We start from the raw sequence: 110,961 nt of genomic DNA, 5'->3' as shown, positions 1-110,961 counted from the left end.
ATTTTAGCTTTTCTCGATTGCTAACACATTATACATTTTTCAAAACGTTTACAATGACAACATTAGGTAGCAGTCAAAATCTGAGAGAGCTGAATGAATAATTTACAGGGGTTTTAAACTTACACAGTACCAGTATGCTACTTTAGATGAGGGAAATTTCACGTTGTACACCCTCAATGTTGTGATTGTCAACTCTCTTTGTAGCCATTTGTTATACGTAGGCTGTACTGTATTTTTTGCAGCGCTGAGAAATGATTTCCAAGGGATATAGTCTGTGTCAGAAGACCAATACACTGCTATACTGTATACTGTAATAAAATTTAGCCAAATGCGCAGAGGATGCTGAATTTACTTTTACTGCAATTGATAGTATAATGTATTGTGGTGCATACCAAGTTCATACTTATTTTTCTCATGCTTTTCATCTACTGCAAGATCAATTTATAATAGTAAAATGAAATAGAGGTATTTTTGTTACCGTGTTATATTGATCTCACTAGTGTTCACTGGGCAGTGCAGTAGTCTGTGTATTTGTTATGTTTTGTGTGTCATCTGATGCCAAAGTTTGATTTTGTCAGACAAGAATAAGTTTTTGACTAGAACATTTTATTTTGACCTGGACATTTGAGGTTTGTGCAAGTTGGTGTATAGTTTTGATATTGTGTTTAGTTGTGAGAAAATGTTGAATTGTTTCATGAATTGTGCATTAGCAATCAAGAAAAACAATAGAGACTGAAAAGTTTGAAGGACAAATTTATGTTGGCTTGTCATAAACCCAACTTCAAGTCTTGTTTAAAAAATGTAAAAACTTTGGATATTTATTGGCAAAAGATTGAAAGAATATTGGCTATAGATATTTGGATAATAAATAAAATAAATTTAAAGTACATTAACATGTTTTCTTGCATGCGTGCAATTTTTGAAACACAACATAACACATTATAGCTTATATATAAAATCTTGTGCATCAATAACAGTTAGAATATACGCTTGACTTTGTTTAACGCTGAAACATAGGCTAATTATCTTAAATGTAAGCCGAAAATCTCAGACACTGAATATTTCAGAACACCGGTGTTACAATATATTCAGTTTTTCTGAAATATTCTGTTCCACTGGGTGGCGCTGACGTGAATATTCATGAGATCCTCCTCTTGTGGGCGTGTCCTTGAGAGAACGCGCAAGCGAATGGAACTGAAAATATTAGTAATAAAATATACGAAAAGGTAATAAAATATTCCTTTGGAATATAAACCTTTGGAGCTTTGTTTTGATGACAGTCTTCATGCCAGCAGCTACTTAAATAATGTTATTTTTGTTTAAAATATTATAATAATGATAGGAAATTATAATTCAGTTTTGTTTTATTTAAAGTTTGACAAGGCAGGATATTGCAGCACAAAACCCTGAAATGTGTCAAACATAACACATACTCAAACAACCGTATGTACCTGATTTTAAACAATTTCAAAAGCAGTCACATAAAATAATTCTGGTAATAATATAATTTATTTCTGTGAGGTAATACAGCACTAATGCACTGAAAAAACAGACAGCTACTTTACAAGATGACATTATACTTGTTTTGTCACCAATGTCATAATATGGTTCTGTTTTGCTCTTGTGATGTTTCCACATTATTCTCATCATCTTGTAAAGTCACTGTCTGTTTCAGGCTGGATGTGAGAGCTGAAGTCTTGGATAGCTCTGGCAGTGTGTGATCCGGACATAATGAAGGCTGTTCCCGAGTGCCAAGACCCTGTTTTAATATTTACTTCAGAACCTCACATTCAGCATTGCTTCTTTTCACACATTGTTTTGAATTTTTATATGTCTTTTCAGTTTGAGATATATTTATAGAGTAATTACGTCTGTACTTGTTATAACATTTAATCTAATTAATATTTACTACAAGTGGATTTAAAGATGCCCAGGGTCTCTGATCACCTGTGCGAACGTGCCTTAGTCCTGCTGCAGGAGACAAGAGGACTGCAGATGAGAACAGAGCAATAAACTGCAATGTCTGTAATGTGAGATGTGTGAGACAGTGCTACAGGGAGACAGAAGGACAGCTGATTGTCCTTCCAGTGCCAAACCACATGTGCCCATAAGTCCCCCCAGACATGTTTGAGAATGTGAAATGCCTTGATGGAAGAGTGGAGTAACATCTCACAGCAAGAGCTGCAAATCCAGTGCTGTCCATGAGGATGAGATGCTCCTCTGTAAAGCAGCTGGTGCCACACCAGACTTTCAGATGTTCATCAAACGTCTGTGAAATTTGTTCAGTTTATGTCTCAGTTGTTGAATCTTTTTGTTTGTACAAATATTTACATGTTAAGAAATTTGCTGGAAAAACAGTTGAAAGTGAAAAACTCAATGTGCACCAATATTGATTGAATAATAATCAAGAAATTAAGGTTGACATTGAATATTCACACCAGTCTATAGCTTATTTTTATTAGGACACAGATACATTTGTAGAGGTTTATTTCCAGTTGTCAACACTATGCAGTAGCCTGTAGTCACAGAATGACAACGAAGGAAGCATGATCAAACTATTCAAAAACTTTCTAAATCCTCAAATAAAAAAAAAAAGCTAAACAAAAACACATCAGTGTAAAACAAGGTTATTGGCTCATGTTTGCTCTGCTGTATCCTTACGTTAACTGTTCATCTGAATGCCTGTCCTCAATAAGGCAAAATAGCTCAGACGATTTATCATATATTACACAAACTATGCACTGTTTTGAACATGTGAACTGTTGACTAACATTAAATATTTTATTAACTTTTCGAAATTTGAGGAGCGTGTACTAATATTTTCAGTTCCATTCGCTTGCGCGTTCTCTCAAGGACACGCCCACAAGAGGAGGATCTCATGAATATTCGCGTAAGCGCCACCCAGTGGAACAGAATATTTCAGAAAAACTGAATATATTGTAACACCAGTGTTCTGAAATATTCAGTATTGTTGAAGTACAGTTGAAGCGACTCTGAAAATGTTAAGGCCCCCGGTATACTTCAAACAAAGTTCTTTTTTGTTCTTCGTTTAGGAGTAAAATGAAGTTGGAAATGCGTGACCAGCAATATACTGTAAACGAACATCTGACGCTGCCCACACTGCTGAGAGCGACGGTTAGATGAGTATGTAAATATGTGCCGTGCACTTTCTTCTCAGTAACAAAATAAACACAACAAAAATGAGAAAACAGTAAGCATTTATTATAGAAAAAACAGAATCTCATGAATATTCATGTAAGCCCAGCAACAGTGTCACCGTAAATCTCTGACACTGAATATTTCAGAACACACCGTTACATATGAGAGTTGAGACACTCTGGCTGAAAGAGTCTGAAACCGTCTACTTCTCTACTATACAGTAGGGGAAAAGCAGCAGGCGAGAGAATAAGTGTGTTAGAAACCGCAGTAATCATAAAAGAGTAGTCGAGAAGTTCCCGGATGATCTACTGCTTCCGCCCAGATTCTCAAGTGTTCCTCGATGGACACTCTTCTATCCCAGGAGGCCACGGGAGAGGATACATCATAATCGAACACGGAGGAGATTTCAAATGTGAGTATTGAAAACTAAAAGCACGGTTCTTGTGTTAAATCACATTTGTTGAGCTACTGTAGAGTGAACTGTTGAAGTGTTGAAGGAGTAAAGACACTAGACAGTACAGTATAGAGATTTTACTGTAAAAACACTTTTTATTGTGTACAGATAACAGGAGGGCTTCAGTGAGCACACGTTCATCTCCAAAGTGGATTTCTGAACCATATACATCATAAAGTCGATTACTAAACATTTATTTAACATCTGACAGGAACATCTTCAGTAATTTTATGAGCACATCACAACCTGAAACAGACATCAGAGTGATGTGTTTGTGCTGTTATGAAGAATTCAACACTGATTACATTACATGAATGTACAGTAATGTGAATAAATCTACAGTAACTACACACAAGTTATTTATCTTATTTGTCCATTAGTACTGTTGGTAAATGAAGGAACATTTGTGTTGGATAAGAAGTGAGTTAACCCTCTGGTGGTCTTTGGGTCTTTTTTGACCCCAAATGACGTTTGCTTAAATAAAGAAAATGGCATGAAAAATTTGTACGGTGTTTAACACTACAAATAAATAAATAAACTGGAATGATATCTGTTTTTATGTTAGTGTGAAAAGAGAAGTAACACTCGTGACTTGAAATATAAACGCTCAAAGAATGCATTTAATATTGAACCGTCTATTAATATATTCATAATCCCTTACTAAAGGAGTCCAGACATTAGAAAAATATACGCCTATACAATCGTTTTATATTTTAGATGAGGGAAATATGCATGCGTTACGGCGTGACAACATATTTTTTAAGAATTCTGTGAATTACACAGCGCAAACCAAACGTAATACTGCCCACCGAATGAAGAAGGGTTGGCTCTCCACAGACTAAACAAACAAAACAAATAAGCAAGTGTTAAAGTAACTAAGAAATGTTAACAGCAGCAGAAATGAACCAAAAAGATAAACTGCAAAGGTAAATGTTGGAGATACTCACAACAAACAAATCAAAATAATACAATACCAGCGTAGGATATTAAAGGGTGAGTTCATCCAAAAATGAATCTTCAGTCATTAATTACTCACCCTTGTGTTGTCCTAAACCCGTAAGACCTTCGTTTGTCCTCAGAACACAAATTAAGATATTTTTGATGAAAGTAGTAATATGATGCAGCTTGTGTCAAAATGATTGATGATGACCTTTGACCTCTGTGACCCCTGTGACTTCTGGGGGCCACCCACGTCGTTCCCCTCCCCCACGGGCCACCCACGAAGTTTTCCCATCCCCCACCCATGTTTGACCGTAGTATCACCCCAATGACCTTTGACATGGTTGGTGATTCTCCGAGGATCGACATGACCTTTGTCCGCATATTTTGAATAGCGATGTTGACCTGTGAACTGTCAGGACATCTTCTGGGTGATCAAATGGCAGACAGATGAATTTAAAGGGTTGAGGGTCATTTTTGAACTCTGACACGCCATATTTGAGGGTGTGATGGCATCCGCATTCCGGCTTGCTCTGGGTCATTTTATGACGCTCTCATCTCTCTCTGTCTGTGCAGACGATAAGCAACACGAGTCTAGAAACAGTCGGGTCAAAAGAATAAACATAATTTATGAAATAAATTATTTCAGTCGTTCTGTTCTTTTAAGGAAGTTGGTGATAAAATTGTAATACACTGAATTACAAACAGTTACTAAATTTACTGAGACCAGTTAATTATAGTTTTACCTAAATGAAAAATGTGTATAAATTATATTAAACACCCAAAATGAGGTTGTAACGATAAGCCAAATCGGTTGAGTTACAAGATTTAAAATGGGGTGGGATGATTAGATTTTACAGTGTGAGTTTGCTAGTGGTTAAAAGAATGAGACATAAAACAGTAATAAGTTTAAATAAGAATTGTGTATTTACAATACTCACAGGAAACTTTAAAAACATCACAATAAAGCCAGGAAAAGATTTCATTGTGCAATGATGTTTGTATGAAATTGGTTTACAAATTTTTATGAAATATTAAACACCCAAAATGAGGTTCATCAAGTAGTTGAATATTCATTTTAGCTTTGTCAAAGCATAAGAGGTTTTTGTAGACATGTTTTTGTGGAGACCTTTCATAGACATGCCTATTTTTCTATCATTTATCCCTAATTTATCCCTAGTTGAATACTAAAATGGTGTTTTGTGTATTTAGTATATTTCAAAAAGTTCACTGAATAACATACACTTCTTTTAAAAGTTTATAAATAAAATGTATATAATTAAACTTCTAAAGCAGTATTAAACATTTATTTTTAAAACAAACACATTTTTTCAGAGAGTAGGGGAAAAAGCAGTCCTTACTTTTTTATGAGATCCTTAACGCAAATAGAAGAATCCAATGAAGTCTAAAAATCTCTCCCTCTGTCTAAGCAACCATGCTGTGAAACCTGAGAAAATACTGTTTTCTCAAAGCAGCGGGAGTTGGGACAGAGTGCTGTTTACAGAGTCATCTCCCAGGAAAAGTCTGAACGAATACAATTCCTACAAATGGATAATTTTCTCTTCAACATATATTTTTAAATACTTTATTCTAAGGACGTCCGATGCCTTTTGGGTGCGTAAAACGCCGGTGAGCTAAGCATACACACACACACACACATTTATTCGCGCACCCCGCTATAAGATCGCTGTAACCCTCTGTAGGATGTGACAGATCATTCAGATGGTGTTTTATTCTATTTAAAATTATAAGCTAAATAAATCCAATAGTCTAATGTTGCCCTCTCACGTTCTTATAGTTTTTAGTCAAATTAAAATGTCCGTTAGCATTCTGAGACAACAACTCTGAAAAACAGATTGCTCTGTAATGTTTACGGTTGATGTCTTACACAAACTAATTTGTGACACCCACAGTCACGCACATTTTAAAAGTTTGTTTAAATAACATCTTGTCTGTGGGAATACCACCTTCACATATGGGAAATCCTTTACAAAAGCATCTTCTGTTGTCTTTCGGGCGCACTCAGACATTTGGAGAGATAAGCTGGCCTTTTCACCCTTCTGCTGTGAAAAAATGGAAAAAAACATCTGGTTTTTCAGATGCTATATATAGAGCTCTGGCGCCATCTTTTGGTCATTGATGAAAATGGTATTCTCTTTAGATTTCATATGGAGTACTAAAATTATTTAACTACAAAAAGAAAAAGATAATTATTTAACTACAAAAGAAAAAGAAAAATGAATTCTGTATGATAAAACAAGCAGTATATTTTCTGTTTAAATCTTAGACTTTGATTTATGTTTAGTTCCTAGATCTTTTTAAAAACAGTTTCTAACCTAATAATTCAAGTGTATATATATATATATATATATATATATATATATAATTACACACGCACCCGCACTTCCTCTTATACACACACACATATATATATATATATATATATATATATATATATATATATATATATATATATATATATATATCTCTCTATCACGTAAAGTCATTATCTGGTGACTTAATCTGTTCAACACATGGTAACCCCCAACATGGAAAAATAAAAACAAGACGCCATCCCTATGCTGCGAGGGTGTGTATATAAGTTTGGGCTCTATCACATCTCAGCTACACATCTCTGCGAGTTTAACTAAATTGCAACTTCTTTTCTCCAGTCTCCGAAAAAGATGTCTTCGAACGGTGAGTTTCTTTTTAATATTTAAGCTGTGGTTTTTAAAATACACGTGTTTTAGTAAGGATGGAGGTATTTCATTGAAAAGAGGAAAAAGTTTCTATCATTAAATGTTTCTAGCACCAGCTGACACTAGCCTATATGAAAGATTGTTTTTTCTATGATCTACATTTGCGTTATTGTTTAAAGACCTATGTTCGTTAATTTTCTATCATTATTTTGTTAGTTACGTTGTTTTCATAACTGGCGAAAGCTTTATTCATCTTTTTGTTGCATGTATGACTTCTGTTTTATGCATTGATATTATGCTTTGGGCTTATGTTCGGTTGTTATTGGCTCACCAAGACAGCGTCATAACACAGCGACCATGCTGACGTAATCGGTATGAGACAAATGTAGTTTTTTAACTTGTAGCTTCTCATACGCGCTAAACAACGGTTGATTTTACACATGTGGAAAAAGGTTTTATTGCGCTGTTTAAATGGCTTTCACATACTGATGATTTTATTATTAAAAAGTTATAATGTATGAATGCTTTTGCTCTTGTTTCTATGCTTTGGGCTTATGTTCGGTTGTTGTTGGCTCACCAAGACAGCGTCATAACGCAGCGACCATGCTGACATAATCGGTATGAGACAAATGTAGTTTTTTAACTTGTAGCTTCTCATACGTGCTAAACAATGATTGATTTTACACCTGTGGAAAAAGTTTTTATTGCGTAGTTTAAAATGCTGATTTTATTATTAAAAAGTTATAATGTATGAATGCTTTTGTTTAGATATTATGATGATGCATCTCTACACGTTGTCCACGAGATGGAGACAAAGAGCCGCTTTTGATGCAATGTTTATTGGAAATAAATTCTGGTTTAATCAATGTTTTAATTTAGATAGATTATGGTTTAATCTGTTTTAAATGTTATATAGTTCACATGCTATTTTTCTACTTTTTCATTTTTGTAAACGTTAAACATAATACTAGCCATTTAATTCAATTATTTGCTTCTGTTAAAGTATGCAACGGTTATGATGATGCATCTCTACACGTTGTCCACGAGATGGAGACAAAGAGCCGCTTTTGATACAGTGTTTTATTGGAAATAATTTCTGGTTTAATTAATGTTTTAATTGAGGAACGTGCTGCTTTTTGTTGTTGTTGTTTATTCACTGGTTTATTATTTGTAATGTCTCAATATGAATCTTATTATTTGTGTAAATTCAGGTTTTTTATATATATATTTAATAGGATCAAATGTTGAACAGGATGCATTCACTGCCATAAATCTCTGTAAGTGCATATCTTATTTATTTTATTTATTTATTGTTATTTATTTATACAAATTCAATTTACGGGAACCCCGAATGACGTACATGTCTCAGACGCTGGTAATTATTCTTTGTTTTTGTAATAATAATATTATAATGTTAATGTAAAATATTAATCATATTTATCTTTTATAGAAATTGCACTTCTAGTGACACAACCAGGGTTTATTGATCTGACGCAGGATTTTGAAGAACATGATCCTAGCACTGGCGATACTGATAGGATAACAGACGCCCTGCCTACTTACGCAGCAGCGAGATCTCCGGCTGAACAAATCAGTACTGCTGAACTGGTAGACCTCACGTCAGATTCAGACGATGAGTCTGAGGTGTGTGTCAATGTCAAGTCAAGTCAAGTCAAATTTATTTATATAGCGCTTTTACAATTGGTAATTGTTTCAAAGCAGCTTTACATATTAGAAGCATAGAAAAAAGGGAAGTGGTTAAAAATAAGCTGTACAAACAAGCGTGGTAATATGTAACATATACAAGATGGTGGTACATTAAGCCAATGTCGGCTGACTCCCAGGGGTGGAAAAAACCCCCTAGGAGAAAAACCCAGCGTGCTAACACTGGGAAAAAAGTCCTAGGAGGGAAAAAACCCCTTGGAAGATATATATAATATATGTAAATGGATATGGAGATCAAAATCTGAATTATACATTTTATTATAGAGATTAAAAATAGATTATATATAAATATATGTAAGCGGATACGGAGATTAAAAATCTGAATTATAGATGCAGCCAGAACTGGATCTGTAGGCCCATTGTCTCCTGGGCTACGTTGTAGTCAGGTCCAGACACAGGTTCTCCATCTGATCTGGATACGGCCTGGATCCAGCACCCGGCAAACCTCAGGATAAGCAGAGAGACAGATATTAGCGTAGATGCCATTCTTATTCTGATGTACAGGTATATCTAGTGTTATAGGAAATGTTCTCGGTTCCGGCCGACCTAAGTATTGCAGCGTAACAATCCTTTAACGGATTTGAAAAATGTGTATTGATAATGTGTTATGTGTATGCAAGAGCAAAGAGATGTGTTTTTAGTCTAGATTTAAACTGACAGAGTGTGTCTGCTTCCCGAACAATGCTAGGAAGATTGTTCCAGAGTTTAGGTGCTAAATAGGAAAAGGATCTGCCGCCTTCAGTTGATTTTGATGTTCTGGGTATTATCAACTGGCCTGAATTCTGAGATCGCAATAAACGTGAAGGACTATAATGCATTAAGAGCTCGCTTAGGTACTGGGGAGCTAAACCATTTAAAGCTTTATAAGTAAGTAGCAAGATTTTAAAATCTATACGATGTTTAATAGGGAGCCAATGTAATGTTGACAGAACTGGGCTAATATGGTCATACTTTCTGGTTCTAGTAAGAACTCTAGCTGCCGCATTTTGGACCAACTGTAGTCTGTTTAAAAGCCGAGCAGAACAACCACCCAGTAGAGCGTTACAATAATCTAGTCTTGAGGTCATGAATGCATGAACCAACTGTTCCGCATTTGTCATTGAGAGCATATGTCGTAATTTAGATATATTTTTTAGATGGAAGAATGCGGTTTTACAGATACTAGAAACATGCCTTTCAAATGAAAGATTGGTATCAAAGAGCACACCCAGGTTCCTAACTGAGGACGAAGGTTTAATGGAGCACCCGTCAAGTGTTAGAGAGTATTCAAGGTCTTTTCGTGAGGAAGTTTTTGGTCCAAAGATTAGGATATCAGTTTTTTCTGAATTTATTTTTTCTGAATAAATTATGCTTCTCTATCTGTCTTGCACATTTCCTAAATCCGCAATTGTCCGAGAATGAGTTAGAAAGACTGGGCACATCCATCCAAAATGACGCAGGCTTCTCAATTCAAGACAAAATTGGTTTGGGTGATTTAAATGCCTTTGAAAGTTTTTTTTTTTTTTACAGGACGAATGCCGGTGCATTAGAAACAAAATTCACAGTGAGCCTCACCCTAAAACGGTATATCTCTATTTGTACGACGATCATTACTATAGAATTCTGAATTTGACCACATTCATCGGCACATCCTATGTATGCCAATTTTGTTTCAAAGTCTACTCAAGCCCTAGAAATCATCAATGCAAGCACGTCTGCAACGTATGTTTTGATGCTGATTGTTACAAACATCTTGAAAGAACCATGCATTGCCCCGATTGTCTGCGATTTTGTAAGTCGAGTTACTGTTACAACGCCCATAAAAAAACACACCCTGTATGGGAAAAAGCACCGTGCAATGCTATAAAATACTGCAAACTGTGTAACAAACGATACAACGTCATAGGTCATGGTAAGGGTGATCAACACAAGTGTAGTCCCAACCGCTGCAGCCATTGCGGCGAAGATCTGCACGATCATGGGCTACACCAATGCTTCATACAACCCATAGTACCCAAAGAACCTAACAAGAATTACATTTTTTATGATTTTGAAACGCGATATCAAGATGGTAAGCATATAGCCAATTTTGTATGTGCGATCACTTTTGAAGGAGAAAAATTTGTGGCAGAAGGCCCCGGGTGTATTGCACAGTTAATCACACACTTCAGACAGCCGCGATACAAAGGATACTGTTTCATAGCTCATTGCACGGCCAGATTTGATTAGTTTCTAATTCTAGAGTATTTTTGCAATGCAGGTCTTGTGCTCGATGTCATAATGCAAGGTTGTAAATTAATCTTCATGTACGACGAAGCTTTCGCACAACGATACATCGACAGCTACTCATTCATACCAATGGCTCTGTCTAAGATGCCTGCGGCCCTAAACTTAACGACTACGGAGAAAGGATATAAATTAGAATTATATAGGACATTACCCCGATAAAAAGTTTTACAATTACGAAAACATGTCTGATAAAGACCATGTAAAGTTTGATGCGTGGTACAGCGGCGTTTCGGGTAAATTGTTTAACTTCAGGAAAGAGCTGTGTAAATATGGCATGAACGATGTTGTCTTGCAATACAGAGAGGCGTTCATAGAATGCACTGAAATCGATCCATTCAGCTTTACTACTCTAGCATCGTGCTGTATGGGGGTCTTCAAATCGCATTATCTCGAAAGAAGCACGCTGGCTCTGACACACAATAATGCATACGTCCGACAGAGTAAGACCTACTCGAACGCTTCGATCGAATGGCTCGAGTATGTAAAAATGACTCGAAATGTGGATATTCATCATGCTGCAAACTACGGTGAAGTGTCGATTGGTCGTTTCTTTTTAGACGGTTTCTATGAAAAGTCGGGGGTAAGGTATGGTCTAGAGTACAACGGATGTTTACATCATGGTCACGACTGCCGCTTTGAACCCCATCGGACACATCCCATGTCAGGAGTGCCCTATGGGGTTCTTAGGAGACAATTTGACTATAAAGTTGATATTCTGCAGAATGCGTACGGTTTGCAAATTGAGGTTCTTTGGGAGTGTGAATGGGAAAAGATGAAGTGGACCGACCCTTCTGTGATGGAATTTATGAGTACCTATTCACCCCCTGAGAGACTGAAACCGAGAGACTCCTTGTTTGGGGGACGTACTAATGCTTATAAACTCTATCACAAAACGGCCGATGGTGAGAAAATAAGTTACAAGCTTATATCCTTTCTGTCAGGCCAGGAAAACCTATTTGATCGGTCACCCCCAAATAATTTTCAAAGATTTTGAACCGATCGAAAATTATTACGGTCTTATCAAAGCTACCGTTTATCCGCCCTGCAAATTACTGCACCCTGTTCTCCCTTACCGATGCGGTGGGAAACTAATGTTCCCTTTATGTCGGACGTGCGCTCACGTTCAAAACCAGACAACAAGCTGTAGCCATACGGATAAAGAGAGGGCCCTCATGGGCTGCTGGGTCAGTCTCAAACTTTTAAAAGCCATAGAAAAGGGTTACGTGGTAGCCAAGATCTATGAAGTTTGGCATTTTCCTCAAAGGTCAGATACGGTTTTCAGGTTTCACGATTACGTAAAGACTTTTTTTACGATTGAAACAGCAGGCATCCGGTTACCCATCAAACGTCGTCACCGATGCTGAAAAACGGGCTTACATACGTGAGTATTATGAGAAAGAGGGTATTCGCCTCGACCCCGAAAAGATCTCCCACAACCCAGCGCAGAGGTCTATCAACAAGTTATTGTTGAATAGTCTTTGGGGAAGGTTCTCTATGAGGGAGAATCTTCCTCAGACTACTCTTGTGAAAGACCCTGAACATTTCACCAGAATTGTTTTTGGTAAAACCGACAGTCTGTCATATTTCACATTCGTCTCGGACGACGTTGCTCTTGTCCAGCATCGCTCTGCAAAAGATGAGGTTTGCGAGACTCGTGACATTAATGTGTTTGTCGGGGCGTTTACTATGACTCACGCACGCTTGGAGTTGTACGAACTCATGGACAAACTCGGTGACCTTTTGTTATACTCAGACACGGACAGCATTATTTTTGTATCAAGGGAGGGAGACTGGGACCCACCTCTGGGGGATCATTTGGGGGAGCTGACGAATGAGTTAGACGACGGTGATTATATTACGGAATTTTGCTCTAGCGGGCCAAAATCATATGGGTATCGCACCGCCAAAGGTAAAGCATGCATGAAGGCAAAGGGGATAACGCTCAATGCTAAAAATTCCCAAGCTATTCGGTTGGAGAGTCTTATTGGTCTGGTTGACAGCTATGTGACTGCACGTGACAGCACGCAATGCATCCTGGCCCACACCGAAAACATTGTGAGGAATAAAAAGACTCTCACACTCAAATCAACAAATCAGTCGTTAAAAGGTTTAAGGTGGTGTATAATAAACGTCGACTTTTGTCCGATTTCACCACTCTTCCGTATGGCTACTGATTCGACGGTGCATAGGGGCCTTCGGGATGCTTCTGATTTTGATTTCAGACTTCAGCATCCATTTTCCGCTGTAATCAGCGGTCCTTCAAATTCGGGGAACAGTTATTTTGTAAAAAGTCTGCTGGAAAATGGAATGAAAATGATTTCTAAAAAAATTGAAAACATTGTATATATTTACAGTTGTTGGCAACCCTTGTATGATAAATTACTGAAATTGTACCCCATTAAATTTGTGGAAGGAATACCTGAGAGTCTCAATGATGATGATTTATTACCTGTGACCAAAACAAATCTTTTGATTCTGGACGATCTAATGAACGAAGCGGGTGAGAACAAACAGGTCGAAAAGGTTTTCACTCAATTTGTACATCATCATAATCTCAGTGCTATTTATATCGTACAAAATTTATTCGCTCAAGGCAAAACCAGTAGAACCATTAGCTTAAACACAAATTATATGATTTTGTTTAAAAACCCACGGGATGCCAATCAAGTAGCGGTGCTAGGACGTCAAATGTATCCTTGAAATGCAAAATACTTTATGGAGTGCTATCAAGACGCTACCAGCAGGCCTTTTGGATATTTAATGATAGACTATAAAGCAAAAACTCCTGAACAATACCGTCTCAGAACAGGCTTGCTTTCAGACCGCCAAGTGGTTTATCTCCTGAAAAAAAGAAGAACGTGATCGATCATCATGTCGGCCAGACTTTGTAAACATCTACCGCTGTTAAAACTGATACATAAAGCTATGCCTAAACAAAGACGACTTATTTTACAATCGGCGTCCGACGAACTCATTTTAACATTGTGCGAAGTGGCTCTTAACATTCTCTATGGTACGATTCCTATCAACCGGCGACAGTACCAAAAACTTAAAAGGAGAAAAAAAGAAAATTACATTTGTCGTCAATAAAAAAATTGGTAAAAAAAAATTAAAAATAAAAAAAATCTGCCAAGAAGCGTGTCTTCAATCAGACTGGAGTATTTCTTTTACCGCTCCTTAGCGTCGCAGTACCCTTTATTTCCAGCTTAATCGCGTCTAGACGGGGTTGAGGATGGAGTATGCAGAGAAAATGTATTTAGTTCCCCAACACCAGCTGGAAAAGCTGAAAAATGAAAACGTTCGCGAGAATATTCAACAGGTCGTAGAGAACGAACTGGATGCATCCATAAGAAATATCTTACTCAGGTCTGATTTGAATCAGTACGAAAAAGCCAAACTCTACTCAAACATACTGAGCAGGTTTTTGACGATCGTTAAACAAGGTGATCGGGAGAATAACGTTTTAACGTTGTCGCTACCGTATTCTGAAAACGATCATAAAGGTGAACGACCAACAAGTATACCTGAAGACAACAGCGGTGCAGATGACATTGTGAGTGAAGTTCTGAAGAATGTACCATCAAGAAGTGTGAATAACAGTAGATACATATTAGACAAAATGTCTAAAGCTAAAGGACTGAGTGCATGGAACGCATCGGGGGAGTTTGTGTTCAGGGGAAAAGCTATACCTGGTTCACACATGCTCGACTTGTTAAAGAATGTTACAGCTCCACAAAAGATTCGGGATGACAGAAGACCGCCAGGATGGTTGGAGTTTCTACAATCATTTGCCGAGTTAAACATTCCGTTTTCTACTGTGCCGAATCATAATGTTAGACGGGCAATTAATTCTTTAAAAAGACCTGATACTGCTACACCGGAATATGAAAGTCCTTCAAAAAAAGTAAAAAGTTCTGATATTGTTACAGTACAGTGTAAATCATCTTCTAAAAAACCAAAAAGAAAAAAAGTACATAGGTCGGCTGCTTCAGAAGGTCATGTGTTTATATCACCGGCTACCGGTCAAAGTCAATGGTTAAAATTATAACATGATTGTGAATATTTTTGTTTCATGAAATTATGTGTATATGTATTGATTAAATTTGAAATAAAAACACAATAAAAAGATTTCAGTTTTAAGTCTTTATTTTTTAATCAAAGTAAATTGAAAACTCAAACATGATTCATATGAGTATTACAGGTTTGCGCACACTGAATACATGAGATTTTTTCGTTACACTTATTCGGTTTTAATCTTTTCACAAAGTATGCTACCATTTTATCATTTTTAATATAATCGTCGCTATACAACTTCATAACATCGTTATAGCTACGTCCGTTGATCAAATGATACAGAAAAAACACACAGTGTTGCCCGCAAGTATCCGATGCGAAATCCTGCACACGTCTGGATGAATATACTACTTCAGACGCGTTGGTTAGCAGAAAGTTTTTGATGGCTCCTGGAAAGCAGTCGCTGTCAGGGGGGTTTCCAAAACTGTCGAAAAAATAGCCGGTACCGTCGCCATGTAAATAAACAGCCAGCCAATGTTCGCCTGGTAGCAGCGCGGGGTGAGTGTTTATTATTGATGCAGATGGTGAGTTCCTTAATGGCGTTTCAGGTAGTTGATCGCTCGGGAGTACCCCAAGAAAATGAATGCCGCATGATATTTTGTCCATGATACCAGTGAGCTGTACTGTGTTCATTTCAATAGTAATCGACCAGTACCTGTCTGCGGTTAGAGAGTTCAATGATACTATCAAACACGGTGTAGATTAATAAATTAATAGTCCGCGGCAGCGGTTGTCGGAAGCGTGCCTCGAGTCTGATGTTGCCAGACTTGATGAGCGATATGTGCTGACCGCACTCTTCGTCAGGTGTGAGGTTGAAGGCGTAAAGTGTGTATCCATTCAGAAAGTCATCCCTGTCAATAGAGAGCGCTTGGTTTTTAAGATGTCTTCCAGAGGCCATAGCCAGTTGATAAAATTCTCATACAGCGGCCCTAGATTCAAAATTCGGCTGTAGCGGTTTGGCAGGAAATTGCTGGCCGTCAACATAGACTGCTAGGGACTCCAAATTGTAATGTTTGAAAGCGAAAGGGTTTTTATTGTAGGCACCTGTGAATGCATCATTATCGACCATAGCCAGGACGATAGATTTTGGTAGCGTTCCTAAAAACAAATTTTCTTGATTCGAAACACGGGACCCTGCTGGTATGGAGAAATTTTTTAGACAAACACGGTCTATGGGGTACTTTGCTGTAGTCGATAGCAAAGGCTGGGCATGACCCAGTCTTACAGGGGGTGATACAGAGACTTTCTTGACAAATAGGCTCGCTGACATAATATTTAATTTGTACGCCACATTGCCGTCCCTCATCAGACAGAATTCGTCTTTGGCTCTGATCATTCTCAGTTTAATGTCGATGTTATTTAGCATCAATTTTTCTTGAAAGAAAATATCACTGTGAATGGGGGCCAACAGTTCCACCACTCTGCTGCCCGCTGTGTAGGCGGCCCTCTTTGCCAACCCCTGATTGTCTCCGCCGGGGTCAGTCGCGTCCATATGACTGGCTGTGTCTTTGTAAAACATCAACCTTGACATCAGCAGGTAAATCTTCGCCGTTAGGCCTTGTGATTTTAAGATGCAAATACAACAGCGTGTTATTTAGGTCGACATAATCGTCGCCATTCCCCGCTATAAAAAACTCCAAAGGTGAAGAGTCCGATATAGCCGATAAAGGAGGTACTTCTAAATAACTGCTTTTCTCAATAACTGTCTGCGTCAGAGGAACCGTGAATAAGTCCAGCTCAGACTTGATGCACTCTCCTGACATGCGGTGGGGTAATGCCATGTTAGAATATGGTTCTTTTAACTGATAAGTTTCGCTTTACAGACTTCTTACGCTTTCTGCGTACGACTGAATGTTTCTTGGGACCCTGTTTTGTTTTCTTCTTTATCGAATGACCACGCCTCCTTATACCCGGTGGTTTAGACATTCTCTTACAAGCCATGACCATCAAACCCGACCCGTCTTGAGATTTAGCGTTATCGTTATACGTTCTCGACAACGCGTTTGAGATGACGTTGGATACTATATTTTTAGCAGCCGATTTTAGGTGGGGTTTAGCAATACTGAACCCCCTTTTCAACAGCGGTATAGCCATCCTAAACAAACCTCTAAACAACCCCCCTAACCCCACCCCGTACATGACGCCACCCCCTGAATATCCCGGTAGACCACCGCCGGCCTGATTTTTGTAATAGTTAACATAATCCGTAGCATCCATCCCACGGTGGTTGTAATATGCCATTTTTTTAAAATTTTTTTGACGGTTTAAAGTGTAGTTTTACGATGACTTTGCCGTAAGAAAATGGTATTTCGCAGTTTTGGTCGTCCTTCAGTTCGATGGTAATATCTGTGATGAGCTCCTTGTTGACCGATGCGTAATGTGGTTTGTCGTATCTAACACTGACGATATCATTGTTCTCGCCCGTTATATGTACGCATCTCAAAAGGGGGACATACGAATCACCGACCGATTGATATTGGATAATGTCGGTGTAAACGTACATAGTATAGAAACCGCCGTGGATATCGGTTTGATGAGGAGCAAATGTAGTTTGGCTCTTTATAAAATCAGCATCTTTATGGTAGGCCGAACGGCCGATAGCATCATCCGGATTCACTCCTAAAATAGCGGCGAGTTTCCCAAAGAAGGATACTGAAACGTTAGGTCTCGCAACCATATACATCTTGTTTTTTAAAGGATCATGACTCAATACAGCTGTCGGTACGAGAGCGTTACTTATCGCACGAATCACTTCACGAACGTTCGCGTAGTACCCGCTGTCTATTTGTACCTTCCTTGATACAAAAAACTTTGATGAATCTTTAAACGGGCCTGGGTTTGGGGCAGGTTGGGTATGTTTTGGGACTGGCGCGGGGGCGGTGTGTAGGGTAAAAATTCCGTCTTCATCATTAAACTGTGTTCTGAAGATGAACGGAGGTCCTATGGGTTTGGAACGGCATGAGGGTGAGTCATTAATGACATCATTTTCATTTTTGGGTGAACTAACCCTTTAAGGTAGTTTTATTGTTAGACATGCCATGGAAACGTTCTAAAATAACGGTAACCTTAAAAAAAAACCTCACTCTGGGGGTCAGTTAGGATATTTTAAACTCATGTTTTACTATAGCTATCCCCACAAAACATGAGCGTTGGATTGTTATTATCGCTCCCATGGAGAAGCAAAGATGACTGTCCTGTTTTATTTTGAAATATACCCGTCAGATCTCAGGCATTCAGCGCGAGACTCGCGCAATTGACGCTCTCACATGCAGTGAAAAATCATCGCGGAGCAAAGATGACACTGACAACAGGCAAGACAGAGCAAGTTTTTAGATATATATGAAATACAGTCTCAGATTGTGATTCGCGCCGCAGGATGACTAGGCGCGCGTTTACATTGACTTAACATGTAAATCAGACGCCCGGTGTGAACGCAGAGTAAGACATACATCCAATGAATCCACAACATTATCGGATTTGGAATAAGAATGCGTGCGTCTAACACTCTCAGATTTCGGGATGTCATCCACTTCCATCATGACGCCACACAAAAATTCAAGAATCCGCGCTGTAGCCTATCCAGTGAGAAGTTGTTGATGAAACTTGAAAAAAGCTCTCAAAAATGTGAAAGTTCACTAACGACAGAACATTAGATATGTGGAGAGCATAAACAGAGTATAAAGTCAGCACATGAGTACAAAAAAATCTACAGAGGGTAAGAAAAAACAAGATTTGCACAAAATTTACAAAAGAGCCAAGAAAACACAACCTATACCGACGCCATCTTGAGAACGCCTAGTTTCAGATAGTAGATTAGATAATAGATTAAAACAGCTTTATTCATTTATGTGTAATTAGAGAAAAAAGGCTTCCCAACAGGATTAAATATAACTTTGGGGCTTGTGGTGGGTGAAAGTGGTAAAATGAGAATATCCTTATTCTTTATTAAATGTACAACCCAGGTGAAAAAATACTATAGTAAATAGTTTAGTGTTTTGAACCATACTATAATAAATTGTAGTATACTGTATATATTACAGTATTTACAACACGTTGTTAATGAATGCTACAGCATACTGTAATATAGTGAACTGATAAACTGTAATAAATACTGTAGTATACTTTAGTTTTTACTACAGTAAACTGTAGTGTATATTGTAGTATAATATACCCTAAAGTTGTACAAAACTTAGTACAGTATTGGGTAATTTGATTATTACTATAGTTGTTATATTTTCACAGCAACTATAGAATTACCACAACAAATTAATTCAAGTACTTTACTATAGTTCAAAAACACTATAGTATTTACTATAAATTACTACAGTGTTTTTTTCACCTAGGAATAAAGAAAAAATCCTTATTTGAGAATGTATACATTCTGTTGTCTGTCTGTCTATTATGTGTCAGCTCAGCTGATTTTTGGATTGATGGGGAGAGGGAAGTTTATAAGTGAGATTAAAAAAAACAATGCTTAAAAGCAGCAAGAAAAAAAAATCATACTAGGCTAAATGGGAAATCATTCTAAATGCCAAAACTGTATATTATATATTATAACTGTATTTAATTTCTCCCATTTTTGTCTCATTTTATCTTGCTTTCAATACAAACTCAAAGGGGATTCAGATCCTGAAGACTCCATGCAATGATGCTGTTTTGCAAGCTTTTCCTTGCTCCTCATTTTTAATAAACCTTTAACCCTCTGGAGTCTGAGGCTGATTTGGGGCCTGGAGAAGTCTTGACATGCCCTGACATTTGTGCTTTTTTCAGTTGTTCATAAACATATTAATGGAAAAAGTGTCATTACACTGTATTCAGCACAAACTAGGCTACAATAATATGTGAGGAACATGTATGTACATGTTTGTGTTTTTGAAGGAATAACATTTATGCGTGGTTATTGAAAAAACAAAAAACTTAAGTCACTGAAATAAGGCCAAAAAAAGTATAGTAAATCTGTGTTTACAATACTTTAGGGTATTGGAGGTTGTAAACTAGAGTTTTTGCTTCAAAATTATGTAAAAATTATGCTGCCTACTCCTTCATGTAAAACAATATATTGATTTAGTTTTTGTAAGACACTTTTTGCCAAGAAACACAGTATGCGAGGAGGCGTGAATCACCACTGAAAATGGGCCATTCTCACCTGAGAAGACAAAAGAATTGCATAGTAATGAGCTGAAATTACTTGCATATTAATGAGGCATTTCAGTCAGGTAGGCTATGAAAAAAAAACCTTCTGTGATGTCTCAAGCTCATCATGTTATATGAAGCATACAGAAAAATATTATTACAATATAAAGTAATGGTTTTATATTATACTTTAAAATATAATGTATTTCTGTGATGCAAAGAGTCTGAATATAGGCTTTTAGTTTAAAAGCATGCACATTTGGAGAAATATTGGATTCTCATATGCTTATGTCAATTTTCTATACAGAGGAGTTATATTAATTTAATATTCATTGTCATTACTATGAGCGCTGGTGTTTTTAATTCATCCTTGAAGTCGGAGGGCGCTCTCTGTGCATTTTTAGTCCACAAATTCATCTAAAAGAAGAAGAGGCTTTCCATGAATGGAGTTTCCAATACATACTGCAGCCGGAGGGCGCTAAAGAAACAAAAACTCATCTAAAATTCATCTATAGAAGAAAAGAAAACAGGAACTAACTGCATGTCTTCTAGAGCTCCCTAACCATGACTTTTACATCCAGATAAACACTTTTCAAGACAATAAATACACGATTGAGACGATGAATGCATGTATTGCCTCTGAATTTGCGTCTGAATTTGCGTCTGAATAGCGCTGGCTCCGTGGGCGTGGCCGCATTAGCGGATAATGAGCTGAATCACGGACTTCTGACATGGCTCTCTTTTCATACAGATTACATAAACACAGAAGGTTTGTTTTTAATTTGACTTACATGATTTAAAACCTGACATCTTACCGTTTTTTTTAGACATAAGTGTAATTTTTCTGTGATTAGTATTCACTAAGTTACAGTTCATTTTCTGAGAACTATCAGATTGGACTTCGTTCAGAGGGAGAGGAGAGATCACGCATCATGTTAGTTTTCTTTATTTTACAAAAAGCACAACATTGTGTTTTTACTTTGAGTGTATACAAATAAAAGAAGATATTCTATAGTTTCAATTGATATATTACTTATGTCTCTATGACAAAAAATGACGGAGTATTTTAAGTCTGTTTTGCTGCAATGTGAAAAAAAACCTGCAAAACGCGCCGGCGCGTTTTCAGACCTCAGAGTGTTAATAAACATAAAAGTTCCCAGTGTTGGTTTTTGTGAAAAAGGGCAGTATATGTACCTGTATATGATTAACACTCAACTTGGCACACAATCTTTAGTTCTATTTAGATTGCTCCTGATGACTAGAACATATTTTCTCCTTTCCGTGTAAGTGGGGAAACCATGCATTCATACTGCTTTCTCTGAGCGACTGGATCATGCTCAGGCAACACTGCAAACCATAGCGGAGATTTCACATTTCAAATTTCACATTTCACTTGTTTGCAGTGGGTTTTTTAAGACAATCACCTGTCACATGTCCCTGTGAAACCATAGTGAACATGACATGATTGCCCTTAACTAACATACAAGTTTAAAAACATAAAAATGCTTCAAAACAACTGCAACACGGTCTTTAACCAAGGTAATGTTAGCCAGAAATATGTTAACAAGGCAGGCAACGCTGGTTAAAAACACTAATCCTCAAATATTAGCAGGTTTTTATCTTTTAAAAACAACATTGCTGTAACTACAAACACATACTACAGTCACATGTCGGAGTATTACATAAATATTGTAAACCAATGCATTTATTGACTATAAATTACCAAAAATCACTGAATTGCCACCGAAGCACTTCCTGGAACTATCTGAAGTCTACGCGAATCACGTGACGATCAAGCGTTTTGAACTTCCGTTGTCGCAACTCTCTCTCTCTATGGCTCTGATGTGCACTAACAAGAGTGATGCACCAGCCAATGGAGAGTTTCCCAATTTATGCTGAATTTAACAATAATATTTCTAAACTCCATTACACATTTCATTTCATTTCATTTATTTAAACAGGGACAGTGTAAAATATACATTAACCTTAAAAAGGAGAGATGCATTTTACCAGGTTGTAGCACTTGTGCTAATTTACACCTGTAGTCCCTGGACAGGCTGATGTCAACAAATCAAGTTAACACATGGACCACCTACAGTTCATTTGCAGACAGGAACTAGTATTTATTAGTGTCCTGGATGAAATAATACACATGCCAGAGGATGTCATGTAGCCCTACACATCTGAGCAGCCTCATTCAGCGTCTGAGGGATGTGGAGGATCTGGAGGAGCTTTCTCTAACAATGGAGCTGGAACCAGGACATGGACGTCCAAGAATCTCCATTTCAATGGCCAATCTCTTGGGCTTTCAGTCGGTCTGCTGCACATCTGCTTGCTGTGTCTCGTGAGGATGACTGAAAGCCATTGATCAGTCAGAGCTTTGTACAGCTCATGTTCAGATGAAGAGCTTGATGCTCTCGAGGTGAAGAACTCCATGCCAGAAGCAGGATATCGTATGGTTCGAATGGCGTACAGCGGGATAGGGTGTGTGCATCCATGCTCCGTCGGTGTTCCCTCGAGGATGACCAACCTGAGATGAGAACATATAGTGTTCTTTACCCCAAGAACACCAACCACAAACTCATCAGGTGTGTCTAACAACTCAAAACTCAGCATGAATTAACATAGTTAACATAGTCCTTATTCATGTTTTGATTTGTAATGTTCTTTTTCTCAACCATCTGTTTTGTTTGCCATTTGACTTATTATAGAGAAATTAAAGTGAAAACTTGACAATTCTGAAATGCTATAATAGAAAGTTATTCTCGTGGCCAGAGAATAATATTCTTCTTATAATAGTCTGTGAGAAAACTAGGATAGTTTCTCCAAACAATTATTAAACTAGAACTAATCATATATGTAATCGATATTATAATCCGATAATTATAATCCGGTGTAATTAATTCACAATATATGTGCATAGTTGTGTCAACATATATCATAATTAATCATAAGGCATTATGATTTGTTATACATATATTTCACCCATGATTTGAGCTAATTGATTAAATACCTGTAAAATCGCTAAAGATATGTTACAGCTGTGAAAATAATCACTACTGGAACTTCAAACAGAATGGGTTATACGGTCAGATGAAACAAAACATTTGCTTTTTCAGCTGCAAACACTTAAGATGGGTTTGGTGCTCACAGGGGTAAAAAGTACCCCATGTGTACAATGAAATATACGGCTGGATCTTTAATGCTCTTGCCGTCCAGAATAAAACATCTCAATCGTGTGAAGGCATTTGTGGAAACTGTGGTTCCTAATTATTGTGATCCAACATTTGTCTTTACGTTTATGAAAGTATCCACAATACAATAGCAAAATATATAAGTATAGTATTTTTATGTTGCTTTAATTAGTGTCTAGCACACCTTCCTATATGGACCAGAAGACATTGCAATTACTAAATGATATTTAGACAGACTTAAAGAAGTTCCAGATCTATACTTGTGCTCTTAGTATTTAAGTTATTTTGCCATTCATGTAAATAAACATGTGCAAACAAAGTGAAGTGAAGTGAAGTGAAGTGAAGTGAAGTGAAGTGACATGTGGCCAAGTATGGTGACCCATACTCAGAATTTGTGCTCTCCATTTAACCCATCCAAGTGCACACACACAGCAGTGCACACACACACCGTGAACACACACCCGGAGCAGTGGGCAGCCATTGCTGCGGCGCCCGGGGAGCAGTTGGGGGTACGGTGCCTTGCTCAAGGGTCTCACCTCAGTCGTGGTATTGAGGATGGGGAGAGCGCTGAATATTCACTCCCCTCACCGACAATCCCTGCCAGACCTGAGACTCGAACCATGACCTTTGGGTTACAAGTTCGGCTCTCTATCCATTAGGCCACGACTGCCCCTGTAATATACTTGCTCTTGTCAATTTATTTTGATGTTACATGTACATTTACGAGCTGTTTCTTTAATACCACGTGGTTTATATGCATGTTGATGGTGATTGGGTGGACATTTTTGACACACCCACCAAACAAGAGAAAACCAGAGCCGTTGAAAGTGTATCTCAAACCCGTTGCACACCATTTCCTGGAAACATGTCGTTTAACACGGAAACCGTAGCAAAACGTTGCGCACCGGTGTGAGCTTGTGCCCCTGAAGTGATTTCTAACTGGACAGGTGAAAGGTTAGTCCCGCCCCTACTGAAAAAAGTTTGAGAGGAGACGAGCATACAAGATATGGAGGACCAGAAATGACTCAAGTATAAATAAATTAATAAATACGTAAATGCAGAAATAAATAAATGTGTAAATATAGAAATACATAAATGAATAAATAAATAAATAAATAAATGCAGAAATACATACATATATAAATGAATGAATTAATAAATAATTACATGCTGAAATAAATAAAGATATGTGTAACAGTGTGTAAAAGTGTTAAATTGATGCATAAATGGGGACAGCGCCATCTGTCTGCTGCATGATGGCATTTAGCACGTGAAATAGGGAGCGCCCACAGCAGAGATAATGAGACATGCTGCGGGTAAGTCGCACATTTTCAGCAGCCGGAGAATTATAAGTTAAAATGATTAAAAACACACAACTAACTGCTTTATTGCTGATTTATCCTGCAGTGAACTTTTTATAGAACTGTTGATGTGTTAGGGATGGGTAAATGAAGCCTTATGAAGCACTGAGGCTTTCCCCTGACTGTTCCGGGAAAAGATTCAAAGCTTCGAGAGTGTCGAGAACAGCGCCATCTGGTGCTTATTTAAAATAAAGCAGCCAGAAGCCTGTGTTAGAAGCTCTGGCAGATGAAGCAACCACAACACACTCCATAGTTTCAATGTTATGTGTACAAATAAAAGCCTTACATGTTTGTGTTTCATTTGTCCATTAAATAAATTAATTTACCCTTTAAAGTGTGACAATAAAATATAATATGACCTTACATGATTTACTATGATGTATTTATCTCTACACGCATTCACCAGTGAAAAGGACATTGTGTGATAGGATCATCTGTTTTTAAATGTGCTTATGACACTTTGATAGTGCTTGTGTAACTGTAGGAAAGACAGAAAGGGGATAAAATTGTGTTAATTATTTTTATTGAGAAATGAAAGCTGTTTCACAGTGTTGGGGCTGAGTCTATTTCTCCTTTTAGACAGTACTTCTCCGGCCTTAGAGAACACTCTTTCACGTGGTACAGAGGAGGCCGGGGTACACAGAAACTGTAATGCCAATGTATATAGAAGGGGGTAGACATGATTCTGCGTTCTCCAGTATTCAAGTGGATCTTCAGCTCTTTGTATGTTTGTCTCGGTAAGGTATCTATCAACTTGTACGATCGCATCAGAAGTGGCATTTGAGCTTTGTTTGCTGTGGTCTACAGCACTGTCCAACAGAAGCCAAAGATTTCCACCTAAAATATATGATTGAGAATGACTGAACATGTACATTGACTGAAGATAAGACACATCAATGGTCAACAATTATTAAATAAATGATTAAAAAAAACATACTTGAGCTTGGTGTGGTCTGTTGGGTTGATGATGGTGCTTCTGTTGACTGAGTGCTTGATGATGTGGACGGTCTTTCATCTTCGGCCCTAATGACATTAGCACATTCTGCTTTTAGCCGTTTGACAGCCTCTGTCATTTTAGTGTGGTTAAGGAAACCCAAAGTTTTAAACCTTGGGTCCAGCAGAGTTGCCATGGTCATTATGCTGAGCGACTCCATATTCCAGATATGCTCCCTCAGACGCCTGATGAGGTTGTCTGTTAATTCCTTTACAATGGCCAATGTTAACCTATGAACTATACAATGATTTACTGAAATACAAAAATAAAACATTAAAAATGAATAAAAAAGGCATCAAAACATTTATTACATTTGTTAATGTAAATAAATAAAAATCAATACCTGTTTTGTTCACCCAGTAATGAATGGTGAATCATTTTTAGCAAAGGAATTACTTTGGAGCCAGACACTCGTTTTTCCTCGGACAGCTCTACTGTGGCTAGGTGGAATGGGGCAAGAACACGCAGAATTTGCTGTATGGCTTCATAGTCCTGTGCATGAAGTGGAGCTATATCAGTTTTAAGTGATGCAAGGGATGCTCCCACAGTTTGCCTTACGTCATGCAGTCATCCTTACGTTATGCATCAAAATTGACCTCTTTTAAACTCACCTGTCTGTTTGGGATTATATAGGAAGGATCAAGGGCATGGATGAGGCCCCTGAAACCCTCATCCTCAACCACTGAAAATGGCTGAGAGTCTTTTATGACCATGTTGACCAATGCCTCATCAACCATTTGGTTGTGAGATGCTATAATGAATTGAAATGAAAGATTTATATAATATACATGTATTGACTTAAATCATGATAATGCATTCACAATTATGAATAAAAATCATGAAGCAACAGTCCTACTTTGTGTGCTTGTAGGATTGTTCTGTGCAGTCTCATGTAAAGCTCTGAAATGCCTTAGCATGGATGATGTGCTGTTTCCATACACAACTTCCTTGTCACACACCAAGCATCTCACCTTCTGAATAAAGTTATATGAAATTAAGAAATTACATACAAGAACAAAATAAGTTTAAGCAAAAACTGATGTTTTTTTTTTAGAAAAGCATACATACATTGGAACATATAAGCTCGAAATATTCCCACATAGGGGAAGTCTTTCTTTTTTTGGCTGTTGCCACAAATCCTTCACCAAACACCAACCCTAACAAAAAGACAATAAAGTAAGAATAAATTAAAAAAACATTCTGACACGCAAAGCGAAACGCTCACGTGATTGGATAGAAAGTGAGGCTTCATTTGTCATCGATCACGTGACCAATACACACCCCGATACGGGGCTTCACTAGAAATTGTGTCGCATGCGCAATACGCACATCGAAGCCTCAGTGTCATACGTAACATCACTATGATGTGTGTTTGGCGTCGAATGTGCTGTTTTATGTTGAGTTATTTTTAGTTTGTATAACAAGGCCTAGTCGTAATTAATTTGTCTTTGTTTTATGTAGAAGTCATTTAATTCTCCGTGCAGTTTCCCTTATTTCTACATGTTCTCCATTGTGCAGGTATGTTGTAAGATGTGTTGTTTTAATGTTTAATGTATATGAAGAACAGGCGAATCTCAACATAACACCGACTGTTATGTAACAGTCGGGATCATTAATATGTACGCCCCCAATATTTGCATATGCCAGCCCATGTTCAAGGCATTACACAAGAGAATAGTTAGGGCTGTACTACTGTGCACAATTTCTGTTAAATACGGCGGGTTTTTTAAGTACCACTGCTAATGATTTGCGTTTAATATCAAACAATACAGATGATAAACGTCTACCTTGTGTTTCGTTGTGTAGTGGATGATTTAGTTCAGCTCAGTGCTGATATGGATGCAGACCTTGATCCAGCTGTGTTCAAGACGCAGCAGGACAGCTTCACACGCGCTCAGACAAACATGATGGGACGTCCACCATACCTTTACCTTCACAGGTAATCGAGGCACAGCTCCTTTTGGGACACACCGCTGGAGATAGAGCTCATTTATTTGGAGTGTGTGAGAGAACAGTTCGTCGGAGGATGGCACAGTTTGGGATATGAGATCATTTATAACTTTCTGTCAGCTGTACGTTTTGATGACCGGTTTGACACTAATGTTTGTGTGGTGAACTTAAACCCATTTGTTGTTACAATATTTCACAATTACAAGTACATTTGAACCCATAGTGTACTACAAGTGATAACTAAATATATATTTTAAATACAGAGATAGTTTATTAAAAGCACATTTTAGTTCATATTTCATGCTGTCTCAAAACAGCACAGTTGAGTACACTTAGATGTTCTTAAGATGATCTCAAGAAGAACTAAAGAAGATTTTTTAGTATATTAGTATAAAATTAGTATAAATAGTATAAACAGCTCCGTGGAAACATCAGTGTCCACGGAGCTGTTGAATGTCCCGGGCCAGCGTGGAGGAAACAATCACAATGTGCGCTCCAATCACACTAAATGGGGTACTCCACCGGCACGCCAAGGCCCTTACATCACGACCACATATTCACATTTTAGACAGACTACACAACATCATCACAGCAGAAGACCAGCTGGAGCAGAGCAGATGAGACACATATATCTCTCCACTGATCAAAACTGGTTTAATGAGATTTCTGATCTCCAGCCCAATATCAGGAGATCCCTCATTGAAGAAGTCCTGGAGGAGCCTGTGACCCAACTGATGCAGGGTCTGTGAAAGGAAGGATTCTCCAGTCAGGGAGATTCTTGAGAGAGAGGACACCGCCTGTGACGGGGATGAAGAGCTATGGCCAGATCCAGATAGGCCAGAGATGATGCTTCTTTTAAATCAGGCTTTATTTTGCTCTCCACAAATGCTTTTGTTCATTTACTATACTGTACACTACCGGTCAAATGTTTTTGAAGAAAAATAGTTTTAAAAGAGTCTCTTCTGCTCACCAAGACTTCATTTATTTGATCCAAAATAACAGCAATATTGTGAAATATTTTTCCACTGTAAATCAGCTGTTTTCTATGTGAATATACAGTAAACTGTAATTTATTCCTGTGATCATTTTCAGCATCATTACTCCAGTCTTCAGTGTCACATGACCCTTCAGAAATCATTCTAATATGATGATTTGCTGTAGTGATGATGTTACAAAAGCTTTCTATTTCAGATCAGAGCTGTTCCTTTGAGCTTTCTATATTTATAAATGATTGTACGCAACTGTTTTCAACATTGATAATAATGATAAATGTTTCTTGATCTTCAGAACACAAATGAAGATATTTTTGATGAAATACGATGGCTCCGTGAGATATTTTAATTTGTGTTCTGAAGATGAACGAAGGTCTTACAGGTGTGGAACGACATGACGGTGAGTAATTAATGACAGAAACTTTCATTTTGGGGTGAACTAACCCTTTAAAGCATTTTAGAAACATGGTAATTGACTGTCTATAGGTTGTTTGTGAATGACGTTATTGCTGTGGCATGAAATGGGGCTGGAGGGCATGAAGTGATTTTTCTATATAGGAATCACTATCACAAACTCAAAAATCATATGTTTTGTGTCGTTTATGGTTGCTCAAATCGCTCAAACCAAGAAACCACAAGGAGGTTTCATAGTTAAAAGTTTTCACCTTTAATAGTGTTTTGCATCTGCTGTAGTTTTAATGTTGTCTTTGTACATATTCACTTCCCCATATGGCCACGGAGGAGAATCAGAGGGGCATTTAGCGGACAGACAGTTTTTTGATGAACAAATGACAACCAAATTCAAACCCATGAAGCTTGTGAACGGTTGTGAAGTGGCTGCCTGCGAGTTAAACTCATTCACAAACTGTCTTGCAAATGTAGCCTAATGTGAATTATTAAACCAAACCAAGTACAAAACTTTCAAAAACACTATAATATCTCATTCAGCATTATCTAACTCTTTTCCATTTAAACTAAGCACAGAAAAGTTTAAATACTTGGGTATCTGGATTACTTATAATTATCATAAACTTTATAAAGCCAACTTCTGCCCTCTCATAAACATCTAAAAGAGGATCTCAACCGTTGGAATCTGCTCTTACTATCTTTAGGAGGTAGAAATGAATGTGTTGCCTAGATTTTTGTTTCTATTTCAAAGCCTTCCTATTTTTCTAACAAAATCTTTTTTGAAGGATTTCTCGACGCTCAACGCTGCTGCCTGCTGTCTGACCTACGCTCGGAGCTTCATGGAGTTTATCCTAAATCCTTCTCTTTATTCCTATTCACATAATATAACTTTCTTATTTTTCACTAGATTACTTAACCTATTGCATAGTATTACTAAACGGAACGATTTATTACTAGCAATCCACCAGCGTAATCACCTAGTGTTAGCCATAGCCTGCTAGCTACCGTCTACTTTCTTTTTTCCTCTAAACCAACCTTCCTTGTCGATTTAATGGCGGATTTATCCGATGTATGTTATTCTGATCTGTCCTCGCCAGATCGGGAAGCTGTGGAGACGTTGCTGCCCGGCATTCATCGATCCACCGCGAGGTACAGCGTCCCGCACATCACCCTTGCCCCAGGCACCGGCAAGCGACCGAGACATCCAGCCAGCGAGTCCCGTGTGCGTTGCAGTTTTTCGGACGGCGTTCATCAAACACACGGTCAGTCATGTCCGACGATTATCATGTGTATTAAATGCAACATGTACAGCTTAGCTCTTTCTGTCAGCAGTGAGACTTACACATGTGATAAATGCAGGGATATTGTCAGGCTGACAGAGAGAATCTCAGAATTAGAGACACGCATCTAAACTTTAATTGAGGATAGTGAGAATGAAAGGGCCTTAGATACTGCTTTGGATGCGACTAGCCTAGTAAACACTGCACATTCGGTTCCGGTTGTAGAAGCCACGCAGCAGGCTAACTGGGTGACTGTGAGGCGGCATAGTGGCAAGAACAAACACCACTCTTCCGTTCCGATTAGAACATCAAACAGGTTCTCCCCACTCAGTGACGCACCCACTGAGAATCCTGTTGAAAGTGCCCTAGTTATTGGCGATTCTATTACACGGAACGTGAAAATAGAGACACCAGCCACCATAGTCACATGTTTGCCGGGGGCCAGAGCACCTGACATCAAAGCAAATTTAAAAGTGCTGGCTAATGCTAAACGTAAATATTCTAAAATCATTATCCACGTCGGCACAAATGATGTTCGACTTCGCCAGTCGGAGATCACTAAAATTAACATTAAAGAGGTGTGTGAACTCGCAAATTCAATGTCAGCAGAAGTAATTTGTTCTGGCCCTCTTCCTGTTCGTCGGAGTGATGAGATAGTTAGCAGGTTATCATCACTCAATGGCTGGCTGTCTAAGTGGTGTCCGCAGAATAATATAGGTTTCATAGACAATTGGAAAAGCTTTTGGGGCAGACCTGATCTGTTGAAAAGAGATGGTATTCATCCCTCCCGGGATGGTGCTGCTCTTCTATCTAGAAATTTGGCAAATAGTCTTAGAACTGAAACATGACAAACCAGGGCCCAGATCAGGACGCAGACAAACTGGCTAAACCGACCGTCTGCTAGCCGCCTCACGTCACAGAACTCAGATAATTCACAGCACATAGAAACACTTACACCTAGATATTATCACATAGAGACTGTGTCTGTACCTCGAACTAGTAAATACAAAAAATTTCCGAAACCTTTTAAGGGTAAAAATTTAATTGATGTTCAAAAAATGAAAATCACAGATAAATCAGATAAACAAATGATAAAGCTTGGGTTACTGAATATTAGATCTATTTCTTCAAAAGCACTTATTGTAAATGAAATTATCACAGACAATAAACTAGACTTGCTGTGTTTGACAGAAACCTGGCTAAAACCAGACGATTACATTACTTTAAATGAATCTAGTCCTCAAGGCTATGATTATCGACACAATCCTCGACAGAAAGGCAAAGGGGGAGGTGTTGCTGTAATTTATAGTAATATATTCAGAATCATTCAAAAGAATTTCAAATATAATTCCTTTGAAGTGATGGTGCTTTATGTAACATTATGTAAGTTGACATTTGTGCTGGCTACTGTATACAGGCCACCAGGGCACCATACTGACTTTATCAAAGAATTTGCTGATTTTCTATCAGAGTTAGTACTGGCTGCGGATAAAGTCCTTGTTGTTGGTGATTTTAATATCCATGTAGATAATAATAAAGACGCATTTGGATTGGCATTTGCAGACATTTTAAACTCTATTGGAGTTAGACAACACGTGTCAGGACCCACTCATTGTCGTAATCATACCCTAGATCTAATACTGTCGCATGGAATTGATATTGATGCTGTTGAAATTCTACAGCAGAGCGATGATATATCAGATCATTATTTAGTCTCGTGTATAATACAATTAGCCAAGGCTACAAAACCACCACCCAGCCATAAATATTGTAGAACCATCACGTCTACCACTAAAGATTGCTTTATAAATAATCTCCCCGAGCAGTTTCATCGCCTTAGTATACCTGACAACTTAGAAGAACTCGATGCTGCAACAGAAACTATTGGCTCTCTCTTTTCCAGCACATTAGATGCAGTCGCTCCTTTACGTCTAAAGAAGATTAAGGAAACTAATCCAACGCCGTGGTATGATGAGCACACTCGGGCTCTAAAACGAGCTGTGAGAAAAGCTGAACGTAGTTGGAAGAAAACAAAACTAGAAGTTTTTCGCCTTTCATGGAAAGAAAAAATGATTGAGTACAGAACGGCTATAAGAAATGCTAGATCTACTTATTTTTCAAATCTCTTAATAGAAAACAAACATAATCCTAGGTATTTATTTGACACAGTGGCTAAATTAACTAGAAACAGAGATTCAACTGCTGACGTTTCCATAGAGCACAGCAGCAATGACTTTATGAACTTCTTTACTTGCAAGATTGATAATATTAGAGAGAAAATTATAAACATGCAACCGTCTACAGTTTCGCTTCAGACAGTGCACTGTAGTGTCCCTGAGGTAAAACTAGAATCATTCGCCGCTATAGGAGAGGAAGAATTATCTAAACTTATCAAATCATCAAAATCAACGACATGTATGTTAGACCCAATGCCGACTAAACTACTGAAAGAAATGCTTCCAGAGGTCGTAGGTCCACTTCTTGATATAATTAATTCATCCTTAACACTAGGATACGTGCCAAAAACCTTTAAGCAGGCTATTATTAAACCTCTTATTAAAAAACCTCAACTAGATCCGAGAGATTTAGTAAATTACAGGCCAATCTCGAATCTACCTTTTCTGTCAAAGATACTAGAAAAGGCAGTTTCAACACAACTGTGCTCCTTTTTAGAAAGAAATGGAATCTGTGAGGATTTCCAGTCAGGATTTAGACCATACCATAGTACTGAGACTGCTCTCGTTAGAGTTACAAACGATCTACTCTTATCATCCGATCGTGGCTGTATTTCTCTATTAGTGTTATTAGATCTCAGTGCTGCTTTTGACACTATCGATCACAACATTCTTTTAAAAAGACTTGAAAACTATATTGGCATTAGTGGAACTGCTTTGGCATGGTTCAAATCGTACTTATCTGACCGTTATCAGTCTGTAGTAGTTAATGAAGAGATGTCGTATCGATCACAGGTTCAATATGGAGTACCACAAGGCTCAGTACTAGGACCGTTGCTTTTCACTCTGTACATGCTGCCCTTAGGACAGATAATCAGGAAGCATGGTGTTAGTTTTCACTGCTACGCTGACGATACTCAGCTCTATATTTCCTCGCGCCCTGACGAAACCTACAAATTCACAAAACTAACAGAATGCATAACTGACATTAAAGACTGGATGACAAGAAATTTCTTATTATTAAACTCAGAAAAAACTGATATCCTAATCTTTGGACCAAAAACTTCCTCACGAAAAAACCTTGAATACTCTCTAACACTTGACGGGTGCTCCATTAAACCTTCGTCCTCAGTTAGGAACCTGGGTGTGCTCTTTGATACCAATCTTTCATTTGAAAGTCATGTTTCTAGTATCTGTAAAACCGCATTCTTCCATCTAAAAAATATATCTAAATTACGACATATGCTCTCAATGACAAATGCGGAACAGTTGGTTCATGCATTCATGACCTCAAGACTAGATTATTGTAACGCTCTACTGGGTGGTTGTTCTGCTCGGCTTTTAAACAGACTACAGTTGGTCCAAAATGCGGCAGCTAGAGTTCTTACTAGAACCAGAAAGTATGACCATATTAGCCCAGTTCTGTCAACATTACATTGGCTCCCTATTAAACATCGTATAGATTTTAAAATCTTGCTACTTACTTATAAAGCTTTAAATGGTTTAGCTCCCCAGTACCTAAGCGAGCTCTTAATGCATTATAGTCCTTCACGTTTATTGCGATCTCAGAATTCAGGCCAGTTGATAATACCCAGAATATCAAAATCAACTGAAGGCGGCAGATCCTTTTCCTATTTAGCACCTAAACTCTGGAACAATCTTCCTAGCATTGTTCGGGAAGCAGACACACTCTGTCAGTTTAAATCTAGACTAAAAACACATCTCTTTGCTCTTGCATACACATAACACATTATCAATACACTAACATTTTTCAAATCCGTTAAAGGATTGTTACGCTGCAATACTTAGGTCGGCCGGAACCGAGAACATTTCCTATAACACTAGATATACCTGTACATCAGAATAAGAATGGCATCTACGCTAATATCTGTCTCTCTGATTATCCTGAGGTTTGCCGGGTGCTGGATCCAGGCCGTATCCAGATCAGATGGAGAACCTGTGTCTGGACCTGCCTACAATGTAGCCCAGGAGACAATGGGCCTACAGATCCAGTTCTGGCTGCATCTATAATTCTGATTTTTAATCCCCGTATCCGCTTACATATATTTATATATAATCTACTTTTAATCTCTATAATAAAATGTATAATTCAGATTTTGATCTCCATATCCATTTACATATATTATATATATCTTCCAAGGGGTTTTTTCCCTCCTAGGACTTTTTTCCCAGTGTTAGCACGCTGGGTTTTTCTCCTAGGGGGTTTTTTCCACCCCTGGGAGTCAGCCGACATTGGCTTAATGTACCACCATCTTGTATATGTTACATATTACCACGCTTGTTGTACAGCTTATTTTTAACCACTTCCCTTTTTTTTTCTGTGCTTCTAATATGTAAAGCTGCTTTGAAACAATTACCAATTGTAAAAGCGCTATATAAATAAATTTGACTTGACTTGACTTGACTTGACTTTTCATTTATATAGACACCCTGATATCTGACTTCATCTGGAATAGGAAAATCCCCCGGGTGCCTAAAGACATACTGCAAAGACATCGTTCTTGTGGTGGATTATCCCTCCCTAATCTTCAGCGTTACTATTGGGCTTCTAACATTAAATTTATGTTGTATTGGATAAACCCTTCTGACAACCCAGTGTGGTTGTTGTTAGAAAATGCCTCTTGTATGCCCACATCATTACCTGCTCTACTCTGTACAAACATACCTCTTTCCGAGCCAGTGTCTAGATACTCTCTAAACCCTATTGTCAGAGCATCCTTTAAAATATGAAACCAGTTTAGACAAGCTTTTTCACTTACTGAACTCTCAATGAATGCTCCGATCATTGGAAATCATATGTTTACTCCTTCAGTTATAGACACTGCTTTTAACTGTTGGGAAGAGAAAGGACTTGCCACATGGAAAGATCTATATAGTAATAACAGCTTCTTGTCGTTTCAGCAAGTAAGAGCAAAATATAATATTCCAAATACACATTTCTTTAGATATTTACAGATTCGCAGTTTTATGTCATCTAACACTAACGATTTCCCAGCTCTACCTACTGAATCACTACTTGATATAATTTTAAAAACTTGCCCACTCTCCAAGAACAATATAGGTTTGATTTACTCTTTGACTTCTTCACAGAATTTAACTTCTTTAACAAAATCAAAGCAACAATGGGAAAGTGAACTTGATTTGCAATTTTCAGAAGAAACATGGCAAGACATTATAAATAAGATTCATTCAACCTCAATTTGCTTACGACATACAATTATTCAATTCAAAGTAGTTCATTGCCTACACTGGACAAAAGCCAAATTAGCAAAATTTTCACCAAATATAGACTCCTTGTGTGATAGGTGTAGAGTGGATATTGCCAATCATGCACACATGTTTTGGTCATGTCCTAAGCTTGTTAATTATTGGCAATTAATATTTAATTTTTTTTTTTTTTTTTTTCAGGAGGTTTTACATGCATCTATTGATCCTTCCCCCATTCTTGCAATATTTGGTTTGACTACAGAACTCGGTTTGGATAATAATGCTAAAAGTATGATTGCTTTTTCGACTTTGCTAGCTAGACGTCTTATTCTGCTTAAGTGGAAGGACAGATCTCCACCTGCTTTCAGTCACTGGATTAGAGATCTTATGTACCATCTTGCATTAGAGAAGATTCGTTATTCCACTAAAGGCTTTTTTCACAGCCAGTGCTGACTTACATACAGCAAATGGATCCAAATGTAATTTTTTCTGTATTAATTTTTTTATTAATTTTTCCCCCCTCTGGCCCTATGAGGCCATAATAATATGGTACAGAAGAGTTTGTAAGTTAATGTGTAATGGTGCAGTGGGGATGGGGAGCTCTGTTGGAGCAAGATAATTGATCTAATTTTTCTTTGGAAATTGTTGTTATATTATACTATGTAAAAACTTTGAACAGGAAAAAAACACTGTGATTATTTTATTGAGTGATATTCAGTGGGTTCAATCAGTGACATTATTAGATTTTCTATCCGGTGTCTTCCGGTCATCTCCTCATCTGCTTCCCTTAGTGTGTTTTTACATGTATAAAAGGTGAAAATTGTATCACACCGTCCAGTTTTTCTCTGAGCTTTGAGAAAATCAAAATACTGCCTTAATGTCACTAGTTTAAAGACAGCGCGATATAAACAAACCCAGACTAGAGCTGAACGCGGCGTGACGGCAGCTTCACATCCTCTATATCTTCCTCCTCAATGGCAGGAAAGTCTTTCAATTCAGTGGAGAAGTCACTCCTCTTCATAACACAAGGATCACGTCAAACACATGTTGTGATTTTCTGTTTAAACCTTTCTAAACCAGCACAGAAAGGGCTTTTCTCCATCTCTTCCATTCTAATTTTCACTGCTTGCCCTCCACATTAATTTCGCATGTCACCAGAACCACGTGATTGCAAACAACCTACTGTGTGAAAACAACATGAATTGTGTTAATGGTGTGATCACAACAGACGGATGAGTTTAGAGTGTTGAAAATGTGACTACAGATCGGACAAAAGGATGTTAGCAACTGTAAAAACTGAACAAACTTGAAACAAACTTCTTCCAAACAGATTTCAGAATAAAAACAGCTAAGAGTCGGTGCGTTTGCTGACGTCTGACTGTCACCGACACTTGAAAAGAAGTTTCACTTCCTGTATTTCAGAGAAAGGAAGTGAAAGAAATTTCAGCTGTTCAACACGACAGTTCAGAAGAGAAGAAAGAAAAGTCTTCAAATATTGTTTGAGGTGAGTGTTTCATCTTTCTTTTGTTGTTTTCATCTGTTTTCAAAAACAGAGTCCATAAATACATACAATATGTAATTTTGCTACATTCTTCACTGACAAAACATCTACCATCAGCAGTCAGTTCTCTGCTCCACACACACAGGAACTCAGACCAACCACACACACAGCCACACACCTCCTCTCTTCATTCTCTCCCCTCACTGAGACAGAAGTATCCAAACTTCTCCTCTCCAATCATCCTACTACCTGCCCTCTAGATCCCATCCCCACACACCTTCTACAAGCCATCGCTCCCACACTTTTACCAGCACTTACACACATCATCAACACATCTCTCCTCACTGGCACTTTCCCCAACACATTCAAACAGGCTCGGGTAACCCCACTGCTTAAGAAACCCACATTAAACACGTCTCTTGTAGACAGCTACAGACCTGTTTCTCTCCTACCATTCATAGCAAAAACACTTGAACGAGTTGTTTTCAACCAGGTGTCATCTTTCCTCTCACACAGCAACCAATTGGATGTCAATCAATCTGGTTTCAAGAGTGGCCACTCGACTGAGACTGCACTGCTGTCGGTCACTGAATCCCTGCGGATTGCAAAGGCTGATTCCAAATCATCAGTCCTCATTCTGCTCGATCTATCAGCTGCCTTTGACACAGTGAATCATCAGATCCTCCTGTCCACCCTCTCATCACTGGGCATCACAGGTACTCCACTTCTCTGGTTTGAATCCTATCTCACAGGAAGGTCTTTCAGGGTTGCCTGGAGAGGGGAGGTATCCAAAGCTCATCAGCTGACCACAGGGGTTCCTCAGGGTTCAGTTCTTGGACCCCTCCTCTTCTCCATTCACACTACATCACTTGGTCCCATCATTCAGGCACATGGTTTCTCCTACCATTGCTATGCTGATGACACACAACTCTTCCTTTCATTCCATCCAGACGATCCCACAGTAGCTGCTCGAATCTCAAGCTGTCTGGTGGACATCTCGGCATGGATGAAAGAACATCATCTACAGCTCAACCTGGCTAAGACTGAGCTTCTCGTCTTCCCTGCCAATCCGACTCTAAATCACGATTTCAGCATCCAGCTAGGCACATCCTCAATTACCCCATCAAATTCGGCCAGAAATCTTGGAGTAATCCTTGATGATCAACTGACCTTCAAAGACCACATTGCAATGACAGCTCGGTCATGCAGATTTGCACTATACAACATCAGGAAAATCAGGCCCTTTCTAACAGAACATGCAACACAACTTCTGGTCCAGGCTCTGGTCATTTCTAGGCTTGATTACTGCAATGCACTTCTGGCTGGACTGCCATCATGCACAATCAAGCCTCTACAAATGATTCAGAACGCAGCAGCACGTCTCGTCTTCAACGAGCCCAAAAGAGCCCACGTCACGCCTCTCTTCATCTCTCTTCACTGGCTACCACTTGCTTCTCGCATCAAATTCAAGGCGTTGACGCTTGCTTACAGATCTACCACAGGCTCAGCACCCTCCTACTTCCACTCACTCTTACGAGTCTACACTCCTACCAGAAACCTGCGCTCATTAAAGGAGCGAAGGCTTGTGGTACCATCACAGAGAGGCACAAAATCACTTTCCAGAACATTCTCATTCACTGTCCCTTGCTGGTGGAATGATCTTCCTGCCTTCATCCGGAATGCAGAATCCCTGGCAATATTCAAAAGACAGCTGAAAACCCATCTCTTTCGTGAGCACTTAACCTCATCTTAAAAAAAAAACAAAAAACTTCTTATTCCTATCCTTTCACTTCCTCTAATCCCTCTCTATTGTAGCTTAGGATAATCTGAGCACTGCCTATAACTTGTATTATGAGCACTTCTTGTCTATTTGCCTCGTCATAACGACTCGCTTGTTGTATTCCTCACTTGTAAGTCGCTTTGGATAAAAGCGTCTGCCAAATGAATAAATGTAAATGTAATATTTTCACTTTTGAATGCAGATCTGTGAAATGTGAGATGGGAAAAGTAGGGCTGAATAATAATGATTTATAATTAACTGACACTGCTTTCACACATGTGCTGAAAACTACAGAGCCCCGCACATGACATGCAGGAAAAAAATAGTAGGCTAAATCGTGCACACGATTTATAAACCGAGGGAACAACTATGTGAAGCGTGCATCATGTGCGGGGCTCCATAGAAAACATCTGAAGCTTAGAGACGTTTATCTCAAGTAAACTAACCCTGAAACAGGAAAGGGTGTGTGTGTGTGTGTGTGAGAGTGTATGTGTGTGTGTGTGTGTTTTAAAAACAGTGACAGGAAGAGCAGCGCATTGACTCTCTCTGCTTTGAGGCTGTGTAATATGGAGTGAATTTTGTCTCAAAAATAATTCACACAAGAAACATGATTCACACATGCATGAAACCTAACTCACGTGCACAAAAAACAATTCATGTGCAAGAAAAAAATATATACATTCACAAAAAGCAATTCATGTGCACAATATAAAGTTATATATTCATAAAATACATTTCACACACACAAAACACAATTCATAGATATAAAGCTGTGCACAAAAATTTTGAATGTTTGAAACTTACGAGTTTCTCCTCACATTCGCATGTAATTCGCGTGTGTATTTCTGACACAATCCTGGCACCAGACTCCTCCCACCCAGGTCATTCGTGCTCTTTAGCCAATCAGATTGAAGCTTATCAATCGACCAATCATTATCACGTGAGGGCGTGCCTACCTGGGTGTTACATCATCAGCTGTCGCCCAGTTCAAATCATACAGAGAGGTACAGTTTGATTGGTTCATCTGTGTTTACTGAAGTAAATGAAGTTAGAGATCAGGGCTGTGTTCAGCCCCGACAAAACGTTGCAAAACGTTTTTTAAACGGAAACGGTGGTGCGTTGAACACCCTGTTCTGATGACGCAGGAGTTGCAACTATGGCAGCTGAGAAGGCCATTCTTTGTGTTCTTTTTGAAGAATTTTCGGAGCCTGCAGTCGGTATAAATATGTGTTTAATACAACAAAATACACTTGATGTTACAGTCACTGCCCTTGTCATCCAGAATAAAACAGAACATCCCAAATCGAGTGAAGGCATTTGTGGAAACTTCTAATTATTGTGATCTTGCCTTGTATTTTAGGATGAAAAGACAAACATTTCAGGTGAAGGATAATCCACTTCTTACCTCCGAGACTGTGCTGATCTATTATTTTTATTGTTTGTATTAGGCTTATCATTATTGCTGATCACTGTTGTTGTGCTTTGATATTGTAATATTTACCAATATATAATCAGAGGAGTATAGAAAAGTTTATGAAAGTGTCACTTCACAATACAACAGCAAAATACACATTGTGCGAGCTGTCTCTTTAATACTGCGTGATTTGTATGCATCTTGCCGCTGATTGGGCTGACATTTCTGACACACCCACCAAACAAGAGAAAACGTATCTCAAACCTGTTGCACACCGTTGCACACCATTTCCAGGAAACATGTCGTTCAACCCGGAAAACGTAGCAAAACGTTGCGCACCGGTGTGAGCTTGAACGTGCCCCAGCTGAACCTATAGTTTATTAACTTGTTTAGTCCGAGTGTGAACATAAACATTTATTTTAGGTGTTGATGGATTGTTATGTTTACGTAATAAAGAATTATTCATGTGCATATCATACAATGTTAGGATTTTACATTAATAAACTCCACAGAAAGCATAGCAATGGTTTGACTGAAGAGAGATGCTGTATATAAATAGACAATTGGGTCATTCTACAGAAACATCCACTTTTCTGTCCCTAGACTTTACAGAAATATTACACTTGAAAAACACTTTAGGATTACAATTCTTTTTATATTTTAATATGAAACAATATGATATTTGAACAATTAAACCTTCTTGAGCATCAATGTGGCAATATTTGTTTTTTAATTAATTATAAAAATTCCAAGCGCCACAGAAGTGCTCGTCCCCACAGTCATGTACAGAGAGAAAGTGCTTTATTTTGAGGTCAGAAACAGGTTTTTCTACCATTTCAAATACAATAATGTATACATAACTATCAAATATATCATGTAAATGACATAAAAAAAAAATGCCAAATAAATATTATAAAATATATAATGAATGTAGTGGTCCCCTGGTGTTGTGTCACTGGTGTTACCTTTAACAAAAATCTCTTATTTTGAAATAAATAATCACACTGATGACATCACTTGACTTCCTTCTTCCTATTTCCTGAAGATCCATGAAGAAAGGCCAATGGAAAGTCCACTCTCTCTTTTCAGTTATCAGAAATTTTAATTACAAAATCATAATTTCATATGAAGCTTTTAGTTGAAGTCACTGGTGTGACCTACTTTATTGCTAGGGAATTATAAAAAAAACTAGAATACAAATTGATTAACTACTTAATTTAGTGAATATATCATGATTGACAACATGTGGATTGATACCTTGCAGCAGCCATTTTGTAAAATGCATTTTTCATTAAAAATGTCACTGGTGTTACTGTCACTGGTGTTACCCATTTATAGATAAACTTTATTTAAAGCTATTCATTTAGTTCTTTTGCATAAAATAGCACTGAGATTACATGATTATAACTTTTCTTTCTTATTGTTAATCCTCCTTTGGTTAGAAATGGCTAAATTAAGGATATATGGCTAAATTCAGTGCAGCGCCTTTACAGACAGCATATTTTACAGACAGTTTTAAAATGTTTTTTTTTTTATGATCTTTTACTGACTGCTTTCACTAAGTGTCAATGATAGTCTTTTATTGTACACCAAATGTAAAAATTTAGTCCAATCTACTTAATTATAGTTGAAAAATTAAGGATCATTGGTCCTATGTATACGTCACTGGTGATTCATTGTGTCACTGGTGTTACTGTTTTTTGTCTGTCACATTAAATAAAATGTGTCATATGTGACATAATAATTTTACATCCAATGAATTCTGCTACACTCAAGAATTAAGATTCAAAGGATTGCATCATTACTTTTTTATAACTGTTTTTCAAATATTTTCATTGTTATAGCAAATACATGGTTGTGCAATTGAATTATCATCATTCAATCACACTTTTAACTAACCTGATTAAAATAAAAAACACATAATCTCCTTATTTTTTGCATTATCATTATTATTCTGTAACTCTGACTGCATGTTCTGAAAAAATTGAAAAATAATATTTCATAAAAACATTTGAAAATGCCAGAGAAGTAAGGTAACACCAGTGACAAAAAAAGGGGACATGCAGTCTTTAAATAAATGTACAAAAAAAATAAAAAATCGTTAAGCTGTCATTTATGTGTATTCATAAAGTCTAAGTGTAATATAATAATGTTGTCTAAGTTTAAATGTTAAAAAAAGAAATACATTTTAAGACATTTTGTCATACCAAAAGTGGACGTTTCTGTAGAATGACCCAATTATGAAAATAATGTTTATTTATTTATTGAAGATAGGGAAGAGCAATCACAGCTCGAGGTGTGTGATAAATATCATCTGCTATAATATAGTAATTGTTGTTTTAATAGCATGTGATCTGATCGAGTTTATCCCTCACACACACATACCCAGAGTGCTGTGCACGTATATAGTCTTGTAGATTACTAGGATTTACCGCTCTGACAACGGCAGTGATGTCTCGTGCTTATACTTCAATGAGTGTCAGACATCACTGTCGTTGTCAGAGCGCGATCAGACCTCACTAAACGAGTGCTGAACGCAGTTGGACATAGTGGTGTATTAGAGTTAAAAAATGATATAAATACTGTTCGGTTTCTCGCACAAACCGATCGTTTCGTGTCTTAGGACATTAATGTGCCGTCATGAGCCGCAGGGTTTAATTTGGATTTGTCTATGTGTGTTTTTTTGACTCTCATAGATGAAGTTCCCATTTATATGGCTGACAGACCGCACTGGTTGGAGATAAAAATCATCATTTGTGTTCTACTGAAGAAACAAAGTCACTTACATCCTGGCAGCTCTGGGGGTAAGCAGATAAACATCACATTTTCATTTTTGGGTGAACTATCCCTTTAAAATGTCTGTGTAAATGCATCTAAATGCCACTTCAGATGCAACTTCTGTTTCCTCTATTGCAAAGATGAATTTTGTTGAAACTTTTTTAATTTGATTGGCAACAGTCCTATTGTGTCTTATTATTTTAACTGAATTTGATTTATGAAATTGACATAAAAGATTTTGCATGTATAATTTGGTTTAAAAGATGATTTATAAAGGAAAAATGCCCATAAAAGGTACAAAATCAATTGAAACATTGGAAAAAAGTAATTTGTTACTGCTGTGAACTGACCATCAAGCAGAATATGAAGAGTATTAAAAACTCCTGAGTCAGCTGTCCACGGCAGACCCAAACCTGCCAAGGTACCAGCACAGTTACACGCTCAGAAAATATCATTTAATTGTCTTTACGGATTAAAATCTCAGATTGATCTTATGTTTTTGTCAATGTTGCAAACCCCTAGTCACAGCAGTGTGCACAGCAAGCATTATTTCCTCTCCATTTTGGACAAAATGGGACATATCTGATTACCACAGCATTTGCTTATATCTGATAATAGTTAATAAACTACAGGTTCAGCTGATCTCTAACTTCGTTTACTTCAGTAAACACTAAAAACATCTTTTTCTTTTTGTCCTGCAGCTGTGGACGGTGAAGGACGATGGCATCTGTGAAAGATCTGCTTGAGAAATCACTGAATGAACTGGTACAAGCTGAACTGAAGGAGTTTCAGTGGCATTTAGTGAACGATCATGAGTGTATATCAAAGTCTGAAATGGTGAATGCAGATAGGTTAGACACAGTGGATAAGATGGTGGCACGTTTTGGAGCAGAAGAAGCTGTGAAGATCACCGTGAAGATCCTGAGGAAGATGAACCAGAATAATCTGGCTGAGCAGCTAGAGAACAAACACAAGCAAGGTAAAATTAAAATGAACTTGTTAAATGTGCTGTTTAAAATATAAATAAAATGTGAAACTTATTTATTTATAAAAAATCAGTTCATATGAAAAAGGTCCAGTTGTATTATTTTTCTATAACTGATGTCTCACAGAGTGAATGTTTAGAGAATAAGTGAATAACTGCTTTTTTAGCTGAATCTTTCATCTCTCTGTTTTGCTGATGTGTTTGTGTGGTTTAATGTCACAGTATTTTCATCCTGATCTCTTTCTCTCTCACACAGCTCAGGCTGAGGGCAGTAGTGATGATCCTGTTCTTTAGTGTTCACTTTATCACAACAGCAAAGGAAACTATGCCTAAATGTGCATGTTTTCTACACTACTGTTTTCAAGCAGCTATATATTTAAATGACTGCACCAAAGAGATGGACATAGTTTCACTGATAATTTGTTTATTTTACACAAATCAATAAATCGTATTAATTTTTCGGGTGTTAATGGAATACTTTCATGTAGTGCACAATTTTAAGATTTGGGTCTATTGCTTCGATGTCTTCTTTTACGCTAATGCAGGGGTCTCAAACTCAAATCAGCTGGGGGCCGTTGATGTTATTGACACCTCATAGGAGGGCCATTTTAACATCCGAGTACAAGAAACATTTCTGAAAATGTAATTTCCTTTGCATTATTTCTCATTTACTTCAAATTTCATTTCTAAAATATTTTTCCCATATTAACAAAAAATGTAAACAGCAGTGTCTCTATCAACGTTACAAAGTATTAGTTTATAACAGTTAGTGCAAATATTTTCCCTTACTTTATTTTAGCTTAAATAACATTAAAATCTTGCACTGAACAACATTGTACTGAACAAATACAATCCCTGAATACATTTGTACACTATTCTATTTCTTGCCAGACACCTGGCAGCGCTTCTGCTCACACAGCTGAGCCACATTTGTCCAAGATGCCGTTTGAGCATCGGTAACGGCTGCATTCACATGGGGTGTCAGCGTTTCACAGAGGGCGCGTCTGAAGCTTGTGTTGACACGACCGTTATAGTGACAACAGCCAATCACATTACTTCCTGGTGTTCTGCGAACACAATTGGCTAGCGACTGCTTCAGGGTATTTGCATAGGGAGATCTGATTGGATGACGCTTGCGTTGGCGCTTGAAAAGTTGAGAAATCTTCAACTTCTGACGTTTGCAATGTGAGTGAAGCGACGTGACGGAACCCACAATTCAGTTCGGCAAACGCATTACGTCACTCATTCAAAGTAAATGAGAAGCGTCAACGGTGACGCCCCATGTGAATGCAGCGTAATGTTTATTGGTAGCACGTTTCGGAAATCGACGCTCGCGACTTGAGTGAGTGCTTTTACTGTAATGTAGGCAAGCGTAAATGGCCCGCGGGCCGGCAGTTTGAGAGCACTGCTCTAATGGAAAGAAAATTTCCATTTGGATCAGGGGTGGGGAACATTAATCCTGGAGGGTCATTGTCCTGCAGAGTTTAGCTCCAACCCTAATTAAACACACCTGAAGCTAATCAAGGTCTTCAGGATTACTAAAGTTACTAGCAGGTGAGTGTTTTTTTCAGGGTTGGAGCTAAACTCTGCAGGACAATGGCCCTCCAGGATCAACGTTCCCCACCCCTGATTTAGATGGTGTTTGTTTTAAGCCCTGTTTACTACCCCCGTCTGTTTGCGTCTGTAGATTTCTTCTAAACCAAAACAAGCTAATCCTCATATTTAAACACATCAAGAGTCTTTTCCCTTGAAACGTTATAAGTGCATAATATGTATTATAACAACTGCCTGCAGAGGGCGCCAAAAGCCTGCTGATTGTTGTTGTTACACAGCACGATCATATCCTTGTTTTTGGCCAACCAGCATAATTAAAAATATAATATTAGTTAAATAATAATAATAATATTTGCCCACTTCTTTATGACAGAAATGCTACAGCCACTGTAATTTCTTGAACAAGAATATGTGAACATCAAAACATGCACACTAGGAGCAAGGGTTTAAAATTTTATTAAAATATTCTCCTGTGTAAGCGTAGATTTAAGAATGATAGCATTATGCAATGTTGTATTATGATTTTAAATGGTTTTAATAAATCGTGCATCTTTAGAAAACTGTCTAATAATGCGGTTAATGGTTTTGCGTCCATGAAATGCTCCTCTTCCTGTATTAACAGCCCTAGATATCTTTACCATGGTCAAAAACGCAATGCACAGCACATTAAAATAACTGAAATTATAGCCATATAATATGACATAAATTAAATTAGTGTCAAATAAGGCAGATGCGTTGCTGGCGGTCAAATTATTAATGCGGCGCTAAACGTATAAATAATCTCACCTTTAAATAGCCAAAACTTTCATATGTTTGTGAACATAGGCTACCTGAAAGAGATGCACAGGATTAATCTAGGGCTTTTTTCTTTTTTGCTTCTCATCACCAGACAGCTGTTGTCTTTTCCCGGGAATAGTTGTCAGAAGTCTTCAGCCAGCAGCAAACACGAGGTGGGGCGGGGCAAGTGTGCGTGAGTGCGGGAATGAATGGCGTGTCGCGGAGGGAGGGCATATGAGCTCGACAAAACCTACCTGATATATTATATTTTTTTATTCAGTAAATATATTTGTTTGACAGAGAAGCTGTGCGCATACAGGAATATATTTTAATTTATTAAAAAACACCTCAGAAAAAAAAGGGATCTGACATGGATCTGACTTCTTTGTTCAGCACATCCCACAGATGCTCCATTGGATTGAGATCTGGGGAATTTGGAGGCCAAGTCAACACCTCAAAATCGTTGTTGTGCTCCTCAAACCATTCCTGAACCATTTTTGCTTTGTGGCAGGAGCATTATCCTGCTGAAAGAGGCCACAGCCACCAGGGAATACCGTTTCCGTGAAAGGGTGAACAGTGGTCGGCAACAGGCGGCAAAATTGGCCCGCCAGCAATAATATCTGGCCTGCGTCCGAAGCCAGATTATTTTGATAGCGACTGGTTCTGAATTAGATCTGTGTGGAGAGAGTTCATGGTTGCTTAGTAATGACATAATTACACTGTTGACCCATCTCTTACACGTTACCCCTACCCATACAACCAAAGCTTTCCCTAACCTTACCCGTATCCACCTCCATAGCAGCAAATGTGTTTTGCAATTCAATATGAAAGTACAGTGCCCAATAAGGGCACTGTACTTATTTTTTGATGTAAGTACATAGTAGTTAAGACCACCTAATATAATGTGGGGCCCACATTTATTATTTACAATATGGAAAGAGGAAATAAAACATAGTTCATAAAGAGCATGACCCAAACATGCCATTAATGGGCTTAAGTCTTTTATTTTTTGAGTTATTCTTATCCATTCCACATCTCCCACATGTGTGTTTTAGCAAGGCGGTCTGTGTTGCAAGTTGGGGAATGAAGATACTTGCCAGGTTACGTGTCACTACTCTGCTTTATTAATTTATCCAGTGTAAAACCCGGACACTGCTACACAAATGTGGCTTTTTGTTAATGACTGTCCTACTACAGGATTTAACACAGAGTAACTCAATACCAGTTACAAAAGGCACAATTTTTTTCATCAATTAATTTGATTTATCCTTTGAATATATTCTGGCCTGCCATCTAGTGACAATTTTATTTTGGCCCGATGCCAAACTTACTTGCCGACCCCTGGTGTACATAGTCTGCAACAATGCTTAGGTAGGTGGTATGTGTCAAAGTAACATCCACATGGAGGGCAGGACCCAAGGTTTCCTAGCAGAACATTGCCCAAAGCAGTGGTTCCCAAACGTTTTAGAATACCCCCTGAAGTATTTAAAGGATTACTCCACTTTTAAATAAACTTTTGCTGATAACTTACTCACCCCTATGTCATCCAAGATGTCAATTTCTTTCTTTCTTCAGTCGAAAAGAAATTAAGGTTTTTGATGTAAACATTCTAGGATTTTTCTCCATATCATTAATTTCAATGGGCACCAAACGGTTGAAGGTTGAATGGCAGCTTCAGTGCAGCTTCAAAGGGCTTTAAACGACACCAGACGATGAATAAGGGTCTTATCTAGCGAAACGATTGGTCATTTTTAAAAAAAATTAAGAAGTTTAAGTTTTATAAGCACAAATGCTGGCTTTGCTCTTTTCTCCGATGCGCGTTTGTGATGCCACGTAATACGCAATTACGTTGAAAAGGTCACGGTTGACGTAGGCGGAAGTATCGAGTCAGTGTTTACATTACAAATGTGCAGAAGGAGGATCATATAAACATATTCAAATGTCTTTATGTCAGTTTATTGTTTAACCCTTTGAGCGGTACGTTCCCACATATGGGATGTTTATTTCTGTGCCCCTGGGCGTACGGTTCCACATATGGGATTTAGAATGTTCAACGACGTCACATAACTGCTAGATTCAAACGGTGCTTTCGCGCTCTGGCTGCAAGACGGACGCGCGCTCTCAGTGTTTTCAGCCACATAATGTTTCTTTTAAGTAGTGATGGCGAGATGAAGCCTCATGAAGTTTTGAAGCTTTTCAGCCAAGTGGTTCACAAAAGGGTTCATTTCTCGAGGCTTCATTTGCTCAAAATACCACCTGGTGGTCAAAGAGTGTAAAACAAGTAGATACATTACAGATGACCTGATGTGATCTGTGATACTGTACACTTTATTTTGGCTTAGAAATAACGGTGAAGAAAAAATCAATTTCCACAAAGACTTATATATTCATTTGAATGTAATGTGTATTTTCTGGTTGTATATAATGATTGTATAACATAACTGTGTAATAAACGTATTGGTTTTTAAATGAATGGGGCTATCAAATGTGTGTAAACAAATTCTTTGGTCATAACAGGCAGGAGGGGCGACATTCTGAGGGGATCCCATGGGTTTATATATCTGTCAAAATGTCGCGCCAAGATTCGAACAATATCCAGTCGAACCACTCGAACCAGTCAGGCAGAAGCGAGGCTTCGAACGTCATCAATGACGTCACTGATCTAAAACGACACAAGCTTCGATACGCGCTTCACTAAAAGCTTCCGGGATTTCTCGACACACGCTCAGAAGCCTCGGCACGGACCGTAACATCACTACTTTTAAGGTTTCAGACATTTAAATATGCATAAGCACCATTAAACAATACATTTGGAGTTTATAAAATACACACTGATGTCAGACGTCAGTGGAAGCATCAATAAACAGTGAATTCAAATATAATTTGCTGACATTTATTCATATCAGACACACATAATGGGTCTAAGTAACTATAAAGTTTACTCTCTTATTCTTCCAGCTCACCAGCCACTTACTTGCATATATTTCAGGAGAAACTGATATATTCACCTGCTGTAAATCAGACTGACAGAACTCTGTGAACTGCAGTGCAAACTAAGATGGCGGCGCCCATCTCGCATTATAGATCAAGATAAAGATCATTTATAAAGGTTTTTAAACGACAAAACACACTCACTTACACATATTTGAGAATCGGAATATCATATAGTTGAAGACATGTAAGCAAGTTTGTGAATATTTTAAATAAAAAAGGAAAAACAAAATAATAGTGATCCATCTCTCATACAGTGTTATTGTGGCTACGTTCAGCGCTCGTGAAACGCACGCGTCGCCATGGAAACAATAAGGGCAAACCTGGGGCAAACGTTCTAAAATAGAGTGCCTCAGGGATGACGCATTTTTGTAGGCTAAACCCGGAAGCGAGTTAGCATTTTAGTACTTCCGGTTCCAACGCCGTAAAGTCTATGGGTTTTTTTAATGGGTTTTTGCTAAATCGCCTGAAATAAGGTCTGTGGTTAACAAAGCCTCTAAATACTTTCACGTTTTGATCTATGACATAAAACACACCAGTTATAACCCACTTGTGATTTTTTAAACTATTACTGTGTTTTAAAATCGGCAGTTTCTAACAAATTGCTAAAAGGGACTACTTCCTTTGGCGGGGACTTTAGACGTCATCATTAAAAACGGGACATTTGGACAGCATTTCTCATGAAAAAGTGGATAAGGATTCATACACAGTGCAGATCATAATCAGCGAGTATATTTTTAAATAAAGTTGTTTTTTAAATAAAGTTTGAGGAAGCTTGATGGTGATGACGTTGATCCGCGACCATGGTGTGCTGTAGTCCGTTTATAGCCTACTGTTAGCCTTTTATATCTGACAACTTTATTTAGGCTTCAAAATCTATAAATGTTGTGTTCACTTGTAAAGATTATCTTGATAGACAAAACGTGTAAGTGTCATAACCCTTTGTTAAACACAGAGCTTATTTTCTGCGATTTTTCCAAAAGTCTATGGGAAAAATGCATAGGCTTTCAACCGAGGGAACCCGTGCGCTGCTAACTTCCGGGTTGGCCTACAAAAACGCGTCATCCCTGGGGCACTCTATAAGGGTCGCCTTAAAAAAAAACATTGTTTTTTAGTCCCTCTCAGTCATCGATGGTCTGCGGCCATGAGAAGAATCATCACACACAGTCATGTCCCAATTTTTCAATCTTTATTGATAAGTTTACACAATGTATACTTTCCAAAGAAACAAAAGTGACACCCAAAGATAAAACCATTAACGCAATTATTTCATAGTCTGAAATAACAAATATGGAAAATACCCTTGCACAAAGAAAAACAAGGTGGCTATAAATAAGAAGAAAATAAACATATAAGGAGTTGTTTTTTAGTTATGGAAAAATACAAAAGAGGCTATGTGACATTTCTTCACTCATGCATATTCTCTATGGTGACTGAACATAAAAGAAGTGAATGGTGACTTGTATTACACTCAGGAAGAGAATAAAAGGGCTGTAAGAGGCCTCTAAATCTAACAGTTCATTTTAGTCATATTGTTCACAGGCATGTTCTTTTGTGTATCTGTAAAAAAATATATATATTTTTTATTTCTCTCCTTTTCTCTCTCCTCACAGGACCACAGAATATCACAGAGACCACAGCAAAACACACAGAAAAGCCAGGTACAGTCTTAACAGTCATATTCTCTTAAGGCTAGATCACACTGCATCAACTGATAGACCAACACAAATAGACATGAACGCCAGGTTTTGAGAGTGTTATCCCTGTTAGTGTGGTTTTCACCAACTAAACATGTTAATTTACAGTTTGTCAGGTTGTGGATTGTTTAAGCAGGAATGTGATCTGATGATTAAGCAGTGTCAGTGTTCAGTGTGAACTAGCCTTTTTAAAGTGTTTCAGAAGTGATTTAAACATGTCAGATGTATTTTGAATTTGGACACTAGCCCATGTCACTGGCAATGACCATGGAAGATCTGAGCCCTTTGAGCTGTAATAATTTCAACAGTAATTTAGTTACTATATGTTGAATGAATTCTGATCAGATCATGCTGATGTGAAAGCTTTTTTTAATTAAATGTATTGTATTTACTTACACAAATCTTTTATAACAGTGGATTTGAATCTGAAGAATCTGAAAAAATTCTTGGGAACTCACAAATCCAACATTAAGGAGAAAGCAGAGCGTGTGTTTGAGGGCAAGAAAGAAAATGAAGCACATCTTAAGGATGTTTACACAGAACTCTTCATCACAGAGGGAGATATGAAAGATGTCAATCAGGAACATGAGATTATGAAGATTGATGATGTTTTCAAGAATAAAAAAAAACAGGACAAACCAATCGAATGCAATGATATATTTACATTACTAAGAGGAAAAAATGAGAAAAAGATTGTTCTGACCAAGGGAGTTGCTGGCATCGGAAAAACTGTCTCTGTGCACAAGTTCATCCTGGACTGGGCAGAAGGAAAAGCCAACGATTTTATTGACTGTGTATTCCTGCTTCCATTCCGAGAGATTAACTTGATGACAAATGAAGATTTCAGTCTCCACGAGCTTCTGCTGGAATTTTATCCTGAACTGAAGGACCTGGAGAAATCAAAATTATATAAGAAATACAAGATAGCATTTATATTTGATGGACTTGATGAGAGTCGCCTGCCTTTGAATTTTAACAGTAGATCATTGAATTCCACTGAGAAAAGATCATCTGTAGACGTGCTGTTCACAAGTCTGGTCAAAGGGAAGCTGCTTCCATCAGCTCTCATCTGGGTGACCTCACGACCAGCAGCAGCCAATCAGATCCCTCCTCAGTATGTGGGTTTGTTCACAGAGGTGCGAGGATTCACTGACCAACAGAAGGAGGAGTACTTCAGAAAGAGAATCACAGATGGGACTCAGGCCTCCAGAATCATCTCACACATTAAGACGTCTCGTAGTCTCTACATCATGTGTCACATTCCTGTGTTCTGCTGGATCACTGCCACAGTACTTCAGAATATTCTCATCAAGAACAATGCAGAGAACATCAGCACAACACTCACTGAAATGTACATTCACTTCCTGCTGATACAGATGAACATGAAGAGTCAGAAGTACGATGAGCAAGAAGAAAGAGAATATACAAAGCTCTTAGATTCGAACAGAGAAATTATTAAGAAATTAGCTAAGCTAGCGTTTGATCAGTTGAAGAAGGATAACATTGTGTTCTATGAGAAAGATCTGAAAGAATGTGGCATTGATCTAAAAAAAGTAGACTTTGAGTTCACAGGAATGATCGCTGAGATCTTTAAGAAGGAATACGGACTTCATGAAAAAAAGGTCTTCTGCTTTGTGCATCTGAGTGTTCAAGAGTTCCTCGCTGCAGTGCATGTGTTCCTCTGTTACCTGAACAAGAACATGCAGGAGCTTCAGTTTTTCTTTGAGATGCCAAAAGAAAACATCACATTGCAGGAGCTACTAGAGAAGGCTGTTGATAACGCCATGAAGAGTGAGAAAGGACATATGGACCTGTTTCTGCGGTTTCTGATGGGAATTTCACTGGGATCCAGTCAAACCATGCTTGAAGGCCTGATCACACACACTGAAGACACCACAGAGAGCATCGCACAAACAACTAAATACATTAAACAAGTACAAAACAAGAAGATCTCAGATGAAGCTTCAGTCAACCTGTTTTACTGCTTACTTGAGCTCAAGGATCATTCATTATATGAGGAAATCCAGAGATACATCAGTTCAGATGAACATCCAGGGAAAAAACTCTCATCTTCAATGTGCACAGTGCTGACCTACATACTGCTGATGTCAGAGAAGGTGCTGGATGAGTTCAACCCAAAGAGGTTTACGTCATCACAGGCAGACAACAAGAAACTCGTTCCAGCTGTGAAATGCTGCAGAAAAGCCCTGTGAGTAATTTTACTGATCACTGTTTAATTAAAGGTTTTATTCTATCACTAAACAACTAAATGTAAAAATACTGAATAATATCTGTCTGTCCTGATTTTGAAGGGTACAATGTGTTATTGGAAAACACTAAACATCAGTAAATCTGGGTAAACATTTTGTTTTGGCAGATTTGACGGCTGTGGACTTGATGAAACTTTCTGTGAAACTGTATCTTCAGTTCTACAATCATCAGACTCCCATCTGAGTGAGTTGTACCTGAGCAGCAATCACCTGAAGGATTCAGGAGTGAAGTTGCTTTCTGATGGACTGAAGAGTTCAAACTGTAAACTGAACATTCTGAGGTTTGACATTCACATTCACTCATTTTCTATATTCAAAAATGTGGACAAATAGCTGTTCCATAACTATGACTAGCACATATTTCTCCTGTCTATATTGTTGTATGAATGAATCAGTGGTATTTTCTCCAAGCACACAAGGTGGAAAACCTGATTTTGATTTTCAGAAAAAGAATCCTGTCTCTGAAATTCAGTTCTCTTTATTGTTATATTTCACTCTTGAGGAATATTCATGTAAATATAGTCTTAACACAAAGAGGGTAAATCTGATGTGTAGCTATAATGATTGTGAAACTCAGAAACGAGGGAGAGCGGTATCCAAACGCAGAGTGAGATTTAATAAAAATAAGAGCCAAAATAAAACAAAAACACCAGGAAACACAACAAGCAACACTGAACACCAGGAGCAGAACTGAGATCACCAACAAAAACACCCATACAAGGACATGACCTGACCAAGAATACAGAAAACACTGGGTTTTAAATACACAAAGGCTAACAGGCTGACAAAACAAACCTGGAAACTAAAAACTACAAAAGGACTACAAATGAAACAGGAAACAGGAACAAAACCAAAATAACAAAAACACATGGTACACAAAACTGGGAATGCATAACAGTAGCATTGTATTAGATCCATGCTTTAGGTCTTAAAGGTGCCCTAGAATTGAAAATTGAATTTACCTCAGCGTAGTTAAATAATTAGAGTTCTGTACATGGAAATGACATACAGTGAGTCTCAAACACCATTGTTTCCTCTTCCTTATGTAAAAAGACCTCTGAAGAACAGGGAATCTCAACATAACACTGACTGTGATGCAACAGTCGGGATCATTAATATGTACGCCCCCAACTTTTGCATATGCCAGCCCATTTTCAAGGCATTAGACAAGCCAGTATTAACATCAAGCATGCTGAATCAGTGCCTATTTAATTATGGCCCAAAATAGGCAGTTAAAAAAGTGAATTAAAAAAAATCTATGGAGTATTTTGAACTGAAACTTCACAGACACATTCAGGGGACACCTTAGACTTATATTACATGTTGTGAAAAAGGGTTCTAGGGCACCTTTAATATAATAAACCTGCTGCCATCTGTGTTATTAATGTAAATCAAACAACAAAAGATGAGAGGGAATCACTCACTGCTCTGGAATGAATGAACTTTTTCAGCTTTAATAAGAATCAATTTATTTATAATTAATACACTGAATTAAAACACTTAATACGCTTTGGGCCACCATTGGCTTCAATAGTATTTTTTTTCCTACTATGTTGTATTTCCTACTATGTATTTTTTCCTACTATGGAAGTCAATGGTGGCCCAAAGCAGCCTGGTTAAAAACTTTCTTCAAAATATCTTCCTTTGTGTTCAGCAGTACAAAGAATTTTATACAGGTTTGGAACAACCTGAGGGTGAGTAAATGATGACAAAATTTTCATTTTTGGGTGAACTACCCCATTAATTTCTGTAAAATTTCTTAAATAGATGTAAAATGAAAAAAGTAAAGCACAATTTCATTGTTAATTTCATGTTTCTTTCTTATATTGTATTTGTTCTACTGTTTGTCATTTGCATTTTTGAACTATATTGTGATTATTAATATAATAATAATTATTATTAATCAAAGGATTGGAGGAAAAGATGAATCGTGAATTGATTTATAATCGAATCGTTACCCTCTGAAACGTAATCAAATCGTGAGGCAAGTGAAGACTGACACTAAATTTTTTTTAATGCATTTTTCCAATTACAATTATTTCCAATGAAATAATACCCACATTTTCTGTTTTCATTAAGTGATTCTTATGAACATGTCATAATATCATGTCATAATAACAATTTAAAGCATGTTCCCTTTCCTTGTGCATTTGATTATTACAGTAGCTTTATTTTCATTTCATCAGTCAAATTCTCTGCACACCGTGTTTCTCCAATGATCATATTACTTCCAGTTATTGCCTTATTTTAGTAGGACAGTTTCAGTGTGTTGATAACTTGAGAACCGCTTTGACCGGATCGTTGAGATTTAATTGATCTGAACTGTATCAATTGCATCCATGTACAATTTGCTGCAGTGTTGAGCACAAATGCACAGATGAGTTACAAACTTAACCCTCAACCCTTACATTTTAATGGCTAATGTCTCATTACACTGAATTTAGCACAAACATGCAGTTCAGAATATAAACCCTTCCTTATAATCACACTGATATCACTGTCTGTGTTGTTCTCTACACAGGCTATGTGGGTGTAATCTCACTGGTCAGTCCTGTGAAAGTTTGTCTTCAGCTCTACAGTCATCAAACTCTGTCCTGAAAGAGCTGGACCTGAGTAACAATGATCTGCAGGATTCTGGAGTGAAGCTTCTTTCTGATGGACTAAAGAGAAACTGTAAGCTGGAGATACTGAGGTATTTAAGAACATATAAGAGATCACTTACAGTCAGTCGGTCATAGTGTTTGAAGATGATCTGACTGTTGATGTGTGTATTCTGCTCTCTTTCAGCCTTACTCACTGTAATCTCACTGTTCAGTCTTGTGAGAGTTTTTCATCAGTTCTACAATCCTCAAACTGTGTCCTGAGAGAGCTGGACCTGAGTAACAATGACCTGCAGGATTCTGGAGTGAAGCTTCTTTCTGATGGACTGAAGAGAAACTGTAAGCTGGAGATTTTGAGGTAAATGGTTTTCCTTAACACTCTGGAGTTGGGAAATGCGCCAGGCGCGTTTTGCAGGATTTTTTTTTCACATTGCAGCAAAACAGACTTAAAATACTTTTTGTCATAGATACATAAGTAATATATCAATTGAAAACTCTGGAAACCTGTTTGATATTTCATGTTTGTATGATGGTGACAGGCTGAAAGCTGCTGTTGTTTTCTGTTTTTACAACACATTTGATGTTAATAATAGCATATTACTGGTGTCATTTATTGCTATTACTTTTTGGCTCAGAAATATTTTCTTATTTTATATTATTTCTGAGTTTAAAGGATGTGTTTAAGATAAGTTTGTACAACATTTGCCTTCATATTTCAGGCATATTTCTGCAAAGATATTTAACAAGTTGTTTTACATTCAGGCCTACACCATATTGATCACTTCATGTGTGCACTTGGAATGGAACATTTTTTTAAACCAGAATGTTAATAAAGAGAATGTTAATTAAATCATATTGTAGTTAAGTTGACTGGTTAAACAGTAAAAAAAAAAACTAAATCGGCAATCATCTTGTAAAAAAAAAAAATCGAGATTTTTTTTTTTTTTTTTGCCATATTGCCCAGCCCTAGATCTAATATTCAACAACCTGAGCTTTATCATTTGTTCATCTGTATTATATCTGTTTTTTATCTGTTTTTTAAAACTTGAAACTTGAAACCTAATTAGCACAGGTGGAGAGCATTCAGTTAATCAACTCAATCAATGTCAAGGGGTATAAATTTAGCAGACATGAATGAACTCTGTGACATTATTCTGAAGTGTTCTCTTGTCCAAATCACTAAACTGTCAAAACAACTCGCCGCACAATCTCTGCTCCATATCTTCATCCAAACAGAGCAAAGAACGCTGAATAATGTCCAGTACGTCCATAAAAATGTATTTTAAAAAGTAGTTAAAAACAGTGGCCCGTAACATGAGTGTGGTATAACCTTATTTATAATGAAAATAGCATTTACAGTCAAACCAAAAATTATTCAGACATTTGTGATATATTTTTACTAGTGGGTGCAGGACACTTCATTTCTGTAAGTGAAGATAGCAAAATAAAGTGTGACATATTATACCCAAAAATTCTTCATACAGTGGACTACCAGTGAAATTGATAAAGATTTGGGACCAAAAATTAATTTGGGACACTTTGACCTGACCATGTTTTGCTTAAGTGTTATCTGACATAATTAAAGCAGAACTAAGTAACTTTTTTACCTTCATAAATAGTTTTATAAGTCCTTACGATGGTTAATTGACTTGTAGTGGTGTGTTTGAGGTGAGCACTAACCCCCTCTGGCACGTCTATGCCAGAAAACAGCACTTGCAAGTTGAGCTGCGTCGACCCGACACAATCTCGCCTCATGTTCACGTTCACGCGAGAGTGACAAAATGCTTTACGGTAATTCAATATACACATAGCGACCTCACTTTATAAGACAATTTAGAAAATTACCCACCTCCATCGAGATTTCTTGTACTGTATTTGCAAAACTACTGCGCTGGTGAGCGTTGTAGTCGTTGTAGTCCAGAGCTGCGCTTGGAGTATTTACGGCAGTGTAATTCACTGAAGGAAACTGTAGGGGGAGCTTCGCAAATCTTACTGAGTTCCGCTTTAAGATTATATTTTCCTGACACACTTTAACTCTGAGATCTTGTCACATTTTATTACCATTTTTTAAACTATGGTCAATAAACTGAATTAATGAATGAAATGTTTAGGTGTCTGAATAAATTTTGGTTTGACTATAAACTGGAGTGAAGAGTTCTGCTCGTGTCATGTAAACACCATACTGCAATTAAGACCTTACTCTGATTGTTAGAAATAATCCCATTTTTGGCGCACATGTAAATGTAGTCAATGTTCAGTTTAGCCAGTCTGTCTGCTTCCTGACTTGGGCTCCTGTATTATTAAGGATCAGCTCTAAGACTATGTGCCATATCACTAGAGGGGGGACAGATACCATCTCTTTTCAACAGGTCAGGGGCCTTATTTACAAAAGTTTGCGTAGATTTCATCCTAAAAGTGTACGTACGCGCAAAAGCTAGATTCTGCGTATGCACAAAAAAAATCAGATTTATAAAACCATGCTTATGCCAGAACCTGCGCACAAATCCTTTTATAAATCCCAGTCAGCGGGAGATTGTGCATACATGCTTCTCCACCCTGTCTCCTCCCTGAAATCACCATATATGGAGCTTACGACACCTAATTTTACTATGCATAACCTCATCTGCATATCATTTCCATACATATTCCTATCCACGTGACACCATGGTTAACACCGTCAAAGGTACAAGACATTGGAAAATATTAGTAATGGACTATAAATGCCATTTGTGCCACACATTATATTGATAAAGATCATCCAATATCCTCTTTATGTTTTAGAATAAATATATCAAAATATCCATAAAAACAAAATTATATAAAATACTTCAGATAAAGGTTTTAGAATAGAGTTGATTCATTCATTTCCACTGGCCAAATAGTATTTTAATAGTTTTAAACAATTCAAATCAAATTTATGCAGTTTTGCTGATAAGGTGAACATATATTTTAGGAAGTTTATTGGCTATTTTTAGTGTAAACAGTATTTAGTATTTTTAGTGGCCTACTTATTTATTGCAGTGTAATCGTCTGTCTCGGCGCGTCACTGACAAAGTATTTTAAAAAGAAAACATGCAAATCTTACCATTTTCCTCATATTATATCCTTCAAATGGTAATTGTTTGAAGATCCTTCACACGACATCAACACCTCCTGCAGCTGTGGTTGTACTGTAAGATATTATTGGACCTATTCAAACTGGACAACGGACCGTTCGACCACCGAATCCAGCAGTGTCTTCCATAATATCTAAGTTAAGTGTGCATCACTGATCGTCGTTCTCACTAAAATATTTTGTATAACATCTGCAGTGTAGTTTAAAGAGGAATTATTGTGCTCCCAGCACTCCTCGCTGTCATTAAAACAGCGCGTCACAGGAAAAGTGATCGAAAGTAGCACATCTACTATCTGAATTCATATCACGTTTGTTTAACTTCTGTGTAATGTAATTTCAGTGCTTATCGGCAATAGTGAACTGTAATATTAATGTAAATGTGTATAACAAAATGAAAACATGTTTCCATGCGAGTTTAAATCATTCTTTTATTTATTTAAACTGTTATTGTGAACATGCACTGTATTTATGATTATGACTCATAATGAGGATTTAACCCTCAGGGGTCTGAGGCTGATTTGGGGCCTGGAGAAGTTTTGACATGCCCTGACATTTGTGCTTTTTTCAGTTGTTCATAAACATATTAATGGAAAAAGTGTCATTACACTGTATTCAGCACAAACTAGGCTACAATAACATGTGAGGAACATGTATGTACATGTTTGTATTTTTGAAGGAATAACATTTATGCGTGGTTATTGAAAAAACAAAAAACTTAAGTCACTGAAATAAAGCCAAAAAATATATATTAAATCTGTGTTCACAAGACTTCTGGGTATTGGAGGTTGTAGACTAGAGTTTTTGCTTCAAAATGATGTAAAAATTATCATGCCTACTCCTTCATATAAAACAATAGAGAGATTTAAATTTTCTAAAACATCTTTGGTCAAGAAACACAGTATGCGTGGAGGCGTGAATCCTCATGTATAATGGGTGATTCTCACCTGAGAAGACAAAAGAATCGCATAAAAGATCTCTAATGACCTGCATAAATAATGAGGCCTTTCAGTCAGGTAGGCTGTGAAAAAACCCTCTGTTGATCATGTCTCAAGCTCATCATAATGTAAATCAAACATACAGAAAAAACAGCAATACTGTGAAATATTATTACAATTTAAAATAATGGTATTCTATTATTAAAATATAATGCATTTCTATGATGCAAAGTGTCTGAACAGTTATGTTACCTCTATGGCATTTCATATAGGCTTTTAGCTTAAAAGCATGCACATTTGGAGAAATATTGATGGATTCTCATGTTTATGTCAATTTTCTATACAGAGGAGTATTTATTCATTATTTATTGTCGTCACTGTGAACGCTGGATACTGTGTTTACAATTCATACTTGCAGCCGGAGGGCGCTCTGTACACTTTTAGTCCACAAATGCCAATGCTAAAGAAGAATAGGCAATCCAGGAAATAACTGAACTAACAGAGGCCAGAGCTCGCTAACTATGGCTATTCAAAACACTTTTCAAGACAATAAATACATGATTGAGACGATGTATGCATGTATTGACTGAATTTGCCTCTGAATAGCGCTCCCTCTGTGGGCGTGGCCACATTAGCGGATAATGAGCTGAATCACGGATTTCTGACATGGCTCATGTCATCTGACATTACATAAACACAGAAGGTTTGTTTTCGATTTGACTTACACGATTTAAAACCTGACATTTCAACGTTTCTTTAGAAACAAGTCTAATTTTTTTGTGATTAGTATTCACTAAGTTACAGTTCATTTTCTGAGAACTATCAGATTGGACTTCCTTCAGAGGGAGACGAGAGATCACGCATCATGTTAGTTTTCTTTATTTTACAAAAAGCACAACATTTTGTTTTTACTCTGAGTGTACACAAATAAAAGAAGATATTCCACAGATTAAAATGGTGTATAGCTCTTAATTGTATGTGCAACATTGACGGAGTATTTTGAGTCTCTTTCACACTGGTTAGAAAAAAAACGCGGTGATCACGCCGGCGTGACCGCCGACCCGAGGGAGTTAAAGTTGTTTTCCTTCATCTGCCGTCAGTCCCTCAGCTCACCATCGGTGTCGCCAAACTGCTGTCTCCAATATGTTCGTACGCATGGGTCAGAGTTTGCGTGGAAGTTCGCAAATTTTCCCGTCAAGTTTGTTTTTATAAATCTCAACTTATGCGTGGGAACTGGCGTACGCACGTTTCTAGCCCCGTTTTGTGCGTACGCACGCTTTATAAATGAGACCCCAGGTCTGCCCCAAAAACTTTTCCAACTGTCTATGAACCCTATATTATTCTGCGGACACCACTGAGACAGCCAGCCACTGAGTGATGACAGTGTCTCATCACTTCGTAAAACAGGGAGACGGCCAGAGAAAATTAGTGTCTGACAAGTTCACACATCTCTTTAATGTTAATTTTAGTGATCTCCGACTGGTTAGTTCACCCAAAATTAAATTTCTGTCATTAACTACTCACTCTTATGTAGTCCCAAACCCGCAAGACCTTCGTTTATCTTCAGAACACAAATTAATATATTTTTTTCATGAAATCCGAAATTACCACACACCAGAACACGGACTCTGTATTGGCTGGCTCCTGCGTCACACGCATGCGTCGTGGTGCTCACGTGTTCTTTGTTCTTTGACGTTTTGAACTATGAACAAATGAATGGAATTTGTTGGTTGCTCTTCTGATCACAGCTTGTTTTATAGATAATTTTGATCATGTGATAAAGAAGAAGGGATGTACGCCCTATTTATACATCTGTTCATATACTCTATATGATTCATTTAATGATTTTCTTTCCACATTTTATGAGAATGATGGTTTTTGCTGTGTGTAACATTAGGGATATTAAAAAAGATCAAGCCAGAGCACAACAAATCGAGCACATATTTCTGTTAGTTCTTTGTAAAAGTCAGATGTATCCAACTATATGTCCAAATAAAGATTTTGCCAGATTTTGCAGGTAACTTCAAGATTTTGATTCTTAACATTTGCTTGCATCAGTTCATGTTTTCTGTATGTTTAAGAAAATATGTTTACACAATTATGTCTGCACACTGAGGACAAATATATAATTTGCAAGTTATGCAAATGCATTTTCCATTAAAGCTTGTAGGAATCAACCCAATTAATTAATTCAAAAGTGTAACCAAATTACACTGAGTAAGAATAGGATTTACTGTAAATGATTCAGAATCAATATTTAACAGTTTATCAATTATTCGTCCACCAAGAAATTGAGGTTAAAGTATTTTACCAATTCTGGACAAAATATTATCCCATGGTCACTGAAATAATATTTTATTATGATTATTAATTATGATTATGAGCAAGGTAGCACAATCTTAAGGCAGCAATTTGGTAAGCACAGCACAAGACACTGTATGTATGGAAAGTCAAACAAGACTTTATTGAACTAAATCTACTAAAACACAAACTAATCTAAGGAAAAAAAACATACTCGCGCACACACACACACACACACATTCATTCAGTTCCAGGGAAATAGTGAGATTATTGTCTGGAGGTGGATTCCCCAATTGTTTACCTTTTAACACGTTTCTCTGACCTTAACCTGAGAGTATTAATACACTCGCAAATCAACCATAGTCTCATTTGCTTAATATAGTTGCACCAGCTCAGCAAAATAAGGAGACCTGTGTTACTTGTTTTGGCTGCTCCTCGTGTTCCCTTCGTAACGGATTTGAAGGAAGCGGCGTTGCTCGGTCAAGAGTTCTGAAGGACGACGTCCGTGGGGAAATAGTTGGCTTTGCAGAAAATGGAGTCTTCGTCGAATAGTTGTAGGGTTCACGCGTTGCTGCGTGGGTTGTCTCTCTGCATCTCAAGGAGTTGCTGGAAACAAAGGACTTTTGGTGAGTCCTCATTTGTGATGTTCAACAAAGGTTCTTGCAGGGGATTGGATGAGTTCTTGAAGATGTTTAGCTTGCGGGCAGGACGATGGTCGGTCCGCCGCCAAGGCGAAGTACAAGCAAGGGCAAAAAGCACAATGTGCAGCATTGGTTTTTTAAAGGCCCTGGTATACTTCAAATGAACTTCTTTTTCGTTCTTCGTTTAGGGGTAAAACGAAGTTCGAAATGCGTGACCAGTGTTACCCTGTAAACTAACATCTGACGCCGCCAACACTGCTAAGCGACGTTTAGATGAATATGTAAATATGTGCCGTGCACTTTCTTCTCAGTAATAAAATAAACACAACAAAATTGAGAAAACATCAAGCATTTATTATAGAAAGCGTAAGAAAAGCGTCTAATCATAACAGCATGGGAATGTTAGCACAAGCTCTGCAAAGTAGCACTCCAGTCACGTCACATCTTCATATAGTACTTTATTCAATGGATTGCTTAAAATCAAGCAGCTTTACAGTATCAAACATGAAAAACAGTGTTAGTGCCTAATTTTTTTACAAGCACAACTTAATTTTGTACTATAAAGCGGCTATCTAGTGTGTTGATGTTTTCACCCACGGAGCTCTTACCTGGACAAACTCTACAGATCAAATGAGTCAGAGACGCACGCGTCCCATGCGAGTGAAGGCAGAGCCTCAGTGCACACCTCCTGTTACGTTATCGTCACTGACCAATGGCAGTACGAAGGTGTTTTGCTGCTGGAACGAACTTTTCCTGAAAGTTCGCTTTGGCAAGCCGTTTCGAACTTCCAAAAAGAACACAAAACGAACTTCGTTTTGGCCTGATTTTGTTCGAAATGACGTCACATCAGTTCGTTCTTCGATTTCGTTTGAAGTATACCGGGGCCTTAACGGTTTGTTGGTTCCACCTTTCCGATTGTTTTAGCCAATCAGGTTCTGTTTTGGGCAGGTCCTACACCCATTTCTCCTGCTCTCTTGTATGCAATTAGCATAATGTCCTTACATTCCTTTGTTCTCAAACTTTGGGATTTTGGTCAGAAATTTGAGTTAATGGCAAAAGTTAAAAGTTAATTTTGCTGGTTCAAAAGTCGTACATCTTACATAAATCAATTTTGCATCAAAATACTGTAAAGCACTCATCCATCACAACCATACTTAGGTTCCATAGTATGAGTTCCATAGTCCGAGTTTCCTGATAACAGTGGGAATTTATGCTTTGTACCTAGGAGTTTGTTGATTCATCTGTTCCTTAAAGTCAACACAGCGAAAGAGGGTCTCTTTGATCTTTTGCTCTGTTACTACAATCAAATGCATTTGTAATTAAGCAGATGTTGAGGGGCTTTTTGATTTCTTTTTATGTCTAGAGTTTCTCAGTTTTCGGTTTAACGCATCGACAGGGGCGCAATCTCAATTAAATTGATTGGGTTCTCCAGGTGTTTACCAGTTACCAGTTAGAGGTAATTTGGTGGGCTTCGTTCAGGAATAATCCTACAAGCTCTAATTGTCGTCATATTAATTTCTGTGAAGCTGCTTTGAGATCATGTGCATTAAGAAAAGTACCATATATAAAAAATTACTTTTTCAAATTTAAATAGATCTTGCTTAAAGAAATTCAGCAAGCTTTAAAGTTTAACTTTCTTTAAATAAAACCTTAGTGAGAAGTGAGTATTTATATACGGTAATTAGTGTCTTTCTTTGATATAGCTTTTGGTGAAAATGATTTGTTTTACCTTGACATTAACGGGGGCAAACTGACCAAAGAAACAACCTATTTATTTTTTGGAAAGTCATATTAAGGAAAAAAGGTTTCAACACTCAAGTTTGAGGTGCTTGCCAAAGCCTTTTTTACTGGCCTGGAAACTCAAAAGTATCTTTGTCTTTTGGACTCTCTCCTCTTGATTTGTGTTTAATGCACAGGAGAACAACTGTAAAAAACATCTCTCAGCTGCTCAAAACACACAGTTGACAAATGTTTTCAGCTTTTGTATATCTGGTATTTGTTCTTGTATTTTAACTATTTAAAGCTGCAGTCCACGATTTTTCCTCTTTGTTGCCATCTCTTGTTTGAAACATGCGATTGCAGTCATAAGCGGAACAGTTATCTGTACGTGCGTTGTGCCTCGGCACGGCTCGTCAGCGCGGATGAATCTAATGCTTGCTGTCAGTCACCGCACCGGTGTGGATACTGAACTTCAGAATCACAGATTCTACGTCTTGAAAGTATGACCAATATAAGATTTTCACTGGAAAATATCATCTGAACAAGTAAGTAACATGTCTGCCACTTTTGTTCTGACCAACTGAGGAAAAAAGCATTAGGTCAACAATAAATCACGCTGCCAATGATGATTAAATCTAACGATCGCTTAGCTCGGATCACGCCAAACCGTGCAAATTATTATTATTGTTATATTGTTCTCAAATTGTTATTGTTAACAACATCAGCATTGCTATGACTATGTGTATATTAGCCTTACCTGTAGATTTCAATGTCTGTAGCCACTCCACAGTCCAAAGTCTTTTGCTTTTTACTACGGCTGAATCTCCAGTTGTCACTGATGATTGTCATTTGGACCTTTCTGAATTACAATCCACCATCAAAATGATAAGTTTAATTATTTCAACAGACTAGCCTGGACTCCTTCCTTTCTGTTTACGGACGTGACGTAATGACGCACAGAGGAACTGCTGCATGCTCAAATTTCCCGCAGAAATCCACCATGTCGCTCTTATTATAAAACATTACTACAAGGGTAACACTTTACAATAACAGTACATGAATAATCATGAACTAATACCTGAATTAATAGTTACTTCAACATGAACTCATGATTAGTTAAGATATTTGAACTAATCATGAACTAATGAAGAGTGATCCTTAACTACGACAGGAGTCATAAGGATTCATGCATGAAAACAGCAGCCTTAACTACGCGTTAATACATGTTTGATAATTAATGCATTAATTAACATTTAGGGGTAAACTAAATCAAACAGTCTCTATAAGAAGGAATAATACATATTTGGACTTTGAAATAAATGTAAACAATTTATTATTGTCAGAATTTAAACTACTGACATCAGCAGCTTCATTATAAACATTACTGAAAGGAACAGGATTAGTTTGTTATTTTCACTGATCCTCCTTATCAAACATATAAAATACTAAACACACTAATAATTTATCTTAAAAGGTCTTAATATGTTTTGTGACATTCTTTCCTATCAAACTAAACTAAACAGTAGGCTATAGCCCAACGGCTGATTGGAGTTTTACTGACATAGCCTGACAACATCTCATCTGACCACAGTTCACTGTTGTTCAGCTGAAGCTACCTTTTCCGCGCTCGTTTGACTTGCACCTGGCGCTGAGGCGAAGGTGGGATGTGCGTCTGAAAAGTGTCCCGTTTGTTGTGGTCATAAAGAGACAGTTCTTTATAAACGTGTTTTACTTGGCGATGTTTTAAAAACTATTTTTATTTTTGGTATTTTTTATGCTCTGTTGGTGGTTTGTGGAGTAGCATCACTTGAGGGGGATTAGACAAATGCTGAATTAGAGACGGTAAAAGTGAGTGGGTCCAATATATTGGTCTTAAAAAGTGGGTGGGTCTTGTCCCACCCACATACAATGGTTCCAACGCCCATGAAATGAACTATAAAATTGGTTTAGATCAAATTAAATTTATTTGTGGTAGTTAGTCTATTTTCCACTTTTGTTTAGACGGATCTATGTAATTAATGGCTAAATAGTCATGTTCCATTCCAATTATTTGTCACAAAGCTGCAGATTATGACAGTATGTAAATTATGACAGTATTAAATCACGTTTAATTCAAGTTCAGAGTACTTCTTGTTTACTCTTATGGAGCCTGATTTATTTAGTTTACCCTAAATGTAAATTAATGCATTAATTATCAAACATGTATTAACGCGTAGTTAAGGCTTCTGTTTTCATGCATGAATCTTGTCATAGTTAAGGATCACTCTTCATTAGTTCATGATTAGTTCATATCTTAACTAATCATGAGTTCATGTTGAAGTAACTATTAATTCAGGTATTAGTTCATGATTATTCATGTACTGTTATTGTAAAGTGTTACCATTACAAGCTTACCTTTGTGAATTGAGCTAAGATAATGAGATAGTTTTGAACACTGGCTGCTTATGTACTTGCTCAAAAATTGATTTTGGATCATTTTTAACCAAAAAAGTTACGGACTGCAGCTTTAAAGTTTAAAATATTGTAATATTGCTCAAATATTTTATTACTACTTTAACAGAACTATGTTCATAGAAGGAATCCTGTCTTAATACAATAACCTTGCATATCATCACTTTCTATGGTCTTTACCTAGCTATTAAATGGTTATTTCACCCAAAAATGAACCACTGATTAAAAACAAAAGATTTGTAAAGCTTCAAAGCTTCATGAATCAGTGTTTTGAAATCACCCATCATCACTAGATGTTTTTAGTACCTTTCTGGACTTTTGAAAGTGTGTATTATGTGTTTCTTGCATCCCTCTATGGTTGTCTTGTCAGTAGGGCTGTATTAAGATATTGCGGTTATCATGACAGCCCTATGCTGCAGAATAAAAAACAAGGATGGGACACAGTTTACAACAAAAGACAAACAACAATCAAGAGGAACAGAAATATGTGCTCAATTTGTTTTGCTCTAGCTTGGTCTTTTGTATCATTAATGTTAATAAAAGCACATGCAAAGCAAATCATTCTAAGAATTATGTAGAGAATATAAACAGTTATAGGGTGCATGTCCCTTTGGCTTTATTACATGATTGAAATAATCCATAAAACAAGATCTGATAGCAAACAACAATTTCCATTCCATTCATTTGTTTAAAGATCAAAATGCCACGCCCACCACAGAGAGAGTTTATGAATATTCATGTATACTCCACCCATTGGAACAGTTTCTCACAGGACCTGAATAATTTACAATATGTCATGTCGCATCAAAAACAAACAGAACCAATCACCATTAACTACACAGGATACATTATACAGATGCCTATTCAGTTTCTGACGTACTCCACACATATAAGTCTGCTGACAACAGGACAAATGGAAGAGTATAGTAATGGAAACAGCTCGTTTGTGTTTTTGTACAGATTTCACAAGGATCGCAGCATCAGGATCAAGTGGATGGTTTATTTTTAATGGAGTCCCAGATTGTGTTAGATGATCACACATTTGTTTGGTGCATTTGACTGTAGATTGTTTTGTAAATGAGGCATGGTGTAATGGAAAGTTTGGAAAGAAACTGATATCGAAAGATGAAGCAGCAAACTGTATTGCGTCTGACAGCAGCAGCATCGCAAACCTCAAGTAAACTATTTCAAAATGCTCTGTCTGTAAATGACAGTTCCCTCTCTGTCGGTCATATTCAACGTTGTGTCAAACCGACACTAGGGGTCACTCTTGAGATCACCAATCACGTTTGATCTCTTCAAAACCAACTCTGCTATGGAGTCCCTCAAGGGTCTGTTTTAGGCCCTTTATTATTCAGCATTTATATGCTACCCCTTGGTCAGATTAGTAGGAGTAATGGATTGGGGTACATCAGCACTACACCTGATTATTATTTCTGTTCTGAGTCTTTGCATCTTATCTGACAGTCTCTCTGTGCCTTGCATTGAGCTCTCTTCTGTCCTTCATTTTCGTTTTCTTTTTTTGTCTCAATATCACTGGCACAGTCCTGTTTCCTTTTCTGCAAATACTCTGCTCTGTGTTGATGTTCTGCATCCTACACTGCCTGTAAAGTCACTGCTTCTCAGCTGCACTCAGTTACTTGACTAATATGGAATTAGATTTGTGCCAAATATTTTGAACTTAACTTTTAAATCACCCAATAAAAATAAAAATGAAATATTAATGAAATTGGAAAAAAATAACTCACGGTGCCATACTGGTAGAAATCCCTCATGTGGGCAGGGTTGACAGCAAGTTTTTAATTGACAGTGAGTTTTTGATTTGACAGCTTCTTGACCTGAAAGTGAACATTTCATTGTTGTGTTTTCAAGTGTGTGTGTGTGAGAATCTGCAAGCACCTTCATATTTTTAGTAACCAAGTTAGAAATGTTGTTTTTAAATGTTATTTTTATAATTTTTCTTTCACTACTTTGTAGTGTAAGGAGCAGTATTGTGCTACTGTTGTCTGGTTGAGATCAAACGCCTTATTTACTTTCCATTTAAATGCAAGATATAATGTCCAATGTTTTGGGGGAATATTTTTTTTCTTCCTGATAATGCTAATTGAACACACTGTCATTTCATAAAAAATAATTTTGAGATAAATTAAAAACATTGTCACTGGTGTCCAGTGACAATGTAGAAATACTTTATTCCTTTTAAGTATATTTTTACTTTACTGCAGTATAAATATTTCTATTGACTTCACTTTTGTTACTTTTGAGACTGAAACTACAGAAAATAACAGCTACCACCCAAATGACTGTTAAACTAATGTGATGTGGATTGTTGTTGTGTGTTTGTAGGTTGTCTGGCTGTATGGTGACAGAGAAAGGCTGTGGTTATGTGTCTTCAGTTCTGAGTTCAAACCCCTCACACCTAAGAGAGCTGGACCTGAGCTACAATCACCCAGGAGACTCAGGAGTGAAGCTACTCAACCATCCAAACTACAGACTGAACAAACTCAAGTATGTTAAGCATGAAGAGTGAATAAATCTAATTAACATATATGTAATATTATAATAATAATAATAATGCATACAATGTTGATCTCCGACCAACATTGATCCAACATCTTTTTGCTCATCTAAGGCTACCTTCACACTGTCAGACCAAATCTGATTTTTTTGTATACCCAGTTGAATCCAGTATCCAAGACTCTCTGCCAATCAGATCCCAGGACCACAACTAACTGTTGTGTTTATCATGTTAAATTTGTTAATTTAATTAACTAGAACTTTCAAATAGGACAATAAATTACAAACATTTGAAGCAGAAAAGTATTAAATGCTTAAAATATAAAACATTAAAACTCTAAAGTGACATTGCTAATTCCAGTCGGCTACTCACTTGATTATTGAAGCGTCTCTGCTATTGTTCACCAGCTTTTCCACCATTAGGCCACGACTGGTAACCCCGAAGTTTTCGGGTTTGATTCTCAATACCGGCAGGAAATTAGGTACCCTTGAGGCACCCTAGGCACCTAACCCCCAATCACTCCCTAGGAGCCACAGCAAAAATGGCTGCCCACTTCTCCCCAAAAACATTCAAGTTTATTTTTTCATTTCTGCAATTTACACCTAACGGCAGATTCACACATACTCCGTTCTGCAGTGTGTATGCATTGCGTGTTGTAGTACCAACCTGGTCTCATAGGAAAGACGAGTCACAAAATTACGTACCGATGCGTACGTCTCGCTGCAGTTTCCAACAGAAACGAACGCTAGAGGCGGTAAAACGTCAATAAGCGCTTTTAATCGTTTTCATACACGGTTACGATTACGACCTGGGTCAGATTATGGATTAATAAAGACTCGTTTTCACGTCTCCTTATGCAATATTATGTTATGACTTCAAAACGCTTTTTACCAGAGTGCACGATTTGTAAACAAACATACTTTGGACTTTGCATCGCTTAACCGGCTCTATATGTTTCGCTTTTTTTGCCATAACCAGCTTGCTCAGTAGCTCAGCCGATAAAAACTGACGTCATAAAAATGTACCATATTCACCCTATTATCTGCTCTGGCAAAAAAAAAAAAAAAAAAAACGCTTTTAGCGCCACTGTGGAAATTTCTCATCGAAACTGCAGCGATACATACGCATTGGTACATATTTTGCGAATCGCGGAAACATACCCCCAGGTACGTTTTTGTAATGAGACCAGGTTGTGTAGTACGTATGTGTTTCAGAAGCAGCACGTGCCATTGTGCTTTCACATATGATGCATTTGCAGTGCATTACTCATTAATTATAAAATTAACAGGAACTCATTCCAGGGTCATTATTGTCAACTAAAGGGACAGTTCACTCAAAAATTAAAATGATCCCATGATTTACTCACCCTTCAAACCATCCTAGGTGTATATGACCATCTTCTTTCAGACACAATCAGAGTTATATTTAAAAATAACCTGGCTCTTCTAAGCTTTATAATGGCAGTGAATGGCGGTCATGATTCTGAAGTACGGCTGCAACAACTATTCGATAAAATCAATAATGAAAATCATTGACAACGATTCTCATTATCCATTAGTTGGGTCTGCACACCGTGCACGGAAGACCAGTCTTGTCAAATTACAGCACTGAATAACGCATTTCTATAGACATAAATGCATCTAAAAATAGTGGAGGAAACATGATAATTCTTTATTTTCATCTTCAAGCTAATTCATTAGTGTAATGGCCCTGTCAGGCGCTTTGACATGCATGTGTGTCCTCAGCGCAAAACGTTCATTCTATGGCTATATCCTTATCTGTAAATGTTACAAATTCATGCGAGCATTTCCATTTTGCATAAAGGCTCGTCCTGATAGTCTGTATTAAATTTCAAACTTTACTGAATGAGCGCCGATGCGTGCACACCCGCGTCAGACAGACGAACGCGGGAGAGAGGAAGACTATTAATATTCAGCGCAAAAATATTAATTTTGCTGAAAGATCTGTTGTTTGAAGTTGAATGACATGTTGATTTTTAAATCTAAATTTAAGTATTTTATGAGAGTAGTAACTGCAAAGGGATATAACATGTAATAGAATATAAATGTAAGACGTTTCTTATTTACAGGATAAAGAAATGAGAGTAAGAGGTGATTGTGTCCAGAGTGAATTTACTTTGCCTGTTACACTGAGTTTGTGTTTTACTTTATTATCTTTATTACTATCTTCATTTTTAATGTGGAGATTTAAACTTTATTCACTATATACAGTGCTAAAGTTATTAGACATCTGATACCCAATGTAAGGTTTGTGCCACAGGTCAGGGCAGCCTAAACTATCAGTATTGGTGCTAAAATAATTTTTCATGTTTCTGTAATGATTAATCCACCAGTATGTGTAAGCTCTTTAGTTACAGCAGTATTTATAAACCTACAACATATTTATTGTTATCCATGAGTTTTTGATTTGACTGTTTTAGAAGAAAAGCAGGAAAAAGTAAAACTTTAGTAAAACAGAGTAAGTAAAGTAAAACAGAGACTGTTATTAAGGGTGAGCACAGTGAGGGCGGCAAAAAAGAGAGGAATTTAGTTTTTAATTAATTTATTTTTCGTACGTTCGTTTGAAATTATTTCGAAAAAGTTATATTTTCAAAAAGTTATCTCCAGATTAGTTATTTTAAATCTAAATTATCTTTCCTTCATACTACAAATTACCAAAACCCGCCCCACACCCAAACAAGAGTGGTATATAGCACACTGAACAAAAACATCAGCGTTTGGAGCGGTGAGTGGACTTTGAGTTCGCTCACAAATCCTCTCATAATAATAAAACTAATTTTAGACATTATGTAAATAAGAGATTCATTGTGCAGACAGCTTCATTTATTATAAGAGAACTTTCTGAGGTCGCAATGAAGTTGCCTAATAATATGACAACATTTTAGTGATTATTGAGGCAACGCTCTTTGTGCGCTTTCTGCCATGTCAAATCCATTAACCAATTATTTCGAAGTAGGCTACTGCCAGCCCAATTTATCAGCGGCCCACCAGGAATTCTCCCAAATCTTACAGGAGATATTCTTACTATATAATTACAGTTAGTGCTGTGCTGATTTTTTTACATTGCAGAATGAAAAAAAGGAAAAAATACGAAAAACATTGTACATGCTTTTACTTTAGTGCAATTTTATTAATAAATCAATAACAAAACCTCCAGTCTTTCACATGAATCTCAAAGATCTAGATTGGAATTGGTACTCAAACTTAACACCATCTTCCTCACTGTCCTCAATTTCAACTGTAGTACAGGATGATCTTGCTGCCTCCTGGATGGTGGAAGTGGATGCACTTCCCTGGTTAAGTCTTTGACAAGTGAATGTGCATCAGGGCTGAAAGACGATAACGGGATCTGTACTTGCTTTTTATTATACTGAGGTGTGAGAAACCTCTCTCACAAGCTGCACTGCTCAAAGGAAGCATAAGGGACAATTTAAGAATCTTGTAAATGATGCAGTAACAATCTGGATTGCTTGTATTAACTATGGCTGTGTTTACACTTGGCATTAATATGCGATCACCGTGATCCGATCAAGCAGATCATTAGCTAATCAGGACACAGCGTGTTTATATTTGATCACGTTAAGCAGCCTCTGTATCTGGATAACTGGTTTCCCGCACAATATTTAAATTAAGCGCGTTTGAAAGCCAGACGTTTCAAATGGCCTCATATAAAAATCTTTCACTTTAGCCTCTATTAATGCAGTGCAAACAGCACAGATTTTTTTGTGATTTATTCCACAAAAGTACAATCGATCACGAATAGAGAGCTTAATCTACAAACCCGATTCCAAAAAAGTTGGGACACTGTACAAATTGAGAATAAAAAAGGAATGCAATAATTTACAAATCTCATAAACTGTGATTTTATTCACAATAGAATATAGATAACATATCAAATGTTGGAAGTGAGACATTTTGAAATGTCATGCCAAATATTGGCTCATTTTGGATTTCACGAGAGCTACACATTCCAAAAAAGTTTGGACAGGTAGCAATAAGAGGCCGGAAAAGTTAAATGTACATATAAGGAACAGCTGGAGGACCAATTTGCAACTTATTAGGTCAATTGGCAACATGATTGGGTATAAAAAGAGCCTCTCAGAGTGGCCGTGTCTCTCAGAAGTCAAGATGGGCAGAGGATCACCAATTCCCCCAATGCTGCGGCCAAAAATAGTGGAGCAATATGAGAAAGGAGTTTCTCAGAGAAAAATTGCAAAGAGTTTGAAGTTATCATCATCTACAGTGCATAATATCATCCAAAGATTCAGAGAATCTGGAACAATCTCTGTGCGTAAGGGTCAAGGCCGGAAAACCATACTGGATGCCCGTGATCTTCGGGCCCTTAGACGGCACTGCATCACATACAGGAATGCTACTGTAATGGAAATCACAACATGGGCTCAGGAATACTTCCAGAAAACATTGTCAGTGAACACAATCCACCGTGCCATTCGCCGTTGCCGGCTAAAACTCTATAGGTCAAAAAAGAAGCCATATCTAAACATGATCCAGAAGTGCAGGCGTTTTCTCTGGGCCAAGGCTCAATTTAAAATGGACTGTGGCAAAGTGGAAAACTGTTCTGTGGTCAGACGAATCAAAATTTGAAGTTCTTTTTGGAAAACTGGGACGCCATGTCATCCGGACTAAAGAGGACAAGGACAACCCAAGTTGTTATCAGCGCTCAGTTCAGAAGCCTGCATCTCTGATGGTATGGGGTTGCATGAGTGCGTGTGGCATGGGCAGCTTACACATCTGGAAAGGCACCATCAATGCTGAAAGGTATATCCAAGTTCTAGAACAACATATGCTCCCATCCAGACGTCGTCTCTGAAACTAAATTAGCTAAATTAAATTACTAAATTATTGGAACTAAATTAGCTTCTACTTCAGAGTAGGGTCTAACCCAGCACAATAAGAACTACCAGTGATGTAAGTGTATGCTGCCTGGCCAAACGCATGCAAAACATCTGCCATTTAAAAAAAAAAAGAAAAAGCAGTGTACACACACAGATTATAGCCTATATATTTACTCCACAAATGAACTCTACAGACATGGAAAACAGTGATAGATGGACCTATCAACAGTAAGGAGAAAATCCAACAAAACATGATTATGTACTTCTGCTCAGCTAGCGACATCGGGCATCAACCACACGGGAAACGCAAATACTTTTTACTGTCTACTTTCTTTGAATAACAGTTCTATCTAATAATGTATTAGACAGGACTGTTAAACAGATCATAAACTAATGGAGAATAGGAGCGCTGTGCGCTCAGGCTCTGGAGTTCTCATCGCCGTCAAAAATAAAATTCTGCAGCACTGTAAAATAAAAGTCTCAACAAAAAGCGCGGTTTACGTCACTTCAGAGTTCCTACTGGCGGTGTGAATGCAACCAGGAAAACGGCCCTAGGGGAACTATAATTCTTGGGGAACCAGCCAGGTAGCTAGTTCATAGAACTAGGTTCCTAGAACTACCCGGTGCAAAACCCCCTAGTTTCTGTAACAAGATAAGATTCATTTCATTTTTTATACATGACTAGGACATGTTTTTGTGACATCCACAGTGTGAATGAATGTTTTCTACATAAAGCAGCAGAAAGCATCTCACCTTGACTTTGACATTACAGTGGCTCATTGAGGAGCAGCTCAGAAACACCTCCAGCTGCATCTTTGTGGTCGCTTCATCCATCACTGCTCCACATTCTAAACAGAGGAATCCTTTCCTAGAAATGAGCAAACCAACACAAATGCAAATTTTATTGGTGTTTTGTTGAGTCTTTTTCAGTTTTGAGGGCTCAAAGGCACCATGATTCATCACTTTGGCTTTACTCTTACACTGGAATGTGAAAACAATTTAGCTATGGCGTGGGCTGTGATTAAACTCAAGTAATGGAGGCATCTTACACATTAACTCTGAACAGACACAGGTCAGCAAACTTATGCACCGTATACGAACACATGCATCTGGCATTCCACAAAATCGACATGGAACAGTGTTCGGAACCCATTTTACTTCCATAATCTGTTTCAAAGTGAAACAAGACATTTAATGTATGGGACTTGAAGAGTTGAAAGAGATATTTCACATGCACATAGATTAGCCAATTATAACCACTCATAATAGAGCTCATTTAAATACAGAAGTTGTAATGGCACACTACAACAAACGTGTTTAAAATCACAATAAAATTCTTATTTTTTTAATGGAATATTGCAGTATTTATTATACATTTTCTTTTATCTGTGAACATCATTTTTTAATCTTTAATCAAAAAAACTTCCCCTCCCTGTTGCAGCGACTTATCTGATGTTTACTGCGAGACAACCTGTCACTCATATGAGATCAACCAATAGCAGACTACAACAACCCAAGCATCCAATCAATTCCCCAGGGCAAAATCAGGTCCTGCTCGATATGTGGACGAAAAGACTATCGCAACTTCAGTTTCATACCAACTTTGATCTTAAGGGTCAAAGACAGGGGTGAAAAATGGTCATGTCAAACTACATCAGTGTTTTTGTGGCTTCGGGAACCAAATAAAATGCCACAAATGTGTCCACTATAATGCACTTTGGGAAAACTCACTTTTCTGACTTCTTAATAAAGAACGCATTTGGGACTCAATAAACACTTCATTTTATTAGATCAGTGTTTCTCAACTCCGGTCCTCGGGACCCACTGCTCTGCACATTTTGTATGTATCCCTTATTTAACACACCTGATTTAGATCATCAGCTCATTAGGAGAGTCTGCATGAACTGAATTGAGTGTGTCAGATAAGAGAGACATACAAAATGTGCAGAGCAGTGGGTCCCGAGGACTGGAGTTGAGAACCACTGTATTAGATGACGTAAGAAGGAATTTGCAGCTGTAGTAATGTCTGTAATCTCAGTCCAGATCTTTCACCCATAGAAAACATTTGGCGCATCATAAAGAGGAAGATGTGACAAAGAACGCACATCACATTAAAGAGCATAATTAGAACTAAACAAGTGTAGGCTATACGACACCAGACAAGAGTAAAGACGAGACAAATTAAACTATGTCCTATTGCTTTCACTCACTACATTACTTTCCGATGCAATCTCCAGTCTTAGATCAAATACATTTTTTTAAATGAAAAAATACTTCCAGAGTTGAAAAATAACTGAGTTGATCATGTTAAACAAGTCACATCATCCAGTTTAAAGTTATTAAGTTAAGCGTGCAATATTGAAATAAACTGAAACAATAAAAACATACGCGATCACCTCGTTTAGATAATGTTGCACAATTAAAATGAAAAATGACACACAAGGTATCATGTAAGTCTAAATAAACTGTTTTAAAGATAGACGTTTATTGTAAAGTTCAAAGAAGTTTAAATTCTTGTCAAAACTGCGTCTGTCCATTATTTTCTGACAGCCACGCGGAGAGACTGGGCGGGGATTTAATGACGTCACCCTCTGAATGTAGATACGATGAATATAGATACGGTGTCAGCAGCAGTCAGTTCTCACCACAGTTTTGAAAAATGCTACAGAAGTGGGCGTGGTTAAGCTGTGGAGTGGAGGGGGATGAAGGGAGACTGACGACACGGCAACGGCTTCTGATTCAGAGAGTTTTATTTCACTCTTATTAAAAGCATGATCGGTTAAAGAGCCATAAAGAACGGTTACACACAGTGTGGATGAAGACATCACATTTGTGTCATAGACACAGATATTGAAGAAGACTTGTGCAATGCAGAAACTCTCACAAAGCAAAAACAAACACTCATTTTTGACCCATTAATGCATCTCTAGCATATTATATGAGATCTCACAGTTTGAAGCGCCTGTCAGAGGATGAATAAATCCGAAGTCCACCTTCCACCAAAAATGCTTGCTGCACTCAAACAGTTTCGATGTGTCAGTATATGATGACCGACCAACTGCCCGCTGTGGTCTAGCCCTGGCAGCATTACAGGGAAAGCCATGCAACACACCTGAACTTTTGCACCACAAAAACAAACACTTAAGACCCATGAAGCCCTCTCTCCTCTACTGCGTGATCTCACAGTTTGACATGTCTGTCATTTAAAAGAATCACGTGGTGTCCTGAATAATTAAGAGACGATGTCTTCTGATAGGATAAGAAAACTCAGTCTCATTAATAATTATGAGACGCCAACACGTGATCAAAGTGTAAATGGGAATGTGCACGCCATATCTTACACCACATTTGACTGCACTCCTCTTCGGATTCAAGCCATGGCACTTCTTGGAGGAAACTCTTTTCTTCGGCTGGGACTCGGTCTGATGTTTCGTTTGAGGTGGTGGAATGCCAAAGAAGCTACTTAATGTTTGATGTTTTCTGGACATCTCTCACAGTATTAACTTTGGTTGATCTAAAATGGTGGCTGTGCACTAACGGCCGTCAACGAGGCTGATTCGCACATGAGTGTTTTAAGCATATTAAAGGGTTAGTTCACCCAAAAATTCTGCCGTTCCACACCCGTAAGACCTTCGTTCATCTTCGGAACACAAATTAAGATATTTTTGATGAAATCCGATGGCTCAGTGAGGCCTGCATAGCCAGCAATGACATTTCCTCTCTCAAGATCCATTAATGTACTAAAAACATATTTAAGTCAGTTCATGTGAGTACAGTGGTTCAATATTAATATTGTAAAGTGACGACTTATTTAGTGATGGTTGATTTCAAAACACTGCTTCAGGAAGCTTCGGAGCGTTACGAATCTTTTGTGTCGAATCAGTGGTTCGGATCACGTGTCAAACCGCCAAACTGCTGAAATCATGCGACTTTGGCGCTCCGAACCGCTGATTCGACACACTGATTCATAACGCTCTGAAGCTTCCTGAAGCAGTGTTTTGAAATCGGCCATCACTAAATAATTCATTATTTTGTTTTTTTACTAACCCTTTAACAGCGCACATTTTTCATTTCGGCTGCACGTGCGTATGTTGTGTGCACTCCTGTTTATAAAGTTATAAATATGATTTTTTTAAATTAATTTTATTTATTTATTTATTTTTTTTACAAAAACCCATCACTTCACTTCAGAAGGCCTTTATTAACCCCTGGAGCCATATGGATTACTTTTATGATGGATGCACTTTTTCTGGCTTCAGAATCATGACCGTCATTCACTACTGTTGTAAAGCTTGTTACAGGATATTATAATATAACTCTGATTCCTCTGAGAGAAGATAGTCAAATACACCTAGGATGTAATTATGATTATTAATGTTGATTAATAAAATATATGAAAATGTTTTTGTGTTTGGGGAAACTGAACACTTTTTACACATTAGAAAAAGAAGATTCACATAATCGTATCAGCATGTTGAATAAATTATATTAACTGGAATAAACTGTATATAGAAGGAGAGCAGAGAATGTGACCGATCGTGAAGCCGTCCATAACTTAAATGAAAGTGAAAGTGAAAGTGAAGTCCCAGCTAACACAGTTACGTTGTGACGACGTCACTGGACCAGACCATATTCGTTGTAGCGACGTACCAAATAACGTTCTAGGGACGTAACTTTGTGATTCCCATATTAGTCGTGGCGACGTTTTAGTGGTACGTTGCTGGAACGTGACAGGTATGTCCTAAAGACCAAAATACCACCTCGACCTTTATCTTAAAATCTGCTTCTCACCTTTACTCCGGGGAATGGAGATGTGCTCCGTCCATGACCTTGAAATCCATGCAGAACTGATAAACACTTCATTCTCTGCTATAAAACCTTATAAATTCTAATTGTTATAGGGAATTGTGTTGCTTTGGTTAATACATTTGCAGATCAAAATATGTAGTGGAAACCAATAGAAACCCTCATTAAATTCTGATAGAAAATGGCTAGAAACACACTGCATCCATGAAATCATCAGCATTGGTACTTTGTACAGTTATTAAGCCAATACATTTGAATATTACCATGTAACCATGTTTTAACCATGTAAAGTGTTAACACATGAATTCATAAATTGAACACATTCATAGATCAAACAATACAATCAATAAATAAATGTAACCAGTGATTAATATGTTTTATTCTTTTAATTGACAAAGTGTTTTATCATTAGATGGGTATAGTTAAATAATGATTTTATCAATTATATTTATAGATACTCTTATGATTACTACTATCCATAATTTGGCACAAAAATGACAAAGATATGAAAAAGATTCAGCCGATATTTTATTACTTTATTTACAAAAAATATATTTTAAACCATTTCCTAAGTGTCCTGTATGAGGCAGCTGCTACAAATATACTGAGGTAATGTGCTTTAATACTGCTTTACTGCCAGACAATATCACAATTACCAAAGATATACAGTCCTTGAGCTTCTCAAAAGCTAAAAAAATCCAGAAGATGACATCCATAAAGAGTAAAAGATATGTATAAAGAACAATATAGAGATTTTTAGCATTCCTTCAAATAATAGTTTGGTCCACCCAAAAATACATGTACAGTTTTTGTTCAAGAAAATGAACATGTGGACTTTCTCAGGAAGAATTTGAGATCTCTCATTACTGTGTCCTCAGCTGTGTATAACACTCTTGCCAACAGTGTTGCAGAGGTAGATGATGGAGAGCTGTGAGAGAAGAGGAAGAGTGTCTTTCTCAGGTTCTTCTGAGGCAAGGATAGGAGGATGGTCTCTATATATTCACTTTGGATTTTGCCAAACTGGAAGCTAAAAAAAAAATATTGTAGTAGTTATTGTAGTCAGGTTTATTGTTTGTTAGAAAGGTATGAGGAAATGAACGGCGCCCGGGGAGCAGTTGGGGGTACGGTGCCTTGCTCAAGGGTCTCACCTCAGTCATGGTATTGAGGGTGGAGAGAGCGCTGGATATTCACTCCCCTCACCAACAATCCCTGCCGGACCTGAGACTCGAACCCATGACCTTTGGGTTACAAGTCTGACTCTCTATTTATCTCTGCCCACAGCATGAGTCTAGCATGAGTTGAAGCACTCTCACAAACACTCGTGTTAAAATCTCCGAAGCTGACTACACTGCGACATGAATCTCTGACAGCGAATCTGCACTTTGTTGTTTATGATGGGAGAATTCACGAGTTTCAGAATTCAGTCAGAGAGCGTGTGCATCGAACAAAACTCTGTTTCAGCCATGACTGATCTGAACACTTCTGATTGGCCATTGCATTCATAAGCTCAACAAGAACACGCGTCTGATTGGTTATAATGCTCAACGCTACAACTAAATCTGATGGAGTGCCGCAGCTGGATGGTTCGAATGAACGTCTGGTTAAACAATATTATCAGTTAAACATGATGTTCTATTATATAAATATTTTTGAAACTAATTTCCATGATTTTTCCAAAACTTTCTGGGTTTATTTATTTCCCTATTAATTTCCTAGTATGTTTAAAGCATGATTTACCATGTCATTTTATGTTGATTATCTTGTTTCCATAATCATTAGAAGACAAAATTGTAATTCAAAATGACAATTAAACAATTAATTTGATTAATCACCATGCACTGCTGTGTGTTTGTGTGTGTGTGTTTGTGTGTGTGCGTTTACTGATTAAATGTGTATTTACTGACACTATGTTTTTGTTGCAGTGTGGATCATGGAGGAGAGTTCAGGATTACAGCAGGACTGCACAAATGTATGTCTACACACACACACACACACACACACACACACACACACACACACACACACACATATATATAGGGTACAATGGGCTAAAGGCACGCCTTAAGAAAAAATGTGTTTTTCGCTATTCTCAAAGTAGATGATTACAGGAAAAATATATATGTTTGTATTGAACATTGATGGAGCAGCAGATTTTGTGTGAAAATAAATAATAAAAGTGGTTAATTTTGTATAAAAATCTTATAAATGTATGAGGTGGTGAGGACACACATGAGGTAAAAGGCACACAGTGATCATACAGATACTTTAGCTAAAATAATGTTTTTAGTAATGTGAAAGTAAATACTTGTTCAAAAGAATCACTTTAGCAAAGTTTGTACTATTTTCTGTTTATTTTAAAAAACAGAAGAATTAATTTTTGTTCAATATACTGTCATTAAAATAGTGTTAATAATGCTAATATAAAAATATATTTTGAAAATACAGAAACAAAATTACTCTAAAAAGTAAAGCATTGAATGAGCATTGAAAACATTGAATGAGATCCCATAATATTAATATAGATTTATAGTAGTCAAGTCAAGTCACCTTTATTTATATAGCGCTTTTTACAATGCAGACAGTGTCGAAGCAGATTAAATTAAGGTAGTAACAATAAATTATATTGTATTATATGATTAATATAATATTTTTTAAATATGACTGTTTCATTATAAATATGGGTATTGTCTCTAAGATGGATACCCAATTTGATAAATGATATTCGCCATCTCACTCCATGTCACAACAAATGAAAAATTCAGCAAACTATTCATTATCATGTTAATTATGGTGCCTTTTTACCCCAAATACCATACTTTTACATATTCACCTGTTATTGAAAAACTGTTGCTTGAATTACCTTGAACAAAACTGAAAATTATTAAGAAGAACTTTGTCTGAAAATACAAACATTAATTTAATCGATTCTCATTTGCTACTTAAATCAACAACATTTTAAAAAACATCAAATATTAGATCAAACTACCTATATATATATATATATATATATATATATATATATATATATATATATATATATATATATAAACATACGCACACACACATATATATATTTATATATATTAGGACTGTCAATAGATTAAAAAAAATATATTATTAATTGCGATTAACCGCACACTTATGGTGAAATTAATCATACACCATTTATCTTGTTTAATATGTCTATTTTGCCATCATTGACTTTATCCAGCAAAGCAAACCATCAGATTGAAGTGTGATTTTCACAAAACTGTATTTTTCAGCTTTTTTCAAGGTAAATTTAGGTGTCTTTCCAAAAAAAGGACACTTGCAGACTCCAAAAGGACCCCAAATAACCAAATGACTTCATATTATTTATACATTTACTGTATGTACTTCAAAGCACCATAAAAAAATCACAGCAAAACACATTTGTGAATTCACAGTATATAGTGTGTGCAACAGCAAAGAGCTTGTTTACATTTTAGACGAGTAAAGGTGCGACACTGAACAGGATCACATGGAGATGCCAAAAAACCCTAAACCAACCTTGACCTGCATATTTACTAAAGTTCACAGCAACATACACAGAACAAATCCACACATGATCCTATCATAGTAAAACACCAGAGATGAAGGCGACGCTGAAACACTGCAGCCTTGTCCACTTATTCAGTTCAAGAATATTGCTCCTGTTATCAGCTGCGATGCAAACTTGTTGCTCAGCTCTCAAACTCCAAGAAACATCTGCGATGATCTCCCCGGTGTGTTTATTCGGAGAGTAAGTTAACTGGTTTGCAGACAAGTGGATTTCAGCTCCAGCCATCAATAAAATGAATGGTGAGACTGATGTAGGGCTCCTATAGATCAGAAGTGTTATCTGAGAAAGCTTCTGTGACAGCTGTTCCTGAACTTTAAAATACAGTTTCAGGAGTGCATCCTGGCCAAAGTATTGACGCCAAATTGTATCGGGATCTGTTGTCTTTAGCAGCCGTCTGAAGCCAGGTGAATGTGAAACGTGACCGCCGGATTTCTTCCCACTATGTCTCACATATGGTGCACCGCAAGAGAATGAATCGACCAGCTTTATGTGTTTCGGGACGACAGGTCCACCAGATTGTTCGGCAGATGAAGAGTGCGAGGCTGTGATGATGGCTCAGAGTTTCATGCATTATTTTGATTGGTATCGGTTATCTGAAAACCAAAACACTAGGGATGTAACAGTTCACTCAATTCACGATTCGATACGATTCACAATACTGGTTTCACAATTCGATCTTCTCACGATTTTTCTTAACAAAATGAGATTTAAATGAGAAAATGTCTTTTTATCATTTCTCACACAAAATTCTGCACATTTCTTAGTGAAATATCTTTATAACAACTAAACTGAAGTTCTAAATCAAATACAAATAAAAGAAATCTCTTGATACGAGCTCATCTGTGGTGATGTGTGAAGCAGTAGCGCTGTCATATCTGGCTATAACGTGTTACACCCCAATGACAGCGACAGCATTTCCCCTGACGTCACTGGATAGCTCCGCCCTCGAGCCATAGCATGTGACAGGAAGAGACGATGACGAGATTGAATGTAGCTGAATTGCAAAAGATGCACACAGATGTGTTACACTTTGTATCAAAAATATGACTAGAACAGAAAAATAAAGTTAATCAAATACAAATCTTACCTGGAGTCACAAAATAACGGGGTTCCAAAAGCCACACGAAAGAAAAACTGAGATAGTAAACAGTAAACAGGTGAGAGGCTGCAGCTCATTATCATAAGAACCAATCAGAGCCTTGGAACCAATCAGGTTTAGTCACGTGTGTTACACGTGTTGATTAAATTTAAACAAGTAAATATATAGCGATTTTTTTTTTTTTTTTTTCTTTGGGAAAAAAATCTTTGGAAAATTGATTTATGGTGCATTTCAAATAATACGATGTTGAAATCCTTGTGGGAATTCCAGTAGTACTTTGTAAATGTTAAAATGTTTTTCAAAATATCTTTATTTTGAAAAATATATTAAAATTCTAAATATATAAATGTTAAAATAGGCTATATTGCAGTAGGCCTACACATGGTTATTAAGTACATTTAAACCCACTTAAAGCTGTATCATTTTGCTATTTTCTTAAAGTACATATAAAAAATACTTTAAGTAAGAGTAAAATAACTATATGTTTTCTGTAAATACACTAACTTCAATAAAGATATACTTGTGTTTAGCATATTTTTTAAAAGTGTATCTAAACATATATTTATTACCAATGTACTTCTACTAAACTGTTTAGAAATTTATTAAATGTATGCTTGTTTTCAGATTTTATGTTAAAAATTAATCAAAGCATATATTTATTAATGTACTTCTAGTATACTGTTTAGAAATGTATTAAAATGCAATTCAAAATATTTTAATGCACTTTTAATAAGCATGTTGGGAATTCAAATATATTATTAACAACTTGCAATTCAAGTATATTTTTAATACGTTTAATACAAGGCCTACGTCTTTTTCACCTGGGTTTACTTGTAATTAATTCATTTGTACTGTATTTTTCATGAAAATCCATTAAAATTGAACTTAGTGACAGTATATATAAGAATCCAGTAGAATTTTATGTAAAGCATTCATAGCACACTTTTAAGTAATGCACTTATAAAACACTGTATATTTGGTTTACTATATCTGACTACACTTAAAATCATTTGAAGTGTTAGTTCTAGTGCATTTATATTAAGTGTACTTAAGTACCACAGTTGGGAAAATGTACTTATAACAAGAACATTAGTAATATATTTGTAGTAAAATGAATTTCATTTAAACTTAGGATTACTACATAAATGTCTACTAAGATTGAACTAATGTTTAAAGCATTCAAAGCACACTTTTAACAAATACACTAATAAAACTCCTCTGTATATTTTTGAGGTAGTATACTTTATTTCAATGCACTAAAAATCTATTTAAGTAGTGCTGGTATATAGTATACTTTTCCAAGTGCAGTGAAGTACTACTGAAGTACAAATATACTTTAAAATAGTGTATTTATAGTGGATAACTCTGACACTTTTATTTAGCACCAAAATAAACAATGAACTACAAATGTACTTGCTTGTATTCAAGTATTTTTTTAATGCACTCAAGTATACTTTTTTTCACCTGGGAACTACAAACCGTTGTGAAAAGTCAAAGTTTTCAGCCAGGGCATATAGCAGTGAATAGACTGGCCATACGACTGTTACTTGCGTGACGTTAAAAATAATTATTTACTGCAACTGATAGTGTTCAGTCATGTGACTGTCTCTGCAGTCACATGACTGAACACTATCAGCTCAAGCCTGTCAATTTTCCCTCTTAAAAACAAAAATATGAGAACAAGATGTGAGTGTTGGGCTCTTGTGATCCATATGCAGCACCTGCAGTGATTTCAGTCACTAAAACAGCGGGATGATTTTAAAAAAGCTAAAGTGAAGAACACGGTTAATGCACCAATAAGGATTAAATTAAGTCAAGGATTTGTTGATCTGGGTTTAATTTTAAATCACCACTTAATTTAAACACAGATTAACTGCAGAAAGAGCGTTAGAGTTAAAGGGATGATCAAGCAGCACAGGCGGAGGGTGAACGACTCCAGACTGAAGAATCAACCCACCCTTAAAGTGCCTTAATGTGCTAAAAGAGTGATATTAAAAGACTGAATTCAGTTTAACCCTTTTTGATGATCACACTATATACAGGCGAGCAGATGAGCCCAGAATATGAACGCAACACGTTTTCTTTATAATGGTTTTCAATGGAGAAAAACCCTTAACGAGAAACCTCGTGTTGCATTAATATTCTGTGTTCATTTGTTTGACTGTACAAAGTATGCATAATCAATATGGTGTATATTGAATCTGGTCTTGTAATAACACTGTCTTACTACATTATATTTTACTACAAACCTGGTAAAAATGACTGGCAGGCTGAAAGCATTGTTTTGCCCATGAGGGGGTGCTCCCCTCAGGCCGTGACGTCACGTGAAAACTACAGGCTTGTTTGATCTCGTAGGTTCTGATGATCCACCAGGAGAACGGAGAACTGTCCGTCTGTCCTGCACTTCTTTCACTCCTCCCTCACTGCAGCCGCTACTCTCTCCTACACTTCAGGAGGCTGAGCGCATCTCAAACACGCCTATCGTTGACTCATGATGTCACACTACAATTAATAACCATTTTTGTGTGAATTCATATATATATATGTAACAGTACAGTTTCTGTAGCTGCTACAGATACACTAATGTTTGTACTTGCCTTTGCATGTCCTTCTGCAGTATTACTCTGAGACGACGGGGCTTCTGGGTAAACATCATAATAGTCTCCGTTATTGTGCGTTATGAGAACTGCGCGGTTTCATTGCTTGGTTTCTTGCAGCAGTAGTACATATCAACATATATATCCAAATTAGGCTTTCAAAGCATCGACTGATTGATATTTGCTTTACAATTTTTATATTTTGATTCCACAAATCTACCATTACATCCTGGGCGGGGCTAACAAGAACTGACGAATCAAACTTTGCGTTTGTGTGAAATGCACCAATCAGGAGAGGGCGAACTACGAAACCGCCTATAATTGACCATGAATACTGCATTTAATGATTCTTTTAACTAAATAAATACAGTTATAGTGTTTTATTATAATTATTATCGCTTATTAAATTATTTTGTACATCTTTTTTTCTAATTTGTCACCAACCGAAAAACCAGAGAATGATGTGGCTAAATTTATCGATGTAATATGCAAGTTCATCAAACTAAGACATATAACTATCGTATAAACAGACACTGTGATGCCACATCGCTCATCTTACCTGTAAAAACACACAAACAGAGGGCTGTTTCATAAAACAAGATTAGAAAACAAGCCAGGCTTATTTTACTTAGTCAGACTTTTTGTCAGCGAATTCTGTTTCATAAAACAAATTTAAATTTGTTCAAACTCAGTTACTCTGGCAACTTATGCTGGGAAACTAGCCTGGTCTGGAGCAGGCTAACTGTCAGGCTCAGCTGAGCTCCTCTAACACTGACCAATAGGAACGCAATGATATTACAGCTGACTCTCTCACATACAATTTTTTGACTTTATTAACATATATATATATATACACACACACACAAATTTACTAAATAGTGCTAAATAAAAAACAAATATTGGTCTAAGTAGCATTTTTTTTTTATTAAAAGGTAAGTATGATGAACCAAAACATTTAAAGAGAAGTAATTTCTTAAAACTCTGAATCATTCTCAGACTTAATGCTGACAACAATGGAAGCACTTGGGAGAGAACTGTCAGAGACTTATTTCTTAGCACAGAAGAGTACAAGAGGATTACCAAATCATTGTTTTAAGAGTGAAAAAATAGCAAAAGTAACACAGAAATTCAAAATCAATAGACCTGTGTCAAGGCCCCTGAAACAATCACGCCTTCATTTGTAAGCTTTCATTAAGTGATGAGTGATTTTTTGCTAGACAAAGAGCAGGAAAAATACTAAGTGAGTGTCTCAGAGCCAGCAAACGCTATGAAAAGAGTGACAGAGTAAGATGCAGCCTGCAGAAGTGACATGCATGGATGTTGTCCACACTGGAACTACCCACTGTAGTCAAAGCACAATAAAGTCAGCTAGCCTTTTCCAAGGCCCATATTTAATCTATACTCTGGTCTCATTATATATATTATATATATATATATATATATATATATATATATATATATATATATATATATAGATATATACAGTACAGTCCAAAAGTTTGGAACCACTAAGATTTTTAATGTTTTTAAAAGAAGTTTCGTCTGCTCACCAAGGCTACATTTATTTAATTAAAAATACAGTAAAAAACAGTAATATTGTGAAATATTATTACAATTTAAAATAACTGTTTTCTATTTGAATATATTTGACAAAGTAATTTATTCCTGTGATCAAAGCTGAATTTTCAGCATCATTACTCCAGTCTTCAGTGTCACATGATCCTTCAGAAATCATTCTAATATGATGATTTGATGCTCAAGAAACATTTATGATTATTTTCAATGTTGAAAACAGTTGTGTACTTTTTTTTCAGGATTCCTTGATGAATAGAAAGTTCAAAAGAACAGCATTTATCTGAAATACAAAGCTTCTGTAGCATTATACACTACCGTTCAAAAGTTTGGGGTCAGTAAGAATTTTTATTTTTATTTTTTTGAAAAGAAATTAAAGAAATGAATACTTTTATTCAGCAAGGATGCATTAAATCAATCAAAAGTGGCAGTAAAGACATTTATAATGTTACAAAAGATTAGATTTCAGATAAACACTGTTCTTTTGAACTTTCTATTCATCAAATAATCCTGAAAAAAAATATTGTACACAAATATTTTGTACAATTGTACACATTAAATGTTTCTTGAGCAGCAGATCAGCATATTAGAATGATTTCTGAAGGATCATGTGACACTGAAGACTGGAGTAATGATGCTGAAAATTCGGCTTTGATCACAGGAATAAATTACTTTGTCAAATATATTCAAATAGAAAACAGTTATTTTAAATTGTAATAATATTTCACAATATTACTGTTTTTACTGTATTTTTAATTAAATAAATGTAGCCTTGGTGAGCAGACGAAACTTCTTTTAAAAACATTAAAAATCTTAGTGGTTCCAAACTTTTGGACTGTACTGTATATATATATATATTTATACAACAGTTCTGTCTGGTTCTCGAATCTGATTGGTTGATAGCCATGCGATATTTCAGTGATAACAGCACTCCTCCTACCTTTTCACCGTTTGTATCACTCCGCTTGAAGTGACCGTCATGGCGGCCGATCAAATCAACCGTAATTTTTACAAATACTACTTGTTGTACCACAAACTGTAGTTTTAATAGTTTTTTAGGCGAGAATGTAGTTGTTTAGACCTGAAATATGTGACTCATATTTAATAACAGAGCCTATTTTACAATTTGTTTTGACGTTTTCGGAGATGCGATCTCGAGTGCGTCAGCGGCCGTTCAGTGCTTCTGTAACCGCCGAGAACAGCTTAATCTCGGCCAGTGCCTCGGGGATTTGCCGCTGGCTCTTATAGTGGTTAAACATGAGACATTATTCAATTTGAGTACATAGAACGGGCAATCTTTGGTCTTATTAATCTATTATTTGTTCCAGAGCAAGTCGAATTGTGCTATGTTAAATTTGCTAATAATAAACGTTACGTTACATCCTTATATAGCATATTGGCTACAACTAGACGGGACATATCAGACTCTTCTCCGCTCTTCAAATACGTAAAACATTAAACTTTATAAACATATGTTTTTTTGAGTAAAGAAAACGCTTTACATTTTTTTTTTTTTACCTTTACTTTATTTACCTTTGCATTGCACAGAGATGTCCAAACTGCGTGCGCACTTCATTCACGAGGTGAGGCGGATTAATGAGGCTTGATTGACAGTTTGAGGATCCAATGGAGTTAGTAAGTTTTGTCACAAGCTCTTTAAAATCCTTTTCATTCCTTAAATATTTGTAAAACCCACATACCAGCGTAAATGGTGACCTTTTTTTTTTTTTTAATAACTAGTGCTTTATGTTTGACTGAACTGTACAATTGTGCTTATATGTTGTTCAATAAATATTATTTTATATAAATATGTCCATTAAGTAATATGGATTGAGTGAACATTACATTAATACGCCATTAGATGGCAGCAACACTTTACAGGAGGAATGAGTCAGTGAAGCACAAGAGACTTTTAAATTGAAAGGAACTTTTGCAAAAGGAAGTTGTTTTAGCGCTGTGGTGTTATGGATGGAAAATTCCCAAAGCTGAAAAAAAGGACAAATACAAAGATCGCTTTCCTCAGCGGACATTCAAACGGACTTGTATAAAGGATGTAATATTATGGACATCGACTTGAAGAATGAATGTAATGCAATATACCAGACACCGGTAATAGCCTACTCTCTCTCTCTCTCTCTCTCTCTCTCTAATACTGTACAAAATTCAATGAGTTTCAATGGAGGGTCTCAACGTTCCTTCGTTACTAGTTCTGAAGTGACGTTTTAGAGTTAGTAACGGAGGCTTGGTCCATCTGACAATTTGAGATATGAATCTGTGGCGCAAGGAAGTAGTGCTGCACAAAAGAGGGTTTTAAAGACACTCCGTTGTTGTTCTTATTTATTTACACACTCGTGCCGTCGAACTGTTGTATAAACGCAATATCACACTCGTAGCCGTGCGATATGGCTGTATATCAGCACGCTGTGATTACCTGCGGCCTTGTGCCTACAGACGAATCACAGTGTGCTGATATACAGCCATATCGCACGGCTACTCGTGTGATATTGCTCATATATAGTGAATTCAGGTTGATTGTGACACTTTTTGCTGACTGGGAAAAAGTGTCCTATCAACCTGAATTATATATATATATATATGTGTGTGTGTGTGTGTGTGAGAAACCTACAGGATTTCCCTTCTTACTGGCTAAATGTTTTGTGCCCAATATTTAATTGTTTTAAAATATATGAATACATTTCTCTCTGGTTTTGTTTGGCAGTAGTACTCTTTATGGTTATTAGAAGAGCAGAAATTAAGATCACAAAATTAAAAATTAAAATAAATATGCACAGACTAAATTTAATTGGTAAGATGAATCTAAACTCAGTAAATGGCCCAAAGTATTGATTTACCCCATTACAATAGTCCATTTACAGTTACTATCATAAAAATACACTTACTTGTAGGATTAAAATTGTAAATAAGGCACATTTAATGTCCAACATCAAATATTTTAGCGAAATGTATATTTTAGAATTATTCCGTCTGTTTAGCGCAGCAACGCTCGTTCACTGTGAAGTTTAGCCGCAAAATGGAAATATTTGCATGACTTTCTAACATTTACAGATGGAGAATAAATTTGTGAAAGGTAAGTTATGCACTGAGGAAAACACCATGTCTCAAACGCATAAAATAGCACAAAATGTACGCCGTGTCCTATGGTGGATCGATTTGATCCATTATCGACCTCTAGGGCTGCTTAAAAAAAGCGTGCACGCGAAATTATCTTGACTAGGTAAACCTGGATCGAATTAGCGGGACTGCGTGAACTTCAATTACCTTTTATGAAACCGTTTTAGCCCAAACTCATTTGTTAGGTTAATTCAAGTCAGGTTTTGGAGTTTAATCCTCGCTTTTCTAAGCATCTTTTATGAAACAGCCCTCTGAGCAAGGAATGAGTTATTCAGTGACTTCTTCATCTGTAAATGAAGCTCCTGTCCTGCGGCTCTCGATCGCCCTCTAGCGTCACCCGCCAGCGTCTGCAGGTCTAAGTGATGTTTGGCATCATTGCACAGCACTAGATACAAATATATTTTCATATTCATTTAACACAAGAACCATATTTAACAAATGAGAACTAATGATATTAATGATCAACAATACTTGAGTTCATATCACTACATGAACAACAAGATTTCAGCAAAGTTTGGTCATATTGATCATTTATAGGGCCTAGAAACTTGCGTATTAGATATTACACAATATATTCATAAATAGGCATTATACTTATTGTTCAATGTTTAAAGTTATGAGAGAATAAATCTGGCTATAATGTTGTGACACGCATTGCCAAACAAGCGTTGTGTTTTCAGCTGATTTATACCCCAAACGGGCAACGTGACGCGGGTGAAACAAACATTTACAGGCTAATCATTTTAAATTCATGAAACTTCAACATAAACGTAATAAGATAACACTCAACAACAGCTTTTAAACATGTAAGTCCCCTCCAGATATGGTAAATATGTGAAATATATCAACTTTTATCAGAAGGTCAGTAGATTTCACACTTCATGCTGTTTTAAATGCTGCCCGTAAGATGAACACATTTATGAACAAAGTCAATATATCTAAATATTCACAACTTTCAACATGAAACCGAGAAATGAGAGCCAAACTTCCCCTGCCTCTCCCCACAGCCTCTCAAATGTTTGTGTCACTCATGTCACATGGTTTAGGGTTAATCCTGAGTTACAAACGACATAAATATATGAATGTAGATGATCTTTCAGGTGCAAGTATCAAGACACTCCCTGTGAAGATTGAACACTGTATGAATGTATTAATGTTTGAGTATCAGTCTCAGTCAGATCAGCTTCATCATGTTCCTCTAGGGGGCAGTAACACACACACTCTTTAGGAGGCTCATGATGCAGTGGCACCTGCAGCTGTACGCACTGAGAGGCGCTAATTAATGCCGTTTTTATTTTTTACATCATTTTTAAATGGATTATTAAAATCTGTCTGCGTACACTCATGACATATTAAGAGAGAATGAGAGTAAATAAAGGTGTGTGTTCGTGTGTTGTAAAGTCAAAAGTGTGTATGTGTGTGCATGACTGGATGCATCTGATTGGATAGTTTAGTTTCGTCGCTTTTTCCACACATAAAAAATGACATTACAGATTTAACAAAACAAGCTCAACATGTTTAAACGCTCTCTAAAACAGATAAACTTGATTGAAACATTTGCAAAAGGCCTAAACTAGAGTAGGGATGGAGAAATGAGCTCTTAAATCTTTGAAGCTTTTCTCTGAATGTTTCGGGGAAAAAAGTTTCAGAGCATCAAGAGTGTTGAAAACAGCGCCATCTTGTGTCAGGTGACATTTACAGCAGCCATAAACCTGAGTGCGCAGCTCCGCTGTTTAATCCATTAAGCACAAATAAAAGCCTGACAACGCTAAATGAGTTCAGTTTTCTGATAATATAATTCACATATTAAAGTCTGGCAATAAATGTAACAGCAAAAACAATCATTACAATAATACTAATAATTCCTACTGAGTTGTTTAAGGCAAGTAAATTGTGCTGTGACTTTATTGTTTTACCGGTTATATGACAGAACATATGACAATGTTATATATATATATATATATATATATAGATAGATAGATAGATAGATAGATAGATAGATAGATAGATAGATAGATAGATAGATAGATAGATAGATAGATAGATAGATAGATAGATACACTACCGTTCAAAGGTTTGGGGTCAGTAAGAATTTATATTTTAATTTTTTTGAGAAGAATTTAAAGAAATTAATATTTTTTTCAGCAAGGATGCATTAAATCGATCAAAAGTGACAGTAAAGACATTTAAAATGTAACAACAGATTATATTTCAAATAAACGCTGTTCTTTTGAACTTTATATTCATCAAAGAATCCTGAAAAAAATATATTATACACAAATATTTTGTACATCTGTGCACAATAAATGTTTCTTGATCATCAAATCATCATATTAGAATGATTTCTGAAGGATCATGTGACACTGAAGACTGGAGTAATGATGCTGAAAATTCAGCTTTGATCACAGGAATAAATTACACTTTACTATATATTCACATAGAAAACAGTTATTTTAAATTGGAATAATATTTCACAATATTACTGTTTTTACTGTATTTTTAATTAAATAAATGCAGTCTTGGTGAGCAGACGAAACTTCTTTATAAAACATTAAAAATGTTACTGATCCCAAACTTTTGAACGGTAGTGTATATTGTTATGTATTTAAAATGTTAGTAAAGGGTTTTGAACTTGGTAGTGGTCTGGGTTCAAACATTCAATGCACAAAGTGAAGCATTCACGTGACTGGAAAGAAAGTGAGGCTTTGTTGTTCGTTAATCATGTGATGCGGGGTTAGTTGTAACACACGTGGTTTAAAAACTTCAACACACACTAGCATGAACAAACTTATTTACTAGTAGCCATATAGACAAAATAACAAAAAATCAGAAATCTTTGTGAGATATCACTGAAAATTTATTTAACAATAGCAAAAGTTAATTTATTACTTAAGTTTATTTTTCATCTATATTTTTTGTGTTTATGTAAAATGAGACAAATCTGATATTATTTTAATCTCCAATCTGCTCGTTCTTTAATGCTTCACTAACTATCAGAAGACACTGACCAGGTTTATAATCCAGATAGGGTTCGTTCTGCGTTACAATGTGTCCCGCTATACTATACAGTTACAATACAACTGGCATATAATTTCTGCTGAGAAACCATGGAAAAAGATGAATAAAGACTGAGAGGAAGAACCTGAACATCCAGAAAACATTATTTCAAGACATTTACAGCATCTCGTCTATTTATCTCGTCTTCTGTGAGAGTGTTCACTGTCAAACACACAATTATTTACTTTTGAATTTCTGTGCGTACCCTGAGATAAAATCCTGCAGGCGCCCCTGAAATGAATAATGACAGACTGGTGAAATACAGTGCCAGGCTTTGATCAAACTTCATTAAAGCTGTTTTGATCCTCCATTTGAATCTGGAGCGTTTCTTCACAGCAGCTGCTCTTGGTAAAAGACCTGAGAGTCGATCACCGAACTGATGGAGGCTTTAAGATTCACAACTAGAGACCAGAAGATCCTAAATCAAGTTCAGATCTGAGACAAATCCTACATGAACTCCTCAGATTCTGTGATAGATCCAGACCAGAGCAAAGCATGCTGGGAACTGCCCAGTTTCAGTTCCTTCAACACCAATAATGATGAAGTGAACTTCAGTTTGACGTGTTTAAGTGGATTTACTCAATTAAATCAGGACAGAATGTGCAGTAATTGTGTGCTTTAACTCATTTTAATGAAATTCATTTAACAAGCAGCAGAAATCATGTTTACAGTGTAGATTAAAAGATGATTCCTGATTGTGATGTGTTTTATCTCCATCAGATTCCCATCGGATCACTCCGGATCTGAACACAGTGAGTGAACGCCTCCGTCTGTCTGAGAGGAACACAGTGATTACTGACACTGACACACCGCAGTCGTATCCTGATCATCCAGACAGATTTGATGAGTATCCTCAGGTGTTGTGTAGAGAGAGTGTGAGTGATCGACGCTGTTACTGGGAGATTGAGTGCAGTGGAGATATTGTGTATATATCAGTGTCATATAAGAGCATCAGCAGGAAGGGAGACGGTGATGAGTGTGTGTTTGGATCTAATGATCAGTCCTGGAGTTTGATCTGCTATCCTGACAGTTACTCATTCAGTCACAATAACATACACACTGATCTCCCTGTAAAGCCCATCATCAGCAGAACAGTGAATGAGGAGAAACACTATAGAGTAGGAGTGTATGTGGATCACAGTGCAGGAACTCTGTCCTTCTACAGCGTCTCTGGAGACACAATGATCCTCATCCACACAGTCCAGACCACATTCACTCAACCGCTCTATCCTGGGATTAGGGTTTATCTTACTGGATCATCAGTGAAACTGTTGTAGAGTCTCTTCATGACATTAACACTGAAATATCAGGACACAATAAATGTGTGTTAATGACTCAGAGTCACATGATGAAGTAAATGTTGAAATATTGTAATAAATGTTGAACTCAGTGTTCATGTATATTGTGTCATGTGGTGTCGTTATGAGGAGCAGGAGTGACACTTACAGATTTAGATCCACTAACCCACTGAAAAATAACATCAACAATCAATTCATCAATTTAATCATTCAAACACAAATGGACATTTTTACACGCATCAATAAATACACACATTTAAAACTGTTTATTTGATTCATGTTTTAAACGTACATTAATAAATCATTTTAAATCTCTTTTTAAAAGCATTGGTCAATTGCTTTTCTTTATCCGTTTGTCAGTCGAGTTAAAAACGCCATTGGTCAGGACACACGTGGAGCAACCAATCAGCTTTCACCTCAGTGTGAAGAGCCAATCCTCTGTCACTGTGAATGTAACACGCGCTGTCATTGGACAGTGAGAACAGCTATTCTGAAGGCGGAGCTTACATGAATATTAATGAGTTTACAGACATGTGATTACACTGAGAATATTAGTTCACACTGAATCTCCAGACATTAGTGGATTATTCCATAAAGATAACTATACTCTCAGCGTCACGGGCGGCTGACTGACGCCTAAACTACAGTTGTTTTCTTCTAGCTAACAGTTCATAATGTTTTCATTAGTATGCTGGATTTGTGCAGTCGTCTGTAACTGAATGACAGACACTTTGTGTAACAACCTTCAGCTATCGTCTACAATGAGTTCAGCTCGTTCTGCTCTTCCTTTGCCATGTTTTAAAACTCTGTATTTCATTAGTTATTATCATTGAGTTCATCACTGCCTGTAACAACTGAAATAAACCTGTGTACATGTTTTTGAGGACCGATATCAGTTCTGTTATTGTGCTCTTGTTCATTTTGATATGATATTGCTCTTCAAAAGGATTAATACAATTCTTTATGTTTAAGCTTTATTTGATCATTAAAGGCAAAACAGTAATTTTGTGATTTGTTTTCTATTTATATATATAGCAAATGGCTGTTTATTCCTGTTCCTCCAGTCTTCAGTGTCACATGATCCTTCAGAAATCAATCTGATATGATGATCAAGAATCATTCTGAGCTGCTATTATCAGTGCTGAAAACAGGAAACCGTGACCTGATGATTCACAGAACAGCAAGTTTGAAGAACAGTATTCAAATCTTTTGTAACATTAGAAATGTCTTTTTCTTTTTTAAATCTATTTAATTAATCCTTGTTGAATAAACTTCATCCTTGTGAAATTCATTTCTTAAAAAAAACTACAGTGATTCCAGACATTCAAATAATGCATTTGTGCTAATGATTTGATGGCCACTGTCTGTAAAAAGATAACGTTTTGATGTTATAAAAATAGTTTTAAGTAAATAAAAAAAGTCATTAAAAATGTCAAAATCTTTGACTAAAAATGTAATTTTTTGATCTGAGAATAGCTTTCTTATGTGTCATATTTCCATATATTAAGGGACTGCTACAGTAGCTGAAGTTTGTTGTTGGCAAGTCCATGTCCATCTTTTTGTACAAAAACAAAATGTCATTAAATGTCTCACACAATGTCACATGTTCACTCCATCACACATTATTCAAAGCATCTATTGATCAAAAGCAAATCAAGGCCATATTGCCATCTTTATTCCAGGATTTCTGATATATGTTTTGACATAGTTTACATTTTTATATAGCAAAAATTTTATAGTTTATGTGTTGTGTATTTATTCGATCGTTAACACTTAACATGACTCAAATATTTTGTAAATGGGCTTCAAAGTCACTTTATCGCGTCTTTTGATATTTTACAAATCATCTCACGTTTCTTGCCCCCAGGTGAAAAAATACTATAGTAATTTATAGTAAATACTACAGTGTTTTTGAACCGTACTATAAGTTTGTGAATTATTTTGTTGTGGTAATTCTATAGTTGCTGTGATAATATAACAATTATAGTAATATAAACAAATTACTTTACCCAATATTGATAAAGTTTTCTACAATTTTAGGGTATATTATACTACAATATACACTACAGTTTACTGTAGTAAAAACTAAAGTATACTATAGTATTTATAACAGTTTATCAGTTCATTATAGTTCATACTACAGTATTCTGTAGCATTCATTAACAAAGTGTTGTAAATACTATATTATATACAAATATATATATATAATATAAAACTTTACTAGAGTATGGTTCAAAAACACTATAGTATTTTTTTCTCCTGGGTGTTTACATATTCATGGTTTGTGATTTTACTTGTTGTTGGTGCTGTATTTTATTTCATTGGTCACATTTAACAATACTGACCAGTGTTTTAGTGGATTTTAGAGGCATATTAGTGTTGGGAGATGCTCTGCTTTACTTTATTTACAGCGATGCAAAAGGTGCTGCAACAGTTTCCACTGTCCAGTGCTCTTAAACCGACCAGATGGCACGGGTCGAATGAACACCTTCAAATTCACTTCAGAAAGGCTGTTGTTCATGGAGGTATGGACGTTTCTTTTGTGTTCTGGATTTAAAATGTTGTTTTTGCAATGCAGTAAGTAGTGATTTTGACTTTAGAACAACAAAATTTGTCTCTCTTATGCAATTTTTATGGTTACATATTTAAGTTTTTCTGTTTTGATTTTGCAATGCAGTAAATTGACAAGCAGAATCACTCCAGGACAGTGGAAGCTGATCAAAAACAAGATTAGTTTCATAAGACTTTCATAAACACATAAGCTGCTTATACAGATGGTGTGTTGTTATATCTGTCACATCTTTTCAGGAATAGCTTAATAATATTGTATTGTTTTAGAAACAGTTGACCGGCTGTGTGGGATCTTCATGTTAATGGTGAGAAAAAGAAGGGAAAGTTAAAAGTTTTTAAAAATGTATGAACTTCTCTTTTCATTAGAATGAAAAACAAACATGAGGGCTTTTCATACTTTAAATAGTTAACCCTGGGTGATTGTTAACCCCAGGTAAACACAATCCTGGGTCATCTTGATTCACGTTTGACACTGATCATCATTTACCTGAGGTTAACAATTAATTCTGAGTATTCATACGCAGCGTTTCACACTGTACATCACTAAACCCTGGGTTAATGTCCTTATTTGCATATTTGCAGTGTCAGTGTCTCTGATTGGATGAACAAAGCACACAATATGTTCACATAAATGCTCAGGCATTGCACATCCTCATTACATATAGTCAACTTCACTATCAAGTTTATCCTGAATGGACATTTCAGACTATAAAAGAATTAAACAGTGTTTTCTGCTCTGCAATTGTTGCATTTTCTGTCAGCATTTGTTGTTGTTTTTTTCTTTCCAATGCTGAATTTTCTATTTATATTCAATGCACAGTGTTTCTGTGACTGTCAAAAGCATGTAAATATACAAGCAATATGTGGAGCATTACTTTACCCAGGGTTAAAAGTGGTGTTTAGAGCGACGATAACCCGGGGTTAAGTGCAGCGTGAAAAGACATGTGATTTGCTTGCCTTTAAAAAAAATTAAAACTGAACATAATTGATTAATTTCATTAGTGACGGGGTATGATTTATGTCTTCAACAACCAAACTTCTTCAAGGGTTTAGTGAAAGAGCCGTGCTTTCTGATATTGAAAGAGGAAGACCAGGAAAAGCCCTTCTTCAACTTTCACAGGCTGAAACAGATGATGACACACAACTGGCCAAAGAGCCTTTAGTGTTTCGCTTACAAATTAAGGATGATATGGACATTTTTCTTAATGAGTTTCTGGACAAGAACAGTCTTGTAATTAATTGCATGTTTATGGAGATTTGATTTTTTTTTTTTAGATTTAATTTGTCATCATGTACCTGCTGTTCAATCTACACTCACTTTGGTCTGATTTTGTAATTTTTTAGAGCAAAGCACAGCTAGTAGCTATATAATGTGTTTGCTACCTATGGGGAAAAGTGCATTTTATTACAATTAAATAAATAACTTTTGTTTTTGGGTTTGATGATCTGAATTTGCTTAATTCATGCAATCTAGTGTACAACCGTGTAATGCGTGTTATATATTATGAAAAACAATGGTTTATAATATAATACTGCAAACATTATCTTTGGTTAGACTTTATTTTAAGGTGTCAGTATTACAGTAAATTATACGCTCAAGTACTGAGTGATAATAATTAACTACATGAACTTACTGTAGGGTTAGGATGAGGGTTTGGTTTAGGGTTAATTGCATGTAATTATGCATAATTTATTGTTATTACTACAGTAACTACATGTAATATTTGTAACAATGACACTGTAAAATAAAGTCTTACCTTATTTTATTTCTGAACTTGGTTTAATTCGCTTGGTACCAAGCTTAATTGTTAAGTAATATGTAATTGTGGTTATGGGTTTTGAATTAATTTTGAATTAGTTAATAGTCATGTGCCTCAACAAGTAAAGTCATAACATGATACCTTTGTAAATCATTAGCTAATGATTAATTAATGCAGAAAACCTTTAACCGATTGTGGTAATTAACACGTTAATTTACATTATTAGTTAATAATATATGTTATTAGGGAATTAATACATTATGACACATTTAACTAATAACAATATAATGATTAATTAATCTATTAATCATGTAGAATCTTCATTAGTTGCTGATGCAGTAATCATTAATTACTGGTTTAGTTCTTCATGAGTCACACATGAACTCATGATTATCTGTGCATTAGTTAAGCGTGAATTAATGCATATTAGCGCACACGTATTGTAACGTGTTACCTTAATTTATACTCACATTCTCGTTATGTTCACTTTTACCCACACTAATCCTGAAAGTGTTTTTCAGGAACTTCATTGGAATAAATCCTGAAAAAGACAAGTGAAGGTCGCCAACAAAGGGGAATAAGTCAACACTCGGGTTGCCCGTCTACTTAAGAAGCTAATGGACTTTGAGTGGGACTTCATATAAGTGAACGCACTCATTCACACACACACACACACACACACACACACACACACACACACACACACACACACACACACACACCTTACACATACTCTTCAAAAAACAACAAAAACATGCTTTTAGTGTGTTAGTCACACAATTGTTTCAGGTGTTCATTCTTGAATACCAAAATTTTGACTTCATTCTTCATTGAATTCTTTCTTCATTCAGTCACTCATTTAGTTTTGTCTAATGTTATATAAATGTTTTGTTTATTCAGTTAAACATTTTATTCTGAAGCTTAAGTTTCAGTCATTCCAACTGCATCAGCCACTAATTTTGAGAATATTTTGTGATTAAAGTGTTTTTTTCCCCCCAAAGTTTTAATAAAGCACATTTTGAAGTTACACTGCATCACTGGTGTCAAAAGTATTCACGTTCATTACTCAAGTAAAAGTATAGATACTAGGGTTTAAAAATACTTCTGTAGAAGTTGAAGTATCAACTCAAGCTTTTTACTCAAGTAAAAGTATAAAAGTACTGGTTTCAAAACTACTTAAAGTATAAAAGTAAAAGTAATGTAGGGAGAAAAAAAAATGCTATTAAGGACAAAAGCTTAGGCCGCGCCACAGGAGTCTATTGTGCACTCCACCTCCTCAAAAAAACATTTCTCTAAAGGCCATAATGACTATAATGTTATATTAAAATGTTAATGCTGAAAACTTTGGGATGCACTAGGCTACCCGTTTCAGCCGCATATATGCCCATTGAAAATGAATGCAAACTCGTATGTTGGAGTTTGTTGGATAGTTGTGATAACCCTGTTGGCGTTGGTCGGAGTCTGTTTTTACCAGACTGAACATGTTTAATCGGCGTTAGTTTGGTCGTCTGAGCATCCAACAAACGGCAATAAACTGTGACGTAATCTGACCTGGCCACGAACCGTTGCCATGACGATGAGGCAAGTCCCCTGCAAAGACAGCTGTTTGATCGCGCCTGCGCCTCGCGCACACACAACAAAGCACTGGAAACGTGACATCGCAGCTTCTTCGTTATAAAAAATAAAATACAGTTTTAAAAAAAAAAAACATATAAAAGGTACAATAGTCCGTAGTGCAATCCGTGCCATTCAGCAAGAGCACTGCTCCACTTCACTGAAAGAGAGAGGTATAACACCATGAGAGCAACGCACTTTCGTTTTAAAATTAATTAGTTTTGGCTTGTTTAGCTACATGGTTGTATATGACTATGGGTCACATAAATAAAAAGGGTCGCGCTAAAAAAAAAGTTTAAAAACCGGTGCATATACGCTGATTTATTCAAACGTCTCTCTACCGAACTACCTAGCTTAATTTGCGGAGGACGAAGAGAAAGCACCCGTTTGATAGCCTAAATGAGCCAGAAGTGGAGAAATAATAACTTTTAAGAAATAATCTATTTTGAGTAACGACCCCCAACACTATCCTCCTTGCTGGAGTGTGACGTGATTTGTGTCATGTGCAGATGCGATGGATCGCGTACAAACCAATAGGGTGTCAGAATGGTATATGTTTATAGGCTACTTCTCATCCAACCACAATCAAATTCACTCTATCCGGATGGCGCGATTTATCTGGATAGTTTTTTTTTTTTCTCAAGCCAGAATGAAAACAAGCCGAAATGAAATAGGAGTAACGAGGCTATTTTTAAAATGTAAGGAGTAGAAAGTACAGATAATTGCGTGAAAATGTAAGGAGTAGAAGTAAAAAGTAGGCTGAAAAATAATTACTCCAGTAAAGTATAGATACCCGAAATTTCTACTTAAGTAAGGTAACGAAGTATTTGTACTTCGTTACTTGACACCTCTGCACTGCATTGTGTTAAATGTTTCATGTTTCAAAGGATATATTTGCACATTGTATTAAAACATGGTTTTAAAGCAAGACTTCTAAGGGTTAATTCATAAAATCAAAGAAATATCTAGAAAAACAATTCCAGCTGTTTTTCTTAGCAGTCCATTTCTCAATATAATAACATATTTGTAGCTTACAGTTAAAAGGGACAGTTTTTAACAGTGAACATTTTGGGCTTTGGGTCCTCATCCATCATCCAAATCACTTTTACCTCATAATAATAATTTATGGCCATTTTAGTAACTCAGAAATGACCCTGTTGAACCCCAGAAGTGTCTGATTCACACACTTGTGAAACTAATTTAGGTTAGTCACTTGAGTGATTTCAAAGTCATATGAAGAGAATAAAAAGGTGTTTTTGCTCAGATCAATCAGCACCATTGTCCAGGTGAAAGACTTTCTCTTTCTCTCATGCCAGTGTGTGCCAGCGCTGATATAAAGGATTGTGGGCGACACAAACCAGCTGATCAGCTCATGATGGTCCACTCACTTTGTCTTTGTCTAAACACACAGGTCAGATGGTCAGTGGTCATCACGAGCGTCTTGTTCCACACAGAATGAATGTGTCTTCTCTGTCTGTGAGGCATGTTCACATCTTCTTCTCTCGTCAGTGTGTGGTCGAGCCCCTCTCAACAGCAGGATTGATGGAGGGGAGAATACGGTACTGTGTCAAGCTGGTCATTCATCAGCTTTGTTCAGTAGAAAAATTAAAGTGAGAAAATGAGGATGCTTTCATTTTTATGAACTCAATAAAGTGCCATTCTTGAAAATAAGGCATTTCAATAACTGACTTATTTGTCTTTAATGTCTCTCTTCATTGATGGTTTTCTCTGTCATGTTTCAGGTGGAGAATTGTCCTTGACAGTGGTATGGATGGGTCCAGCTGTTCACAGGCGTTTATCAGCCTTTACCCGACACTGGAACAGCCATGGTTTGAGAACAGAGCGACACTCTATTACAGAGGCGTATTAGAAGTTGAACAAACACTGCCCCCTGTTGACTCTTTCTAGTTCAATGAGACCAGATCCACTGTGAACAGATTGTAGGAACATCACCATATCCATGTTGAGTGCGGCGTAGCTCTGATAGTGACAGGGAAGCGTGTGTGTGTGTGTGTGTGTGTGTGTGTGTGTGTGTGTGTGCAACAGGGAATCTGAAGAGATCCAGGTTCTCTTCTGACACCTCCCGTCCCAGCCTGAACTTCATCAGGTCACTCAGCATGTTTGCTGATGCTATGAAAGAATAATTATCACACATTTAATTATAAACATTATTCTAGCTGCTGTATGTAAATGGAGATGTTTTTAACTCAAGTAACAAATAAAGCCAAACCTTCTTCAGTAAAGCTTCTCATACAGCTCGTGATGACGCTCATGTTTTATCACCCTCAAGCTCCACTTATACTGTTAGTAAAAAAGTTAATAATTTAGAAACATGTCCATTTCCTATGGTGTATTTGTGTTTGAAAGTGTTTGGGTCACACCTCCATTGAGTTCTGGTTAGCATCTTCACATACCAGGTGAGCGGTGCTCAGGTGTGACTACCTGATTCTTTCTTGTACTGATGAATCTAACTTTGAGATGTCACAACTCCAAGAGAGTACTTTTATCAGCAGGGATTACATAGATAAAAACTTAAAATATGTTTTTATACTATAATGACCTCCTTTATGTCAAAAGATAAATGCAATTTTAATTTGCAATTACATTTAATTATGCACAGTAATTTTTGCGAATACTACATGTTGTACCACAAACTGTAGTTTTAATAGTGTTTTAGACGAGAATGTAGTTGTTTAGACCTGAAATATGTGACTGATATTTAATAATAACGCCTATTTTACAATTTGTTTAGTTGTTGTCGGAGATGCGAGCTCCAGGGCGTCAGCGGCCGTTCAGTGCTCGTGTACCCGCTGAGAACAGCTTCATCTCGGCCAGTGCTTCTGGGATTTACCGCTGGCTCTTACAGTGGTTAAACATGAGACATTATTCAATTTGAGTACATTAAACGGTCAATCTTTGGTCTTATTAATCTATTACTTGTTCCAGAGCAAGTCAAATATTACCTTACATCATGTAGCATAGCATATTGGCTACAACTAGACGGGACATATCAGATGAAGACTCTTCTCCGCTCTTCAAATACACACAACATTAAACTTTATAGACATAGTGTTTTTTGAGTAAAGAAAACACTTTACTTTTTTTCTTCAAACGTCAGATCTTTATTTACCTTTGCATTGCACAGACGAGATGACCAAACTGAGTGCGCACTTCATTCACGAGGAGAGGCGGAGTTATGCTCTTTAAAATCCTTTTCATTCGTTAAATGTTTGTAAAACCCACATTCAAGCGTAAAGGGTGACCTATAGATTTTGTTTTGTTTTTTAATGAAATAAAACAAACATTTGGAAATAAAGAGATACGAAGTGCAGTATTTATTTTATTTTATTTATTTTTATCCACGGCACACTTGACAACCGTCACGGGCACACTAGTGCTTTACATTTGACTGAACTGCACAATTGTGTTTATTTGTTGTTCAATAAATATTATTTTATATAAATATGTCCATTAGTGTGTGATATGGATTGAGTGAAAGTTACACTAATAGGCCATTAGATGGCGGCAACACTTTACAGGTGAATGAGTCAGTGAAGCACAAGAGACTTTTAAATTGAAAGCAACATTTGCAAAGGAAGTTGTTTTAGCGCTGTGTTGTTTGTGCTATTGATGATTTGTGATGGTTGTTCATGAGTCTCTTGTTTGTCCTGAGCAGTTAAACTGAGCTCTGTTCTTCAGAAAGATCCTCCAGCTCCTGCAGATTCATCAGTTTTCCAACATCTTCTGCATATTTGAACTGAAAGAGAAAAACTAAATAAACAAAGTAAAAATGATTTAGACTGATAATTCCCCCCCCCCCCCCCCCTATAGGATTCTACAGATATCGCGATATATCGATATCGTGAATTCTTTTGGCCACAATAACCGTGGTGTGAAATCTAATATCGTGACAGCCCTAGTTTAGATCAGATGAGTTCAGCAATATCACACAAGTTATGAGTGTCCCATAGCCCAACCAGAGCAAATGCAATACTGATTTTATACAACAGTAACAGTATTGGTCAATTATTTTATACACAGTTTTGTGTATTTTGTTAAATTTTGCCAATGAAAATTTCAGAACGACTTGGAGTTTCCATGTGTTTCATTCTGAATTGGCGTTTTGAACAAATCGATTGAAATCAATGATTCAGCGGACCATTAATAAAAGACTTGTTGGACGTGACAAATATGACAATTCAGTAATTATTTACTCAGCCTCATGCTCCACAAAATTCTCTGTTGAATCAAATAAAATATTTCATTCTCAAGCTACTTTTTGTAATGTCTATTTGATGCTTTACACACACACAAAAAACTTTGGGTTAATTTTTCAGCAAGAATTGATTTGATTAAATTGTGATTAATTGCCACTTCATGTAATTAGTTTAAAACTGTAAATCTGTATATGTGTGTGTGTGTGTGTGTGTGTGTGTGTGAATATAAACTGTTTCATATCTCGGCTAGCACAGGTCCATGATAAATGTGACCTTGGGTGTTTTGAAAGGCGCCGTTAAATAAAATGCATTATTCAATATAAATCAATATCAAAAGTCCATCCCAGCCGGAGCACAGATGCCAGCGCACCTTTGTCTCTTTTTCCCCTGAAATTAAGCAAATGACTTTATTTTTTTCTCCGAAACTTAAATGATTTCTTTTTTTTAAATCCCAAAGCTGTCTGAAGCTGTCTCACAGAAATCCACATTCAAGCTGAATAAAATAAATTCAGTGTTACTTCCATTTTGATATTCTCGTTCCCATGGTTTTTACAAATGGAAAGTCTTCTTTGTTTCAGTGCACTGGGCAGTCTATTAGGAAGAGAGCAAAAACAGAATTATATTTCTATTTGAAAAGGACTGAGGCTTCAAACATACACAATGCTGGATGGATGGAGAGAAAATTAAAGCACAATGCAGTCCTACTGTACATTTACTGTGACACGACACCAAGTACTGAAGATTTATTCACAAGACCAGAGCGCTGATCCACGAGAAACTGATTCATGTAAACTGTGACTGTCAGAAAACTCTGAACGGCGGGAACTGATGTCACACCATAGGCTGAAGTCCCTTTACTTCTTCACTTTATTTATTTATAAAGGGACCACGTACAGTTTTTACAGCAGGGGTCCTGGCTCACGACACATGTCCGGCGACATGACAGCGTCCTCATGTACAACATCACTACTGTATTTATGAACCACAGCAGAGCTGATATCTTTATGACATCACATGGAAGTACTTGCGAGATCATTATGATGATAAAACTTTGCTTGTTACATACGAGCAACATTTAGCCGTCAGGAGTAATAAATGAATAAATGATCAGTGTTGGCTAGATTGTGTTCACATGACCTGTCTAACGATCAAATATAATTAAATAACGGTTTGTGTTTTAAAACATATATTGCGTGTCGTTGTCAGGCGTCATGTGTAATGAGTCGGCTCACCTGATTGAAGTTTAGCGCTTCAGAACTTGCGTAGTGATCTGATTGAGAAGCACCAATCTCTGATGGACCCTCTGATGGTCTTCCTTATTGAACACACCTGATACAGATCATCAGCTCATGAGGAAAACGCTTCCTGAACTCAACTGAGAGTGTGTCAGATATAAAGACTCTTTTTCTTTCATCTCCACCTGTCTTCATGTGCCTTAAATGTTGTTGGAAAATATTCCAGAAAAGTTAAGAAAACACTTTTATACACAACTCAACACACGTGATCAATCCACTGAGCCGGACGCAGCAGCTCTGTGTGTGAAGAATTAGAGGAAGACGGAGATTTCTTTCTGAAAACACATTTCAGCTTCACATGAACTGTCCCTTTAATAGAGTTCATCACGCTTCAACTTGAATGAGTTTAATATAGTGACTTACCAGAACATTTGCAGAAATTCATGTTTGTGACCCATTTGTCATTGATTTTCTGCCTTTTTCTTGTCTTGTTTTTGCCCGCAGTGTTTGCAGGTTTTTCAAGCCACTGAAATGTGGACATTGCATGATCTGCTCATTTTTAGTGTGGACCCAGGCATCCTGTGATGAACAGTGTGAAGAACATTTTCACATGATGATCATACATGTAGCAAGTTGTGTTTTTATGCTTGTAAAAAGTCCCATGCTGGCTAACGCTGCTGCTGGGGTGCTGTGTTCTGGAACATGTCATAAAGTGGTTATAAACAGGTCGAAGTTGGTCCAAGCTCTTCTAAGATGGTCATGAGCAGATCAAAGCTGGTCCAACAACGAAAGGAGTTGATCTGAGCTAATCCAAGCCTGGACCAGCTGGTCAATGGAAGATCAACTCAGACTGCCTTCAAAAATCTGATACTTGAGGCAAAATACAGCTGCGTTTTTAAAGTTATGATTGGTCAATCTCACCAGTTATTACAGTAACTCTGACGTAATCTGAGCTCATAAAACATCATCTTAATTATTAAAGAAGAAAAAAGACGGTGTTAGATACTCTTTAGCAATGCATCATCATGCTAACATCCAAACTGTCACAGACACGCCAGGCTCCACCACTGCATCACTGCAACACTTCCATCACTGCAATAACATAATTATACTGTAACTAACATAATATAATAACATAATAATTATATCCGTTTTCTCACAGAGGGTTTCTTTCTATCTCATCTGCTCATGCTTAGAGCAGCAGCAGCGCCGGCGCAGCCTGGGTTACATGATTACAATTATTATTATTATTATTTATTCATTTATTTATTTTTAATTGACTCGTGGGCCGGATCAAACTGTCTCGCGGGCCGTATGAGGCCCGGAGGCCGGACGTCCCCCACCCCTGCATTAAGGGAACATGAAGGATCATCTGGACGCCAATGAATGTAGAATTATATATGAAAATTATTATTATTTAAAAAGCACATTACAAGGCGCAATACCTGATCGAATAAGCTGCAGTTATGAGAATCATCCATGGAATTTGGTAGAAAACACACACATTATCCGGCCACCTATAGGCTACACTTTAAAGTATAGGCGATAGGTAAGCATTTATGCGTTATTTATGTGAAATATGTATAAACCTTTACGTTTTTGAAGCCCAAATACGTGTATATCGTACGTATATGTGTCCATTTATACGTCACATGCATACGTTTGCAATGGTCAAATTTTACGTACAAATAGACACGTATTTTCAGCTGGATATGCCTTACCATCATTTTGAGTTATTAATAAACCTTTTGTGTTATTTGGAAACCTGCTTTCTTCTTGCCTGTGGTGACACACCGTTACATTATATTAGTGCAAGTGCATTTAAAACATAAATACTGTAATTTGTAGCATTTGAACCTTTAATTTAGTGCAGTATTTACAGTATTTAACAACTGAAACTGGAAATCCTGTATTATCCTGTACCTGTCACTACTGTTTCCATCACCATGATCACTCATTCTATGACCACACTCGACAAAACTGAATAACTGTGAATTCATATATTAATATAGACACATTAAAGATCATGTGTACCAGAAATCTTTGTCATATCTTTTTTAACTTTTTATTTATATTTTTTTCACAGAACAAAACAAAAAGAACATTATCTGAGACAAGTGATACAATAACAAACTTATTTTAATTTATAAATTTAAATATTCTTTAACCATGTGCCGTCTCTGATTAAAAAGGTCAGTTTTCAACTGTAATGATGCAGTCATTTTTTCCATCATGTAAATCTGTTTTAGTCTCTGTTTCCATTCAGTTACAGTTGGTGATTTCACAGACTTCCAATTAGCAGTAATGTTTTTTTGTTTTTTTTGGCAATTAGTAGTAATACACGTAAAATATATCTTTGGTCAGCACTGAAAACATCAACTGATATAACACCCAGTAAGAAAAATCTTCTCTTTTTACAATTTTCTCCATCTCTTCTTTAATATTTTTCCCATACGCAAGGATTACTGGACAGTCCCAAAATATATGTGTATGGTCGCCTGTTTTACCACATTGTCTCCAGCATAAAGCAGCAGAGGGGTCTTAACCAGAGGAGTATGAAAATAACGTATTTTAATTTTCCAGTCGAATTCCTTCCACTGTTGAGTGTTCATTCCCTTATGGCACCTATAACAGAGTTTATCCCATAACTCGTCCTCTATTACTGTATTAGCTTCTATTTCCCACTTTTCCTTAATATTGTAAGTGTTTCCAGCCATGTCTGTTAACAATCTTTTATAAAGATGAGAAACATGTTTACCAACAGGGAGACGTTTTTCTGTAATTGTAATAAAATATCGTTCTGTGCCATTTGGGATTTTGCCAAGTCTTTCTTTTTCCTTATGGTTTGTAATGTAATGCCTAATTTGCAAATATCTATAAAAATCACTTGAGGGAAGATCGAATTGTTCCTGAAGTTGTGTGAAAGACTTTAAGTGTGTTTCTTCAAAGAGCTGACTAAAAATAAAGAGGCCTTTAACTGCCCATCTCCTAAAACCATGATCACACACTGAAGGTGGAAAATCTACATTACCCACTATGGCCATAGCTCGAACATCCTTAAGCGTTTTCTTCACTTCTGTCTATACCTTTATTGTATGATTTATCCATTCATTTTCAATCTTCATTATATTAACATATTTTAGATCCATAAAGGGTAGGGCAGACAGTTGTGCGCCCTTAACTTCCCCTTGCTCCATTTGAGTCCACTTTGCTTCCTAAAAATAGGAAACGTGGGAGCAGGTTCATCCTTATGGTCTCAACTCTGCCAAACAGAGATAAAGGAAGAACTTCCAACGAACTAGATCATTCCTTATTTGATTAAATAGCTTATTATAGTTCGCCTCAAAAAGTCTTGTAGTTTCAGGTGTGATAATAATCCCCAAGTACCTAAATCCTTGTTTAGACCAGTGAAATGACACCATCTCGTTTAGTTGTTTAGGCCATGTTCCTGATATGGTAACGTCAGTACTTTAACGCAACCATGTCCC

The 110,961-nt window shown here is 36.8% G+C and overlaps 3 protein-coding genes across 3 annotated transcripts; all 3 read left to right on the top strand.

Moving 5' to 3' along the window:
• The first annotated feature begins 27,772 nt into the window (after positions 1 to 27,772).
• LOC137005392 (uncharacterized) lies at positions 27,773 to 31,482 on the top strand. The gene is made up of 3 exons (XM_067366256.1): positions 27,773 to 27,939; positions 28,519 to 28,691; positions 30,766 to 31,482. Exons 1-3 carry the CDS (start codon positions 27,773 to 27,775, stop codon positions 31,476 to 31,478), a joined length of 1,053 nt encoding a protein of 350 aa, XP_067222357.1. The 3' UTR covers positions 31,479 to 31,482.
• Positions 31,483 to 37,229: 5,747 nt separating this feature from the next.
• Positions 37,230 to 39,286, top strand: LOC137005383 (uncharacterized). Its single transcript, XM_067366245.1, has 4 exons — positions 37,230 to 37,245; positions 37,386 to 37,536; positions 38,050 to 38,249; positions 38,484 to 39,286. The coding sequence occupies exons 1-4, from the start codon at positions 37,230 to 37,232 to the stop codon at positions 39,284 to 39,286; spliced, it is 1,170 nt and encodes a 389-aa protein (XP_067222346.1).
• Positions 39,287 to 39,300: 14 nt separating this feature from the next.
• LOC137006099 (NACHT, LRR and PYD domains-containing protein 3-like) lies at positions 39,301 to 96,945 on the top strand. The gene is made up of 11 exons (XM_067366533.1): positions 39,301 to 39,484; positions 43,424 to 43,531; positions 44,207 to 44,484; positions 51,426 to 51,473; positions 51,924 to 53,718; positions 53,887 to 54,060; positions 56,301 to 56,471; positions 56,567 to 56,737; positions 69,888 to 70,049; positions 81,664 to 81,710; positions 95,499 to 96,945. The coding sequence occupies exons 3-11, from the start codon at positions 44,226 to 44,228 to the stop codon at positions 96,053 to 96,055; spliced, it is 3,384 nt and encodes a 1,127-aa protein (XP_067222634.1). The 5' UTR covers positions 39,301 to 39,484; positions 43,424 to 43,531; positions 44,207 to 44,225; the 3' UTR covers positions 96,056 to 96,945.
• The last annotated feature ends 14,016 nt before the right edge of the window (positions 96,946 to 110,961 follow it).

The sequence above is a fragment of the Chanodichthys erythropterus genome, chromosome 3 (assembly GCF_024489055.1).
Source record: "Chanodichthys erythropterus isolate Z2021 chromosome 3, ASM2448905v1, whole genome shotgun sequence".
Taxonomy (NCBI): domain Eukaryota; kingdom Metazoa; phylum Chordata; class Actinopteri; order Cypriniformes; family Xenocyprididae; genus Chanodichthys; species Chanodichthys erythropterus.
Note: the sequence above shows the minus strand (reverse complement) of the source record. Positions and strands in the feature narration are given on the sequence as shown.

Bases quoted from the DNA above. Each gene is read 5' to 3' on its own strand.
- LOC137005392 (XM_067366256.1), top strand. From the start codon at position 27,773: ATGATAAACGTCTACCTTGTGTTTCGTTGTGTAGTGGATGATTTAGTT. The intron at 27,940-28,518 runs GTAATCGAGGCA...TTCACATTTTAG, and splicing joins CCATACCTTTACCTTCACAG to ACAGACTACACAACATCATC. The intron at 28,692-30,765 runs GTCTGTGAAAGG...GCATCTAAACTT, and splicing joins TGTGACCCAACTGATGCAGG to TAATTGAGGATAGTGAGAAT.
- LOC137005383 (XM_067366245.1), top strand. The intron at 37,537-38,049 runs GTGAGTGTTTCA...CCTCTCACACAG, and splicing joins GTCTTCAAATATTGTTTGAG to CAACCAATTGGATGTCAATC. The intron at 38,250-38,483 runs GTACTCCACTTC...CATTCCATCCAG, and splicing joins CTCATCACTGGGCATCACAG to ACGATCCCACAGTAGCTGCT.
- LOC137006099 (XM_067366533.1), top strand. From the start codon at position 44,226: ATGGCATCTGTGAAAGATCTGCTTGAGAAATCACTGAATGAACTGGTA. The intron at 53,719-53,886 runs GTGAGTAATTTT...TTGTTTTGGCAG, and splicing joins AAATGCTGCAGAAAAGCCCT to ATTTGACGGCTGTGGACTTG. The intron at 81,711-95,498 runs GTATGTCTACAC...TATCTCCATCAG, and splicing joins TACAGCAGGACTGCACAAAT to ATTCCCATCGGATCACTCCG.